The 144,179-nt window shown below is 41.8% G+C and overlaps 1 protein-coding gene across 1 annotated transcript; it reads right to left on the bottom strand.

Annotated features, from left to right (window-relative positions):
* Positions 1-38,026: 38,026 nt before the first annotated feature.
* On the bottom strand, positions 38,027-95,328 carry LOC145411232 (aldo-keto reductase family 1 member B1-like). Its single transcript, XM_080281297.1, has 9 exons — positions 95,254-95,328; positions 94,055-94,222; positions 55,690-55,806; positions 46,435-46,521; positions 44,157-44,273; positions 43,674-43,780; positions 39,186-39,384; positions 38,433-38,539; positions 38,027-38,057 (listed from the first exon to the last, which is right to left on the bottom strand). The coding sequence occupies exons 1-9, from the start codon at positions 95,326-95,328 to the stop codon at positions 38,027-38,029; spliced, it is 1,008 nt and encodes a 335-aa protein (XP_080137423.1).
* Between the last annotated feature and the right edge of the window lie 48,851 nt (positions 95,329-144,179).

Below are 144,179 nucleotides of genomic sequence, written 5' to 3'. Positions count from 1 at the left end.
GGAAGGATTCTACCTAGCTTCTGCAGTTTGGAAAGTTTGCCCAGAGCTGAAAAAAGTTGTTTACAAGACGTCCTTGAGTACTCACAGTGTCCAGCCTCTGATTAGCTTTTGGAGTTGTTACAACCATGAACTGGCATTAGGGGCTAAGGCAGGTTATGTACCCATAATGTCCTGAGCTGTTGTAGCCGGGACGTAACACTGCACATTTAACCCGTCATGTCCCGAGGTTTTATGCACCTCCAACATCCCCTAATCCCGAGGTATTTTCGAAAAAAAATTTTTTGGCTAAAACCTCCGCTTTTGGTGAGAAACATCGAAAATTCATAGAGAAATAGCTCACCTGAGGTTTAAAATACTCGATCCAGGTAGGAGTTCCTCCTTACCTGACTGGGTTTTCTAACATGCTGGCACCAAAGAAAACGAGTTCTATGGGAGGGTAACTATTTCACACAACTCATAAACGGTATTTATTTATTTACTTGGTACGAATTTATATGTAGTATGAGAGTATATTGGTTTTCAAGCAGTAATATAGGCATTATAAGCATTGTTTCACCCACTAACTAATCACCATACCTGACCTTTTTTGGCCACATTACCTGATCATTATTTCTGACTGTTTCTTCTTCTAATGCTATGTAAACTTTGTCCTCCACATTGTCATCGATTGGGGAATCCACTCTGGCCCTGAATATCTTTACTGGCCAGGTCACTGGTAACATGTGAATAGCCGAGACATTGGCGTGAGGGGGTGAGGGGGGAGGTTATGCGGTGTAAGGCATTGTCCCTGCTTGGCATCTTGTAGAGGAATAGAGGAAGGTGTCCCGTGTATACGTACGAAAAATCAAGCGCGAATATTGAAAATTGAGCAAATTAGGGACCTTGCAATTGCACGACGTACCAGTACGTCACCGGGACTGGCAAATGCAAAATGTTGCAACGTACCCATACAGCGACGGGACGGGGCGGGTTAAGCGGGTAATATGGAACAGGTTGTTACATTTCAGTTTATTTACTTATACATTACAAAGAATAATGAAGAAATAAAAGAACAGGATGACGCAGGAAGGAGAGAATTGAAACATCACATTGTATAAGTAACATTATAATCAAATATACTAGAGCAGTAGCCGTGTGTGTGTGTATCTGTGTGTGTGTGTGTTTTGGGCAGCCAAAGCTACACATTCAAACCGCAGCAAAATTGTCACAGATATCGCAAAAAATACGCTGATGTGCAAAAACTTGGTCCCATCACGATTGAAAAACTTTTACTACTGTATATTTAATGAGCGATCACATTTTGACCACAAAAATACAAAAAAAAAAAAACGCCTTTCCTGGCGCCTGGCATAGGATCTCCGTAGAATTTTTTGCCCACAGGTGTATTTTGGACTTGTGTTCGGACAACTTGGGTTCCATTCCCGAAGCTGCAAACAACACGATCAATTGGATAGCTGCAAAAAATCCAAGTGACAACGTTAACCTGGAACAGTACATAAACGCGAGAGCCCTCCGCAGGAGCAAGTGCTCATGGGCCCGAAGGGCCCACGAGCACTTGTGGAAATCTATAAATCTAAGAAATATAATACTCCTTCATGGATATCGAACACTACTGCCAGTCATTTCTTTTGATATTTATGAGCAAACGCGGAGCGAGAAAAGGTACTGTGTTTTGATCGGTGTATGTGTGTGTGTGTGTGTGTGTGTGTGTGTGTGTGTGTGTGTGTGTGTGTGTGTGTGTGTGTGTGTGGGGAGAGAGAGAGAGAGAGAGAGAGAGAGAGAGAGAGAGAGAGAGAGAGAGAGAAATGATACAATTTTTACTCCATTTTAATCAAACTTGAAAGATCTAAGGGTCAGCCAAGGAAAGTTCCTGTTGAATGATAGATCAGAGGTCAAAATCATAGGACTAAGTCAAAATCTGACATAGTAATATGAGCTTTAACAGTTTTTACCCGATTTAATCGAACTCGGTGGAAAGCTGCAAACTGAGGCAAGAATTTAAAAAACCCGATTTTGAGAATAATCAGCAGAAGTTAATGTCAGATGGTGAAGCTAAACTTCGTCCCGTGAGTCGGTGTGTAAAGAGAATAACTAATGCAGTTTTGGCCTCATTTCGTCCAAACTTTAGGTAAAAATGTTGAGCTTAAGGCAAGAGGTTAGCCAATCGTTTTTTATAAAAAGTATAAGGTCAAGATCACATAGTAAGGTGTGTTAAAATATTTTTTCTGACGTATGTCAGTATAGTTTAAACGCTAAAATTAAAGAAAGGACGATGAGACGAGAATATGAGACCAATCCGTCAAAGGTTTATTTCACAAAGAATGATCTTAAGTCAAGGACGAATGGTAAGGTCAACACAAACAGTATTGACTCGATTTAGACCAAACTTAGTGGAAGGGCTAAGTGTGAAGTTAGCATAAAGCAGTTCGATTTTGAGACCAGTTAGTGGAAGGTCCAGATGACAGGGTAAGGTCAAATGCTTGGTTCTTAGGCCCGTATTCTCGTCGGGGAAGAGACTCCCCAGCACCTCTTCCTTAACGATTTATTTTCTAGCCTACTTTAATATTCACTTTTTTGCCTCTTATGCATTTTTAATACCGACACAGAGTACATGAATAACACACACAAAATATACAAACGGAGCAGAATCAGAAACAAACCTGTAAGGAAGCGGTGTTAGTACCTGAGGTATTCTAACCGAGCGGAAATACCGCTCTTAGACTAGTTAGTGGGAGCAGATACTGCACTCTTTGAGTGCTGCTTCTTGTTTATGTGTAACTTTGCTTAAATGTAACCATGACTTCTTGTTCTATAACATAAATTCTGTAGCAGACTTTGGGTTTCCACCATTTCAAACACTCAGATATTTATGATTACATAGAGACATTCGATTTTGTACACGAGAATGATATACTGGAACCACTTCCATACCATGATACTTTTTATTCCCTTCATATCCCGCACTACCAACAGATGAATTTATTCGTCACTGGAGCGACCCTCGTAGCGAAGAAAATAGGATTGTTAGTCTGGCCAGAGGCTTCCTCGCACTTCTGATTTACCTACCTCAGTATCTAGTACGGTAATAATCTCCTGTATTTCATTTATGCATCGTGTATTGATATTGCAAAGACATCTATTTCAAAGAGGATACTGAGGTGTAATATTCAAGATAAGTTTGTAGGGAAGAGGAGTAAGAAAGTCTCGTAAGCTCACAAGGATACGGGTTTAAGAGACACAGGCCCATGTTCACGTCGGCTGAGGTGGCTTTTTATCACAGCATTACGTCTACATACTATGCCATCGAGACATACTGTATGCCCTCACTTCCTTTCTTCCTCTCTCTTCTTCCATATTTCCAAATACTTATCGTGTTGGTGCCAATCCTTTATTTTTTCACCAGTTCACTTCAGTATGGAATATGTGTTTGCTAAACCAATACCCTTTGACTCCCTTTTCATTTTTTAGTTACATCTTTCAGGGGGATATGTGGGTTCAAATGTCAGATCATGTAAAAAAAAAAAATGGTATCCAAAGTTCTTGCATGGCCAATAATCATCAAAGCAATTTGCACAGAAACATGTCACTACATCATCTTTCCATTCCCTTGGGAATGTGAGTCATTAAAATATTAGATGATTTCTCACATGCATTGTTAATATCCAATTGCTTCCTATTTGTAACAACTAAGTCGATATTTTGGATATAAAAGTCACAGACAAGATGAATCAGAATAAGAAATCCCTGAGGAAAAGATGCAGGAAAGCCTGGTAAGCCGACGGTAGGGAATATGGTGCACGGAAGTTCATCAGCATCTTTGGATTTCACCATGCTTCAGCCCAGCCCCTTGTCAGTGTGATATCCAGCCACTATACACGTACTGAACCAAAGCACTGGGTTTTTATGCCACCTCAGCTACTAAAAAAGGTGAAGGTAAGAATATACTGCAGCCATTTTCATACTGGTTACAGCTCCTTAGTTGTGTGTGTCTATAGCTAGATGTCTTAATCCAGGAATGGATGGCCGCATGTAATATAATCGCCCCAATCATTCAGCCTCGGATATACTATAGCGTTTATTACACTTTGTGAGTCTTGAAAAATCTCCATAATAACTGTCCTTATTGAAAGGTCTTCCTTAAACTAAACAATATCCTCTGGTGGGAGAAAATGTAAGTGAAAAAAGATGACATCAAAGAAACTAATCTGTTTGCTTGTCTACCTGTCCTGACATCTATCTATTTATCACTCTATCCATCTATCTACCTATATTTCTCTTAGCATTTCTGTATTTCTTTCTCCTCTCACAACTCCCACTTCCAGTGAAGTCAATCTCTCTCCTCTTATCAGTCTCCTTCCCTTATCTTATAGTGATTTATTTCCCTCTTCTCCTTTCGTTTCCCATTCGCAGTCCATTTCCATAAAAAGTATTCGTCGATTCGGCAGGCGGCATTTCTTATTACCTTTATCTTCATTTGCCTCATTCCCTAGAATTCTTTATTGCTTTTGACTGTCTCTCTGTTTCTCCCTTCCTTTCCTTTTCTGTCTGTCTGTCTGTCTGTCTGTGTCTGTCTGTCTGTCTGTCTGTCTGTCTGTCTCTCTCTCTCTCTCTCTCTCTCTCTCTCTCTCTCTCACAGCCAAAGTCCCTGCTTATCCCTGAGTATGATATATTCAAAAGAACCCAGTCGCTCTCGCTCCAATTAATTCACATTAGTTTCTGAAATTTATACGCCTGTTTTTAGTTTTTGGGTGGTGACGACCATCATCCACTCACATGATGTAGTGCTGCCTACTTTTTCCTTGGCCTTTATCATTTTTTTTTTTTTTTGTGCCTGCCCTCCTCTCTTCCTATTTCTCCCATCTTTCCTGTCAATTCTTATTGCTTTTCTTTCCTTTACAGGTGGCTATACATTGAGTGGCAAGCCAAATGGTTTCCTGTAAGCCAAGAAACCATTTACAACGCTGGGTGGTAACCATATAACCATATCCTACATGTCAACAAGTGGGTTGGTGGAGGGTTAGTGCCCCTCCCTGTAAAACAAATAACTCAAAGTCAAAGGCCACCCCTTACGGGATTATGGCGTCTGGCAATAGATAGACAGACTTTAGTGTTTAACGTCTTTTTCTTATTATGTATTGACCGCTTATGTTCAAGTATGTCATTTTGGTTTAGTCTTACGAAATCCTGACGATTTTACTTAGCTTACGACTGGCTTTTCGAACTGGAAGGTTAACATACAACCATCACGTGGGTTTTCACATTTATGCTGCTCTTGCAAGTGTAATACATAATGATCTGTAGGTAGTAGGAATAAAGCACTATAAGACGTCACTCGGTTAAAGGAGTTCATTTTTCTTTGCATCATATCTTTTACTAACATCATAACTTTCCAGTTTTCAGCCTAATATGATTCCTGCATTTTCTCCAAATAACTATTCTCCAGAGTAATTCCTCCTACGTTTGCTTTGCATTCCAATTATTCCTCTGTCTTCCAGTTTACCGTCATACTATTTGGGGATAACATTATTAATCTCGGCTAATCTGTGTATGCTATTCTCCATTAGTAAACTCTGTTGCACCTTCCTTTCCTCGATGTTACAGTTTGTTTTTTCTCCATTTACTTCACCCCCTTTCAAATTCATATTCGTATTTCTCCTGTGTCCTGTTCATTCACGTTCTTACTTCCCAATTGACTGTACATTTTTTTTTTTTTTTTTTTGTATTTATTCTTAATTTTTTTGCTTTTCCTGTCGACAACTGACTCGAACGCACAAGTCATTAAACAAATACTTTATATTTCCTTACTATTTACTTTATTTTTTTATTCGTTTTACTTTGTTTTTACTTTTTTATAAACTTAAGAAAACAGAAGAAAACCTATCCTACCATCGTAACATGGCTAATCCTAAAGAAAATTGCTTCCCGACAATAACGCCTAAAATTCAAATACCTAAACCTAACTAATTATTCATTATGCTTACACTAATGGTCCAATGCCTCTACCAGCAGAACACCATCTACTGCGAATACGTCAGTGTCTCTATACATTACACACCTGCAGTCATCAGCTGCTGACTGTCAGACGAGGCACACGTATAAATAAATGGGACTTTCGTATATGAAAGAGAACCAGATAAGTTAGGAACTATTCCATATACCATAACTGCTGGCCCTAAATAAGGAAACAAACAGCTGCAAAACATTTACATTTGTACAGAAAGATAAATACCTCGTCCAATAGAACATCAACGAATAAAAGTGCCCATTACCTCGCAGTACTGCACGCTTGTACTCATCAAGTGGTGAATATCAGGCGTGACATGTGGTTTATGATAGGGAACATTACAGTAACAATAAGAAACAGAACAGCCATTAGCAGGAACTATCTCAAATACGTCATGTGTCCATTCTATTTAAATAAGTAAAAACCACAACCAAATATTCAAAAAGCCATATCAGTCCAGTCTTCATCGAGAAAGCCATTAATTTTTCAATCATAACAAAAACTCTATCATCCAAGACGGCGGAAAGGGTGAAGGAGACGTCTCCTGCGCTGCAGTAATTCATAAGTACGTTCACAAATAAATCGCCGAGAGCGCAGAACGGAATGGCCCCGAGATAACACTGCACCACAAATGTCACAGTGCAGTGGAAATTGTCTCTCAATCTATGGCATCATATGAATGAGCTGCGTGCAGTCCGAACACAAGCGTGCCAATATCCTCTCTTCTATGCACCGTTTATGGTGGGCAGTGTCCCACAGTCGTGGCACACGACTCTGAAGTTGTCATTGTCGTACTCTGGCATTTTATCATTCAAAATGTTCGTCCGTTTTCGTATTATACCCGAATCATATTATTATGCATGAATATATCATACACGAACATATTATACACGAATCATATTCAAAGATTGTACTTACATTGTTACATACATCCACATGCCGTACGGATTGCAAAGTTTTTACTCGGTGGTCGACTCTTAGTTATAATTAGTAGAATTACTTTCTGAGTCCGGTCGATGGAAAGGTTTCTACATTTGCAGAATGTCTTTGTTCTTGTCCTGCCCTCAACTCTTTCACAAAGTATGATCTACATCGAATCAAAATCGCTTATGCTGACCTCGAAACATCACAAAGGCCTTTGACCTATTGCCCTTAAAATTAATAGGTCAACTCCTTGGCTAACCCTCAATCCTTCCAACAAGGTTGAACAAAATTACATCATAATAATTCTAATTACACTGTTCACACATAGACACAAACATACTGCAACCTTGACCTTAAACTCTATCAATTCATCTATGTATTGCCAGCGCCTAAATCCCAGAAGGGGTGGCCACAAAAAAAGCGCCTCCATGTTGCCCATGCCATTTCACTGTCCTGCTCCCAGCTCACAAACCCCGCTCTCATATACCTCTCCACTCCACCCCTCCATCTCATCCTTGGCCTTCCCCTCCCTCTCCCCCCCCCACCTCCACTTCACTCACATACACTCTCTTTACTCTCTCGCTCTCCATCCTCTCCACATGGCCAAACCACCTCAGTGTGTTTCTCCTGACGCTTCCTATCACATCCACATCCACATCACAACCCTCCCTCACTTCCTCATTTGTCAGTCTGTCTCTTCATGTGACTCCACATGCTCCCCTCAAATACCTCATTTCCACTGCTCTCACTCTTGACATCTGACCCTCCAACAAGGTCCAAGCTTCACTTCCATAGTTCAAGTTCGTATCAAAGTACTGTCATGCAATAACTTTTTCACTTCCATGCTCACTTCCCTGTTTCTTATCACTACTTGCAAGGAACCAGCAGTCTTTCTTCCTTGTTGTACCCATTCAAGCACATCACCCTCTAAACTTCCATCCTTACTCATCAAACTACCCAAGTACTTAAACGCAAATTTTCCATTTCCTCATCATCCAACTTCACTGTACATTCGCTGACTTCATTTCTCTCGAAGACCATAACTTTACTCTTCCCTACATTCATCTTTAGACTTCGTTTCTTACACACTCTTCCAAAATCATCCACCAGGCCTTGTAGCTCCCCTTCGTCTTCATTTAAGAACACAGTATCATCTGTAAACAACAGTACAGGGAATTTCCAAACACTGCCCTCTCTCACTAGGGCAGCTCCAACATTCACCGCCCTACTTTGTATCTCTTTTATAACCTCATTCATATACAGATTGAACAAGCATGGAGACATGACACATCCCTCTTTCAATCCAATCTTCAAATAGAAAAGGCCACTAAGTTCACTATCCACATGCACTGCAGCCTTAGGACCCTATACATGCTCTTCACAGCATTCAAGAACATTCCATGTACTCCATATATTTTTAATATTCTCCATAATCCTTGTCTATCCACCCTGTCCTATGCTTTCTTCAAATCCATGAAGGCCGCATATAACTTCTTTCCCTTCTCTAGAAACTTTTCCACTATAAACCTACGAACGAATATCTGATCTACACAACCTCTTCCCTTCCTACAACCTCCCTGTTCTTCTCCAACTAATTCCTCTGGTTATTTCTCTAACTCTGTCAGCAAGTATCCTACCATATACTTTTCCTATTACACTAGGAAGACAAATTCCCCTATGATTACCGGACACTTCTTTTTCCCTTTTTCCTTTGCACTGGGGAATAGTTATACCTGACTTCCAATCCTCCAGGACTCTACCCTTTTACCAGGCCAATCTGCACATCTTCCACATCCATTCTACTACTATCTCTTCCCCATATTTTAGCATTTCACCACACCCCAACAAATTCCTGGGGCTTTCCCCACTTTGGCTTTCTTCGTTGCTTCCACAACTTCCATCCTACTGATTTCTTCCTCTCTCCTCACATCCCTCCATCTCCCAGCCATTCCCTAGCCACTAATACTCGCACTGTTTTCAGTCTCTATATTTTACGATTCTTTGAAGTGTTTTCTCCATCTGCTCACTTTTTCTCCATTCTCCACTAGTAATCTGCCATTTTTGTCTTTAACTCCTTGACTAACTTCTTCGACACCCTGTCTAACTCTCTTTACCTCTATCCAGAACATTTTCTTACATTTTCTCAACTTTACACTCAAATTCCTTCCAAATTCCTCATCCACTCTCTCCTTACTCTCTCTTACTAATCTTTTCACCTCTCTCTTACTCTCTATATACAACTCTCTCTCTTCTGTCTCTCGACTTCTTCCACACCCATGTTTCTCATCCACTCACTATATACTTTCTTTTCTGCCACAGCTTGTCTCACCTCTTCATTCAACCACGCTATTCCTTGCACCCCCTTTCGTCTCCTCTTCACCCCGCACACCACCTCACATACTGCACAGATTTCTTCTGTGATTATCTTACACACACCTTCTACGTCCCCGATCTGCCCCACTTCATATTTACCCAATCGCTCTTCCACCTTTCTCTTATATTCTGCCTTTTTTCCATCCTCTTGTAACCTTTCCACCCTCCTTGTATGAATCACTTCCTCCTGTCCTTCCCTTCTTCTATTCTTCCATTTCATTTGAACCTAGATTGATATAAAATTCTACTCCTTTCGTTCTTGTCTTACTCCTAGCCGTTCCACCAAGTTTGGTCTAAATGGGGCCAAAACTTTTTAAGTTGACCTTGACATATGATCATGACCTTTGACCTGTGTTCTCATATGTAATAGGTCAACCCCTCAACTAACCCTCAACGCATTAGTCTTGTTCAGTCGGACTTATAGTCAACCGTTTATTTAAAGCTAGTCACCGATATCTCTGTTTCTTAGTTACATAATTACACCGTGATTCTTGTCAGAAAATAAAAAGGACTGGGAGAACAAAAATGATGCTGGCAATGACTTGTAAACTTATCTATTTATTGCCAAACGCCTTAATCCCGTAAGGGGTGGCCACAAACAAATCTCCTTCATGTCTCACTGTCCCTCTCCACTTTACTGCCCTTCTCCCAGCTCACACACCCCTCTCTCATATGCCTTTCCACTCCATCCCTCCATCTCATCCTTAGCTTTCACCTCCCTTTCCCTCCCTCCACTTCACTCACATACGCTCTCCGCTTTAGTCTCTCGCTCTCTCGCTCTCCAATAATAACTTTAACAAGTCATCTTCCATTCCCCCACTAAAATCTTCAGATGGCAACATTACAAATGACCCACGTGGGAAAGCAGATATCTTTGCCAGTACCTTTGCCAGAAACTCTACCATAGACGATACTAGCCAGGATGTCCCAGTACTGGAACTTGATTCTCCTGAAATTGCCCCACTTAGAATACAGACAAGATACGTAAAATCCATCCTAGACAAATGACCTACCAACAAAGCTCCAGGCCCAGATGGAATTCCGCCAATTGTTTTGAAAAAGTGTTTCCCTGAACTTGCCTCTGTCCTAGCTAAATTATTCAGACTATGCGTACGTACGTCTTTATTCCCAAATTCATGGAAAGAAGCCAATATCCACCCAGTTCCGAAGAAAGGAAGGTCGTCTGACCCCTCTGATTATAGACCAATAGCTGTCACATCTTCTCATTGTAAGGTATTTGAAACTTTAATTAATAAGCACATTGTTAAACATCTTGAATCCAACAACTTAATTAGTGATAGACAATACGGTTTTCGCCACGAAAGATCCACCATTGACATACTCAATCTCTTAACTCATACCATCCATCAATCAATTGATCTTTTTGGAGAAACTCATGCAGTAGCTCTTGATATCTCAAAAGCTTTCGACAGAGTATGACACCGTTCCCTGCTGTCCAAACTCCCTTGCTATGGACTAACGTCTTTTGTTCCTTTGATTTCTTCATATCTTAGTGACAGGAAAATAAGAGTAAAAGTAGATGATATATATTCCAATTTCCACTCAATTAATGCCGGCGTGCTGCAGGGATCACTTCTGGCGCCAACCCTATTTCTGTTTCATATTAATGATCTCTTATCTGTCACCCACAATTCCATTCACTCATATGCGATGACTCAACACTACATAGTTCATTCACACTCAGACATCCATTTACAAAGTCTAATATCTCTACCTCTCAACTCAGTACAGCTATCTCCATAAATCAAGATCTATCTACAATCAGTGACTGGGGGCAAAACAACCTTACCTTGTCTCTTTTAATGCTAGTTAATCTAAATATATACAGTTTACTAATAGACAGATATTGCCAGATTCGTACATTACCTTCAGTGCTACTAATATTCCCGTCTCCAAATGTATTGAAATTCTTGGTGTCTCACTTAACAGTGGCCTCAGCTGGACCTCTTATGTCAGATCACTTGCTAAAACTGCCTCAAAGAAACTTGGATTATTGTACAGAGTCCGTAACTTCTTTGCCGATGAGCAGTTAGCTATAATTTATAAGAGTCACGTGCGCTCTCAGCTTGAATATTGCTCACCCTTGTGGAATGTTTGTGGAGAGGTTGCATTAAGACAACTAGATAAAATTCAGAATAAAACTGTTAGAATCATTAACAACCCTGCCATTACATATAAACTACCTCCCCTGCAAGTAAGAAGGAATGTTGCCTCCCTTGCATTATTTTACAGATATTTTTTTGGCAAATCCTCAGACGAAGTTGCGTCCATGGTGCCACCTCTCCATGCCTTCCCTCGTGCTACACGGGCATCTGGTAGCGCTCATGACTGGAATGTCACTCAGCCATATTGCAGAACTTCTGCCTATCAGAATTCTTTCATTCCCCGAACTGCATCTCTCTGGAACTCGCTTCCCCAGAATTGTTTCCCTCCAAATTTCAACCCACAACTGTTCAAGTCTAACTGTTACATATATTTTATGAACAGAGGACACCAGTAATCTGGTGTATGGATTTTTTTTTTTTACTCATTTGTTTTTCCTTTCTCTGTTCTGTTATTTATAAAAAAAAAAAAAAAAATCCTCTCCACATGGCCAATCCATCTCATTGTATTTGTCCTATCACTTTCTACCACATCCGCATCCACACCAAAACGCTCCTTCACTTCCTCATTTGTCAATCTGTCTCTCAGTGTAACTCCACACGTTCCTCTCAGATAACTCATTTCCACTGCTCTCACTTGACTAGTGTTCTGTCAACAAGGTCCAAGCATCACTTCCACACGCTATAGTTGGTATCACAATATTATCATGCAGCGACTTTTTTACTCATTTTTTTTTAAACACTTTTCTGTTTCTTACCATTGCTTTCAAAGAACCAGCAACCTTTCTTCCTTGCTGTACCTTTTCAAGCACTTCATCCTCCAAACTTCCATCCTTACTCATCGCACTACCCAAGTAATGTACTCACGTTTCCCATTTCCTCATCATCCAACCTCACTGTGCATTCATTGACTTCATTTCTCTCGAAGACCATAACTTTACTCTTCCCTATATTCACTTTTAGATTCCGTTTCTTACACACTCTCCCAGACTCATGTACCATGCCTTGCAATTCCCCGTCACCTCCATCAAACAATACAGTATCATCTCAAGACAATGTTACAGGAAGTTTCCAAGCACAGCCCTTTCTCACTAGGGCCGCTCCAACATTCACTGCTCTACCTGATATCTCTTTAATAACCTCATCAATATACAGATTGAACAACCATGGAGACATGATGCATCCCTGTTTCAGTCCAATATTCAGACAGAAAAATTCACTCAGTTCACTATCCACACGCATTGCAGCCTTAGCACCCTCATGCATACTCTTTTTGGCATTCAAAAACATTCCATTTACTCCATATATTCTTAATATTTTCCACATTCTTTGTCTATCCACTCTGTCATATGCTTTCTCCAAATCCATGAAGGCTGCATACAGATTCTTTCCCCTCTCTAGAAACTTTTCTGCTAAAGACCTAAGGATGATCATATGATCTACACAACCTCTTCCCTTCCTAAAACCCCCCTGATCTTCTCCAAGTAATTCCTCTGTTATTTCCCTTACTGTTTCAATAAGTATCCTACCATATACTTTTCCTATTATACTAAGAAGACAAATGCCCCTGTGATTACCATACACTTCTTTTTCCTTTTCTCCTTTGTACAGGGGAATAATTATACTTGACTTCTAATCCTACGGAACTCTACCCTCCCTGGCCAATCTGCACATCTTTCACATCCATTCTACTACTATCAATGTCCCATGTTTCAGAATTTCACCACACACTCCATCAATTCCTGGGGCTTTCCCCATTCTGAAATGCTTCCACTATTTCCATCCTACTGATTGCTCCCTCCCTTCTCACCTCGCTCCTTCTCTCAGCCATTCCCCAGCTACTTACACTAGCAGTACTTATATTCTCTATGTTAAACAGTTCCTTAAAGTGTTCCCTCCATCTACTCACTTTTCTCCCTTCTCCACTAGCAATCTACCATGTTTATCTTTCACTCCCCTATTGCCTTTTTTTTATATTCCTGTCTAACTCCCTTTACCTCTTTCTAGAACATTATCTTACTTCCCCCCCACATTACACTCAAATTCCTTCCATAAACCATGAAGGAAAAAGCAAATGAAAATGGAGATAGGGTTACTGGGAAGGAACGATATAAAAGGGACTTAAAGAAAAAGCAGTGATGGAAATAAAGCAAAAAAAAAAAAAAAAAAAAAATGAACGACGAGATATCAAACAAAAGAGAAACTGTGTCATGGTCCCTTTACTACCATACTGATATATTTCTGTACATTAGCTCTCCGTGTCGAGTCTTATGTCACCATACTTCCGAGTCCCCTCTTGATATATCATGGCATCCAGGCCAGTATTCTTTGTGACTTCACAGCACTTCTTCCTTAGCATTTATTTTCCACATTATACCTTTACATTATTTTGTATATCATTTATATGTTTTCAATGTAGACATAGTTTGCATTGGTAACACAGAAAAGAATAATGACCTGTAATGTGCTGAATAAATCGCTAAGGAGGAGATGTGGCGAAATCTTCGAAGCCATTTAGCAATGCTTCAACAAAAAGAAAGAGGTCAGAGGAAATACACTTTTTTTTTTCATCTTTCAGATGTTCACTCCTTACCACACTGTACTTGCTCTTTTCAGATTTTCATCACACTTGTTCTGATGAAAACAGGAAAAGCTGCAGGTGTGGATGGGTGTGCTGTGGAATGCCTGAAGGGTGGTGGAGTGACTATTGTTGACGGGTTAGTAAGATTGTTGAATGTGTGCTTTGTGAAAGGTATGGTGCCATTTGACTGGGCAAGTGCTTGTGTGGTCCAGTTGTATAAAGGCAAGGGTGATAAGTATGAACGTACTAGCTTTAGGGGTATAAGTCTGTTGAGTGTTGTAGGTAAGGTGTATGGTAGAGTGTTAATTATGAGAGTTAGAGAGGGTACAGAGGGAGTGATTGGTGATGAGCAGTGTGGCTTTAGGAGAGGGAGGGGATGCGTGGATCAGGTGTTTGCTGTGAGACAAGTGTGTGAAAAGTATTTAGCGAAAGGCAAGGATGTGTTTTGGGCATTCATGGATTTAGAGAAAGCGTACGATAGAATTGATAGGGAGACTTTGTGGACTGTTTTAAGATTGTATGGACTTGATGGCAGGTTACTAAAAGGGGTGAAAAGTTTTTATGTAATTAGTAAAGCGTGTGTAAGAGTGGATAATGCTGTGAGTGATTGGTTTCCCGTGAGACTGGGGTTGCGACAGGGATGTGTGATGTCGCCTTGGTTGTTTAATATTTATATGTATGGTGTTGTAAGGGAGGTGAATGCAAGAGTTTTAGGTGGAGGTCTGAGTCTGGTGAATGTTGATGGTGGAGAGTGGAATCTGAAGCAGCTGCTGTTTGCAGATGATACCTCACTGGTGGCTGATTCAGAGAAGAGATTGAGACAGTTGGTAGAGGAGTTTGGAAGGGTGTGTGAAAGGAGGAAATTGAAAGTAAATGAGAATAAGAGTAAAATGATGAAGTGTACGAGGATGGTACATGGTAGGGGGATGAATATAGTTTTGAATGGTGAGTTGCTTGAGGAGGTAGAGTGTTTTAAATATTTAGGGTCACATGTTGCTGTGGATGGAAGAATAGATGCAGAAGTGAAGTTTAGAATAAATGAAGTAGGTAAGGTGCTGGGAGGAATGAAAAAAGTGTTTAGCTGTTGTTCACTTAGAATGGATGTAAAGAGAAGGCTGTATGAGGGTGTTGTGGTACCGACTGAGTTATATGGGGCTGAAACATGGAATATAGGTGTAGCAGAGAGGAAAAGTTTGAATGTAATGGAGATGAGGTGTCTGAGGAGTATGTGTGAAGTGACGCATATGGATCGAGTGCAAAATGATGAAGTGTGAAGGAGAACTGGAGTTGTTCGGGAGATGGCTGGTATAGTTGAGCAGAGGGTGTTGCGATGGTTTGGGCATATAGAGAGAATGGATAATGAACGATTGGTGAAAAAGGTACCTAGATCTGGTGTGAGACGTGTAAGGCTGAGAGGGAGACCACGAATAGGATGGATGGACAGTGTGAAGAGAGTGCTGGATGCGAGAGGGATGTCTGTTGAGCAAGGAAGAGTGGCTGTGCGTGACAAAAAAAAATAAAGAGAAATTGTGAATGAATAAGTGATGACGCAGCCCTGAGGGGATATTCTCCTGCATTTGGTCTGATCAGCTAGTCAGGTCAGGTGCGGTTAAGAGGATGGGTCTATTATGATGTGGCAGGGGTAAACCAGCTCTACTGTCGGGCCCTGCTGCGGATGTCAGTGATTGCACTGCGCAGTTGACCCTTGTGCGGTGTGATGCGGTGAGGATCTGTTCCTTCTCCCCTTTGGGGCTAAGATGCGAATGAATGTGTTTGAATGGATGAGTAATGGGGAGTGTGTCGTCATGTCTCGGCTACCTCCCTTTCCTTGGGGGAAGCAGCCTAGGTATATAGATAGATAGATAGATGTTCTGCGGCAGTTTTATCCAAGAGGGGAGGTAGACTTACATCTAAATAAATAAGTGCATCTGATTCTTGTTCCTGCTCTACTCACACCTTTACTCTAAGTCAATAGCAACACGCCATTCACCCACACTCCAAGTATCTCCAGACGTTCATTGCAGTTTTCCTGTTGATGTCTTTTCCACGGGTACGGGGACGAGGCCAAAAAAATAAAAAAATAAATAAAAAAAACGGTTCCAGCTTCCCGTTTCTGTTGCACTCATCTCTGCGCATTAAGTCCACAGAAACTCTCCTTTCACCACAGTCATCTTCAAACCTTTATCACACTTCCGTCCAAATTTCGACCAGGAGGAAACGGGTGTAGATATTACGGTAAATATAATACTATGTCATTATCCGTTTCTGTCTTACCTATAGATTCGTGCATGTCTACACCAACACTTCCATTCAGACATCATCCTATCACACTTCATCTGCCTCTAAAGGCTTCCACCAGACTTTCTGAACCGAAGTTTTATCCAGAAGAGACGAAAATTATGTAACTAAATATGAAACTGTGCAAGCTCTCCAGTACTACCTGAACTATAGTTTCACTGAAAGTGTACAGCAATACTCCTCTACCATAAAGCACCGGCCGTCTTCTAAATTTTAGCAACACCTTTCCAGCGGACGTGGGATCCAGGAGAGGAAATATCTCAAACTAAAAATAAAGTTGTGTGTTCTTCCGCGGTTGTCTTACACACAAGTTCATGTGAATCAATTTGGCTCTCTATTGTATTTTGTTTTTCTCTTGGGGGGGAACTATTATTGCGGGCTCATGGCCTTTGATTCCTTCTTCCTCGCATAAAAAAAAAAGTTTTCTCACTCCCCCTACTGAAGCTCTGTAGCACTTTCCCGCACGTCCTGTAATTCAGAAAGGGATAATGTCTCATTATATAATCAAATTGCCATTTTCTCTTTTGGCCAAATCCATTTCATGTTTTTAGTCAACAGCAATCCGTCCTCTCAGGCTTCCTCTAACTAGGCCGTATTTATAAAACATTTTAAATACTTTCTGTGATACAAGAATCTCCACAACTAACTACTAGTATCACAGATTTCATTTGTGACGTTAGTATTGCCTCTAGTTTGGTTATGAAGTGTATGTAGGCTGTGTACGTGAAGAAAGACGTACTGTATATAAACCAATATTATGCACAACTTCTGCTCGGGAGAATTCATAAATACCCGTCCTGCTCCTCTTCAGACTTTCAGTACAGTTTTCCAGCCAACCTCTCCGGACTTCTGTCTTTTCGAGCCTCGCTGTTCCCCGCAGATAATATCTTTTTTTTATAGTTCCATTCTGTCTCTTTCCTTACTGAATCAGGTGTTTCCATCTGTTCTCTTAGTACAACTTCTTGCTATAGTTGCCGTATTTATGTATCGTTTTACTCATTTATTTCCTTTCATTTAAACGGTAACGTTCTCTCTCTCTCTCTCTCTCTCTCTCTCTCTCTCTCTTTAGTTCAACTTTTATGTATTGCATATGTATGCTCCATCTTTATTCCTTATTTTACTAATATCTTTCTTACCTGTTTTCTTGCAGCCAGTAATCGCGGTAACGATTTTTTACAATGTAGGGATGGCTCAGATTCAAAATGGCGTCCTATACTCGTACATAAGGTCACCGCACCACAACGCCCACGATGCCCAGATTTAAGCAGGAAGACACGAAGAACTTCGCTATTAAAGTATAACACTACTCACAATTGCCCGCTGACCTTCATAGGAGTAGTGATGTCGGGCTATAAAAGTATCGATTTTGTCCCCTTTTCTCTTTCGTCATCAGTCATAGCTTCAAATCAGGAAGGTGTATACGTGCGTATTACTCACCAAAACACTTTTTAACGACGGGGAAAGATTATTTTTGTGTGCGTGTGTGAGAAGTATGTGTGGAGTGACGCGTATGGATCAAGTGAGAAATGAAGTGCGAAGGAGAACTGGAGTTGTTCGGGAGATGGCTGATCGAGTTGAGCAGAGGGTGTTGCGATGGTTTGGGCATATGGAGGGAATGGATAATGAGCGATTGGTGAAAAAGATAACTAGATGATGTGAGAGGTGTAAGGCTGAGAGAGATACCACGAATAGGATGGATGGACAGTGTGAAGAGAGCGTTGAATGCGGGAGTGATGTCTGTTGAGCAAGGAAGAGTGGCTGTGCATGACAGAAATAAATGGAGAGAAATTGCGAATGAATAAATGATGACGCAGCCCTGAGGGAATCTGCATTTGGTCTGATCAGCTGATCAGGTCAGGTGCGGGTAAGGGAATGGTTCTATTGTGATGTGGCAGGGGTAAACCAGCTCTGCTGTCGGGCCCTGCTGTGGATATCACTGATTGCACTGCGCAGTTGACCCTCTTGCGGTGTGGTGCGGTGAGGATCTGTCCCTTCTCCCCTTTGGGGCTAAGATGCGAATGAATGTGTTTAGAGTGGATGAGTAAATTGGGTGTGTGTGTCGTTCTGTCTCGGCTACCTCCCTTTCCTTGGGGGAAGCAGCCTAGGTATATTGTTAGATAGTTAGCGCGTTTTTTTTTTTTTTTCATACTCAAAGCACGATTCGAGCTACAGTACGCAAGTTACATCCTAAAACATTCATTCTCTAGCACTCACACATTCACAGGATGTATAAAACTCCACATAATCATGTTTACCCAGTTCCACACAAGCATTTTTATATCCAGTATACTGTATCAGTAATCCGGCAGCAATTATCGTACAGTCAAAAATCGCATTATACTGTGCCTAATACCCATTTGGCAGCTAACTTCCATAAAAAGTTCATAAAAAAAAAAAATATTAGACGATTTTGATTAACATGCATAGATGGAAACAGTTCAGAAATAACAGATGACAAAAGCACATAAAGAGAGCATTTTGGATGGAAGGAGATTCAGAGTTCTTTACCGATTACTGTAATCCAAACTGCACTCACAAAACGTTGGTAGCTGGTGGAATGTTGCAGTGGGTGTAGAATTCTTAATCTTCTCCCATTCCAAATGCCCTCCTGTGTCTGTGATATTTCATTACTTGTTTCCGCACTTTTTCATCGCGTTAACCTAAATATCATATTATAATTACGTCAAAGTTTTCCAGTTTCTTAAAAATAATGACTGTATTATTAGGTAGTTGGTATGTACCAAGCTAACCTACACACGTAAGTGTGTGTGTGTGTGTGTGTACAGTGCACATGTATGTTTACTTGTCTATACTCGCAAGAGTATTTTTTTGTTGTGGTTACAGTCCCTTACATTTCAACGGCATTTTTTTTTCTTCAAGATGACACAATATGTCATTCATCTTTACGGTTCTACTGACCTTTACATTATCCTATTTTCTTTACAGAATCTGTAACTTCTTTACTGACACGCAGTTGGCTATTATTTACAAAAGTTTTATGGGCTCAGCTCGCATATTGCTAACCTTTGTGGAGTGGATGTGGAGAGGTTGCACTAAAACAACTGGGCAATATTCAGAACAAGCTATATCAATAAGTAATAAGCTTGTAAATACAAATGAACTACTTCGCCAAGAAGTGAGACGGTTTTTTACCTCCCTAGCATTATTTTACAGATATTTACAGTATACAGCAAATGCTCAGACTAAGTTGAATCCATTGTGCCATCACTCCACGCCTTCCCCCGTGCTGCAGTACACAGGCATTTGGTAGCGCTCATGACCTAACTGTTAAACTGCCATAAAGCAGAACTTCTGCCTATCAGAATTCTTTAATTCCTCGAATTACTTCTCTTCCAAAATCACTTCTGCAGATTAGGTTTCCCCCTATATTTCAACCTACAGCATTTCAAGTTCAACTGCTACAAATTATTTTTTTAAATAAATGAATGACACTTGTAATCTTGTGCATTTCATTGTCATTCCTGTTCTGTTCATCTTATGTATTTTTATTCCTTCTCGCTTCCCCCCCCCCCCATTTTTTTACTTCTCTATTCCGCTCAAAGTCTCACTTTCCCCCCATTTATTCCGAAAAGATATATTGCCTGTTTCTTCTACACTCAAAGGGCTGACCACGAAAAAAGTACTTCTAGGCTTTTATGTTCCTACTCAGTAACGACCCCTCTTCCCACGATACATGTATATATTGCATCATAATATTCTCTTGCATCTCAGTTATGAAAATGTCTTTTCTGTCGTCACTGCCTCTGCAATTAAGGCGTCTAGCTATATAAAGATAGATTGCTTTATCTTTGAAATAACATAACGAATTTGATTAGCTTCGTTCCGTTCTACATTATCAAATTTATTTTTCCTCTGCCAATCCTTTTTATTTTCTTATCTGTACCTGTAAAAGGTTATCATATATACCTGTTTTTTTTTTTCCTCTTCTTGTCCTTTTAATTAGCTAACTTTGCATTTCTCTTTAGTATTGTTTCACTTCTGCCATTAAACCAGTATTTCCTTACATTCCTCTGCCAGACAACATTATTCTCCTCTCTTTACCCAACCCCTGTCATTATTTGTAGAAATATTGCATTATTTTATTTCTCTTCCTCTGAATGCTTTCATTATCTTTCCTCTACTCGTATCAGTATATTAATACACGTATTCTTTCTCATCCCCTCCCCTCCACACTCTCCGCCCATTGCCCCAGTCAGATCAATTTCCTTCCCAGTCTACCCTCACAGGCACCCTTTCATACACCTACAGTACTTACATTTTCCAGGGACAAACATACACTTCCCAAATTTCTTCGGCAAAAATAACTGCACCCCCAACCCTCTCTTTCTGTCTGTCTGTCTGTCTGTCTGTCTCTAACACGTAGGTTAATGTCTTGGTGACTGGTTAATAAATTGCAAACAGCGTGTAGTATGAAAGACGATTCATCTAACTGGCTAGCAGTAACAAGCGAGCCTACGCTTGGGTCACTTCAACGACCAGTTTTCACTCTATATATATATATATATATATATATATATATATATATATATATATATATATATATATAACGAAAACAATATGTATTTGGGGAGAAGTAAACAACACTTCGGCCCAACTAGGGCTAAAATGTTGTTTATTTCTCCCTAGATATACTGTTTTGTTTTTTAAGTGGATTTTCCTTCAAATTAATATTGTTGCTTTTAAGTTTAGAGTAGCATAACTCCCCAAATGGGTAGACTTTCCCAGAGTCCAGGAACGTAACCCCCAGTATTACCATTGTTTCCTATGGGAAAATTATGTTTAAATAACGCGTATTTAACTAACGCGACCTCTCCAGGAACCTAACCCTCGCGTTATTTGAGAGGTTACTTATATATATATATATATATATATATATATATATATATATATATATATATATATATATATATTGTTGCGGAACAGAGAAAGATAACGTACACTTTAAGTGAGAATACTAAAAATCACTACTGTCCCGTAAAGTTCCAGGTTCAAAACAAAAGAGTTAGGTAAAATTACAAGTTAAAGTTTAATGCTCAAACTAACAACAAAACATTCAGGACTCATAAGGATAATGTAATGGCAAAAAACAGGTTAAATATATGGTTAACTGCAATAGCCTCTATCAACATGAAATTAACAAGAGTAAATTTATCTAAGTCAGCCCTGACAAAATGAAAATACACTGGGTAATGCTCAGTTAATGCAAGATAAATTATTACAGATACAAAATATTATAAAAAATGACTGACAAAAAGAATCTTCACATAAATCACAAAAAAACCTGACTAGGCCTAAGAATTAACACTATGCTACACAGCACAAGAAAAAATGCAACAACAGTTATACCCAAATTACACAGCTGCTAGATGGTTGGAGACTTCCTGAGCACTCACAACAATAACTGTACAGGGGAGGACAGAGATGTGAACAAAATGAGGAGTAGATCTAACTGGCAATTAATGCAGAGACTGAGCTCATTATATAGGGGCCGGCAGAGCTTGATACAACTTGTAAGAAGGACGCGCAAATGAAGCCTAAAGAGCTGACAATCCTGCTCTGAACAACAAAAAGGACGACTTACTCTACTATAACTGTAGAAGGGGGGGACTGAGGCAGAACACGCTCGTGATCAAACATGCAGCATACTGTGCGTTAAAATTACACAAAGGATGATGAAATCATAGGCTATGTAACACCTCCCCACAAAGAAAAAGAAATTTACAAAGGAAATTTCTTATTACTCTAAAACAATCTGTCTAAAGTCTAGATAAGCAATCTGCAATAACATTTTCTTTCCCCTTGACATGTTGTATGTCTAATGAATACTCCTGAAGAAGTAGACTCCATTTTGTCAATCTCTGATTTTTATCTTTAAACTTACTAAGGAATTTCAGTGGGTTATGATCGGTATAAATGACTATGGGGTCAAAACCAGAACACAAATAAAATGAAAAATGCTGTAAACCCAAAATCAAGGCCAAAAGCTCTTTCTCAATAGTTGAGTAGTTCTTTTGAGGTGGAGTGAACTTCTTGCTGTAATAAGATACAGGGTGTTCAATACCCTGATCATCCTCTTGCAGCAAAACAGCCCCAGCTCCTGTATCACTTGCATCAACAGCCATCTTTAAAGGCTTAGCAAAATTTGGAGTAGCAAGCACTGGCTGACTTAATAGAATAGCTTTAAGTTTGTTGAAAGAGGATTCACAGTTATCGGTCCAGACAAATTTAACTCCCTTTTTCAGTAGGTCTGTAAGTGGTGATACAAGAATAGAAAAGTTAAGAACAAATCTCCTGTAATAACCTACCATTCCCAAAAATCTTTGTAGCTCTTTCCTACTTTTAGGTCTGGGAAGATCACTTATAACCTGAACCTTAGCTCCTGGTGGTGCAACATGTCCATCACCAATTACCTACCCGAGATACTGAACTTTAGCTTGACCAAACACACACTTTGATAAATTAGCTACAAGATTAGCATGAACCAAACGCTCAAGAAATTTACTGACATGGCATAGGTGATCTTTCCAGTTATCACTGAAGATTAATACATCATCAATATAAACAACACACCCTGCCAAACCCTCTGTTACAACATTCATGAGCTTCTGAAATGTGGCTGGTGCATTCTTCATACCATATGGCATTACGGAACATGCAAAACCCTTTCCTAGTGTTACAAAACATGAGATCTCCCTAGCACGTTCAGTCTTAGGTACTTGCCAGTATCCCTTTAACAAATCAAACTTACTTATGTACCTACCCTTTCCGATCTTGTCTATGCAATCTTCCACACGAGGGAGAGGGTAAGTGTCTGTTTTGGTTATCTGATTAACACGTCTGTAGTCGATGCAAAGCCGCTGTGACCCACCCGGCTTAGTGACCAGAGTGACAGGAGAACTCCACTCGCTCTGACAGGGCTCAATCATCTTGTGGTCCAACAGGTAGCCAAGCTCCTTCTGGATGAGAGGAACTTTCACTGGGTTCACACGGTAAGAAGGCAATTTAATTGGCTTTGCGTCTCCAACATCAACATCATGCATCAACACAGTGGTTCTTCCTGGAGTGGCACGGAACACTTGCAGGTACTCCTGCAGTAATGCCGACAACTCCTGCCTTTCCTCGGGAGGTAGATGAGAAAGCTTAGTCTGGAGATCATTCATGATATCAGGATTCTTCCCCAAACTATCACTCAGGCTCATGCTGCATGGGAGAGCTTCACTTGCAGACTCGGGTGGAAGAGCTACAGTGAAGACTGGATTATTTTCGTCCCGCCTGTGATATAACTTTAGCATGTTGATGTGACATAGTTGCTTGCTCTTTCTACGATCTGATGTGGCGATGACATAGTTGACATCACTGAGTTTCTTCTCCACGAAATAAGGACCACTAAACTTGACTTGAAGAGGTTACCCATGAACTGGTAGCAGAATCAAAACCTGATCTCCTGGCTGAAAGTGGCGTAACCTGGACGTCTTATCATACCAAGTCTTCATCTTCTCCTGAGGAGCTCCTAAATTCTCTCTCGCCAACTGTAAAGCAGTGGACAGCCATTCTTTGAACTTCATCACATACTCCAGCAGGTTGACATCATCTTCCTCCGACAGCCAGCATTCCTTGTGTAGCTTAAGGGGTCCTCTTACTTCATGGCCAAACAGTAGTTCAAAAGGTGAGAAGCCCAGTGATTCATTTGGAGATTCTCTTGCAGGAAAGACAACGAATGGAAGACCTTTATCCCAGTCTTTCTGATGTTCCAAACAGTATTTCTTGAGCATCGATTTGAGTGTTTGATGATATCTCTCCAACGCTCCTTGGGTCTGGGGATGGTAAGCTGAAGACGTGATCTGAGTGATGCCCAACTCTTTCAGAGACTGCTTGAAAACATTTGACATGAAATTACTTCCCCGGTCTGACTGTACCTCCTTGGGCAGACCAAACTTTGTGAAGAACCCTAGCATTTCCTTAACCACGTTCTTTGCTGAGATATTTCTAAGTGGAATGGCTTCAGGATAACGAGTAGCCATATCAATCAGGGTCAACAAATAAGAAAATCCTGAAGAAGTCTTAGGAAGAGGGCCCACAATATCCACCAACACACGGGTGAATGGCGCCTCAAAAGGAGGAATGGGAACTAGAGGTGCAACCTTTTCGGTCTGATTACACTTCCCCACAACTTGACAGGTGTGACAAGACTTACAATACCAGGAAACATCCCTGAAGATACCTGGCCAGTAGAAGTGTTTCAAAATGCGTGCCACAGTCTTCCTCACTCCAAGGTGTCCTGCCAAACTGGAATCATGATCCACTCTAATGATATCCTGCCTACAAACACGAGGGATAACAACTTGATGTACAACCTCCCATTCACAGTCGGCTGATGCTGTTGGGGGTCTCCACTTCCTCATAAGTACTCCTGACTTTATATAATAACAAGTAGAAGCACCAGCTGACTCTTCCTCACTGCAAGCAGAGTTAGCTAGACCTTTCAACTCAGGGTCAGCAACCTGCAACTCAACCAACTCTTGACGAGACAAATTATCAACACTACGGGGTACTGCCTCATCTGGTGAGTGGTCCAAATTAGCAAGAAAAGTGTCAGCTAGGATAACATCATCATCATCATTATCCTCTAAATCACCAGTAACTTTAGACTTAGCCCTAGTGACAGCACATGCAGGGAACACATCAGGGACATCACAATCCTGGGATGCAGCCACTGGCTCACTAGACAACTGAGGAGCTGGACACACTTGACTTCCACCAATACCATTTCCAAGTAAGAAAGTTACACCTGACATTGGGAGTGTCTCAACCAACCCAACCATAACGGAACCATTAACAAAACCAGACTCTAAATTCACTCTGCACAGAGGGACAGAGAAGTAATTATTCCCTACACCTTGTAAGATTACAGTTTCATCAGAGGAATTAACATTTGAGCCTAGAACACTGGTCAGCATAACGGATTGGCAAGCACCTGTATGACGATATATTTTAACTGATTTCCTGTCATTACTGTCCAGAGGACTGACAAAACCATCAGACAGGAAATTAGCACATGAACTCTTGAGAGTGTCACCCACGTTACTGCTCAAAAGAGGAGCTCCATCATGAGAATTTAAGTTACCCCTCAAAGCAGGTTCAGTTAACTCAGTTAAAGAATTATGGGAACTCTCAAGGGTGGACACTAGACCAATTGACTGAATATTTAAAGACTCCTTTTTGTTCACATCACGCTCTCTCCTGAAACATTTCTCCGTAGTATGACCAAGCTTACTACAATAAGTACATTTACTTTTCTGAAATCTAGAGGTGAAGCTGGTATTTACTTCCTGAGAAACATCATCTTTATTCTCTTTCCTGTTACCTGTACTCTGAGTAGAGGCAACGTACTTACTCTCAGCTTTCCCTTTTTCTCTAGAATATCTCTTGTGAGTGAGAACATATTCATCAGCTAAAACTGCAGCATCAGACAAATTATCTATTCTTTTCTCATCAAGATATAGGCTTACATCTTTATAAATACACCTCTTGAAGTCCTCCAGCAAAATCATCTGCTTAAATTTACCAAAATCAGAATCCACATTCTTAAAATTTAACCACTGCTCTAACAGATCTTCTTTGATTTTTGCATACTCAACATGGGATTGCTTATCTTGCTTGTAAGTTGTCCTAAATTTTACTCTATAGGCTTCAGGAAAAAGCTCATAGGCCTTAAGAATCAAGCTCTTAACTACATCATAATTATCAGATTGATCCTGAGGCAAAGATGCATAAGTTACTTGAGCTTTACCGGTGAGAACAGTTTGAAGGAGTACTGGCCAATACTCCTTGGGCCAATTAAAACCTGTAGCTACCCTCTCAAACAACTGAAAATACTTTGTTAAATCAGATTCATTAAAAGGAGGGACAAGTTTAACATTTTTAGCCACATCAAAATCATCAGAGCTAGATGATCCAGTTCCACCTTGTTTCATGCGATACTCATGGTCTGCCTGAATCCTGGCAAGTTCAATTTGTGCCTGAGCCTGTACCTGTGCCTCTTGAATTCGAGCATTTGCCTGAAATTCAGCCTCATTAACACAAGCCTCCTTAGCCTGAGACTCAGCCTCCTTAGCACGTGCTTGAAATTCAGCTTCCTTCACACGAGCCTCCTGCAGGGCTAGCTGTAACTTAGCTAATTCAATCTGCGTTTGCTCGTTTGGAGGAGTTACATTAAACAAGCTTTCATTAATCATGTCAACAATTTGATCTTTAGAATGATGAGAGCGAACAGCAATTCCCAATTGTTGAGCAACAAGCTTAAGTTCATTCTTTGTTCTGTTTTCTACATCCAACACTGTTTGCACATTTGACAAAAAATCATTGGCTTCATCAAGTGTAGAAATAGTAGACATCATGAATAAATCACAGTCACAAAATATCAAACAATATCCTTATGATAATATCCTGAATATCCCGATATGAGGTCGCCAAATTTATGATACGGAACAGAGAAAGATAATGTACACTTTAAGTGAGAATACTAAAAATCACTACTGTCCCGTAAAGTTCCAGGTTCAAAACAAAAGAGTTAGGTAAAATTACAAGTTAAAGTTTAATGCTCAAACTAACAACAAAACATTCAGGACTCATACGGATAATATAATGGCAAAAAACAGGTTAAATATATGGTTAACTGCAATAGCCTCTATCAACATGAAATTAGCAAGAGTAAATTTATCTAAGTCAGCCCTAATAAAATGAAAATACACTGGGTAATGCTCAGTTAATGCAAGATAAATTATTACAGATACAAAATATTATAAAAAATGACTGACAAAAAGAATCTTCACATAAATCACAAAAAAAAACTCACTAGGCCTAAGAATTAACACTATGCTACACAGCACAAGAAAAAATGCAACAACAGTTATACCCAAATTACACAGCTGCTAGATGGTTGGAGACTTCCTGAGCACTCACAACAATAACTGTACAGGGGAGGACAGAGATGTGAACAAAATGAGGAGTAGATCTAAGTGGCAATTAATGCAGAGACTGAGCTCATTATATAGGGGCCGGCAGAGCTTGATACAACTTGTAAGAAGGACGCGCAAATGAAGCCTAGGGGACAAAGAGCTGACAATCCTGCTCTGAACAGCAGAAAGGACGACTTACTCTACTACAACGGTAGAAGGGGGGGAATGAGGCAGAACACGCTCGTGATCAAACATGCAGCATACTGTGCATTAAAATTACACAAAGGATGATGAAATCATAGGCTATGTAACAATATATATATATATATATATATATATATATATATATATATATATATATATATACTATATATATATATATATATATATATATATATATATATATATATATATATATATATATATATGTGTGTGTGTGTGTGTGTGTGTGTGTGTGTGTGTGTGTGTGGTAGGTGGGGGTGTACCCCTTCTCTCAGGTGTCTGCCCTTTCCTCTCCTCCATCCTTCTTTCCTTCCATTCTCTTCTGTATTTCTTTCCTTCAGTCTTTCCTTGTCCTTCTGCCTACGGGTAACTTTACGCTCCCTCTTCTGTCCTTCTTTCCCTCATTCATTCCTCGTCCTTTTGCCTGTGGGTGACCCTACATTGATTGACAAACCAAATAATTTCCTGTACACCAGGAATCCATTTACTACACTGGTTGGTAACCATTTGACCAAATTTTGGCGCCTGGTGGTTTAGCGGGTAATTATTGCGCTCATATCGGATTGAGCCTGTGCAGGTTTATATCCAAGGGATAGTTGGGGTTAATTGCTCACTTAATTCCACGTCACTCATGGATGAGTGAGGCTGGTCACTCTCATTTTAAATGTCAGGACCAATTCCCTAGCCCCGGGCTCCTACGCTCATCATGGGGCAACGTAGGATTGGATGATGGATATATATATATATAGATAGATAGAATGATAGATATAGATAGATAGATAGATAGATATAGATAGATAGATAGATACTGTAGATAGACAGACTGACAGATAGATTCATAGATAGATAGAAAGATAGATAATGGGCATCTCGCTCCAATGGTAATGCTCATCAGAGAGGCGACGACTCCAAGCAGGAGTATATAATGTGCGTCGCAAGTAAGAACGAGCATTATCAGAAACGCTGTTGATGGGTGATGAACGAGTAGTGGAATGCATCGTAGTGTCTTTTTTTTTTTTATGTGGGGAAGAAGGAACCAAAGGCAACGAGCCCGCAAAACTGTTCCTTCCAAGAGAAAAACAAAATACAAGAGAGAGCCAAATTCAAGATCCGATCATTTCGAGATGCCTGGACACACTGCATTTGAAAGACTGGAGATCATAGAAAGCAGGAAATACAGACAGAGGGAGACAGTTCCAAAGTTGAACTGTTGCAAAAATGAAGGACTGGGAGTAACGGTTAACTCTTGCATTAGAGAGTTGGACAGAAAAGGGATAAGAGTTTGCACGGGTGATACGCACCCGTGGTAGAGGTGAAGGAATGCATGAAGACAGTTCAGAGGAGCAGTGACCATTGAAGTAGCAATAGAAAAGAGATAAAGATGCAACAGTGCGGCAAAGAGACAGAGGTTGAAGGGAGTCAGTAAGAGGAGGAGAGTTAATGAGACGAAAAGACTTAGACTCCACCCTATTGAGAAGAGCGGTATGTGGGGAGCCTCCCCACACATGAGAGTTGTACTTCACGCAGGGGCGAATAAAACCCCTGTATAGAGTCAACACATGTGCAGGGGTAAAGAGGGAACGGAGTCGGCTTAGCACACACAATCTCTTGGAAGCAGATTTTACAAGAGATGTAATATGATCTTGCCAAAATAAGTCCCTAGTAAATGAAACCCCAAGCATGTTCAAGAAAGATGCAGGATTAAGCTGAATATGATTAAACATTAGTGGATATACCTATGGAAAATTTTGCTGGGTTGATAGATGCAAAAACTGAGTCTTTGATGCATTAAAAACAACCAGATTATTTTTACCCCAGTCAGAGATACGAGCCAAGTCAGACATTAGATGTTCCATAGCCTCATCCCTTGTTTGTTGAAGTAACTGCTGAGATGATTGCAGGAATCAATTGGAAAGGTGAAGGGTGGAGTCTTCAGTGTATGAGTGGATAGGGTTAGATGTACAGCTTAGAAGGTCATTGATGAATAAAACAGAGTTGGTGATAGGACAGAGCCCTGTGGAACAGAAGTGTTAATAGATCTAGGAGAAGAACAATGGCCGTCTACAACAGCGGCTATAGAACGACCAGAAAGGAAGCTATTGATGAAGGCACAGATAGAAGGATAGAAACCGTAAGAGGGCAGTTTGGATTTTAAAGATTTATGCCAGACTCGATCGAAGGCCTTTGAGATGTCAAGTGCAATGGCAAAGCCTTCGCCAAAGTCCCGAAAGGAGGATGACCAGGAGTCTGAAAGGTGGGTGAGAAGATCGCATATGGAGCGTCCCTGACGGAACCCATACTGACGATCAGAAAGAAGTTTGTGATAGGAAAGATGCTTTAAAATTTGTCTATTAATAATAGACTCGAAAACTTTTGAAATACAGGATGTTAAAGCAATTGGGCGATAGTTAGAGGGTTGGGAATGGTCATCCTTCTTTGGGACTGGCTGAATGAGAGGAACTTTCAGCAAGAAGGAAAGATTCAAGTTGATAGACAAAGGCGAAAGAGTTTGCCTAGACAGGGTGTAAGCACTGAAGCACAGTTCTTGAGGACAACAGGAGGGACTCCATCAGGCCCATATGCCTGATTAGTATTGAGGCCTGTAATGGCAGAAAATACATCAGCTGAAGAAATTTTAATGTCAGCCATGAGAAAGTCAGAGGGGGGAATTCATGGAGGAACAGCACCAGAATCGTCTAAGGTGGAATTGGAGGAGAATGTCTGAGCAAAGAGGTCTGCTTTATCAGTAGAAGAAATAGCTACAGAGCCATCAGAGTAGAAAAGAGGAGGGAAGGATGATGAGGTAAAGTTGTTAGAAAGGTTTTTGGCAAGGTGCCAGAAGGAGCGGGAAGAATTCGAGTTAGAGAGTTGAGAGCATTATTTTAGTACTGATGAAATTATTTTTAGCAGAGCAAGGAACAGACCCAGCACGATTCCGGGCATGTGATTCAGGGGTGGGTTGGCTCCGGTACCTTTTATAGGCCCTCCCCTTGTTGTGGACAGCATTAGAACAAGCATGATTAAACCAAGGCTTTCGTACATTAGTCAAAGGATATGAGAAACAAATGTATGCTTCCATGCCCGAGAGAATAACCTCCGTAATGCGCAAGGCACACTCAGATGGCTCCCGGCCATGGAAGCAATAATCATTCCATGGAAAATCAAAGAAGTACTGCCTGAGGGCCTCCCAATCTGCAGCTCCAAAGTGCCACAGACGACATCTCTTTGGAGGGTCCGCAGGGCGTAATGGAGCGATAGGACAGGTTATGGTGATAAGGCTGTGATTGGAGGAGCCCAACGGAGAGAAAAGATTAACAGTGTAAGCAGAAGAATTAGTTGTAAGGAAGAGGTCAAGTATATTGGAACTCTCTCCAAGGCAGTCAGGGGTACGGGTAGGGTACTGTACAAGCTGGTCAGGTCATTAAGGACAGAAAAGGTGTAGACTTGTTCAACAGGTGGATCAGTGAGAGGAGAGGAGAGCCAAAGGTGGTGGTGAACATTGAAATCTCCTAGAATGGAGATTTCAGAGAAAGGAGAAATGGACAGAATGTGTTCCATCGTAGAAGTAAGATAGTCAAAGAATTTTTGATAGTCAGTAGAATTAGGAGATAAGTAAACAGCACAGATATATTTAGTTAGAGAATGACAGGAAAGCCGAAGCCAGAGTGTAGAGAATTCAGAAGAATCGAGTTCAGGAACACGAGAGCAAGATAAGTTGTTGCGTATAAATACACAACAGCCACTTTTGGCTTCGAAATGAGTATAGAGAAAGTAGGAAGATACAGAAAAGGGTCTGCTGTCAGTTGCCTCAGACAGCTGAGTCTCCGTTAGAAAAAGAAGGTGAGGTTTAGTAAGGAGAGGTGGTGCTCAACAGAGCGAATGTTGGAGGAAAGGCCACGAATGTTGCAGACATGAAGAAGAGAGTCGGACAATGGTTCCAGGCATCTTGACTCGTCACCGGGAGAGGGGCAGAAGGTGGGGGCATTTATGGTTCCCCCCCCCCCGGGGACTCCGAGGCTACGTTATTTGACACCATTTTTTCTAAAATTTTGAGAAGGAAGTGTGGTGTGTACTGTGCATGTACTTTGGTGTTGATAGTTAGAGAAACTTGTATTGGAGTGCATGCTGGCCTACTTTCTGTGTTACTGAGACACTGAAAAAGTTCATCAAAGGGGGATGGTCAGCAACTAGTGCCCTGCTCGACCGGTGCTACAGTCTACTCCATTTTCGCTCGCGTAAGTGGTTAAGATCGTGGGAATTTTGAAGGAGACAATTTAAATGGCACGATAGAAGATGAGAGAGGATGGGTAACTATGATAGAAGTGAAAATGAAAGGAGATCGTATAAAGACGCAGGGCAGCAATTGAGAGAGAGAGAGAGAGAGAGAGAGAGAGAGAGAGTTTTGCCAAAGGTAAATGAAGTAGATGAATAGGAAAATAAGTTGCCGGATAATGTCCTCTGTGGTGTAGAAGAGGATGAAATAATTATCTAGTCTATTAGCTGCATTAGAAGTAGTAGTAGAAGCTGGAATATTTTCAGTAATAGCGAAATAAGTTAAGGCATGATCACTACCACATCCTGTTTAATTTTGAGCACGTGTTAACGACCGATGAGTTTGGGTGAGTTTCACACATTTAAGTATGTTATCTAAAAGGCGAAACTGGAGGAAGGAAGTAAACAACTACAAGGATAAAAGTGAAGTATATACAATATATGAAGGAAAATGGACAAATGAATAAAGAATGAATAGAATATTAATGAAAGAATAAATGAATAAAAAATGAATGAATGAATAAATGAATAAAGAAATAACAGAGTATGAATAAATAAATTAATAAAGAATCAATGAATGTATAAAGAAAAAACTAATGAATGAATGTATCAAGACCAAATGAAATTAATGAATAAAGACCAAATGAATGAAAGAATAAAGAATGAACAGAGTATGAATGAATGAATAAATGAATTAAGAAAGAATGAATGAATAATTAAACGAATTTAAGAATATATAAACAAAGAATGAATGAAAATGAGTTATACGAAATGAACAGTGTATGAAAGGAAAATAGTAATTTATAAGGAATGAACAAAGAGGGATGAGAGGAAAAGGTTAACAACAAAGATGAAAAAGGTAACATTGTGAAAGAAAAGAAGCACTGAACGAAAATAAGATGAATAAAAACAATACTAATCACAGTTATTTAAAAAAAAATGGAAGAAATTTCTAGTGTATGTGAAAAGATGAAAGTGATGCAAGAGGTGTCCTCTCTGGTGAATATTGATTTAGAACGAGATGGGAAGGTAACAAAAAAATAATAATTACAATAATATACACTGGGAGTAAACTGTATAGTGCTTGATGACAGTCTTGACGGGGAAGTATGTGATATGTGAATCGACTTTCACCAGGCACCGCGGCTGTGGGAAAGGTGGTGACGTAACTTTGGTGTGATAGAGAATGGGAGGCGGTAATTTTCCACATGTATAAGGCGGCGATAGTTATTCACGTCTCCGTAAAGGCAGGACACACACACACACGCACACCTTAGTTCTACAAAGCGATGGCAGAGTGTAACGAGACTGGAGTATCAGGCAGGTATAGGCCAAAGAGATAAGGCTGTTTATACCTACAGCAAGAGCGTGAGTACTGTACATGGGTGTGGCAGGGGCAGGGCGGATGGCGGATGTATGATGAAAGCAGGAACTGTGAAAGCAGGGTGCTGCAGGAAAGGTAGGCCACACACAGTGTCAGGGCAGGATATGTACCGGAAATAATGGAGGCCACAAGCACGGCAGGGACGAGCAACCATGAGGCAGGTTTGCACGGTGCAGAGGGCAGGGCTGATGGAGAGATGTGGCATTGATGGGGTGTCTTAAGTTCGAGATACGTTATAAATTTGACCGGTTCTGTGGGAGTGCCAGTAGGTGACTATGACTTGAGTTTCGCACAGCAGCAGGACAGGATCTCACCAAAAAAGCGTGGAACACAGCGGCAGGACAGGACCTCACCAAGAATGCGCAGGATACAGTGGCAGGACGGATCTCAACAGAAATGCGAGGGGCAGAAGGCCGCGGGGCAGGTTGCTGGGCAGAGACTGTGAATGATCAGAAGGTAATTTTTCACCAGCGTGGCAGGCTTTGAAGAGTTTGTTTTTCCCCAGGGCAAGCCGGACAGGAGTGGAGTCTTGGATAGTTTACCGCACCGCAGGTCACTGGCATGTTAAACGTGGGTAACCCATGGACTAGATGGTAAAGAAGACTATGACAATGTGCATAAGACAAGGTGTGACAGGGCAGCTTCGCACAGTATCGAGCATATCTTGGTGGCAATTTTATATTAACTAATTGAAGGAGATGTTCGTTTTCGTGTTCACCCCTGACATCCATAATGAAACAGGCCTACTAGGGTAAGCTCAAAGTCTGTCGTCAGTTTTCTAATTTTTTCTGACTAGACTTAACACAGATGAGCCCAGCGTTGGTAGTCTGCTTCCAAATGACCTCTAAACCGATGCACTCGTTGCCCCAGCTTTCAAAAAATGCAGACACAGGAAATTCAAGGGAGTGGCTGGACCTAGCTCAGCGAATTACGTCACGTGCATTTCTACTATCCATGCATAGTTATACAAGGTTAGACTTTACCTACATTAACACTGATATTTAAATAATAGTATGCAATGTTGATAAATCAATGTCCAGTTAATAAAATACTAGCAACAATTAGGAAATCATTAATAACTAAGAGACAGAAAACTTACTGTTGATGCGAAAGTAGAAAGCAAAATGCAAACAGATGCGACAGGAAAATCTATCTATATCTATATACCTAGGCTGCTTCCCCCAAGGAAAGGGAGGAAAATACTCTCAGATAAATTCGAATATTTGTCTGCTTAATCAAGTGGAACATCTCACGAGTGGCCTAACTCAACTCCCCCCCCCCCCTCACGGTTATATCTGATAGGTTAGATTTTACAAACTATCAGAGTAATAACTATTTACCTTAAAAATTTCCCTTAACATATTTTGATTAGTCCCGTGAATTTAAAATTTTAAAAATGTCTACACCATCTGATAAACTTTGTAAGGCCCAGTTTTTAAACTAATCTATACAAATACAATAACAAAGTATATATAATATTTTATTTGGACATTCTTATCGTCAAACGGTTATTGTAACCCTCATAGTAAAATTAATTTATCATTCGTCATTGCTAATGAATGCACTGTGACAACCAATCAGTTGCTAGCTTACAAAAGCTTAAGGCTCATCTCTGCTCAGTGCAGATCGAATAGGCTACAGTATCTTTACATCGACGTAAACAACTCCACCATAAACTTACCAGGGAAGAAAACAGGTTTACTTTTACCTTAGCAACGAGAAGGAAGAATCCCTTATCTTAGCAGCAACGAAAACTACCTTGCTGTTCACCTTACAACGAAGAAAGTATCCCAACTATTACCTTAGTGACAACAAAAACCTCTCTTACCTCTGTGCCTGTTCTTGCGAATCACATGTACTGTACATCCCTTCCCCCACCTGCACCTCGTTCAGGTAGTGGTAGGCGGTGTCCAGGTGGCGATATCCAGCTTCTGTGGCGGCCTCCACTGCGGCAAACAGCTCTCCACTTTCATCTTTGACAGGAGATATGTGACGCTGTTAGTAACATTACCTATCAGGTGTATGTCTGGCTGTTTATTTCATGATGGTGATGATGTCTGAGCACCCACCTGCCAGCATCCCAGTCCCAAGAGAGGCATCCGCTGTCCCGTCTTGAAGGTAACATCCTGACTACGATGGCCTCTGAGAACGAAGGGGAAAAAAATGCACCTGAGAAAAGTTATACCTTTCTTTGAAATGTTCCGGCTTAAGCACGATCACAGTCAACTTTTTTGCTACTACTACTACTGCTACTACTACTACTACTACTACTGCCACTAATAATAATACTGCTGCAGTTATCACTACAATATTATGGGGAACTACTTAGTGCAGCAGTGTCCATGAAGGATTTTTTGTTGACAATCGAACTTACAGTCCCCGACGATGAGACAGTTCATTGAATTGCAGCGCCTGTTCCCCTCCACAGTGGGGGGCTATGCACGTATCCCACAACTAGCCATGATATATTCTTGGTTTCTCTTGTTAGAGGGAGGATGACCTATGTTTAGGTGAACACTGTCTCCCTCTGTATTTCCTACTTCCTATGATCTCCAGTCTTTCAAACGCAGTGTGTTCAGCCATCTCGAAATGAACGGGCCTTGAATTTGGCTATCTTTCGTTTTTTTTTTTTTTTTTTTTTTTTTTAAGCAACGGTTTGCGGGCACCTGGCCTTTAGTTCCTTCTTCCTTGCATTAAAAAAACACGCACAACTCGCCATGATATTTGCATGATTTTTCTTGTTAGAGAGAGAACGACCTATGTTTAGATGAACTGCAGTTACCTGTGGCCAGCTGTGTGTTCGGGGAGACCCATACAGCCGAGGGAAACACATCACCGGCACTGCACCTATATAGGCACTACAGCTGACAGGCACTGCAGGGTAACCAAATCCAAAACCACGAATACCGCTTAACTTGCTCTTAAAAACGTTAGATTGTCTTGAAAAACAAAATTATCCAGAAAACCTTTGGGAAAAAAAAAAATCTCTGGAATATATCAAACTGTGAAAAACTGTATAATCCCGCTAGATTTCTTATCGCCAAACATTACAAAATTATCACTAAACGGAAGTGACTATTTCTGGATCTAGCAGAAATACACTAAATAGGTAAGTGTAAGTAAAAATGACTGCTTGGAGCTGCCAAATCGAAAGGAGCTAAAATGACGCTAATCGTTCAGAGATCCATAAACAGACAGAAAAAAAAGTTCAGATCACCAGTATATATTTAGAATATTAATGAAATTCCTAAATTTCACACGTCGCTTGAAATAAATATGTTGCTAAAAGAAAGAAGGAATAATGAAGAACAAGCACCAAGCCATAAATTGGTTACATGGCATTAAAACTGGCGTTGAAGTGGTTTTGGCGATGAAGCGGCTTGCTGATGAAACGGTTTAGTGTTAAAGCACAGGAACGAAGAGTCAGTGTCAGTGGGAGGTCCTTAAACTATCCATGTCATGAAACCAAATGTCTAACCTGATAGGAGTTGAGAAGGATGAAAAGGCCGGAGGAAACACGGAAAAATCAAGAGGAGGAGAAGGGCAGAAGAGAAGAAGACAGTAAGGAGAGAAAGATTGGAGACAAAAAGGCCCCTTTTAGTCGCCTCTAACGACCAGCAGTGATGCTGGGCAAGTAGGCCATTCTTTCCTCCCCTCTCCCCAGGGGGGTTGCTAAAAGAAAATGAACATTCCTAAGTCCAGCAAAACCGCTAAGATGGCAACACCCTCACCACGTGTATATATACTGCTATGACACAGCCGTTCTTGCCGTGACGTAAGTGTGCGTCAGAGCAAGGCCGTGTGTTGGCTGGCTGGTGGATCTCTCACACCATGGGGCCAGGGATGAGATACGCACACATTATGATCCATTACTTACCTGTGGTCGACGGGTGTGCTCGGTAACATTGACCAGTTTTAAGCAACAACAACGGAGGACGATTTTGTTAGGATTAAGAGAGATTTTCAGAGCTGCAAGAGGGTTAAATATAGCCCTCATTAACCCCTTCACTGCAAGACTTTCCTCTAAGATGAAAATAATCGTCTGTAGGCAACAAGACTGAAAAGTAAACACGTCATCGCAGACAAGGGGTTGATAGAAAATCGTCTGGCGATGATAAGAATACTTTCTCTCTTTCACTCTCTCTCTCTCTCTCTCTCTCTCTTTGTCCTTAATAAAATTGTCTACCAATGTAGGAAAAATAAAACAATTTTGAAGTATTTTTTATTTACTTTTATTCTGGAGATCAGTTCCCTCTAATTCATGTTTCTAATTCTAATTCATGTGAGGCATCCTAACACCTCTTCCTTAGCGATTGTTTGGCATAATACACCTCAACATTTTATTGTGTGCTACTTACATCGTCATAATATCGACATAGTTTCCTTCGGCAACACACAAGAAGACAAAAGTGTAATGGTCATAATAAATCGCCAATGAACAGGTTTTACATACCTCACTCGGAAATGGACACTATTATATTCCACCTCGTGAAATCTGTGGGCTACTGGAGACGGACGCCGTCACGTGGTGGCACTGATATAGCCGGGAGGGGGAGCTGCCTGTTATAGATATACTGTACGTCCCCCACATCCCTCATTATCCCCTGATAGAAGGATGGCGGATTGCGGGAGAAACTCATACTCAGCCTGCAGTCCACCGCGTGCATGTCCAGGAATGGATTGGGTAACAACAACAACAACAACCTCAGTATCTTTTTCCAACCTCTTCTACTCTTCTAGTCTTTAGCATGTGTGTGTGTGTGTGTGTGTGTGTGTGTGTGTGTGTGTGTGTGTGTGTGTGTGTGTGTGTGTGTGTGTGTGTGTGTGTGTGTGTTTGTGTGTGTGTGTGTGTGTGCTCAAGTCACGCTAGAGGGGATACTCCGGGTGGTCACTTACCCTGCAAATAAAATGAAAAAAAACACATATCATCATCATCTTCAACAACCTTACTCTTATTTTCACTTTAAGATGCAAAACGTGGAAAGATAAGAGAGGAAGAGGAAAACAAGAGGGTAGGCAAATATAGTGTGAGGTGGGTAGGTAGGTAGTGTGGTGGGTACGTAGGCGGGCATGTGGAGAGGGAGCGATGTCGGTAAGGGGCGAAGAAAAAGAAAAATAGGCTGAATGGTAGGTAAGTGACAGGGAAGTTGGTTGGCAGGTAGGTAGGTAAGTAAGGAGGTAGGCAAGGAAGAAAGGAATGATGGAGGCAAAAATAAACGAAAAAATAGGGGAAATATACGGAAAGGGAAGCGGGAGAGCAGACATAACTAACCATTTGAACAGTGGAAAGTAGTTAGATCCGAATCTTCGTCCTGCCTCGCCTTTGTCCCTAGTCTTCAGCGCCTCCATCTCTGTCTCCGTCAGTTTGAACCCCCATATCTGAAGGGACCGGGTGGGAGCAATATTGTCTTCTTAGTACTGGTATTACTGTGCTCCTTTCACTCTAACTTGGCCTAAAACTGACATCTCTTGCCTCTCTATATCGACTCATCAGAGCATCCATGTCCTCTCTGTTAGCTGGACCACGGAGAACATTATATTTTTTATTAGTATTTTAGATTATTTTGGTATTATCACTTTAACTTGGACTAAAATTGACCTCTCTCCATCTTGAACGCTGAGTTGCAGCAATAGATTAACACTTTATTATGGCGCTAGTCACGAGGAAGTGCAATAGCTAGTTGAAAACCACAAATCTGTTATGCCCAGGTGGAAAAAATTTTACATGCGTTCTTTTGATTATTCATTGTATCCTGGAGGATATTTTCCTGTTGCAACTTAACTCCCGTATCTCAGTGGCAGAATAAGACAATACTATGGCTCAGCATATGTTCCATCTATCCTTCCTATCACGACAGCCCATCTTTTCTGTCTATCTACTGTATATCCAGACGTCTCAATTCCGTAGGAGGTGGCCACAAACAAATCGCATCCATGTCGCCCAGTCCCCTGCCATTTCGTTCCCATCTATCCATCTTATCACTACGGCCCAATATCTTTTCCATCTGTCCGTCTTATTACTCACATCAAAATTCTGTGCTATGCGTGTAGGGTTGGCAGACTTAGGGATGGTGGCGATGTTCTGCTGGACGAGGAAGCGAAGCAGGACCTGAGCCGGGGTTACAGAGTGATTCTCAGCCACCAGGCGTACCACAGGGTCCTCCAGCACCCACCCACACCCGCCGTCACCGTCACAGGGGGAGCTGCCTGATCTGCATCCAGTGCTGTTCGGGAGAAAGAGGAAGATTTCAGGTGGCCTTGTTTTGACGGCAAGGAGGCTATAATTATTGCAGATTATATTTATTTATTTATTATTATTATCTTTCTTTTTGTTTTAGGCCATGACATTTACTCTTTTAAATTATTTGTGTCCAGGTATCTTAAACACTGGCGCATTTTGTTGTCAGCTTCCTTATTCATTGTATTACTATCTGTCTATCTATTGCAAGACTTCTTAATCCCATACAGGGTGACCATAATCAAATCGCCTCCACGCTGCCGTGTCCCCCACCATTTCACTGCCCTGCTCCCAGCTCACACTCCTCTCTCTCATATACCTCTCCACTCCATCCCTCCATCTCAACCTTTTGTCTCCACCTTACTCACATACACTCTCCTCGTAAGCCTCACTCTCCATCCTCTCCACATGGCCAAACCACCTCAGTGTGTTTCTCCTAACGCTTCCTATCACATTCACATCGATACAACAACGCTCCTTCACATCCTCATTTGACAGTCTGTCTCTCCATGTGACTCCACATGCCCCTCTCAAATAACTCATTTCCATTCTCACTCTTGAGTTGTGTCACTCCAACAACGTCCAAGCTTCAATTCCATACGTTAGAGTTGGTATCACAATACTGTCATGTAGTAACTTTCTCACTTCCATGCTCACTTCCCTGTTTCTTATCACTGCTTTCAAGGAACCAGCAACTTTTCTTCCTTGTTGAACCCTTTCAAGCACTTCACCCTCCAAACATCCATCCTTATCATCACACTACCCAAGTACTTAAACTTACTCACGTTTCCCGTTTCCTCCTTATCAACCTCACTGTACATTCACTTACTTCACTTCACTCGAAGACCATAACTTTACTCTTCCCTACATTCACCTTTAGATTCCGTTTCTTACACAACTCTTCCAACCTCATCCACCAAGCCTTGCACCTCCCCTTCGTCTTCACCTAACAATACAGTATCATCTGGAGACAACAATATAGGGAGTTTCCAAACACTGCCCTCTCCCGTTAGGGCCACTCCAACATCCACTACCCTACCTTGTATCTCTAAATCCCATCCATGTACAGATTGAGCAACCTTCAAAAGAAAAACTCACACAGTTCACTATCCACAGGCACTTCAGCCTTAGCACACTCATACATACTCTTCCCAGCATTCAACAACTTCCCATCTACTCCATATATTCTTAATACTTTCCACAATCCTTGTCTATCCACCCTGTCATATGCTTTCTACAAATCCATGAAAACCGCATACAACTTCTTTCCCTTCTCTAGAAACTTTTTGATTAAAGATCTAAGAATGAATATCTGATCTACACAACCTCTTCCCTTCCTCAAGCCTCCCTGTTCTTCTCCAACTAATTCCTCTGTTATTTCCCAAAATCTGTCAATAAATATCCTACCATATACTTTTCCTATTACACTATAGTCCTTTCACCGCAAGAAGTCCGTTCAGGGTGGGGCCCACCTGGTGAATCACCTCTAGCGATTCTGCCAAATCAACCATAGTACATGTCTCTCTTTCTCTTATTCCCCATCTATGTGCTATTTGAAATTGTTTTTTATATTCTGTTTATAATAAAGATAGCTATATAGTACATTGAGTATCACTTTTTAGAATTATAACAACGATTTGAATGAATTCTATGACACGTGGCAGCGCTTTTTTCCCATGTTGCCACGCCGAGGTCGGCGAGGGACCCAGGGTCACTCCCTGTCTAGCCACAAGGATTAGGCCTACAGGGGAAACCTCTTAAAAATAAAACGCGCCTAGACTTTTACCTCATTGGTGGTGTGGAAAAAAAGTTGAAAATAAATAATAAATATATATATATATATATATATATATATATATATATATATATATATAGATAGAGAGAGAGAGAGAGAGAGAGAGAGAGAGAGAGAGAGAGAGAGAAACAGGTGGGATGGGGATAGGTAGGGAGACAGAGTGATAATCCGATAATTGGTGGTCAAATTGGCGACGTCTCACTCGGGGAAATTCCAACTTCTGCCACACCCTGAACGGACTTCTTGCTCCGAAAGGAGTATAAGAAGACAAATGCCCCTATGATTACCACACACTTCTTTTTCCCCTTTTCCTTTGCACAAGGAAATAATTGTACCTGACTTCTAATCCTCCTGGACTCTACAGTACCTTCCTCGCAGGCCAATCTGCACATCTTCCCCATCCATTCTACAACACTACTATCTCTCCCCAATGCTTCAGCATTTCACCACACACTCCACTAATTCCTGGGGCTTTCCCCATTTTGACTTTCTTCATTGCTTCCACAGCTTCCATCCTACTGATTTCTTCCTGTCTTCTCATCTCCCTCCTCTAAGCCATTTCCCAGCCACTTACTGGATACTCGCATTACTTTCATTCTCTGTGTTCAATAATTCCTTAAAGTTTTCTCTCCATCTGCTCACTTTTTCTCCCTTCTCATATATTAATCTACCATTTCTATCTTTCACTCCCCGACTAACCTCACTTCCACCCTGTCTAACTCTCTTCACCCCTTTCCAGGACATTTTCTTACAGTCCCTCCACTTTACACTCAAATTCCTTTCCAATTCCTCCACTTTCTTCTTACTCACTCTTACTACTCTTTTCACCTCTCTCTTCCTTTCTACATATAACTCTTTCTTCAGTCTGTCAACTTCTTCCACGCCCCTATTTCTCATCCGTTGATTATATGCCTTCTTCTTTTGTGCCACAGCCTGTCACACCTCTTCATTCTACCATGCTGTTCCTTGCACTCCCTTTCGTCTTCTCTTCAACCCACACACCACCTCACATGCTGCACATATTCCTCCTGTGAAGATCTTGCACACACCTTCCACGTCCCCCATCTGCTCCAATCCATATTTACCCAATCGTTCCTCCACTTCTTTCTTTTATTTCTCATCCTCTTGTAACCTTTCCACTCTTCCTACATCTACTCCTTCCCCCCGTCCATCACTTCTTCTATTTTTCCATTCCTTGATTCTGGTGGTCACTCACCCACAGTCTATATGCCTCTGCATCCATTACACACCTATGCATCCTTTCATTTACACACACATAATCAATCATTGTCTTCCTTTCATTCAGTTCACCACTCACCCTTCTCATCACTTGCCACGTATACCTGTGGATCATTTTGTACCTGAAGAGGGTATTGACTATCACCAACCGCCTCCCGGCACAGAAGTCCACTAAAGTACTGCCATTCTCATCTGTCTCTGCAGGTTCACCCCACTCACCAACTACTCCATCCACCTTCACATTCCCTACTTTACCATTCATATCACTAATCAAAAACACTTGCTCATTCCTTTGAAACTTTTCCATGCACACTTGCACATTTGTTCAGAATTCCTTTCTCACTCTGCTTGCACGGTCTTGCGTTGGCACATACACGCACACAATTGCCCACATCTGTAGTCCAATTTTCAATCTTACCCACACAATCTTTGAGCCAACTGATCCATACTCTCTTATATTCTCCTTCCATCTGTTACTCACAACAATACACACTCCTTCTTTTTCCCTCTCATTCTCACCTACTCCCGCACATATACCTCATCCATACTCCCATTCTCTCACACTCTTTGCTCTCCATTTAGTTTCAGTTAATCCACATACGTCCACTTTCGTACTCTCAAGCACCTGGACAATCTCTCTCTCTTTCACCTCATCATATGCACCCTTTACATTCCACATCGCCATCCACATCATGTCCTTTGTTCGGTCCTTAGTCGTCATCTTTTGATTAGTCCTGGTCCGAGGCTTCTTGCTTGTATTTGCTTGAGATTAAAATGAATATTTTTTTCTGGGTTTGTTTTAGAATTTTTCCATTGTACATAAAGAAAACAAAGGTCAAACTAAAATTACTGCTCAAGAAAAATCTAATGAAATTCGAATGTAACTGGGTGTATAAAAGCCCACATAGCCCATAGTCACATTGGGTACAGACATGAGCAGAAATTAGTTGACAATAAAAAAAAAAAAAAAAAATCCTGCTTCTCATTATCTTGTTGTCTGCTGTAAACTGATATCCCATAGAAATAGTTCCATTGCCTCAGCCAGCAGAGGAGTGTCGCCAAACTTTTGCTTGTACCTTTACCTATGTCACCATAGTGGACTCTTTTTCGCAGGACCCTGTATCGAATTCCAGCTAGGACACTGGTTAATTTGTTGTTTCCTTAAGCCTTCACAGTGATACATTCATTGAGAAAGGGAGAGAGAGAGAGAGAGAGAGAGAGAGAGGGGGGGGGTTACTCACTTAAACCTGTCAGGGGAGCCGAACGGGGCGTAGGCGGTGATGACAATGTTCTGCCGACGACAATATTCCTGTACCTGAGGCTGCTGGATGTACACGCTCAGCTCAACCTGTAGGTACATACAGGTAAGTATGCACACACATACACATGGACCTAATTCAGCGAAGGAAACCCGTTGCAGTTCCTATGGTGCACTCATTCTAAACTGGTAATTATCCCAAACTTCTCTCAGCTCAGCTGGTGGCCAAGTATTGTCACATTGAAGGGTAGACCATTAGTAACCAAGGAGATTCATGCCTGCCTCAAAACAAAGAGTCCTGGAACGTCATGCAAATACAACTCATCCCTACCTCATTCCTAACCTCATTCCTAACTTATTGATTTCCATGCAGGTGAGACAGTGACCCAGTTCTCTCAGATGAAAAGAATGGGAGTATAGTGAGCGTAATGGGCCTCTCCTCTGCGTCCTAGGATTGTAATATCACCTGCAGCACCGCCGGCAGGAAGGTGGCATTGGCTATGACCTTCCTCATTTGTTTGATGTTGAAGTTGGACACGCCGATGTTCTTGGCCAAACCCGCCTTTGCCACCTTCTCCATCTCCTGCAGGCGATTAGAGAACATCATCATCATCATCATCATTGTCATCATCATCGTCATCATCATCATCATCATCATCATCATCATCATCATCATAATCATTGTCATCATCATCATCATCCCCGTCGTCGTTATTATCTTATATCCTTTATCATTATCATGATTCTTCATCATCATCCTCACCGTCATCGTCAATCATTTTTCTCAAGAACTGTGCTTCTGTGCTTACACCCTGTCTAGGCAAACTCTTTCGCCTTTGTCTGTCAACTTGTACCTTTCCTTCTTGCTGGAAGTTTGTTCTCATTCAGCCAGTCCCAAAGAAAGGTGACCACTCCCAACCCTCGAACTATCGTCCAGTTGCTTTAACGTCCTGTATTTCAAAGTTTTCGAGTCAATTCTCAATAGAAAAATTTTAAGGCATCTTCCTATCACAACCTTGTTTCTGATCGTCAGTACGGGTTCCGTCAGGAACGCTCCACTGGCGATCTTCTCACCTACCTCTCAGACTCCTGGTCATCCTCCTTTCGGGACTTTGGCGAAAGCTTTGCCATTGCACTTGACATCTCTAAGGCTTTCGATCGAGTCTGGCATAAATCTTTAATTTCCAAACTGCCCTCCTACGGTTTCTATCCTTCTATCTGTGCCTTCATCGCTAGCTTCCTTTCTGGTCGTTCTATAGCCGCTGTTGTAGACGGCCATCGTTCTTCTCCTAGATCTATTAACAGTGGTGTTCCTCAGGGCTCTCTCCTATTGCCAACTCTCTTCCTTTTATTCATCAGTGACCTTCTAAGCTGTACATCTAACCCTATCCACTCATACGCTGATGACTCCACCCTTCACCTTTCCACTCGGTTCCCGCAATGCCCATCTCAACAGTTACTTCAACAAACAAGAGATGAGGCTATAGCACACCTAATGTCTGACTTGGCTCGTATCTCTGACTGGGGTAAAAATAATCTGGTTGTTTTTAACGCATCTAAGACTCAGTTCTTACACCTAACAACCCGACAAAATCTTCCACAGTTATACCCACTAATTTTTGATAATATTCAGCTTAATCCTGCATCTTCCTTGAACATGCTTGGGGTTTCATTTACTAGGGACTTATCTTGGAAAGATCATATTACATCTCTTGTAAAATCTGCTTCCAAGAGATTAGGTGTGTTATGCCGACTCCGTTCTTTCTTAACCCCTGCACAATTGTTGACTCTATACAGAGGTTTTATCCGCCCCTGTGTCTAGTACAACTCTTATGTGTGGGTAGGCTCCCCACATACAGCTCTTCTCAATAGGGCGGAGTCAAAGGCTTTTCGTCTCATTAACTCTCTTCCTCTTACTGACTCCCTTCAACCTCTGTCTCGTCGCCACACTGTTGCACCTTTATCTCTTTTCTATGGCTACTTCAATGGTCACTGCTCCTCTGAACTGTCTGCATGCATTCCTCCACCTCTACGACGGGCGCGTAGCACTCGTCTAGCAGCAAAAGTCTCATCCCTTTTCTGTCCAACTCTCTAATGCAAGAGTTAACTGTTACTCCCAGTCCTTCATTTATGCAACAGGTCAACTCTGGAACTGTCTCCCTCAGTCTGTATTTCCTGCTGCCTATGATCTCTAGTCTTTCAAACACAGTGTGTCCAGGCATCTCAAAATGATCGGATCTTGAGTTTGGCTCTCTATTGTATTTTGTTTTTCTCTTGGAGGGAACTGTTACTGCGGGCTCATGGCCTTTGATTCCTTCTTCCTCGCATAAAAAGAAATTATTATCCATCATTCAATCATCAGCCACTCATAATTTATACACCACCATCATCATCATCAACTTCATCATCAATGTCATTCATCATATATTTATTATCCATCATTCCGTCATCATTCGATCATAATTCAGCCATTATCATCATCATCATCAGCGGCAGCAGCATTATCATCATCATCACAACCCCCCTCCCCCCTCCCCCCAAAAGATAAAGTGAGGTAGGGTCCTGAATCCAAGGGAATATTGACGAGTGGTGTGAAAATGAATCGCCCAGGGACAGGTGTACGGAATCTTACACTTCAGTATCCTCCTGTATGTTCCTGATGCAAAGTATGCCGATATAATAAACAAACAAGATAATCAAGCAATAAATCACAAAGGAAGAATTGTTAAGGAAGTGTCACTAACCTTCCACACACTGATGATGTCCGTAGCATCGTCCAGGCATGGGTATCCTTTGTCGTCACGGGGGAATACGTCTGTGTCGCTTTTGGCCTGAGAGAGAGAGAGATTATACTTCTGTTTTTGGGGTAACTGAAAAACATCTTGATAATTATATAGCTGCCATAAGGAAATAGTTATTACAGTGCAACTGATAATACTTAAACACATGATGTTGTTCTACCCCCAAAGTATGCTGTTCACCCCATGAGAGTCCTCATGTGTTTAAAAAAAAATGAAAATCTCTTTTATTTGGCTGCCTCTATTTAGAACCTGCGCTTCGGTAATAAGAAAAATGAATGTTTTAGTTGCCTGAGTAGGGTATGCACTCCCTCACTTCTGTTTAAAACATTTTTCCATATGTATATTTTACATATTCATATATCCATTAGATGGCACTCAGTTATTACACCGTTCTTTCTCTCTCTCTCTCTCTCTCTTAGATTCATTAGCTACCGTTATGTACGAGCACTAAAGCTCGGTCAAATGTTGTCACTCTTAAAAGCACAATAGTTTCACCTTCATGCCGCTGATATAAGTAAATCCATGCTTTTGCTGGCATCAGAAAGATTTCTTGGTCTCCACTTTAGGGGATTTTAAAGAGAAACTCAGTTTTGCCAAAATTTTAAATATACTGTAAATGACTGATTAGGCCACAGTTGGCATCAAAAGTCCTTTCGCCTCTCCTGCTTTTCCCCATTTGACTTTGAAATCAGTCTGGTGAATCCACAGCAACCGTCACTGATGTCTTCATTTGGCCACAGAGCAATACCATCAGCGTTGTTTGCATCGGATTCGCCACACTGAGATGTCAAAGTCCATGGAGGAGAGGCGACAGGATTATTAATGATGACTAAACATTACATATCTAACTCTCCTATGCAAGCTGCATTGAAAGGAAAGGCAAAGTAACACATAAGAATAAACGTAGCATCAATTCCTTACCAGTACATCATTCACAAGCCAGAGCTAAGGTCACGTCCACACTAAATGCTTGCTGATGCGGGCTCGAATTTTGGATTTGAAAAAGTTTATTGACTAAAATATTTGTCAAAAGGATGAATATACATATTCTCTGTTCTCATCCTGTACCGTGTTGGTCCCTCAGGAGGGATTTTCTTGAATTAGCTTATAAAGATGAAGAAATATACGAACTCTTATTAACTAACATGTGCTTGACTCCCCCCTCCCCGTGATAATTCTTATTAACCAGATTACATTCCGAGTCAATGTTTTATTTTTTGTTTCATTTTTTAAAATATTGTTGATGTTTTGTCATCAGATCAAGTGTTTCTGAGTCTGAACTCTTCATCACCCTCGTCTTTTTGTAATTTACATCTATTGGGGGGGGGGGGTGCGGGCGGCGATAAGTTGCCAGCACCGTGAGAGGTAGACGGGCATGAATCCGCCATTGCTGGGTTACAAACGAAAATCGAATTGCTAAAAATGCAATATTTGGCAACTGGAGTGGGCAGGGATTGGCAACAGCTCTGATGAGGTAGAGGGAGACTCGACGTTCCCATGGAAACCACTGACACTTCCTCGTGCTTGAAATATGCTGCAAAGCCCCATCGCCTCATATGAGGCGATCAGCATAGCCAGGGGTGCCAGCATATCTGATTTACTAAATATGCGGTATTTGGCAACTGCGGCATGGCAGGGATTTACATCAGCTCTGATGGCATAGAAGGAGAGTCAACATTCACAGGGAAACCACTGCTTCCTCTTGCTTGAAATTATGGTGTGGAGATCCATCATCTCATGAGGTGATCAGTGCTGCCAGGGGTGCAATGCATATCGCCTGATATGATGTGATGCGCGGCGGTGGTTAATACAGTTATACATATAAATATTATAGTCAAGCGAGTGAAATAGTTGTGACTAGTTGAGAGGAAAATGCTATCTCAGCCTGGTACACACACAGTGCATCGCTCCTGGCTGGTAGGTTACTATCCGAGAGAGGGGAAGAGAACTCTGGCAAAGGCAAGGGGGGGGGGGAAGGATAGTGTGAGTCGTGACCGTTGAGAGGAGGGTGGGCAGAAGTGGCAAACTCAGAGACCTTAGGGGGAGGAGGAGGGCGAGGAGAGTGATAATAGTTGCCATATCAGCATTACCTACCGCAAGTTAATGATATTGGGCTAATGCCGAGTTGTTGTTTGTGCGAGCTCTGTAAATCCGTGAGCCATATCTATAAGTACAATTTGCAAAATGTTAACGACTCCTACCCGCTGAATAAGGTAGTGACTGAGGACTGGTAGGGAAAAGAGGACGGTCAGGAGGTGGGGTGATGTTGCCGACAATGGTTAATTTGTGATACAGTGCAGGATATTAGATTTTTTTCAGCCTCATGGAAAATCGAAAGAGATAAAACAGAAACACGATACCAGCCTGTGCACATTAGATATGAATTGCATCTTGATGGCCTGCTGAAGTTGAGAAGAAGGAAGTGCTAGACATGAAGGAAGGGGTGTTGGACGTGGGTAGGGTGGAAAATAGGAGTTGCCATTTGGAAAGACACAAGTTTTAAATTTCGGTTGCCATTAATTAAGACACCTTGATGTGCCCAGTCATTTATCATATTAAAGTATGATGCAATCCACCTACAAGAAATGTCATAAAGTAATAAGACTTTTTGGCATGCAGCTATCAGTTTACTTAAGGCGAGTTTGTGGCCAGCCATCCCAGAGGTCAGTCGTGTCTAATAGCTCTCTTGCTTTCAGCCCATTGTGGGAGACTTTTCCAGGCAACATGCCAACACTGCTGATTCGAGGAATCGTGGTTTGGTTCTACTGTAGGGCGGGGTATAGATTCATCAAGCACTGGGACATTGGCGCTGATGTCTTCTTGCACTGCAAGGCTATAGCTGCACCCAGTCCATGGCACCTCCAGCAATCTCTCGGGGATGGTGAAGCGGTGGAGTTTTCCATCTTTGGGACTCCTAAGGAATCTGAGGCATGGGATGTTACTTGGTCAGGGGGTGCAGTGGTGCAGGGTTCCCCCAATGAAAGACAGCATTGCCTTGCCCAGCAGCACCAAGCGAGGGTACCTGGTACTCCTGGAGAGGTTAGCTCCATCAGTGAAATATTGGTTGCAATGGAGAAGCCTTTTTGTGGGGTGACAATGGGGCATTGTGAGTTCTTCTGAGATCATTGAGGAGAATGGGTTGCCTTGCCTTGCCATCCTTGAGTGCTTTACTTAAGATGTACATTCTGCCTTCTGTCACTGAGAGTGTTGGACCCGAAAGCTGCAGCCTGCTACCCACCGCCAGACACCACGGAAGCACCTGTGGTTGGAAAGCCCACTGAATTAACAAAACTGCTACCAGGAAAACGACCTGGCTCCAGAAAATTCCATGACCTAGACTCTCATACCTGCCAACCACCACCAGTCATCCGTCTGTGAGGAGGGGCAGAACTCTTTTGACTCCATCTCTATGGCTAAGGAGGCGTCAACCAATTCCTCAGCAAAGGAGGACATGGCTGGGACCACTTGTCTTCTAGCTGTGGAGGGCAGCCAGTCTCATCCTGAACTCAAGGCTTGCAGGGATTGCCTTAATGTGCGGGGATTGCCTCCTGACTCTTGGCGTCCTCATCGTACAAGTTTGAGAATTCCACCTCTCTAACGCTGTACAATTTTCTTTGAGCAGATGACCTGGGTGAGGGGGTTCCATCAAGCCTGATTGTCAGGGGGGGAAATGGTACAGGTTACCGATCTTTGTGCCTTCTTATTCATATTTCCTAAATCCTAGGTCCACTAGATCGGCCGTCTTGTCTCCTGCCATTTTTTTTTTGGTTTCAGACAACTTTGAAACTAATCTCATTTGACCTAATGCCCCTCTAGTGGGTGATGATCATAATGACCCAACAAAGAAGTTTACTTCATGTGAGTGACTGTGTGTGAGTACTCCTCCTGGAGCTTGGTGAAAGGGGCAGCAGTCGTGCACAAACTAAACGGGACCAAAGTGAAAGGATGGCTCATGTTGAAAGAGGGGAAGAAGAACCCATTCCAGGTATCAGTATACTTTCTGTCATTGAACGGGCCCTATATGTGGTGGATATCTCCCATTCCATGGAGGCTTACCCAACCCTGTATGTTCCCATATGTTGACAATCTGGTGGCCACTCCTTGCCTCCTCGTGGATGTTTTGCCTTTCGTAGCTGTGGGAATACGTAGTTTGGATTACTTTATATATTGACATCATTAATATAAATGCATGCATAAGCTTCATATACTGTAATCAGTGATTTTGCTCATTAGAAGGACTGTATATTTGAAAGTGTATTTACTGAGTACATAATGTTGTGCCTTCTGCAATGGAGCCTGCCGTAGGAAGTAGATTTGAACGTTTTTTCATCCATTCAGATGACGTGGCCCCAAAACTCATCCTCCTTACCAGTATATTACTGAGCAAACTCCAACCTTCCCTCCAGGTCCCACTGGGTAAGCCTCTCCTTGGCTGGTGGTACTCACTGATGTAAGCTATCCCCACTGCGTGCAGCTGCTGCCTCACTGTCCACTCACTGACATCGGTTTAGGGCATCGCAGATGGGTACTGCATTTGTGAATGGGTTTTGCTGTGGTGTGGATACAACATTCTGGTCCAGAGCAGGAGTTGAGGAGCATGGTGGTTAATCGAGAGGCAGGCTATCCAGATTACCACTCTCCTCCCACATGTGGAACATTTTTGTAACAACTGTAGCTTTACCTCAGGTAAGCACCTAAAAACTGTTCATACAGTTATTAATACTTCATAATGTGTAGTATCTTCATTTCTATGCTTACTTATGGATCCACCTTAGAACTGTTCTCACAGATATTCCCATGTTGGTGGCTATGGCACAAACGGACATCCCACTGTCCTATATCCCAGTGATGCAACCTTGCCGTGCTACATGGTCAAGTCTTTTCTCCATCATTCTCACGTGAAAATGAGCAATTATTTACTTCACAATTACTGGCATTACCTTGTACAGTTGTAAAGGATTTACAGAATTGCATGAGGCTGAAAGAATATATCACCCAACACATTATCACAGTTTACCATGTTGGCAACCTTACAATCAAGTCGCCTACTGACCCCCCTCTTATCGCCACCAGTTTGACCAATACCTGATGGAACATGTATGAGTCAGTAATTTTTGCAGATTGTGCTTATAGATATGGCTCACGGATTTAGAGAACTTACGCAAACAACAACTCAACATCAGGCCAATATCATTCATTTTGCTGTAGGTAATGCTTATATGGTAACTACTGTATTATCACTTTTCTCCCCCACCCCCTCCTTCCCCACCTTCTCTGAACTCGCCACCTCTGCCCAACCTCCTCTCAATGGCCAGCACCCCCGCTATTAACCCATCTACCTTTCCCTGCTTTTTCTTCACCACTCAGGAATAGTAATCTGTTAGCTACAAGCGACCCACCATGTGTGTACCAGGCCTGAGATGGAGTTTCCCCTTCTTCTGCTCGGAACTGTACATACATCAAAGAACAGAAATAGGTGAAGTATGAGCGTGGCTAGCAGATGGAGCCCCTAGGGAGGGTGAGGAGGATTTAGCAGTGACCCCCTATCAAACCTTCCCCCCCAATTCCCTCTAGGGTCCCTAATCACCCTACCTTCCACCACACCCCCAATGTATATAGCCTCACTACTCATCTATATATACAATGCCCTATCGCTCACTAGAACATTATTTTAACTTCTAAGGAGATATATAATGAAATGCTTTTATACTTTAGGTAGGCTTTGTACAGTTGCGGATATATCAAACAGAAACACCCCGTCCACCAGTGTGGTGGTGCAATGCTCTCTGCATCTTGTTAACACTGATAAGTATGGAACTTCAGGTTTCGTTCGGTCGCTAGGACGAACCGAACACAGTGATCATGGTCGCTATGCGTAGTTATGGGTGGTAATCTACAGTATAAGAAATGTTCCACCACAAAAAATGCCGATAATTGCATGTCTTGATTATAAGATATTTAAAATTATGTCACACAATACATCCTCTACATAATGGCCGTTATTATGAATGACACGGATTTCATACATGAGTTAGTTTTGAGTCACAAACTATGCACAAGTTAACAATTCATCATATAAGTCGTAGTTATCAGGTTCCCTAAAACTATCAATGAACAGGAAATTATCGTAAAACCCATCCTCCCTACCGTGAACCTGATATTGGTAAACCTCTGAAATCGAGCAAGTTCTCCACATACAGGAGGTGGCGCCACAGGAGGTGGCAGGATGAGGGTGGGGGATCTGGAAGACAGGAGGAGGGTGGTGGATGAGGAAGGGCACAATTGTGGTCGAACTGAGGGCCAGCGGAGAGGGTTGATGAGGTAGTGGGCGGCAGACTTTTGTAGAAGACAGGAGCAACGGTGGGTGGGACAGACTACAAGGTGATGACTGGGCCAAATCATTGTTTCATGGAGAAAATGGAATTTTACAGTCAGACCATGAAATGTTATGCTGACATTGCCACATGTTGTAATTGACCGTCATGAATTGCACCAATTCACAACACACTTTCCACTGGGTGGCTCAGTACCACTCTGTTATGAGTATGGTGACTTTGTGAATATGCAAATATATTACATGTCCCTACAGTTTGTCAGATGTTACAACTGTTGTCATAGTGATTGGGAATTGCTCTTGTAGACTACTGCATAGTATCACCATGGATGATGACTGATATCACAAACAGAGTAGGGAATATCGCCAATTAGTATGATCATTCTGACAGTAATGATGGTCCCTATGATTCTCATTAACATTTGTATGGCATTATGTAAAATAAAGGTTTATGTTACCGTTTTTTGATGCCGTGTTTGGCTGTTGACTTTACACCTCGCCAGTGGCTCTTATATTTAGGTTCATACTGAGCAACAATCTTATGTCCCAAGCATTCCTTAGCAAATCCGCGAGCCAGTAATGGTGAAACAAAATATAATGTTTAGAGTTATCCAGTCTGAGCACGTGTATATTACATCAACTATGACATTAGTTACAGAAATCACTTGTATTAAATGCAAACACACACTTTATCTGCAGTGTGTTTTGTTATGCTAAACAGTCAAGTAGCGTTCACATTGTATGAGACTGACAGGAAAAAGATGAATACGAGGATCAATGCACTGTTCACAGAGAGCAAGTACTGAGCCACACATATCAGCTGTGTCCGAACATGGACCTGTTGTCTTGGCTGAGTAACTGTGTATGTTGCAATCCATTAATGAAAACAGGTGAACCCCTGCCGTTCATGTATAAACATGTGATCTGTTGTTCATGGTGTAGCAGTCATTACGGCCACCTTCTCCCGGTCAGTACCCATGTCTAAGTGCGCGCAGTTGTCAGGAAGAGGGAGAGTCTGACAGTGAACTGGATACTGAGATAACTGAGGGTGTGAAGCAGATTGCTTAACAGTTACACGTCCTTCATAACACGATTTACTCTATCAGTATAGGGTTAACTCTTGTCCGACATGAAGATCATGTAATACAGCTGATAAGGCATCTCTGTACCCACCTGTTAGCCCAACCCAGATTCGCTATCTATATTCTGGGACCCAGTACATCCTCCCTAGTACAAAAAACGTTTTCGTTTACATCGGTGTCATACAGATATTAACGAGAACCATAGTCACGAATCACTACTGTTAAATATTATTTAATGTGACAAGAGAAAATTCCTCCTCCCCCCCTCCTCTGCTTTTCATGTCACAGTCGTCATCCACGCTGCTACTATGTAAACACATCAAGAATAGCTCCCAATCGCTATGACAACAGGTGTGACATCAGACAGACATTCTAGGGGCATTACATACATCACCATGTGATGACATAGTCGTCACCATACACAAACCCTGCATCGTCCTATCGTCCTATAGACGATATAACATAACATGCTGGTAGACTGTGTAAGGTGACGAAGTCCTCATAACGTTTAACGACATGACTGTCAAATTTCGTAATCAACGTTAAACTATAGCTGATTTGGCACCATGTCACCAGCGTATCATTTATGTATCCCATTCTAGTTTCCTGTTACAGTCCACTCTCCCCTATCCCATCACTCGTCTCCTGCAGAGCACCCCCTCCCACCAGCCAGACCATTATTGCTCCCTCCTCACACACCTTCCTCCTCCTGTCTCCCATGCGCCCCACCCTATATACTGTGGCACCACCCATTGAGGTCTGTCAGATTCAGGTTCACGGTCAGGGAGGATGGGAGTCAGGGTAACTTTGTGATTATTATGATAGGTGCGGGAATGCAGATAATGTTATAATGGCTTATATGCTGCCAGTCGGTAAATGTTGTATGGTTCGTGATGCTTGTCGAAAGTCACACATACTAAAACTCATTTGATTAAAATACGAATATGTATGGTGAGGAATAACGTTACTATCATATTCACAAAACGTTCTCATTTTCAGTATATTGTCAGGCGGGACATTGTTTGTATATCACCATTAACTGCTCACAGAGGCAATGATCACGGCGTGCGGTTCGTCCCTGCAACCAAACGAAACCTGGTTAAGTTCCATACATATCAGTGTTACCAGATGCAGAGAGCATTTCACCACCTCGCTGGCAGACGGGTGTTTCTTTTTGATATGTCAGCAACTGTATATTCACAATGCAGGACAACAAACTTACAGATAATATATCATACCCTTTGAGCAAATATTTTTATACTTTTGTATGATTTCTTCAATCTTCTTCTTGTTAATCATCCAGATTACCTGTTCTGTTACATTTGGAATATTCCCATTCCAATATAGAGTAAGGAAAGGGCAGTGTAGGACATAGTGTTGTAGTGTACAGGTTCTAGTTCTGCAGCACTGTAACCTATAAGTTGTTACCCACACCTGCCAGCTTCCAGTAGAATTATTATATTCCTTTTACAATAACGTGGCCTAAAATTGCCATCTCTACATCTTGAATGTCGAGGTGTAACAATAAACCAACACTAGATTATGATGGCAGTCACGAGGAAGTGTCATGGAAAAGATGTGATACCGTAGCATTGTTTTTTTTTTGTTTTTTGTTTTTATCACTGAAGTACATGAAATAAGTTGTAAGAGGACAAAAATCTGGGCAGAGTTAAGGTGAAAACATTACAGAAACCTATAAAAATTCTTGACGGCACCCGCCTGATCCAGTGAGCCTTTGGTGTGGACACGGTCTAAGGTGGACCTGACCTGGAGTGTACCCACTTTCAATCCGAATGGAGTATGTACAAGGTAAAGGTCCACGTAGTCCAGTCGTAGCTGGTCCAGGGACTTCTTCAGGAACTTCTCTGGACCACCTGCGTGCATCCCAATGGTCGGCAACTATTAAGAGCATAGGGAAAGTGTAGGTAAGTAGGTAGGCTAGGAGTTCATCATCATCATCATCATCATTACCATCATCACCATCACCTACTGATGGGGTGATGCCATTCAAAGTCTGCTTGGATATACAGTAAATCTGAATGTTGCATTTCATATACTAAGAGATACTAGGACTTGGCAGAATAGTAACTACTGTATGTGCCTTACTGGCTCTGATGGACTTGATGGACTTCAGTTCCGGCTTTCTCGTTATGTTTCTACTTTTTCTTCCATCACTTAAAGGCAAAAGCAATGAAACTTAGACATTATTATTATTATTATTATTATTATTATTATTACTATTATTATCCCTCCCTTGTACAACGGGAAAGGGGAAGAAAAGTGTGTGTTAATCATATGGGCATTAATTTTGTCTTCTTAGTGTAATAGGAAAAGTATATGGTAGGACACTTATTGACAGAGTTAGGGAAATAACGGAGGAAATGGTTGGAGAACAGGGAGGCTTTAGGAAGGGAAGAGGTTGTGTAGCTCAGATATTCATTCTTAGATCTTTAGTCAAAAAGTTTCTAGAGAAGGGAAAGAAGAAGTATGCTGCATTCATGGATTTGGAGAAAGTATATGACAGAGTGGACAGACAAGGATTGTGGAAAGTATTAAGAATGTATGGAGTAGATGGGAAGTTGTTGAATACTGTGAAGAGTATGTATGAGGGTGCTAAGGCTGCAATGCCTGTGGATAGTGACCTGAGTGAATTTTGCTGTTTGAAGGTTGGGTTGAAACTGTGATGTGTCATTCCATGGTTGTTCAGCCTGTACATGGATGGGGTTATAAAAGAGATACAAGATAGGGCAGTGGATGTTGGAGTGGCTCTAATGAGAAAGAGCAGTGTTTAGAAACTCCCTGTACTGTTGTTTGCAGATGATACTGTGTTGTTAAGTGATGATGAAGGGGAGCTGCAGGGCTTGGTGGATAAGTTTGGAAAAGTGTGTAAGATACGGAATCTAAAGGTGAATGTAGGGAAGAAATAAGTTGTGGTCTTAGAGAGAAGTGAAAGTTGGATGATGAGGAAATGGAAAATGTGAGTACGTTTAAGTACTTGGGTGGTGTGATGAGTAAAGATGGATAGTTTGGAGGGTGAAGTGCTTGAAAGGGTACAACAAGGAAGAAAGGTTGCTGGTTGCTTGCAAGAAGTGATAGGAAACAGGGAAGTCAGCATGGAAGTGAAAAAGTTACTACAGGAGAGTATTGTGATACCAACTCTAATGTATGGAAGTGAAGCTTGGACGTTGTTGGAAGGACACAAGTCAAGAGTGAGAGCAGTGGAACTGAGTTATTTGAGAGGAGCCTGTGGAGTCACGTGGAGAGACAGACTGACAAATCACGAAGTGAAGGAGCGTTGTTGTGTGGATCTGGATGTGATAGGAAGCGTTAGAAGAAGCACATTGAGGTGATTTGGCCATGTGGGGAGGATGGAGAGTGAGAGACTGACGAGGAGAGTGTATGTGAGTGAGGTGGAGAGAGCGAGGGGGAGGCCAGGGATGAGATGGAGGGGAGAGGTATATGAGAGAGGGGAGTGTGAACTGGGAGCAGGGCAGTGAAATGGCGGGGGACAGGGTGGCGTGGAGGCAATTTGTTTGTGACCACCCCATATGGGATTAAGGCGTCTGGCAATAGATAGACAGACAGAGAGAGATCATCATCATTGCTCATGTTGTTCTTGTTGTTGTTGTTGATATTACTATTATTATTATTACTATTATTATTATTACTATTATTATTATTATTATTATTATTATTATTATTACTATTATTATCATCATTGGTCTTGTTGTTGTTGTTGTTTTATTGTTGTTGTTAGTATTAGATTTAGTATTAGTAGTATTAGTATGATTATTAGTATTAGTATTGTTTTCCTTCTTCTTCTTCTTCTTCTTTAGCTTCAGCATATAAGTGGCAAATCTTATTGTTTCCATGAGTATTCCTGTTTTCGTCAGTGATTTTATTATGGTTCACCACTGAAATGATGAAGCTTATTGTTTTCGACATTATTATTATTATTATTATTATTATTATTATTATTATTATTATTAACCCACCCAGTTCCGACCGATTTTCCACCACTGACATCCCCCAATCCCAACCAATTTTGGAAAAAAAAAATTGGGGGCTCAAACCTCCGCTTTTGGTGAGAAACATCGAAAATTCATAGAGAAATAGCTCACCTGAGCTTTAAAATACTCTATACAGGTAGAAGTACCCCTTACCTTACTGTCTATTCTATCAGGCTGGCTCCAAAAAAAACGATTTCTATGGGAGGGTAACTATTCCACACCACTCATAAACGGTATTTATTTATTTATTTGGTACGAATTTATATGTAGTAAGAGAGTATATTGGTTTTCACATAGTAATATAGGCAATATAAGCACTGATTCACTCAACAAACACATCAACATACCTGACCTTTTTTGGCGACATTACTTGATCATTATTTCTGACTGTCTCTTCCTCTAATGCTATGTAAACTTTGTCCTCCACATTGTCATCGACTGGGGAATCACTCTGGCCTTGAATTTCATACCATGGCATATGTCTTTACTGGCCAGGTCACTGGTAACAGGTGAATTGCCGAGACAATTGCGTGCGGGGGGGAGGAAGGTCTTGCAGGGTAAAGCATTGACCCTGCCTGGCATCTTGTGGAGGAAGGTGTCCCGTGTATATGTACCAAAAATCACGGCCGAATTTTTGAAAATTGTGCAAATTAGGGACCTTGCAATTGCTGCACGTTTGTATACGTCAACGAGACTTACAGTGAAAAAGGTGTGGACATATATTTATGTCAACGGGAGTCAGCGGGTTAATGTTGAGAAGCGGGATTCGCTAGTTAGATAATACTGGAGGGTTCCTGTTGGTTCTCACAGTTTCTGTGCGTGTCAGAGTTGCCAGTTAGGTTGCTATTGTGAGTGGAGTTATTTTATAAAGCTAAACATTAATTCTTGTTCTCTTTTTCTACATAATGCTTTTTAATAGTGTTTGTTAAATAATGTATTTTTGTTTGTATGCTAAATAATTCAGTGTGCTACACAATATACGAGAACTCTAGAATATTTTGGATGTTTCATATTTGGGAACTGTTGCCCCTAGGAGTATGTGGTAGATCATTTGAGAATCTAGGAAGTTTATATAAGGATGGAGGAGAGAATAGAGGAGCTTTAGTGTAGTTTAACTTTTGGCCTTGCGAAGTTAGTGTTCCTCCGGTGAGCATACCATTTGATTACTTCCTAAATGAAGACAACGAATGTGAGAAGCCCAAGTTTGTTTATGACACCTGAGCTAATCTTGTGTATTGTGCACTGAAAGATAGACCCTATGAAGAACGATTCACTGGGTGATGCTCTTCTTTTACTGAACTACTGCTGCTGGAGCCAGTGGCAATGTGGAATGTGGACATAACAAGTCGTGTCAGGAGTTGGGACAGAAAGTGCTGGAGTGAGTCAAATCATCGACATGGAGCTGGAAGGTGTACAGACGAAAAACCAGTCTAGGCAGGAAGAGGTGTCTCTAGCTCCGATCACGATGCTTCTGCAAGCACAAAGTGAACAACTAAGAGCTCAGCTTAAGGGGCAGAAAGAATTCAGTGAACAACTACAAGCACAAAATGAACAACTACGAGAACAAAGTGAAGGACAAAATGAGCTCGAGAATGAACTCAAAGAACAGCTACAGGCATAAAGTGAATGAAGAACAGAAAGGGCTCAAGAACGAACTCAAAGAACAACTACAGGCACAAAGTGAAGACCAGCAAGAATGATATGAATAGCATCAAGAGGCGTTATAGGAGCAACAGAAGGAGTTACAACTGAGAGTGCAACGACAGCTAAATACTTTCATGAGGAAAATGAAGGAAGAACAGCAACAGTTGAAAGAGAAAGTGTACATTGAGCTACAGCAGCACAAGTGTGAGATAAGCAATAACGTGATGGAGTGCAGAGAGCATGTAGATGACCATTTAATCAGTGAGAGAATGGAGGCTGTTGAGAAATCTTGCACTGCTGAGCCTCAGGTAAGTATACTGGGAGCATATAAACAAATGGACAGTGTATAATGAATCTGGATGAACCCAAATCATCTAAAGGTAGATTCACAGGGTTGAGCAATCAGAATCTAGTTTTTAGTCCTTGACTTAATTATGATGTCCCAGTTTTTAGGCCCTAAACCAGTGAAGTGCATGGTTACAATGGGGGTCCAATTAAAACGTATCCTCAGGAATTCGATGGTAAAGTATCTTTGGAAGCTTACTGTGTGCAATTTGAATTAATTGGTGATTAGAATACTTGGGATGATAGGTAGAGGGCAGTGCAGTTTGCTACTAGCCTCAAGGGTGCCGCAATGGAGATTCTGGGCGAAATGTCAATGGAAAGGAACAGTTATCAGTCCTTAGTAGAAGTATTGGAGTGCAGATACGGGTCCATGTACCAGTCTGAGGTTTACAGAGCAAGATTCTGTACCAGCGTATGGGCTCGAGGCGAATCCCTCCAGCAGCTTCCTCATGAGCTAGAGAGTACGGCAAACAAGGCATACCTTGGAGCAACACCTAACCTGTTGGCTATTCTTCTAAGGGACTAGTTCATTGATGCTCTTGAATGCAGAGTTGAAAGTGCAAGTGAAGCTGGCACAACCAAGAAGCATGCAGGAAGCACTCGCCAGGGCTCTGGAATTCGAGTTCTGTCAGGTCTAGGATGTCTAGTTTGAGGGCAGGTCGTAGTGCAGGATTCAAGGCATTAAAGGGGCAGGTACAGTCGCCAAACTTTCCACCTAGGCCACCTAGCAGGGAGAGGTGGTTAACGGGTGCTGGCAACAGTGTATCTGTTTGTTCGTGTGTACAGTCATAAGAAAAAGTATCGTTATCCCCATGACTGCTCGATGCTAAACGAACGTTAGCTGGGCTATGTGGGCGGGTCCTTGCTGTTCGCCCCTCCCCTATCTAGTGTTGCCATGTCACAATTCCATTACAAGAGTTGGAATAATGAGCAAGAATGAGCCATATGGCGGGGAAATATATAGGAAGTGTTTTTGTTACCCTGAGCGCCCCGCCAGGGATTAATAATGAAACTAGGCAGGTTTATTATTTTCCTACTGTTCAACACTTATTGTCTATAGAATACAACAAATGAATGATTTTGAATGGTATTAAATCTATAGGGATCGACTGTGTGTGTGTGTGTGTGTGTGTGTGTGTGTGTGTGTGTAAGTGTTTAGTGAGAGTCTAGCAGGGGTGCACGAGTTCATTTGTTTGCTTTAGATGGGTGGTTAAATGCTTCAGATGGATGCTTCAGACGTCTAGAGGCTGTTTTCGAAGCAGGGAGTGGGTAAACAAAATATTAAAGCAATGAGACTGAACATGTATTATTATTTTCCTTCTACTCAACATTTATTATATGTAGAAAGCAATACATATCATTATTATACTGTATCGGCTGAAGTACTATCATACATCTGGCATGGGTGCACATACTCATTGCCTGTCTACATGTGTGTTTCCTACTTCAGACCATTCGGTTATATTTTTATTTAATGACTTCGGTGCCGTATAATAAAACGTATTGTCTCTGTGCACAGAAGCCAAACAATCTAATTAGCTTTTATTACCTCTAGCACAAATTCTAATCTCTGTGTCTCACATATCCGACATTGATGGGTTTGCAGTACAAACTTTCCTGTCCCGTCATTCCACAACACTTCGTCGTTGTGTCACAGTGCATAGCTCTGAAGGGTAACGATAGTTTTTCTTATGACTGTACATGTTGGACGAAAGTTCGGATCATCAACTCTTCGTCCATAGTGAACCTCCATCAGAGTTCATCCCAATATTCAGTAGACAATTTTTAGCCGACAGAATTTCAAAGGAACTTCTTGAAAATATTGGACAACGTGAGTATTGAAAACAATAAGTAAAATAACCTAAAGGACCGCATCTTTACTTATATTACATATTTATAAACGTATTCATTTCCATTATTACATGATAAACCTATGGCTAAAAATTGTCTACTGAATACTGGGGGGAAGAACCGTCCTGTGACCGGCCCTTACGGTAGAAAAATAGTTACCTGCAATTGACTGTTCGTTTTTCATTTCGCCAGTCCTGGGCTGGTCTCGATTAAACATGTTGAAATACCATTCTTGATCCGGGATATGGTTAGGTAAGTTAGGTCATTAATCGTTACACGATTACTCATTGGGCGGATAGTAATTTAAACTAAGTAGGAGTGATAGGAACTGTAGATGTCGGAGGTTGAAACTCGTTCGTTGAGGGAGAATACTGCCTCGTGCCTAGGTTTGTGGGATAAAAAAAAGAAATCAGTGTTCTAGTCTATAATGATAATTTCATGTTCGTTATTAAAATGCATGACCTACAGCACAGTGCCCCCAGAAACTCCCCGACAGGTAACATGCGCGAGCTACAGCATAGTGCCCCTGGAAACTCACCAACACCCCCACCCGAACCCCATGGAGTAGACACTGCCGAACCACGGGATACCGTGCGACAACAGCATAAGTCAGCCTGGGCCGTGCACCCCTATAGCACCCAGCCGCCGCACCGTCGCACTAGCAGGATGATGACACTACCTTCAGGGAGTGGAACCGCCAGATCAGATCGGGGTGGAGCTGCCTATCCAACTCCAGACAGCCCCCCTCAGGAGTTGGCCTGTAGCCACTTCCGTCTTCAACAGGAGTGTGCCTGTAGCCTCTGCGAAGATGTCTTCCTCTTTGAGACGGTAGGTAGCCACCCGCCCCTTGTAAGGGAATCGGTGTCTCACTGACCTGAGGGTAATCAGGAGACGGCTGGTAGCCGCTCCCGCCTTCGTCAGGTGTTCTTCCAGGGACGGCCTGTAGCTGCCCTACACCTCCTCCTGCAGGAGTCAGTCTGTAGTCACTCCTCCCCCCTGGCAGAAGGAGATGGCCTGTGGCCGCTCCCGCCTTCATCAGATGGCCAGTAGCCACTCCGAAGGTGTTGCCTCCGAGTCGACCTGTAGCCGCTCCTCCCTCCAGCGGAAGGAGACGGCCTGTGGCCGCTCCCACCTTCGTCAGACGGCCGGTAGCCGCTCCGAAGGTGTTGCCCGCGAGTAGGCCTGTAGCCGCTCATCCCTCCGGCAGAAGGAGACAGCCTGTAGTCACTCACGCCTTCACCAGATGACAGATAGCCGCTCTGAATGTGCTGCCCAAGGGTCGGCCTGCAGCTGCTCCCCCTCCCTCCTGCAGGAGACAGCCTGTGGCCGCTCCCACCTTCGTCAGACGGCCGATAGCCACTCTGAAGGTGTCCAGAGGCGCACTGATTCCCCCACTCAGGCCACGGCCAGTAGCCGGGCCTTGGCGCTTCATGGTTGCCCTCTCGGGCAGCCACGGCCAGTAGCTGAGCCCTACGGCCAGAGAGAGGTGTCAGAAGTGTAATCGCCCCAGCATGAGACGAGAGTCTGGACCTCTAGCATTGAAGGGCCCCAGCGAGGCCCTACAGTTTCCACTGGCCTCTGCTCCCTGCACCTGGCCCTGGAGAAGACCCACCTGACAGACCCTAGTTCAGGTCGGTGCCGCAGCCCCTCCCTGATGGCACCCCTTGACCTTGGGGGCTGCAGCCCTCGTTCACTCCAGGCCCTCCCCAGGACGCCCGGGTGTGATCTCTCCACGCCCCCAAGACGGCATAAGACCACCACTTCCGGCCAAGACCTGGGACAGAGATTCCAGGACCTGTTTGGCCCCAGTCCTGGGGGCCACACTCCTGAACCCAGTTCGGAGACTACGGGCCCGTTTGCCACCTGCAGCCCTGGACGAGAGAGGACGCACCTGCGAGTCGTCCCGTGCCCTCTTGGCACGCCCTCCCTTGGCGGTGCCCCTATCCCGGCAGAGTTGTCGTCGGCGCATCTTCCCACCGCCCCCACTATATGAGTGAATCATGTTAAGTGTGATGTTGCCCCAGAATTAGTTGACTTATGCTAAGTGTGACATTGCCCCAGAATTAGTGTAACAGTGACACAGTGACTTAATGTATGTTGAATATCGGGGCGAGTGAAATCACGGGCGGATGAATAAGGATGAGTGCAGAAACTAAGTTCTCGTGAATCAAACTCACGAGTGACGCCCTGGCAGAAAACCAGTAAGACTACTACCCCGAGAAATTCTCTATAGTAGAATACATAAATGTCCTTTGTTACCAGGAAACAGTAGAGAAAAAGTGTTAATAATATTCCCCCTGCTTAGTCTTACCATAAACACAGTGAATTCCCAGTGTCCACCACCCTCTCTTTAAGAATCTCCTCCCAGCAGTTAGTGTGAACGTAAGAACCTGGACGAGGGATAGAATCAATTGTCAAAACCCCTTTGCTATCAGAAAATACTAAGTCTGAATTAATAATACTTACTCCCTCCCAATATCACTATAATTCTGTCCTGACCTGCCGCGTGTCACTCCCCCCCCCCCCCGTGTGAGACTCACTCCCCACGCTCCCACGCACACCGCAATCCTGTATTCCCTGTACACCTGTGCACTAGAATTACTGTGTTGGGCGTCTGTATCTATTAAGCCAGTATCCTGCGAGTTACTAATATCCTAGCTAAGGTTTTATTTTTCTGTCACATACTGTGTTGTAATATCTGCTGTTTTTGTCCTGTGTCTGACTGTGGTAATATACGTGTAAAGGTTATTGCCTGGAGTTTATGTGTCCTACCTCTCTTTATTGCACTAAGCCCCGGTCTCGAAAGAGGACCCCCCGCTAAACGTTAGGTGTTCTAGGACCGAGGAGTCGGGCCTTTTCCACCTAGCAATGCAGTTATGTTGTACTTACCAATCACATAAGTAATATCACAGGCATTGGTGATATAAATGTCCCAACAATTCATGAATCAATAGCAATTGTGCTTAAAATGACTGGAAGCTTTTGCATACTGCAATGGAGAGCTGGTGTCTTCGTCTTGCTATTATGTGAGATAATGTTGTTCGGTGAATAATCGATGAGCGTGTAAATGTGTGACCTCACACAGAAGCGGTACCGTTCGCAATCAATTTTCCTTGCAATGTGTAATTCAGTCATTCGTTAGATCAATGGACTATAAAGGTGTGCTGTTATGACCATAGCCATGTGAAATATGATACAATAAGTCATTATCATAACTAATAAAATAGCCACATTCGACCTCAGTATTCATAAACTCTTTGCTTGTTGAGGTGACAGTATTTTAACATACCTCCTCGTGGTGCACCACAGAACACAAAAACGTCTACCTGAAGTACTACCAACGAGGAAATAAGCAACCGTTAACGGTGTCTGAACGTCATCCTAATGTTTATCGGCCAGTGTCATTCATGACGTGAATATGGCAGGTAATCTTACTTGTAACTGGACGTAGATGTTATATAACTGCATTCCTCTTCAACCTATACTGATAGTGGTATCAAGTAATAACCCTATGAAATGGAATTTCTGATCTAAGGAGAGAGAGAGAGAGAGAGAGAGAGAGAGAGAGGCTTGGAGCGATTCCAGTATTTAGTCCATTAGCATGTTATGGTAACAATGTAAAAACAACACAGAAAATATAATGTTTAGTATTGTTAACAATGCAGATACTTAGAAGAACGCTAATGGATCTCAGAAACTAGTTCGACAATGATTATCACTGGCGGTATCAGGGGCGTCATTTCAATTTTCCTTGGGGGGGGGGGCATACGCTATTTAGGAGGCCCCCGTACTCCCACCTCCCCACATGGGGGGGTGGCCAGCAAGCATTTTGAAGCCACATGCAAAGCTATATTTCGAGAGTTAAATCAGTAAATAAATATATATACTGTATATGATTATTTATTAAACCAATTACCTCTTGACACACACACTAATCGATATGCTAGCATTGACAGTATTTCTATGTGAAGTTGAATATGTAATTTAAAGTGCAAGGTAAAGTACATAGAGTTGCAATATATGCTAATGAACTTGGATAAGAGACCAAACAGCAATTAATATATATTTTTTTTGTGAAAGCTTTAACTGACTTCATTCTTATAGCCTAATGAATAGATAGTGAATAAAAAATTGAAAAGTTGTAAATTTGTAATTGAATTAAAAATGTAAAGCTTTTTGGCTTACTAGCCCGAAAATACCATGAACCATATAAAGTAATGTGAAAAAGTAAGCTCTACACTAAGAGGTGGGAGAAATAAAATGATGGTTTTTAAATCTGGAAGATGCTCAGGTAAGAAGAGTATATTAATTTCAGAATTCATTAGAGGAAATTTAAACAATGAAATTGAGGAGAGGATTAGACAGGCTTGGCGAGCTGTTGGAATGTTGAAATCTGTTTGTAATAACAATATGCTTTCGGTACATACTAAAGTGAAACTTTACAAGTCCATGGTTAAACCAATTTTAATTTATGGGAATGAGTCATGGTACAGTACAAATGCAACGGACCAAGAAGTATTAGGATTTGAGAATAAAATACTGAGAAGGATTCTTGGGGTAAAGTGGCAAGTCAGAGTTACAAATGAAAGAGTAAGGGATATTACGAGAGTGGAACCAGTTAATGAATATGTGAGACTGTCTCGCTGGAAGTGGCTGGGGCACATATACAGAAAAGAAGGCAGTTTAATACAGGATGTTCCAGAGTGGACTGCTAGAGGAAGAAGAGGTAGAGGTAGGCCGAGGGAAACCTGGTTGTGGACAATGAAAAGAGAAGTTGGTGGGACCTGAAGGAGATGGCAAGAGACAAATATTGGTGGAGAGAGTTCATCGAGGCCCTAGGCATCCCGTGGGGTGCCACAGGAAATGATTGATTGATTGACGTATATTTATTGCATTGAAAAATGAATTAACTTCTGCAACAGTGGATATCTCCGTGATCTCTGCTTTGCAAAGTTATTTGTAGTGCCCTTTGTGGCCTACGTGCCATGGTGAATAATGCCGTATATTCTACCTACAGCAGCATTATATTGTACCAATTCCAAGAGATTATTTTAGTTACATGACAAGATATCATACATTAATTTGACATGTGAGGTGGTGTGTGGGGAGAAGAGAAGACGAAAGGGGATGCAAGGAACAGCATGGTGGAATGACGAGGTGAGAGAGGCTGTGGTACGAAAGAAGAAAGCATATAGTGAGAGGATGAGAAACAGGGGTGTGGAAGAAGTTGACAGACGGATGAGAGAGTTATATATAGAGAGGAAGAAAGAGATGAAAAAATTGGTAAGAGAGAGTAAGAAGAAAGTGGGTGAGGAATTTGGAAGGAATTTGAGTGTAAATTGGAGGGAACGTAAGATAATGTTCTAGAAAGAGGTAAAGTGAGTTAGACAGGAGTTAGTTAGAGAGTGAAAGATGAAAATGCTAGATTACTTGTGGAGAAGGGAGAAAAAGTGAGGAGATGGTGGGAAAACTTTAGGGTATTGTAGAAAATAGGGAATGAAAGTAATGCGAGTGTAAGTGGCTGGTGAATGGCTGGGAGAACGAGGGATGTGAGAGAAGAGAGGAAGAAATCATTAGGATGGAAGTTGTGGAAGCAATGAAGAAAGTTAAAATGGGGAAAGCCCCAGGAATTGATGGAGTGTGTGGTGAAATGCTGAAGTATGGGGAAAAGATAGTAGTAGAATGGATGTGGAAGATGTGCAGATTAGCCTGGGAGGAAGGTAGAGTTCCGGAGGATAGGAAGTCAGGTATAATTATTCCCCTGTACAAAGAAAATGGGGAAAAAGAAGTATGTTGTAATCATTGGGGTATTTGTCTTCTTAGTGTAATAGGAAATGTATATGGTAGGATACATACTGACAGAGTTAGGGAAATAACAGAGGAATTAGTTGGAGAAGAACAGGGAGGTTTTAGAAAGGAAGAGTTTGTTTAGATCAGATATTCATTTTTAGCTTTTCAGGAAAAAAAGTTTCTAGAGAAGGGAAAGAAGTTGTCTGCGGCCTTCATGGATTTGGAGAAAGCATATCATATGGTGGATAGACAAGGACTGTGGAAAGTATTACGAATCTTTGGAGAAGTTGGGAAGATGCTGAATGCCGCGAATAGTATATATGAAGGTGCAAAGGCTACAGTGCGTGTGGATAGTGAACCGAGTGAATTTTTCTATTTGAAGGTTGGATTGAAACAGGGATGTGTCATGTCTCCATGGTTGGTCAATCTTTATATGGAGAGAGTAATAAAAGAGATACAAGGTAGGGCAGTTGATGTTGGAGCGGCCCTAATGAGAGAGGGCAGTGTTTGGAAACTCCCTGTACTGTTGTTTGCAGATGATACTGTGTTGTTAAGTGAGGGCGAAAGGGAGCTGCAAGGCTTGGTGGATGAGTTTGGGAGAGTATGTATGAAACTGAATCTAAAGGTAAAAGTAGGGAAGAGTAAAGTTATGGTCTTCGAGAGAAGTAAAGTTAATGAATTTATAGTGGGGTTCTTTGAGGAGGAAATGGAAAATGTGAATGCATTTAAGTACTTGGGGAATGTGATGAGTAAGGATGGAAGTTTGGTGGGTGGAGTGCTTGAAAGGGTACAACAAGGATGAAAGGTTGCTGGGTCCTTGAAACCAGTGATAAGATACAGCATGGAAGTGAAATAGTTACTACATGACAGTATTGTGATACCTTGTTGGAGGGACAGAAGTCAAGTGTGAAAGCAGTGGAATTGAGTTATCTGAGAGGAGCATGTGGAGTCACATGGAGAGACACTGACAAATGAGGAAGTGAAGGAGCATTGTGGTGTAGATGTGGATGTGATAGAAAGTGTTAGGAGAAACACACTGAGGTGGTTTGGCCATGTGGAGAGGATGGAGAGTGAGAAACTGACGAGGAGAGTGTATGTGAGTGAGGTGGGGGTGGAGAGGGAGGGGGAGGCCAAGGATGAGATGGAGGGATGGAATGGAGAGGTATATGAGAAAGGGGGGTGTGAGCTGCGAGCAGGGCAATGAAATGGAGGAGGACAGGGCAACATGGAGGCGATTTGATTGTGGCCACTCCTTACGAGATTAAGGCGTCTGGAAATAGATGGGTAGATAGAAATGTGTTTATAAGTACTTTACCAGCCCCTACAGAATGAACTCCCCACAGTGTCTACTGTCTGACTGGCTGGCCGCTGGCTTGTGGTGCCTATCGTGTCCAGACCACGTTACCAAGATATAAAGAAAACATTCAAATTTTTAATTCCGACGTCGAACCACAAAAATAAAATAAAACTGCTTTCGTGTACAATTCTTCCTTGTGTGTGTGTGTGTGTGTGTGTGTGTGTGTGTGTGTGTAAAGCATACATGTCACTTAAGTGTTTGTGACTTAGATTTTGTCATATAGATTTTGTAAAAAAAAAAAATGCTTACTTGGTTTTAATGCCACCCTGACGCCCAACTACCGTCCCCTGTTTCCTCACGGTCCCATGATATCTCACCTCCCCTCTGGATCTTTCCACCTCCCACTTTGGGAACCACTGATCTAAATGAACTCTTAAGACTCCTACCTATAGGTACGTACTTCCTAAGATGAAGAAAAACTTTTAATGATGGCCAGAATACAATAAAAAAGGCAGTTAACATACAGTTAACCCCTAAAACGCGGCTGTGTACGCGCGATCCCCCCCCTGTGGCGGGGTTGTAGCGGGGTCTGAGTACCTGTGGAAAAATATTAGCCAAAAATCATAGATTAACCCTAGAGCATTAAAATTTTTAAGGCATATATTACTTACATTCAGCTATCTCCTGAGCCACATGTTGAGCCTTCGTTGACTACCCAAGGACTTGTGAAGACTTGCAAAGTTGGGTAACAAAGTCTTCACTCTCACACCTCCAGAAACCCGGTTTTCTTTCTACCACAGCCTCAGTCTGTCACAGTACACTTTATACAACAACGTACAGGTTGTTTGGAATCCGTATTTGTAAATAAGAACTGAAAATAAGGCTAAAATGGACAGAGCGCACGGCCGACATGCAGCGCGGTGGCGATCTTCCCGTCAATATTGTCACATTTGCCTTTTCTCGGCAAAAAACACGTATACTCCTTTTTTTCCATCATAGGACTTCGCAAACGTTTGCCTGTCACTATTACGGTAATAAAAATCAATGTCACTGCCAGTATTGTGGACTGGGAATGAGGAAGACCACCGCGGCGCGAGTTTATTCAGCCTTACGGCACGCACTTTATTCTCGCTCCTGTCGGCCACTCGCACTTCATTTCTATCGCTCACTTTCACTGTATCTTTTTTTTTTGCCTTATTCATCAGTGTCACTGTCCAGTGTTATAAAAATAATATTTTATACACAAAAAACTTTTACTTTCAGAACATAGAATAGGAAAATATGCTTTTATCTTTTTACACTGGAGTGACTGTCACTCGCAATACTTATATGATTACTATGTACAATTATTTACAACAAAAAACACTGTAACTGTCAGTGCTTTTACAAGTACATACACTAATTTACACTCATCAGGCTGTCACTGTCAGCACGTAAAAGAAAACTAAACAATATTATCACTGTCACTCTCAGTATTTTTCCCAATATTTTTACCCTTATTTTCAAAATCTACTTAGGCTGTGGTAGTCGAAAAAACACGGGTAAGCACAGAGGGGAACTTTGCACTCTTTGCACTGCAAGGAGGTGCGCCTAAAAGTTCTTTCCTGCCTGGTAGTGTGGCTGCACACATGACACCTCCTCAGTGCTTTCCCCCTCTTTGCAGTGGCTGGCAGTGGCTCCAGGCGGTGTCGCTGAAGGTAGGCCATACACTGTAGGCGGTCTGGAGGTGTGTGAGGGTGGCGTTTGGGACCTGTTGAAAGCACCTGGCCATAACGCTGAAGCAGCTGGTAGACACAAGTCTTGGAGAATCTTCTGAGAGAGTAGTTGGCTGGCTTCCTGTTCTTGATTTTATACAGGATGAAGGCGTTCAACATGCACATGTCAATCAAGTGCAAGAACACCTTCCTGTACCAACGACGATTTTTCCTCAGACAGTCAATCTCTCCAATCATCATATCCGACTTGTCCACCAGCCGCATATTGACGTTATAGTCAATTACAGCATCAGGCTTCATCACAGGCTCGCCAGTCCTTCTGTCGACCTTCCCTGTTGCCAGCATTTCACCCTTGTGTACTGTGGTGAGCATGTTCACGACTCTCTTATCATGCCACCTGATCGCAAGCATCTTGTCAGATTTCTTCAGGTGCACGTCTCCCCGCTTTGACTTTTCAGCCTCTGGGAAGGCAGGGTAATGTGCCCTGTTACTTCTGACAGTGCCACAGGAGCCGACGCCGTGTTCAGAAAGGTACTTGGCGAGTTTTGGAGCTGTATAATAATTGTCCGTATACAGGACATGATTCTCGCCAAAGTACTTTTCCAAAAGCACTTTCACCACAGAACCAGAGAATCCAAGGGGGTCAGTCTTATCCAAGTCGACATTGCTGGCGGTGTAGATGACGAAGTCAAGGATGAACCCCGTCTTGCAGTCGCACAGCACGAAAAACTTGATTCCAAAGCGGTGGCGTTTGCTTGGAATGTACTGGACGAACCGAAGACGGCCCCTGAACAATACCAAAGACTCGTCAATCACGACTTTCTTGAAAGGGCGCAAGAACCTCGTAAACTTATCTTTGATCATGTTCAGGATTCCCCTCACTTTCCATAATGGGTCAGTTTGGGAAGGCTCATCATTATTCGCGAAGTGAAGATAAGTCATCAGCTGCCTAAAACGATCGCGGCTCATGTATTTATTGAATATTGGTGTTGGGCACAGCTCGTCGGAACCCCAGTACTCTTCCAACTTATGCTTCCAGTTGTGCGGCATAAGCAACATCAAGGCAATAAATACAAAAAGCTCGCGGATCGTCAAAGGCACCCATGATGCCATCCGCGACGTGGATGGCGTCGCAGCCTCACCACCTTCTTCGCGAATTGGCGCACATTGCCCCTCGTACCTGTTGGTCTCGGTACAGATGTGCTCCATAACCTCGTCGTCAAGGAAGGCCAACAGGTAGTCAACACATTCACCATCGTCGTCCACAGGGAAGTCAGCCTGAAGTCCACACTCACTTTCGTCAAAGGGCAGATCTTCAGGCACAAAATCTGATCCCTCTGACCACACAAAAGCATCTAAAGTTCCCTGCCTAGGCTGGGAGGTGCTTGGGGCGGCGGGGGGTGAGGCAGGTCGTGTGGGAGTGGGTGAGGCAGGCTGGGCAATAGTAGGTAAGGGAGAGGTTATCCCAGGCCGTGTTGGTGTTGTGGTGGTGGTGGTGGTGGTTGGAGGGAGATTATCGCTTGGGTCAAGGTCACCCGCGGTGGCGTGACTCCTGAGTTGCCTAGTGGGAGTTAGCCTAGGGGACTTAACTTTACTCACACGAACACTAGGCCTACGATAACCTCTCATACCTAACATTGCTCGTCTACTTCCCTTTCTCGGTGGTGATGGAGACTCCGATGACTCAGGAGACAGGACAGCAGACGAGGAGGACGAGAGAAGAGGGCTGGGAGAACGTGGCGGGCTTGCGGTGGTGTGGCGTGGCGTAGTGGACAATGCCGGTGCACTGCTGTCTCCGCTCCTCTTCCTTTTCTCTCCCTTTCCATATTCGAGCCCCATTTTCACCGGGGCCTTCCCTGTAGAGGTGCTGGGCACAGTCACAGTTTCCTCGGGCACAGAAATCATCACTTCCGGGGCTGAATCAGCACTCGATTGTGTCTCTGATTCAGCCAGGCTAGACAAAACACCCACGTCACTGCCGTAGTCCATAGAGGCTTTCAACAGTTCAAATGCTATGGCCGAGTCACTTAGCCCCTTGGTAGTCACTTGTAAAGTTTTGAAGGGCGTAGAGGTAACAAAACCCTTTTTTGGAGGGCTAGAAGGCACGGAACTAGAAGAGCTAGAGCCTGACATGGTGTCACCGTGGCAGATTTGCGTGGACTGACGCTAATCTGGGGCAAACCGCGCGAAAAAATGACAGTGTGACAACTGGGGAAACAAGCGTTTCCCAATAGCAAAAAGTGCTTGCGAGATGACGGCGCAGATTGACACGTATCAGCCATCCGCGCGTTGCCATATCGCACGACGAGGGAGGGCCGCGCATCGGTGCGTCCGTGGGTAAAAAAAATGAGACTTGGCAACAACCGAGGTCAGTAGTACAAAGGTCAAGTGTGCTAAAAGTAGCTCACGGGTGGCGGGACTGAGAGACAATACCGGCTTGAGCCTGCTTGCCCGCGGTTATTCAAAATTAACTCAAATCGCAAACGCGACGACCCGCCGTCTTGTCCTTTGAGCCGACCGTCGCAAAAGCGACGATCCGCGTTTTAGGGGTTAACTGAACAGGGGGCTAGGAACATATATTTTTTTTTTTTTTTTTTATGCGAGGAAGAAGGAACCAAAGGCCATGAGCCCGCAGTGACAGTTCCCTCCAAGAGAAAAACAAAATACAACAGAGAGCCAAATTCAAGATCCGATCATTTTGAGATGCCTGGACACACTGCGTTTGAAAGACTGGAGATCATAGGCAGGAGGAAATACAGACAGAGGGAGACAGTTCCAGAGCTGACCTGTTGCATAAATGAAAGACTGGGAGTAACGGTTAACTCTTGCATTAGAGACTTGGACAGAAAAGGGATGAGAGTTTGCTGCCAGACGGGTGCTACGCGCCCGTCGTAGAGGTGGAGGAATGCAAGCAGACAGTTCAGAGGAGCAGTGACCATTAGAGTAGCGATAGAAAAGAGATAAAGATGCAACAGTGCGGCGAAGAGACAGAGGTTGAAGGGAGTCAGTAAGAGGAGGAGAGTTAATGAGACGAAAAGCCTTTGACTCCACCCTATTGAGAAGAGCTGTATGTGGGGAGCCTCCCCACACATGAGAGTTGTACTCCACACAGGGGCGGATAAAACCCCTGTATAGAGTCAACAATTGTGCAGGGGTAAAGAAAGAGCGGAGTCGGCTTAGCACACCCAATCTCTTGGAAGCAGATTTTACAAGAGATGTAATATGATCTTTCCAAGATAAGTCCCGAGTAAATGAAACCCCAAGCATGTTCAAAGATGATGCAGGATGAAGCTGAATATTATTAAACATTAGTGGGTATACCACTTTAATATACCTAGTAAATTATTGTGATTATTACATACACACACACACAAACACACACACACACACACACACACACACACACACACAACGCACAAGATATATTTCACTCAAAACTTCTATCTATCTATCTATCTATAGCCCGACGCCCTAATCCCGCAAAGGGTGGCCGCAGACAAAACGCCTCCAAGTCACTCTGTCACCCACCATTTGACTACCCTCCCCCCAACTCACCCCCCCCTCCCTCACATACCTCTCAACTCCATCCCTCCACCTCATCCTCGGTCTACCCCTCCCTCTCCCTCCCTCCACCTCACCTACATACACCCTCTTAGTCAGTCTTTCATTCTCCATTCTCTCCACATGTCCAAACCACCTCAGTGTATTTCTCCTAATCTTTTCAACCACATCCACGTCTACCCCACAACGTTCCTTCACTTCTTCATTCGTCAACCTGTCCCTCCACGTCACTCCAAATGCTCCTCTCAAGTAACTCATTTCCACTGCTCTCACTCTTGACTTGTTCCCCTCTTGCAAGGTCCACGCCTCGCTTCCATACGTCAGGGTAGGGATCACAATACCATCATGCAGTGACTTCTTAACTTCCATACTCACCTCCCTATTTCTCATCACTGCTTTCAGTGTACCAACAACCTTTCTTCCCTGCTGTACCCTTTTACGTACTTCATCCCCCAAAGTTCCATCCTTACTCATCACACTACCCAAGTACTTGAATGCACTCACATTCTCCATATCCTCACCATCCAACCTCACTGCACACTCTGTGACTTCATTCCTCTCAAACACCATAACTTTACTTTTGTTTACATTAACTTTCAGCTTCCTCCTCCTACACACTGTCCCAAATTCATTCACCAAACCTTGCAACTCCCATTCATCTTCACTCAACAATACTGTATCATCAGCAAACAGCAACACCGGAAGCTTCCAAATCTCACCCTCATTCATTAGGACCACCCCCACATCCACTGCCCTACCTTGCACCTCCTTTACAACCCCATCCATATATATATTAAACAGCCATGGAGACAACACACACCCCTGTTTCAGTCCCACATTGAGATCAAAGAACTCACTCAGCTCACCATCCACTCGCACCGTAGCCCTAGCTCCCTCGTACATACTCTTCACAGCACTCAACAATTTCCCCTCCACTCCATATATTCTTAATACCTTCCACATACCTTGCCTATCTATTCTGTCATAAGCTTTCTCCAAGTCCATGAAGGCAGCATACACTTTCCTTCCCTTCTCTAGATACTTCTCCACTAAACATCTTAGAACAAATATCTGATCTACACACCCTTTTCCCTTCCTAAATCCCCCTTGTTCTTCTCCAACTAGCTCCTCTGTCATATGCCTAACCCTATCAATGAGTATTCTACCATATATTTTACCAGTCACACTAAGAAGGCAAATACCCCTATGGTTACCACATACTTCTCTCTCCCCTTTTCCTTTGTACAGAGGAGCAATTATACCTGATTTCCAGTCATCTGGAACCCTTCCCTCTTCCCAAGCCAATCTACACAACTTCCATATCCACTCCACAACAATCTCACCCCCATACCTAAGCATTTCACCACACACTCCATGAATTCCTGGGGCCTTTCCCAGCTTAATCTTCTTCATCGCTTCCACTACTTCCGACCTACTGATCTCTTCCTCCCTCCTCGCATCTCTTCTTCTCCCAGCCATTCCCCAACCACTTATACTCACACTGCTCTCACTCTCTACATTCAACAAATCCTCAAAGTGCTCCTTCCATCTCCTCAATTTATCTCTCTTCTCCACCAACAATCTATTATTCCTATCTTTCACTCCCCTACTATTTCCCCTTTCACACTGCCTTACTTTCTTTACCTCCTTCCAAAACAATTTCTTACTCTCCCTCCATTTCACACTCAGATTCCTCCCAAACTCTTCATCCACTTTCTTCTTACTCTCCTTCACCAGTCTCTTAACCTCCCTTCTCCTGCTCACATATACCTCTCTTCTCTCTCTCATCTTCTCCCCTACCTCTACTCGCCAACCATTCACCATATGCCTTCTTCTTTTGTTCCACAGCTCGTTTCACCTCATCATTCCACCATGCTGTCCCTTGCACACCCTTGCATCTCCTCCTCACTCCACAAACCGCCTCACACGCTGAGCTAATCTCTTCCGTGAATATCTTACATACGTCTTCCACCCCTTCCATCTGCTCTAGCTCATACCTTCCCAATGTTTCTTCCACTATGCTCTTATACTCTGTCCTTTTCTCACTATCTTGCAATTTCTCAAAACTTACTGAGGCTAAATACAAATTATTTTTAATTTCATGATGTTAACCTTATATTATATTCATTAATTGTAGTTGATTTGGAGGCCCCCTCAGAAAGCTTGGGGGGGGGGAAGCACCCCTTGCTGTCCCCCCCAAATGACGCCCCTGGGCGGAATGAATAACGTAACCCCCGCCTCCCCGTCCGGCGCCTGCCCTGGCCTTCATTGTGCCAAACTTCCCCCCTTAAACAGCTCTCCCATCGGCTGGACCAGTTGCAGGAAACAGGTCGCATGGAATTGTTGCGTGCCTCAGGTTGCACGGACCAAGGCCAAGTAAGTGTAGTATAATATGTATTGTTCTATTGTATAAAATAATATATACTTACATCATAATATTATATATAATACGTTATTATAAAATTAGTATGGTCATATTTATTTGGCCTTGGTCAGCGCGACCTGTGGTACAGAACAAATATCCGTGCCACCAGTTTCATGCAACTGGCAGAGCCGATGGGAGAGCCGCCTTACTCCTGAGACATTTTTCTCTCCACCCAACTCCGTACCCAGCCATCTATGGGATGAACTCTGACTCTGACGGAGGTTCACTACGGACGAAGAGAGTTGAAGATCCGAACGTTCGTCGAGCATGTACAGTTGGAGAAATTTCCGCGCGGGACACTGTGTAGATGGCAGCAGCAGCGACAGACAGAAATGATCTGGTAACAGTGCTGGGGGTGAAGCAGGGGGTGGGAGTTGCGGGGAAGGTGAGTGATGGGGGAGAGAAGGGATGGTGGTGGGGGCAGGTGAATGTTGGGGAGAGGTTAAGTAGCCATTAATTGTGTCAACAAACTCTGCGTAGATAATCATTCCAATACGATTTTTCTATTAATAATACAAGGTAGTGGCAACAAGCTGCTAATGGTGGTTCAGTATTAATTTTCATGGAATAAATTCAGTACCTAAGCAAACAGGTATCGCCAATACGTAACGTTATCCTTCTCCTCAGTCATTCCGTCCCTTCATCGGAAAGCTTTCTATTGTTGACATAGAATTTACAAATATTTAGAAATGATTTCAGCTGCTTCTCATGCAAGTTGCTTAACAAAGATACTGTAACTTTCATTGCAATTTATTGAATACCGAATCTAACACCCTGTAATAGTCCATTTTATATTTGTATAAATCAACTACTGTTAAGACCGAACGCTGGCAGAATAAGGAAAATACATCCTTTAGTACTGACGGCGTAATTTGTTATCCTTTCTTAGTCCTATAGGCACTTACCCTACTTACGGATGGATGAGCCTGGCCTTCATACCAGACTATAAATTTAAGTATACTCCAGTCAACACTTTGTTAAGGCCAGTCTCTCATATCTTAATAGACCTATATAATTTTATGCTTTTGTGCATATGTGCGTGATTATACGAGTATTAAACGTGCATAATCTCTCTCTCTCTCTCTCTCTCTCTCTCTCTCTCTCTCTGACAGACGCAGTAGATTTCCCTACATACAGTCACATTGGTAACCATTCGGTTGGCAGGAATAAGGTACAGGTGGTGGGGACCATCATCCACTCACTTGATGTAGTGCTGTCTGCTTCTTCCTTAGCCTTTATCATTCTTTTTCTGCGCCTTCACTCCTCTCTTCCTATTTCTCCTATCTTTCCTGTCATTTTTTACTGTTTTTCTTTCCTTTACAGGTGGCTTTACATTGAGTGACAAACCAAATGGTTTCCTGTAAGCCAAGAAATCATTTACAACGCTAGGTGGTAACCATATAACCAAACCATACGTGCTCCCTACGTGTCAACAAGTGGGTTGGTGGAGGGTTAGTGCCCCTCCCCGTAAAACAAATAACTTAAAGTCAAATGGCCACCCCTTACGGGATTATGGCGTCTGGCAATAGATAGATAGACAGTCTATTTTTCAGTTGTCATCTGAAGTGAATATGGACCCTAATGTCGCTATTAAAGATGGTGATATATTTGACAAAATACACACGACACTCACACAAAATTACCAGCAGTATGTAAGACTTGCATTGCTACAAATTGTGGATGCACCTAACGTTTTACGAAATTTTCTGAATGAAATATCTACAAATGTGCTAGCAGTAGCGGTCGCTCCGTCCAAGCAGTTGTTGTAACCAGCCTCCACACACACACACACACACACACACACACACACACACACACACACACACACACACACACACACACCAACTGGCTTAGTGGTAATGCCTTCGCCTGCCATCTAGTAGGACGGGGGTTCGCGCGGGACTGGGTGCGTAAAGTTTCACTAACGAAGTGGGAGGTTACTGTTCCTCTTGAGGGAGGGAATGGTTGTGTGCGTGTGTGAAGGTCACAGCCTTGCCCTAGGTCCGACTATATGACCTCTCAGCTCTTTTCCTGGAGGGTAATGAGCTGGCGATCACGCCAATCACGTTATCCTGACCGAACCGGTGAATTACACACACTCACCCAAACGCATTAAAAATTGGCAGGCAGTTCTCCTCTCCACTCACTCCTTCCACACACACTGTGAGATAATAATTGTCTCATATAACTCACAGTTGAGGAGAATATAGCTGAATAATAATTCTTTATGAAAAATAGGTCGAAGGAAGGACTTATTTGTCCCATTACATTTAAACAAGAAGCTTTTTTCAACCAAACTATTCTATTCTACTGAGTTTCTGATAAACTTCATGCATTAATCTAGTACTACGCATTCTAACATTTGTCTGGATAAACAAGTATTATCAACTGAATCAAGAGCAAAAAACGTCACAAATAGAATGTGTCAGTACCAATGACTATGTTGGGTTAGCATTCGGTTGGCAATGATCTTGTAAACCAGTGCTTTCCCAACTAGGGAGAGCGCCGCCGTTTGGGGTGTGTGAGGTAGATGGAGGAATGACCTGAAGCCGTCTTCCAAAAGTTGCTATTAAATTGCTGTATGGCGCAGAAGCCTGGGCGTTGGGGAAACTGAAGAGAAACAGCTGGAGAGGACAGAGATGAGGATGCTGCAATGGCTGATGGGTATGTCACAGAGAAAGGAGGAGGAATAATGACATTAGAGCAGAGGCGGGAGTTGTGTCAGTTGAGTTGGTATGGGCATGTGACCAGGATGGAGGAAGTTGATCCTGTGAACGTGGCATGGAGGAGTCAGTGGAAAGGAGATGAACGAGGGGAAGACAAAGGAGTAGGTAGAGAGATGGAATTGAGAAAGAAATGAGGCAGTTGGGCCTGGAAGAATTAAGAGGACGCAGCGGACAGAAGTTACAGACGACAACATATAAGAGTGGCCGACCCCACCAGGGACTAAGGCAACGCTTATATATATATATATATATATATATAGATAGATATATATATAGAGAGAGAGAGAGAGAGAGAGAGAGAGAGAGAGAGAGAGAGAGAGAGAGAGAGAGAGAGAGAGAGAGATAGATAGATAGATGATAGATAAATATATATATATATATATATATATATATATATATATATATATATATATAATAGTCACAGGCCATGCATGCATCTCAGACTCTGGTGAGTCAAGTGGTTGATACACGAATCCATCTCACTCAGCTGCTGTCGACTGACCATCATGTCAAGACCATTCCAACCACAGCCAGTTAAGCAGTATATAATTCACTATGATCGGACGGATATTATGACTTTAAATATTATTACAGGTTGAAGACGTTATAGTACCCAGGAAATTTCAAAGAATATGCCGCATAAGTAAACAAAAAAGTAGGAATATGCACTTTCGCTCATAAATGGCTAGAATATGCATTTGCATATGCACATATGCAAATGCATGATTATCCTAAGCCTACTTATGAGTCTCTGTGAGATAAACTGAGAGAGTTAGACAGCGAGAGACCCAGTATTATACACTGAACAACACACACACGCAGACGCTATTGATTGACCTCAAAAGATATAGGTCTGGTATATGCTTAAATTAGTTTGTGACAAGGAGCCGGCATGTGCTTACGATTTAGAAAATATATCAAATTCACATTGACAGCTAACAAATATGCATTTGTCTTAAAATCTAACATTCTGTAATGCCTAATGGGGTAAGAAATACTAATGGTTGACCGAGACAACGTAGAAATGGAATAATATATTTACTTTTTTTTCCATACACTATATATCTACGTTACAAGTAAGAATGTATGAGCAACTTTTCTGAGACGTCTCCGAAGTAAACGTCTCATATTAGTCTGTGTTACAATGGGGATGTTATAGATACTGAAGGGGGGCGAGTCATCAGGTTACTTGTTGGTGTTGTCTGTGTGTTTATATCAGCCTTGCATGATCATTGAACTGACGATTTTTCATCATGTAATGAACCATCACGTTACAGCTTGTTGCTACTTCGTGTGTTCCTCTATCATAAAAACACATTCATTTAAAATCAAAGCAAATTATGTTACGACATTAAATGGCTACTAAGCCTCTCCCCAACACTCCGCTACCTCCACTCCCATCCCTCCCAGCACACAGCTACCCCCACTACCCCTCCCATCCCTCACGTCCCACCCCTCCCACCACACAGCTACCCACCACTACCCCCCAGTCCCTCACCTACCCCGCACGTCCCACCCCTCCTTTACACCCAGCAATGTTACCAGATCAAATTATTTGCCGCTCCTGCTGCCTTCTACGCAGTGTCCCGCGCGGAAATTTCTCCAACTGTACACACGAACAAACATATACACTGTTGCCAGCACTCCGTTACCCACCTCTCGCTGCTAGGATGCCCAGGTGGAAAGTTTGGCGACTGTACATGAAGCAGAGAAATTTGATAGAAGTTGCTGGTGATGTGAAAAGCCAGGACATAGGAAAGAGGACTGCTTCAAGTGGAAGAGGGAACATGAAAAGATCGGAGGAGGTTGCTGGTCTACTGGAAAGCCAGTACACAAGGAGGATTGGTACAAATGGGAGAAAGAGCAAGAACGGAACAGTGCAAGGTAATCTACGATTGCAACAAAAGGTTCTCAGACATGTGATGAGGTTGGACATTTCATTTATAATTGCCCAGAGGAGAAGGACAACTGCAAGGCTGCAAAATACGAGGAAAAAAAGGGTTAATTAGTAAAGGCAGGGGACAAGGGTCAACAACCAGCCAGTTTTTCCCAAGCAACCCCACCACATAGAAAATGTAAAGAGAACTGCGATTGACAGTGTGCAAGTAGAAGGAAGAATTGACGGAAAGAAGGGTTCCCTGGCGATTGATTTAGCCTCAGAGCAGACTCTTGTGAGCCTGATGAGTTACATTATCGATATCTGCCTGAGTCATCAGAACAATTGTGTGGTGTAACTGATCACTGCACAGAACTTAGGGGATCCTTCGACATCCAGATTATAGTGCGGGGGGGAGGGGGATAGGAGGCTAGGCTTCCATTCTACGTGGCTGACATGGAGGATCCTTGCCCTCTAGGTCTGGACTATCTGATGTCCATGGGATGTGATCTGGACTTTTGCTCCATGAGGCTCTAGGTTCGAGGAAAGTCGATCTTAGCATGGCAGTGAGATGTACCAGCTCTGATGGTGACATGAGGGCACTGCACACTACAGTGATACCCCACTAGATCAGAACTACTACTCCAGTGTAAGGTGAGTGGCTCCTTTGACAGCTGTCTAGGGATGGTGGAGCCTGATGGACAGTGCAAGACAAAGGCTGGAGTGATGGTGGGAAGGATTTTGGTGGAAACAGGTGCAGGCGAAGTGCGAGTTGTGGTGGACAATTTCTCCCATGAGACACAGAAGATCAATGAGGGAGAAATTGTGGAACTGTGCCTGGCAGTAAACCCTGAGTGGCATCAGTGTAAGGCCTGTAAAATGAATGTAGTCAAAGAAGATGGGAGTCTGCCAGACCACTTGCAAGACTTGTTTTCAAAGGGTCGTCAGTGCCTGGATGACTCACAAGTGTCGCAGCTAAGGCAACTGCTAGTGAAGTTTGCTGATGTCTCTTCCATCAGAGACCTAGACCTAGGATGGAGAGATCTCGTAGAACATTGCTTCAACACCGTGGACCACCTCTCAATTCAACAGCCAGATCGAAGGATGGTGCCAGCTCAACAGCAAGACGTGGAGAGGGAGAGAGAGAATTTCCAAAGTCAGGGAATGATAGAAAAGTCCAGCAGTCTTTGGGCATCAGGCGTTGTTCTGGTAAGAAAGAAGAATGGCTTGGTGAGGTGCTGTGTGAATTACTGAGCCTTGAATGAAGTGACAGTGAAGGATGCGTAACTCTTGCCAAGAACTGCCGTCATGCTGGTTTCTCTGCCAGGTGCCAAGTGGTTCTCCACCCTAGACATGAAAGCAGGATACCATCAGGTCAAGGTCACCGAAAATGAAAAGGAGAAAATAGCCTTTTCTTATGGGTAGGGTTATGGTAGTTTATAGTGATACCATTTGGCCAATGCAATGCCCCAGCTACTTCTGAGTGTCTCATGGATTGAGTACTGGAAGGCCTGCATTGGCAGACACTCTCATCTATATTGACGATGTAAGTGTACTTGGACGGACTTTCGACCAGGAACTGGAGAGGCTCTTGGAGGTGTTCAGCAGGATCCGAACAGTGCTCCTCAAGCTGAACCCCAAGAAGTGCCACTTGTTTCAGGAGGAAGTAAAGTACTTGGGGCACATTGTAGACGACGGAGGCGTTTGAACTGATCCAGAGAAGGTGGCAGCTGTGAAAAACTTGCAGGTTCCAAGTTGAATGAAGGTGTTACAGAGTTTTCTGGGTTTGTGTACCTCCTGCCGATGTTTTGTCAAGGGCTTTACAACTATAGCTGCACCTCGAGACAAGTTGATGGGGAAGAGGAAGAAGTTTGTGTGGACTTTATTGACTCAGAAGGCCTTTGATGAACTCAGGCATGCATTGGCAAGCTCTCCAGTGTTACAGTACCTAGATCACAGTCAGCCATTCATCCTGGACTGTGACACTAGTGACCATGGCATTGGTGGAGTCCTGCTGCAGAAGGATGACAAAGGGTATGTGGTGGTGCATTACAGTAAGAAGCTCAGCCCACTGGAGCGGAACTACTGTGTGACCCATAAGATGCTCTTGGCAGTGATAAGGAGCCTTGACTTTTTCCACCCCTACTTGTATGGGTCCTACTTCATCATCAGGAAGGGATATGCATCACTCAAGCGGCTGAAAACATTGAATCTCATCAGGTAACCTGGGGTCTGAAAAACCTCAGCTCCATTTTTTTTTCTTTTATTTTCATATATTACCAAAGTCCATATATATATATATATATATATATATATATATATATATATATATATATATATATATATATATATATATATATATCATCTCTCATCTCAACAGCCGTTTGAGTGTCCACTGCAGAACCGGAATATCCCTACCGAAGTGGGGACGATACAGCCAATGTATCTCTACCAAGTGACTTAGGGTGTCTAGTAGAGATTGTATGTAGCGTGAGAAGTGCTTGTAAGTGTAACTGGTGTGTTGGAATGGTTTTGGATGCGTGTGTAGTCTGTGAACCAAGTGTAATTGACTCTCGCAAGCTGACTGGGTGCAAGCATACTTTACAGTATGAGACACTGGTTCAACCACAGCCCCCTTGTGTCCGCCAATGCAGTATGTGGCCAGAAGAACGCTCCCAAAGTTTTATACCCTGGCGGGGCGCAAACCCTCATTCTTCAGTGTATGAGAACGTGCACTTTACCACTGTACCACAGAGGGTCATATATATATATATATATATATATATATATATATATATATATATATATATATGATGGAAACATGTGACAATGCTAATTTTTTTTTCCTCTCTCTGCAAGATGAAAATACTTCAGATGATTAATTTATTGGACAAAATAGGTGCTCTAAACAATAACAAGCTGCTGTATTGGGAGGCCTGAATATATATAGATTTTATGTAAGAAGTACTCGATGGAAGAACTTGATGTAAGTCCTTTCGAGAATACCGAAAAAGGCTCCAAAATATTTTGTCGTTTTCATCGTCCCTGCCTACAATTGTAATTCATTTGCTGTGATTCCACTTTTTCTTACAAATAGCTGGGGCATTGGTCTAGTGCAGATGATGATTCAAAACAAGTTGATAATCATCAGTTTTAGTCAGGTAACCGCTAAAATCAGTATATCATTTTTTATTTTTCAAAAATTAACAAAAAATATTTTCAATCATGGTCACATACATTTTGCATTAGAAGTAAGAAGACATGCTCTGTAAGTTGTGTTTCAGTGCACATTTCAATAAATGTAATGCAATTGTTTTTCCTTTATTTTTTTAAATTGGGGTCTGTCAGACCCCGGGTTACCTGACATGTGATAAAAACAGAGGGTTACCTGAGCAGGGTTATTAACAAGCCAGAAGGACAACCAGCATGCTGGCTCGGGAAGCTGGGCCAGCACAACCATGAGGTGCAGCACCGTCCAGGGAGGGTACATGACAATGTTGACCGGCTGAGTCATCGGCCTTGTGACCCACCTTGTGAGCAGTGTAATGCGAAAGAAGATCATAGCAAGAAATGGAGCCATACTGTTGTGACAGGGTCACAGTTAGCTGCAGAAGACCTTAAGAGGATGCTGATATAGGATGCAGAATTACAACCAGTGCTTTTGACTGGCTTCAGTGGAGTACAGTGTGACCATCTTGGGAAAAGGTTTCCTGGTTCAGCCCTGAGACCAAGAGGTACTGGAGTCAGTGGGACCTTTTTCGTTTGAACGATGGACTACTGAAGAGTCAGTTGGAGACACCCAATGGGCTCAGCTATAATTGGCAATTGGTGGTACCAAAGAAAATGAGGTCTGACGTATTAGAAATTTCTCACAACAAGGTCATTTCTGAACACCTGGGAGTGAAAAAAACTCTAAGTCGGCTGTGATGGAGGTTCTACTGAACTGGCATGCATCAGGACATTGAAGAGTGGTGTCGAGCCTATGATGTACGATATGCCAAAAATGGACCTAAGAAAAGTGGTTGCACCCCCCTTCAGCTGTAACAAGTGAGTGCACCAGTGGAAAGAGTTGCAGTGGACACTGCTGGACCTATGCCATGGACTATTTCACAAAGTTGCCAGAAGCCCATGCCATCCCTGATCAAGAGGCCGCGATTGTTGCTCAGGTTTTGATTGACCAGTTCTTCTGTTGTTTTGGGATGCCACAAGAGCTACATTCAGACCAGGGTAGAAACTTCGAGTCTGTTGTGTTCTGTGATTGCTGCAAGTTACTGGAGATCAAGATGCCCACGACGAGTCACTAAGGCCACAGTCACATGGGATGGTGGAGAAATTCAACTGGACCCTGGGACAATAACTTATCAAGTACTGAGTAAAGGGAGATTTGGACCAGAAATTACCTGCACTGCTGAAAGCATACTGGTCTGCATCCCACGAGTCTACCGGCTACTCACATGCAAAAGTGACGCTGGGCCACAAATAACGATTGCCAGTTGATCAGTTAATACGAAGACCACCTGGTGAAGAGCTGCTTACCAAAACCTCCAGCTATACGAAGTATCTTCAAGAAAAATGGCGGAGGTACATCATCAGGTTCACAGAGCTTTGAAATTTTCAGGTGAAGTGATGAAGCACAGGTATGATGCCAAGGCATGTGAAGTGAGCTTCAAGAATGGTGACAAAGTTTGGTTATACAATCCTCAGCAGAAAAAGGGACAGTCACTGAAGCTGCAGAACCCATTGGATAGGCTCTACATTGTGATGGACCACCTGTCAGATGTAACGTATCGGATTTGGGGAGGCTCGAAATCTCGTCCAAAGGTTGTACACGTAAATCGTTTGTGGCAGTACTATGGGCCAGGAGAGTACAGCTAGGATGTCCCTGAAGAATCAGGCACACCTGTAGTCGGTGCCGTGGAGAAGGACCAAGGAACCGAACTACAAGAGGATGGTGACAGTTTCCTATGGGAACAAGTGAATCAGGAAGAGGACCAAGTCATTTCAGGGGAAATGGACTGTGCTGTGGAGCAAGGACGTCATTGGAAGCTGTGTAGGAGAAGACCTGATAAATTGGAAGATTATTTTTGTGTATAATTAAATGTTTACTTTGGATTAAAAATTAGGTTTGTGTACATTGTTTAATTTTGTTGGGATGCCAAAAGGACTAGGGAGGGGCTAGTGTTGAGAAGTGGGTTTCTCTAGTTAGGTAGTCCTGGAGGGTTCCTGGTGATTCTCACAGTTTTTGTACGTGTCAGAGCTGCCAGTTAGCCTGCTGTTGTGAATGGAGTTATTTTGTAAAGTTATTCATTAACTTTTAATCTCTTTTTCTCTCTTATGCTTTATTTTGGTGTGTGCAGGATATTTACAGAAGAAATATGTGCAGCATGTGATGTGGTGTGTGGGAGGAAGAGAAGACGGAGGGGGGTGCAAGGAACAGCGTGTTGGACTGAAGAGGTGAGACAAGTTTTGGCACAAAAAAAGAAAGCATACAATGAATGGATGAGAAATAGGGGCGTGGAAGAAGTTGAGAGGCGGAAGAGAGAGTTATATGTAGAAACAGAGAGGTGAAAAGATTAGTAAGAGAGAGTAACAAGAGAGTGGATGATGAATTTGGAAGGAATTTGAGTGTAAAGTGGAGGGACTGTAAGAAAATGTTCTGGAAAGAGATGAAGAGAGTAAGACATGGTGGAAGAGAGGTTAGCAGGGGAGTGAAAGATAAAAATGGTAGATTACTAGCGGAGAAGGGAGAAAAAGTGAGCAGATGGAGAGAACACTCTAAGGAATTGTTGAACATACAGGATGGAAGTAATGCGAGTATAAGTGGCTGGGGAATGGCTGGGAGAAGGAGGGAGGTGAGGAGACGAAGAAATCAGTAGGATAAAAGTTGTGGAAGCAATGAAGAAAGTTAAATTGGGGAAAGCCCCAGGAATTGATGGAGTGTGTGGTGAAATGCTGAAGCATAGGGGAGAGATTGTAGTAGAATGGATGTGGAAGATGTGTAGAGTGGCCTGGGAGGAAGGTAGAGTCCCGGAAGATTGGAAGTCAGGTATAATTATGCCCTTGTACAAAGGGAAAGGGGAAAAAGAAGTGTGTGGTAAGCACAGGGGCATTTGTCTCCTTAGTATAATAGGAAAAGTGTATGGTAGGATACTTATTGACAGAGTTAGAGAAAGAACAGAGGAATTAGTTGGAGAAGAACAGGGAGGCTTTAGGAAGGGAAGAGGTTCTGTAGATCAGATATTCATTCTTAGATCTTTTGTGGAAAACTTTCTAGAGAAGGGAAAGAAGTTGTATGCGGTTTTCATGGAATTGGAGAAAGCATATGACAGGGTGGATAGACAAGGATTGTGGAAAGTATTAAGAATATATGGAGTAGATGGGAAGTTGTTGAATGCTGTGAAGAGTACAGTATGTATGATGGTGGTAAGGCTGTAGTGCGTGTGGATGGTGAACTAAGTGAATTTTTCTCTTTGAAGGTTGGGTTGAAACAGGGATGTGTCATGTCTCCATGGTTGTTCAATCTGTACATGGATGGGGTAATAAAAGAGGTACAAGGTAGGGTAGTGGATGTTGGAGTGGCCCTGGTGAGAGAGGGTAGTGTTTGGAAGCTCCCTGTACTGTTGTTTGCAGATGATACTGTGTTGTTGAGTGAAGACGAAGGGGAGCTGCAAGGCTTGGTGGATGAGTTTGGGAGAGTGTGTAAGAAACGGAATCTAAAGGTGAATGTAGGGAAGAGTAAAGTGATGGTCTTTGAGAGAAGTGAAGTCAGTGAATGTACAGCGAGGTTGGATGGTGAGGAATTGGAAAATGTGAGTACGTTTAAGTACTTGGGTAGTGTGATGAGTAAGGATGGAGGTTTGGAAGGTGAAGTGCTTGAAAGGGTACAGCAGAAAAGAAAGGTTGCTGGTTCTTTGAAAGCAGTGATAAGAAACAGGGAAGTGAGCATGGAAGTGAAAAAGTTACATGACAGTATTGTGATACCAACTCTAATGTATGGAAGTGAAGCTTGGACGTTGTTGGAAAGACACAAGTCATGAGTGAGAGCAGTGGAAATGAGTTATTTAAGAGGAGCCTGTAGAGTCACATGGAGAGACAGGCTGGCGAAAGATGATATAAAGGAGCGTTGTGGTATGGATGTGGATGTGATAGGAAGCGTTATGAGGAACACACTGAGGTGGTTTGGCCATGTGGAGAGGATGGAGGGTGAAAGACTGACGAAGAGAGTGTATGTGAGTGAGGTGGAGGGGGGAAGAGGGAGGGGGAGGCAGAGGATGAGATGGAGGGATGGGATGGGTGGCCACCCCAAACGGGATTGAGGCGTCTGGCAATAGATAGATAGATAGTATTTTTTGTTTAGTTTGTTTTCTAAATAATTTAGAGTGCTACATAATGTAAAAAAGTAAAAAAAAAAATCTGCGATATTTTGGATGTCTCTGCTTTGGGAACTGTTGCTGGTATGAGTTTGTGGTAGACCATTCGAGTATCTAGGAAGTTTACCTAAAGATCGAGAAGAGAACAGAAGAACTTAAGTTTAGTTTGACTTTTGACCTTGTGATGTTAGTGAACCTCCGGTGAGCATACCATGTAATTACTTGATGAATAAAGATAACAAACGTGAGAAGCCCATATATGTTTACAGTGCCTGAGCTGATCTTGTGTATTGTGCATTGAAAGGCAGACCCTACGAAGAACGATTCACTGAGTGTCGTCCTTCCTGTACTCAACTATTGTTGTTGGGGTCTGTGGTAGTGAGGAATGTGGACGTAACATTATTATTTTTGTTGTTATTATTATTATTATTATTATTATTATTATTATTATTATCTGTCTTGCACTGTTTTCTTCCTCAATCTTGACGATATTACACATGAAGGAACCCTAGGGTAGCCCTAGTTCTTATGCTAAATACAGATTAGCTTTAACTATTTTTGTCGGTGATATTGTTATTCTGAAAATTGCGTTTTGGAATTGAAATATCTCAGAAACGAATTGACGTACAGTTATTTTGTTACATTGCCGTAATAAAAATGATTTTTGGCTAATTTTGGCTAAATATTTTACCATTTAACCTCGTGGAAGGCACTGAATTCAATTTGATTTTTTTTTACTTCCAACACATATTAGAGAAAACTACAATAGCTTTAAGCTATTGCTGTAACTTTCCAGATATATAGCTGGGGTCCCTCTTATGATCTGAATGGAATATGGGTACAGTTACATGAATGGTTCGCCAGTTATTGAGACAAACGTAAAATCTACACATACATTCTATGACACCTATTTCTTCAGATGTTAATGTGTCACAAAAAGTTACCTTAAGGTCTTCAGATTTTGTCTTTAATAAACACACTTTAGATAGCATAATTATGGCAAAGCTTCGTTATTGTGGCTACATACTAAGAATAGGTAACTAGGTATTATCATTTTTCTTTGCAGTTCTTTTTCTTCAGTCTTGATGATATTATACATGAGGGTAGCTTAGGGTAACCCAAGTCCTTCTGCCAAAAACATATGACGTCGACCTATTATTGAAGGTAATATACTCATTTTTATTCCAAAAATGCATTTTTGGCACTGAAATTTCTCAGAAACTAATTGAGATGCCGCTACTTGGTTGAACATTCTTGATAAAAATGTTCGCTGAATAATTTTGGCTTAATATTTTGCCATTAGGTCCAGTGGAAAGTACCGAATTCATGTCTGCTCAGTTTTTCTTTGTAACACATTTTAGAGAAAACAAAAGAAGCTTTAAAGCTGTAGCTTTCCATATAAACAGCTGTAGTCCCTCATATGATCAGAAAGGAATATGATTACAGTTAATCATATAGTTAGCCAGTTATTGAGACAAAATTTGCACATGTGTTCTTCATCATCTTTGTCTTCAGATCTCGATGTTATACAAGAAGTCACCTGAGGGTCTTCAGATCTTATTTACATTAAACATACCTTATATACCATAATCGGAATTGCCAGACGTGCGAAAATGATCGAATAATGGGACTTTTTGGCACACTGCAATATGCAATAGCAGGTATTCGATAATGTGATAACTTTCATATGGGTGTTTTTTCGGTCAATAATGTGATAATGTTTACGAAATACATAGTATACTGACTTTCAAACACTATCTCCATATGGTATGTCACGAACTGGTACATTATGTCGTCGAGGACTCACGCGTCCAGTTCCTGTTATAATCTTTTGAGTGGGACTGGGGAACTGGGTAATGCTAGGCAGTGTTGGCACAGCAGCGGCAGCAGTAACTATTCCGTCTTTGGATATAAGCCTATATGAACTTGGGATTTATAAGCGCTTTTGCATCTTTACCATGGATGACAAGGAATTAAATGACTAGAGAGGAAGAAGTTAAAAGGCGTGAAGTATCAGCAGATACAGTGAAGAAGAAAGCTAAATATGAGCTTACGATAACTAGTATTATAATCTGGTAGGTACTTAACAGTTAAACAAATTCAATAACGTTAATCACTCTATATATCTTTCTATCTATTGCCAGACGCCTCAATCCCGTTCGGGGTGGCCACAAACAAATAGCCTCCACGTCGCCCTGTCCCCCGCCATTTCACTGCCCCGCTCCCAACTCACATCCCCCTCTCTCATATACCTCTCCACCCCATCTCTCCATCTCATCTTCGGCCTCCCCCTCACTCTTTCCCCCTCCACCTCACTCACATACACTCTCTTTGTCAGTCTTTCACCCTCCATCCTCTCCACATGGCCAAACCACCTCAGTGTATTCCTCCTAACGCTTCCTATCACATCCACATCCACACCACAACGCTCCTTTATATCCTCATTTGTCAGCCTGTCTCTCCATGTGACTCCACAGGCTTCTCTTAAATAACTCATTTCCACTGCTCTCACTCTTGACTTGTGTCCTTCCAGCAACGTCCAAGCTTCACTTCCATACATTAGAGTTGGTATCACAATACGGTCATGTAACTTTTTCACTTCCATGCTCACTTCCCTTTTTCTTATCACTGCTTTCAAGGAACCAGCAACCTTTCTTCCCTGCTGTACCCTTTCAAGCACTTCACCTTCCAAACCTTCATCCTTACTCATCACACTACCCAAGTACTTAAACGTACTTACATTTTCCAATTCCTTACCATCCAACCTCGCTGTACATCCACTGACTTCACCTCTCTCAAAAACCATCACTTTACTCTTCCCTACATTCACCTTTAGATTCCGTTTCTTACACACTTTCCCAAATTTATCCACCAAGCCTTGCAGCTTTCCCTCATCTTCACTCAACAACACAGTATCATCTGCAAACAACAGTACAGGGAGTTTCCAAACACTACCCTCTCTCACCAGGGCCACTCCAACATCCACTACCCTACCTAGTACCTCTTTTATTACCCCATCCATGTACAGATTGAACAACCATGGAGACATGACACATCCCTGTTTCAACCCAACCTTCAAAGAGAAAAATTCACTCAGTTCACGATCCACATGCATTGCAGCCTTAGCACTATCATACATATTGTACTCTTCACAGCATTCAACAGCTTCCCATCTACTCCATATATTCTTAATACTTTCCACACTTCTTGTCTATCCACCCTGTCATATGCTTTCTCCAAATCCATGAAAACGGCATACAACTTCTTTCCCTTCTCTAGAACTTTTCCACTAAAGATCTAAGAATGAATATCTGATCTACACAACCTCTTCCGTTCCAAAAAGCCTCCCTGTTCTTCTTCAACTAATTCCTCTATTCTTTCTCTGACTCTGTCAATAAGTATCCTACCATACATTTTTCCTATTATACTAAGAAGACAGATGCCCCTATGATTACCACACTTCTTTTTCCCCTTTTCCTTTGTACAAGGGAATAATTATACCTGACTTCCAATCCTCAGGGACTCTACCTTCCTCCCAGACCAGTATGCACATCTTCCACATCCATTCTACTACTGTCTCTCCCCCATACTTCAGCATTTCATCACACACTCCATCAATTCCTGGGGCTTTCCCCAATTTAACTTTCTTCATTGCTTCCACAACTTCTATCCTACTGATTTCTTCTTGTCTTCTCACCTCCCTCCTTCTCCCAGCCATTCCCCAGCCACTTATACTCGCATTACTTCCATCTTCTATGTTCAACAATTCCTTAAAATGTTCTATCCATCAGCTCACTTTTTCTCCCTTCTCCACTCCCCTGCTAACTTCACCTCCACCCTGTCTTACTCTTTTCACCTCTTTCCAGAACATTTTCCTACGGTCCCTCCACTTTACACTTAAGTTCCTTCCAAATTCCTCATCCGCTTTCTTCTTTCTCTTACTAATCTTTTCACCTTTCTCTTTCTTTCTACATATAACTCTCTCTTCCGTCTCTCAACTTCTTCCATGTCCCTATTTCTCATCCATTCATTGTATGCTTTCTTCTTTTGTGCCACAGCCTGTCCCACCTCTTCATTCCGCCACGCTGTTTCTAGCACACCCCTCCGTCTTCTCTTTATCCCACACACCACATCACATGCTGCACATATTTCTTCTGTAAATATCCTTCACTCACCTTCCATGTCCCTCATCTGCTCCAATTCATATTTGCCCAATCGTACCTCCACTTCTCTCTTATACTCTGCCTTTTTCTCATCCTCTTGTAACCTTTCCACTCTCCTTACAAATACTCCTTCCCGTCCTTCCCTTCTTCTATTTCTCTATCCTAATTGGACCTTGATTCTGGCTACCACCAAGTAGTGGTCAGAAAGTCCACTCCCCCAACCTCTTTAAACTCTTGCATCCATTACACATTTTCGCATCCTTTCATCCACACACACATAATCAATTATTGCCTTCCTTTCATTCAGTTCACCACCCAATCTTCTCATCACTCGCCATGTATACCTGTGGATCATTTTGTGCCTGAAGAGGGTATTGGCTATCACCAACCCACTCCCAGCACAAATGTCCACTAACAAACTGCCATTCTCATCTATCTCAGCAGGCACACCCCACTCACCAACTATTCCACCCACCTTCACATTCCCTACTTTACCATTCATATCACCGATCAAAAACACTCTCTCATTCCTTCCAAACTTTTCCATGCAGACTTCCACATTTGTCCAGAACTCTTCTCTCACTCTGCTTGCACGATCTTGCGTTGGCGCATACACACACACCATCACCCACATTTGTATTCCAACTTTCAATCTTACCCACACAATCCTTGACCCAACTGATCCATACTGTCTTATGCTCTTCTTCCATCTTTTACTCACAACTATACACACTCCTTTTGTCCTCTCATTCTCACCTAACTCCTGCGCATATACCCCATCCATACTCCCATTCTCTCACTTTCTTCTCTCCATTTTGTTTCAGTTATTCCTCATACATCAACTTTCGCACCCTCAAGCACCTGGACAATCTCTCTCTCTTTCACCTCATCATTCGCTCCCCTTACATTCCACGTTCCGATAACCATGTCCTTTGTCCGGTCCTTGGTCGTCATCTTATGGCCAGTCCTTGTCCGAGGCTTATTGTTTGTCTTTTTAGTTACTTGTTTTCCGGGGAGGGGCACTAACCCTTCGCCAACCCTTTTAGTCGCCTTTTACGACAAGCAGGGATACTGGGGGAGTATTCTTGAAAAAAAAAAAAAAAAAAAACCCTACCTCCGAATTGTGAAGAAATGCCTTAGTTTATGAGTGCGATAATTTTGGACAAAAAGCGATAATTATAACGTCCTAGGTACGATAATTTGGGTTTGGGGATCTGGCAATGCTGACCATAATTAGTTGAAGTAAAGCTTTGTTACTGTGGCTACACAATAAGAATAGGTAACTAATTATTATTATTACACCTGAAGACAAAGGCAAGAAAATTAAATCATTCTTTTCCTGCCATCAAAAGCCATAAATAACCACTCCTTTGCCTTAGTCACGACAAAGACGACCTCCCTCGGTGTGCCTGTCCTTCCAAGCCACCTGTGCAGCGCCTCGCCCACCACACCTTCGTTCTCATAGGCGTAGGCGGTGTCTATGAGGCGATATCCGGCATCTAGGGCGGCTGTCACTGCTGCAGATAGTTTTTCCCCGCCCATCTGCAGGAAAATAAATATGCAAATAAATAGGTAAATAGGTAGATAAATACTCTTCACCTTCATGCTATTTTCTGTTTTGGAGGGATGGTTCAGTCTCCTGGTGTGGGCATAGGTGCAGTAGTGAGCATAAAAAATGAATAAATGATACAGGATGGACACTGATAGAGCTGACTGACTGAACCGTCCTAACATACACAAGAAATCGCCCAAAAGGAAGAGGAGCGATACATATGACCATATCTTAGATAGATAGATAAATGGATGGATAGATAGGCAGATAAACAGGTGAGTAGATAGATATAATAGCTGCAGTGGCTGTACATCCTTCCCATAGCACTTTTTCGTGACCAGCAATATATTCTTGTATCAATCTGTTGTCGCAGAACATCTTTCTAGATGGTGAGATGAGAATTTCAGGGCAAGTTAGAGTGAAAAAGGTACGGAAGCAACCACCATTTACTTTTATATTATTATTATTATTATTATTATTATTATTATTATAACTACTGCTACCACTACTACTCCTACTGCTACTACTATTGCTACCACTACTGTTATTGCCTCTACTACTACTATTACTACTACTACTACTACAATAACAACTACTACTACTACTACTACGATTACAATTATTATTTATTATTATTATTATTATTATTATTATTATGTGGAGAGGATGGAGGGTGAAAGACTGACGAAGAGAGTGTATGTGAGTGAGGTGGAGGGGGGAAGAGGGAGGGGGAGGCCGAGGATGAGATGGAAGGATGGGGTGGAGAGGTATATGAGAGAGGGGGGTGTGAGTTGGGAGCAGGGCAGTGAAATGATGGGGGACAGGACGACGTGGAGGCGATTTGTTTGTGGCCAGGTGTCTGGCAATAGATAGATAGATTATTATTATTATTATTATTATCGTATTATTATTATTATTATTATTAATATTTACATCCCACCTCCAGACTAGTTTCATTCATGTTACAAAACACACTTCCTAGTAAATAATAAGGAAGCTAGGATCACCATTAGCCACTTACCTGCGAGCATCCTAGGCCCAGCAGAGGCATGTTCTGTCCCATCCTCAGCACAACATGGCGGCCACGGCCAGACATCTCTCCTAAAGGTGCAGAGGCGAATCTGACAAGGATAACTAGGAAAAAAAGAAAGGAAAACAAATATTCTAATATCGGGTATATAACGTTTCTTCTGCTCTGACGCATATCCCAGTCCCCTTCCAGCTCAGTTGTTGGCCAGATGAAGTTTGACTCATGGGGTAATTTGACTAGTGACCAAGGAGACTTGTCCCTGCTTCATAACTAAGAATCGTTGGATATCACACCGTATTCACTCTCATGTTAAATGTCGGGACCAACTTGCCTAGCCCCGGGCTCCTACGCTTCTCATGGGACGACATAGGATTGGATGATGGATGGATAGATGAGGTTCTGTTAGGTAAAAACAAACTGTTGAGAGAGAGAGAGAGAGAGAGAGAGAGAGAGAGAGAGAGAGAGAGAAGAAGGAAGTCACAGAATGGTAGTGGGTTGCTTCTTTAAAGTATATATATTGTGGTGGTCGTGCATTAGAGAGAGAGAGAGAGAGAGAGGAAGTAATCGAGTGGTAAGGGGTTGCTGCTGTATACATAATGCCGTGGCCGTGCATTGAGCGAGCAGCAATGATTAAAAGTTCGCTGACAATCCTCTGCCAACACTGTGTCTTGCCTTCCATATTTACCCTTCCTCCCCAAACGACAGTATGTCGTGTGCTTCATATTGCTGTTCATGAATCGCCTTCTATATTCCTCACTCCTCCCCTAACGACAGATTATCCCTTCTCATGCTCTTTGGAAGTGTTCTTCATACTGATATTCATGTATCGCCTTCAAAATTTCTTATTTCTCACTACGCGACAGATAGTATCCTTCCTTTGCATACTCTTTTGTCGTGTGCTTCATACTGCTGTCACATAAAAATAGTTCATATAACACCATCCATATTTCCTATTCCTCCTCAAACGAAAGACTATCCTTCCTTCTCATACTCATTTGCGTTGTGCTTCATGTTGCTTTCAGATGAAAATAATTCATGTAACACGCAGAGAGATGTTTACAGTTTTTTTTTCTCTTGCCTAGTTTGCTAAAAGTCTTCTTCACCTACTGCCATTATATCAACAATTTTCGTCTCTTTAGCGTCTCTCTGAACCAGTCATGCTATGGTCAGTTTCACATTTTGTACTGTATCATTGTGTGTAGGTTCAAAGTCCTCGAAAATTGGTGAGGGGATAATTATCGCTATCTTCTAGAAGACGGAGCAATAATGCTTTTGCCTGTGTGTGTGTGTGTGTGTGTGTGTGTGTGTGTGTGTGTGTATCAAGATATGGCCATAATCTTGGCCGAGTTCGAAAATGGACACTCGGGATCACCAAAATGGCTGCCAAATGTCAACTAGTTTTTATCGCCCGCCTTCAGCACCACTGTACAGTATCTTAAGAACGGCTTGAGCTATCAAGATGGAACATTCACGGTACCAAGATATGGCCAAAATCTTGGACATGGCTAACAGCATATTCTGGCGGGCGATTAGCACCGGGCTCCCGAATTTTTTTCTTTGATTCTCAATATAAATTTATTTTTGGCCGATAATGTCGATGGGTGACATGTAAAACGTAGCTTGAGCTCAGTCATTACCAAAACTGAGGGTAATACGCTTCTAATTACCAAGAATAATTAATGACCATAATTACTTTAAAATATTTACAACAAACTCTAACTTTTTGCTGCAGAAACGGACTCAGTCAACTAAAAAAACAAAAAGAAGAAAAGAAAACAAAAGAAAAGATGCACAACAATGTGCAGAGGTTGGCCGACACTTCTCTAAGCCTCGTCGAATTCTATGCAACCCCTTCTTAGTATTCAGGTTGTGAAAGTGGCCCAGTTCCTGGAGATGAAAACAAACCAGCGATAAAAATAAACCAGCTGGTAACAGTGAAACGCGACAACGTTTTCAATTTGCTTCATAAAAAAAAACATTCTATGTGGACAGCAATGTTGCTGATTGTTTGTGTTTTATATTAGTAGCCCATTTTACCTGACTATTTGGTACCGCTTGCCGCAAAAGTTGGAGTTCACTTCCCGAAATACTTACTAGAGTTGAGATGGCACTGGAGACGGTGTGTGTTGACGGAAGGCTGTGTGTCGTGAGAATGGCGCCTCTGTTTCACCCAGTCTTTCCCCCCCTCCTCTCTGTAATGCCCCTTTCCTCGCCTCCTGACGGGTTGCCACATTATCTAGGTATTGTTGAATGATATCACAATCATATGACTCACATAAAATAACAAAACCTGTCACTCTACCTACCTTGCTTGTTGCCTACCAGTCTATTTTCCCACCTTCCTATCTGACGTACTCCCTATCCATGAGAAAGATAGGCGCCTCAGCATTTTTTTATTTTATTTATTCTTAGTTTCATTTATTTATTGACTCCATTGGTAGGTAAATGTGAAGCCATGTGTTCAGTAAATGGCCATATCAATTACCCTCAGGATTACGGGGGCTTGAATGGCGAATGAATGAGTGTGTGGCCCATTTCACTGGATATGCTGTTGATTAGGCCATCCACTGTCCTATTGCCTTGTCCGGATTTCTGCACCCTCACTCCCCCCTCCTACAGAGTGAGAGAGAGAGAGAGAGAGAGAGAGAGAGAGAGAGAGAGAGAAGTAATGATGATGATGAAATTCTTGCTAACTTCGGACGTCATATATGTAACTTACCTTAATGATCAAATGCTGTGAGCTGTCATGTCGCTACGGGGAGGGATGGAGGGAGAGTGAGGATGGGTATGGAGAAGGAGAGGAAACCCGAGAAGGAGGTATGGAACAATAGCATCGATCAGATTTAAAAAAAATAAAAATAAAAGTCATTAACTCTCTTGTGACTCTTGATTTTGATCAGCTTGAAGATCGATAGACGTAGAAAGATTGGCATGAAGAACAGTAGACGTGGAAAGATTAGCATGAAGAACAATAGATGTGGAAAGATTAGCATGAAGAACAATAGATGTGGAAAGATTAGCATGAAGAACAGTAGACGTGGAAAGATTAGCATGAAGAACAGTAGACGTGGAAAGATTAGCATGAAGAACAATAGATGTGGAAAGATTAGCATGAAGAACAATAGATGTGGCAAGATTAGCATATTCCTTCACACTTTCTTCAGGTGAGTGGGTTATAGGAGCCTGAGAGTGAGGTGTGAAGTGTATGGCAGGTAGGAGGATTGGTAAATCTTAGGGAACGGGTTATCTAGTCTATGTCCAGAGCTACACACCCACACACACCGAGAGAGAGCAGACGCATCGTCGACACCGGTGTATACCTGGCCAACTTGGCCAGCAGCGTTACCTAAATAAGTATCTTTATATGAGTCAAGCTCTGTACAAGGTTAGACTAAATGGTGTTCTAAAAAAAAAAAAAAAGTTTTAAGTAAGACTTGGTCAAACATAAAAGTAAACAAGCAGCGTAAGAATGCGCACAATCAGCTGATCGTTGTTTAGTCTACAATCTGCCCCAGGGAATGTAAGTACTATATGTGCTTTTAGTACTGCAAAATGACCACATACTTTAGTAAAGCAAATTTCAAAAGGAAAAGGGATAAAGGTAGAATGCAGGATGATGATTTCTACCAAGAACTGGTTGAAATGGAGACTCACAACAAACTAGTTTAAAGAGTACATTGGTTAGAGATGGCTTTTCAGAATGAGATTGATGAAATTAAGAAACAGATGCACTTGCAAAAGGAAGAAATAGAAAAATTAGGAAAGGAAGTCAGCAAGAAAGACACAACCTTAAATGAGCTAACAGGTGAAGTGGGTAGTAGTGGTACACTTAGGAGGAAAATTAGTGAAATGGCAAGTACAGTAGTCAACCACGAGAGTATTATGGAAGAGTTAAAAAATGATACAGTGAAAATTAGGCATTTAATCAGTCTGATAGATCAGAGCAGTGATATTGAGGAGAAGATATCACAGGTGAATGAAGCTGTGCAAAGCTACAAGAATGATGTGGAAACCACTTATGCTGAAATGGTGAAAGTAAAGAAAGACTTGGAAACAAGGGTGGAAGAAAAAAAAGCATTAAAAAGGAAGTGAAAAGAATAATCCAAAACAATCCTAAAATAGTCAGAGATTCAGTAGATATTAACAAATCTATAGTAATCACTGGTATAGAAGAGGAAGAAGTAAAAACCAAGATCTTAAGAGGCAAAAAGGAGATGGCAAATGTAATGGACATATTGAAAGAAGTATCAGAGGAAATCTGTTGTAAAGACATAGAGAAACACAAAAGGTTAGGGAAATACGAGAAAAGCAAGTCAAGACCCCTAAAGGAAACCTTCCAGAGTGTAAACACCGTGGAGATGATACTAAAAAATGCAAAGAACCTTATGGAAAAAGAGGAGTTCAAAAATGTATGGATAAAAAGATGCCTAACACAAGAGGAACTGGAATTACTGAAAGAGAAGAGGGAAGAAGCAAAAACAAAAAATGAGGGAAGATCAGAGGAGGAGAAGAATATATTTTTTTTACAAAGTAATTGGATTGCTGGTACGAAAGTGGTACATAAACAGGAGGGAATAAAAAGGAGGAAGGTAGTAGAACCAAATCATGATAAGTATATAAACAAGATGATTAAGTTCATGTACTCAAATGTGGATGGAATGGTATCTAAATTATTAGAGATGAATGATTATGTCAGAGAAAATGAACCACATATAACATGGCTAACTGAAACAAAATTAACACCAAAGGATATCGAATGACATACTAAATTTAGAGGAATATAATATATGGAGAAGAGATAGGAACTTAAAAAAAGGAGGAGGAATAATAATATTAACTAACAAAAATCTAAAAGTCAAAGAAATAGAATTAGATATGCCCCCACAAGTAGAACTGATTGCAGTAGAGATAAATACATCTGAAGGGAAAGTAATTGTAGCCAATTTGTACATGCCACCCAGATCAAACACATGGGAAAGAAACGAATATGAGGACCTGGCGGAAAGTACAATTCAGAGTTTAAGAGCATTACAACATAAAATGGAAGAGAAATCGAAAAGAATTATACTAACTGGAGATTTTAATACAAATATAAATTGGAATACTCTAGATATAATAGGCCAAGAAAGCTGTTGGGACCAAAAGCTCCTGGATCTTGTGCAAGAGATTTTCCTAACGCAACATGTAAGGGAAAGCAAAGAGGACTCGATGTGCCCTCAATGCTAGATCTCATATTTACTAGGCAAGAAAACGATGTAGACAATTTAATATATCACCCTCCATTCGGCAAAAGTGACCATGCAGTACTAAATTGCAATATCAGGATTGCATATGACATAGATAACAGCAATGAAAGTTACAAAAAAAGCCTAAACTATAAAAAGGGAAAGTATCATGACCTAAAGAAGTACTTCTTAGAAATTGCTTGGGAAAAGGAGCATAGAGGACAAGTTTTAAATGCTATATATGAAAAATTATGTGAACTTTATTAAATGGGAGTCCAGAAGTACATCCCACAGCACAAAGAAGCAGAAAAGAAAAGAAAGAAATGGTTCAATACAGAATGTAAAAAATCAAAAGAAAAAAGAGATTTGTTGCGGAATAGATACAGAAGACACAATAGTGAAAGAGCATATGATAATTACAAACAGGCAACAAACGATTATACAAGAATAAGGAGGGAAGCCCAAAAACATTTTGAGGAAGATATCATAAATAAAAGTAGTGATCAACCAAAGCTATTTTACAGTACATCAGAAGCAAAACCAAAGTAAAAGATAAAATACAATCCATTACGGAAGATGGAATCACCTATACACAAGAGAAGGATATTTGTGAAGCACTAAACAAGAATTTCCAATCAGTTTTTACAGAGGAAAAAAATTTTGAGAGGGATTATGTGGAACATGCATGCCCACACATACTAACAGATATACAAACATCAGAAAAAGAAATACAGGAGGAGCTAAGTAAATTAGACAAAGGAAAAGCAAATGGTCCTGATGAAATTTCTTGTTGGGTGCTACGTGAATGTGCAAAGGAGTTAAGTAAACCATTATTTTTAATTTTCAAGAAATCCTTGAGTCAAGGTAAACTACCTGATACGTGGAAGAAAGCAAACATTGTTCCCTTATTCAAGAAAGGGAATAGACAAAATCCACTTAACTACCGACCAGTATCACTAACCAGTGTTGTAAGCAAGGTATTAGAAAAGCTTATAAGAAAAGCTTGGGTAAATCACCTAGAAGAACACAGTATATCAGAAAGACAGTTTGGTTTCAGAAAAGGAAAATCATGTGTTACTAATCTGTTTGAGTTACTATGACAGAGTAACAGACACATTACAGGAAAGAGAAGCATGGGTGGACAGTATCTATTTAGATTTCAAGAAAGCATTTGACACAGTACCACACCAAAGACTTTTATGGAAACTGTACCATGAAGGAGGAATTCGAGACAAACTGTATTATTGGATGCAAGATTTTCTCTAGAAAAGAAAAATGAGAACAGTACTAAGGGGAAATTACTCATCATGGAAAGAAGTGACTAGTGGAGTACCACAGGGCTCAGTGCTGGCACCAATCATGTTTTTAGTGTATATAAATGATATAGACAGTAACACTGGAAATGAAAGCTATCAAAATATGTTTGTAGATGATGCAAAAATACAAAAGAGAATTACTAACACAGACTCTTGTAAAGAGCTACAAGAAGAATTAAATAAACTTCATGAATGGAGTAATACATGGCAAGTGGAATTCAGTGTGGACAAGTGTCATGTAATCAAGTTTGGTAAAAGTGGAAAAAGACCTGACTGGGATTATACTTTAGGAAATAAAACCCTACACACATCAGAAAGACAGAAGGACCTAGGTGTGATTGTCAGTAACAGACTATCTCCTGCTGACCACATCAGTGAGAAGGTACGGAACATGTATACACTGCTTGCCAATATGAGAATAGCCTTTACATACATAAATGAAGACATGAAAGATAATAACATCATTCATCAGACCAACCCTGGAGTATGCATCAGTAGTCTGGAGTCCTCATCTCAAAAAACACATAAGCAAGATTGAAAAAGTTCAAAGGGCCGCTACAAGATGGGTACCAAGCTTAAGGGATCTAAGCTACGTAGAAAGACTAAATAAACTGAATCTACCAACACTAGAGGAGAGAAGGAAAAGAGTTGACAAGATTGTGCTATATAAATGCATATCAGGGAAGGAGAAATTATACATAAATGATTACTTAACCTATGGGGAAGCATCAGCAAGAGGACACTGCAAAAAACTGCATCAGAAGAGAGGTGATAAAGACGTAAGGAAATTTAGTTTCCCAAATAGAGCAATTGATCAGTGGAATGCACTACCAAATGAAATAGTGTGTGCCAAAACAATTCACAAATTTAAGGATATGTACGATAAATATGGTTTAAGACACGGGACAGTACGAGCTTGACTCGTACCTGTAAAGATACAATTAGGTAAGAACACACACACACACACACACACACACACACACACACACACACACACACCGCTCGCTGGTGCAGTGGTAACGTTCCCGCTTGCGAACTGGTGGACGGGAGTTCGCGCCTCGCTCAGGTTGCGAAAAGTTTCACTGACGAAGTGGGTGGTTACTGTCCCCCTTGAGCAAGGGGACGGGTGTGTGCGTGTGTGAAGGTCACAGCCTTGCCCTTAGATCGGACTATATGAGCTCTCAGCTCCCTTCCGGGAGGGTAAAAGCTGACGATCACGACCATCAAGTGATCCTGACCCACCCGGTGAATTAATTAATTACACACACACACACACACACACACACACACACACACACACACACACACACAAAATAGTAATAATAATAATAATAATAAATAACTAATGATAATAACAATGACAATAGTAGTAGAAGTAGTAGTAGTAGTAGTAATAGTAGTAGTAGCAGTAGTAGTAGTAGTAGTAGTAACAGCAGCAATAAAACACTAATACAGTACGGCAAATTATGGGACAGCTTATAACAGGGTTTCAGATGCTTCCCTGATATCTTACACTGTTATATTTTAAGAGGCAGCAGTTTAAGACTCTGTGAACTCTCATGCTCCTATGACTCATAACTGGGATGGAATAGTAATAAATAAAGCCATTGCAGTCATGACAGGGTTAACTTCATGCATGAAAATCTGTAAACTCTTCAAATACTGTACTCGTGACAGTGATTGCGGAAAATATTTAGAATTATGGAGTAAATGGGAAGTTGTTGAATGCTGTGAGGAGTATGAATGATGGTGCCATGGCTGCAGTGCACGGAGATAGTGAACTGAGTGAATTTTTCTATTTGAAGGTTGGATTGAAACTGTGATGTGTTATGTCACCATGGTTGTTCAATCTTTATATGGATGGGGATATAAAAGAGATACAAGATAGGGCAGTGGATGTTGGCGCTGCCCTAATGAGAGAGGGCAGTGATTGGAATCTTCCTGTAGTGTTGTTTGCAGATAACATTGTGTTGTTAAATGAAGACAAATAGGTACTGCAAGATTTGGTGGATGAGTCTGGAGAGTGTGTAAGAAACGGAATCTATAGGTGAATGTAGGGAAGAGTAAAGTTACTGTCTTTGAGCGAAGTGAAGTCAGTGAATAATGTACAGTGAGGTTGGATGAAGAGGAAATGGAAAATGTGAGTGCATTTAAGAACTTGGGCAGTGTGATGAGTAATAATGGAAGTTTAGTGGGTGAAGTGCTTGAAAGGGAACAACAAGGAAGAAAGGTTTCTGGTTCCTTGAAAGCAGTGATAAGAAACACGGTAGTGAGCATGGTAGTGAAAAAGTTACTACATGACATTATTGTGATGCCAACTCTAACGTATGGAAGTGAAACTTGAACCTTGTTGGAGGGACAGAAGTCGAGAGTGAGAGTAGTGGAACTGAGTTATTTGAGAGGAGCATGTGGAATCACATAGAGAGACAGAATGACAAATAAGGAAGTGAAGGAGCGTTGTGGTGTGGATGTGGATGTGATAGGAAGCGTTAGGAGAAACACACTGAGGTGGTTTGGCCATGTGGAGAGGATGGAGAGTGAGAGACTAACGAATAGAGTGTATGTGAGTGAGTTGGAGGGCGGGAGAGGGAGGGGAAGGGAGCCCAAGGATGAGATGGAGGGATGGTATGGATAGCCATATGAGAGACGAGGGTGTAAGCTGGGAGGAGGGCAGTGAAATGGCGGGGGACAAGAGACATGGAGGCGATTTGTTTGTGACCACCCCTCACGGGATCAAGGCGCTTGGCAATAGACCGATAGATAGTTAATCTTTTGAAATTTCGTCGATGTTACAAAAGAAGAATAAGTGAAGGTTTAGTTTTACAAGAGTCAGTTTGAAAATATTTATATGGATAGAAAAATGCCAGAGTGTATTGTACTGAGCAGGTATTACTACTACTACTAGGGACTAGGGACCCCCTCCTCTGTTTTTTTAGTTCCTAAAAAGAGACAGGCCAGAGAAAGGGACGGGGGATGGAGTTATCCCCGTACCCTGAAGATTGGGTCTATGAATGTGCGTGGATGTAGTAAAATTGAGGCTAAAAGGGAGGAGATTGGGAGAATGTTTGTGAGAAGAAAGTTGGATGTGTTAGCTTTGAGTGAAACGAAGATGAAAGGGAAGGGGGAATATATGTTTGGAAGTGTGAATGGAAGATTGTCAGGTGTTGATAGAGGAAGGGCAAGAGAAGGTGTGGCCTTGTTAGTGAGTCCGGAAGTGCAGCAGTGTGTGATTGAATGGAAGGAGGTGTCATCGAGACTGATGTGGGTGAAAGCGAAATTTGAACGTGAGTTGTGGGTGTTTGTGAGTGCATATGGGCCTGGTAGTGAAAGGGATGAACAAGAGAGGGAGTCTTTCTGGAATGATGTTGATGAGTGTCTGCAGAGTTTTGGAGCGAATGTGAATGTGGTAATGATGGGAGATCTGAATGCTAGAGTGGGAAATGTAGCAGTTGAAGGCGTAGTTGGTATGCATGGTGTGCCTGGAAGAAATGAAAATGGGGAACGAATGATAGCGATGTGTGTTGAGCGAGAGATGGTGATTGGGAATACGCTGTTTTGAGAAGAAAGATATTTATAAGTATACATGGGTGAGACAGGAGGGTGGAAGGGTTGTTGATAGAGCCTTGATGGACTATGTGGTTGTGTCTAGGAATGTAATAGGAAGATTGTTGGATGTGAGAGTTCTGAGAGGGGAGGGTGGAGGTATGTCTGACCACTACCTGGTGGAGGGAAAGTTAAGAGTAGGTAAGAGATGGGTGAGAGCTAGGAGGGTTAGGTGTGGCAGGGAGGTTTTGAAAGTGAGTGAGTTGGATAAAAGAGAGAAAAAGATAGAGTATCAGGAGAAATTGAAAGATGAGTGGAACGCAGTGAAAGATCGGGAAAATGGCAGTGTGGAGGAGGAATGGCAGTTGTTTAAGAGTGCTGTGGTGGAGCATGCAGAAGAGGTGTGTGGTGTGAGACGTGTGGGTGGTGGTGTAAGAAAAGGAAGTGAATGGTGGTGCGAGGAAGTGAGTATGGCTGTGGCTGAGAAGAGACGTGCATATGAAGTGTGGCTGCAGAGGAAGGATGAGATGTCATATGAAAGGTATAAGGAAAAGAGGAATAGAGCGAGAAGGGCTGTGCGTGATGCTAAAGTGGCAGCAGATGAGAGGTGGGGTAGGCGGCTGACAGAGAATTTTCAACAGAATAAGAAAATGTTTTGGAAGGAGGTGAAAAGGGTGCGAAAGGGAGAGTCTGGGAAGGAAGAACGAGTAAAAGCAGAGGATGGAAGGATGTTAATTGAGATGGATGCAGTAAGGAAGAGATGGGCAGAGTATTTTGAAAGATTGTTAAATGTAGAGGAGGAAAACGTGGCTGAGATTGTGGCAGATAGAAGGGTGCAAGGAATAAATGTGTTGGGAGAGTTGAATGATTCTTTGATCACGAAGGAGGAAGTGGAGAAGGCAGTAAAGGAGATGAAAACAGGGAAAGCTGCAGGTATGGATGGGTGTGCTGTGGAATGCCTGAAGGGTGGTGGAGTGACTATTGTTGACTGGTTAGTAAGATTATTGAATGTGTGCTTTGAGAAAGGTATGGTGCCAATTGACTGGGCAAGTGCTTGTGTGGTCCCGTTGTATAAAGGCAAGGGTGATAAGTATGAATGTACTAGCTTTAGGGGTATAAGTCTGTTGAGTGTTGTAGGTAAAGTGTATGGTAGAGTGTTAATTATGAGAGTTAGAGAGGGTACAGAGGGAGTGATTAGTGATGAGCAGTGTGGCTTTAGGAGAGGGAGGGGATGCGTTGATCAGGTGTTTGCTGTGAGACAAGTGTGTGAAAAGTATTTAGCGAAAGGCAAGGATGTGTTTTGGGCATTTATGGATTTAGAGAAAGCGTATGATAGAATTGATAGGGAGGCTTTGTGGACTGTTTTAAGATTGTATGGACTTGATGGTAGGTTACTAAAAGGGGTGAAAAGTTTTTATGTAAATAGTAGAGCGTGTGTAAGAGTGGGAAATGCTGTGAGTGATTGGTTTCCCGTGAGAGTGGGGCTGCGACAGGGATGTGTGATGTCGCCTTGGTTGTTTAATATTTACATGGATGGTGTTGTAAGGGAGGTGAATGCAAGAGTTTTAGGTGGTCTGAGTCTGGTAAATGTTGATGGAGGAGAGTGGAATCTGAAGCAACTGCTGTTTGCAGATGATACTGCATTGGTGACTGATTCAGAGGAGAAATTGAGACAGTTGGTAGAGGAGTTTGGAAGGGTGTGTGAAAGGAGGAAATTGAAAGTAAATGAGAATAAGAGTAAAGTGATGAAGTGTACGAGGTTGATAGATGGTAGGGGGATGAATATAGTTTTGAATGGTGAGTTGCTTGAGGAGGTAGATTGTTTTAAATATCTAGGGTCACATGTTGCTGTGGATGGAAGAATAGATGCAGAAGTGAAGTTTAGAATTAATGAAGTAGGAAAGGTGCTGGGAGGAATGAAAAAAGTGTTTAAATGTCGTTCGCTTAGGATGGATGTAAAGAGAAGGCTGTATGAGGGTGTTGTGGTACCGACTGCGTTATATGGGGCTGAAACATGGAATATGGGTGTAGCAGAGAGGAAAAGTTTGAATGTAATGGAGATGAGATGTCTGAGGAGTATGTGTGGAGTGACGCGTATGGATCGAGTGCGAAATGATGAAGTGCGAAGGAGAACTGGGGTTGTTCGGGAGATGGCTGGTAGAGTTGAGCAGAGGGTGTTGCAATGGTTTGGGCATATGGAGAGAATGGATAATGAGCGATTGGTGAAAAAGATAACTAGATCTGATGTGAGAGGTGTAAGACTGAGAGGAAGACCACGAATAGGATGGATGGACAGTGTGAAGAGAGCGCTGGATGCGAGAGGGATGTCTGTTGAGCAAGGAAGAGTGGCTGTGCGTGACAGAAATAAATGGAGAGAAATTGTGAATGAATAAGTGATGACGCAGCCCTGAGGGGATATTCTCCCGCATTTGGTCTGATCAGCTAGTCAGGTCAGGTGCGGGTAAGGGGATGGGTCTGTTATGATGTGGCAGGGGTAAACCAGTTCTGCTGTCGGGCCCTGCTGTGGATGTCACTGCTTGCATTGCGCAGTTGACCCTTGTGCGGTGTGATGCGGTGAGGATCTGTCCGTTCTCCCCTTTGGGGCTAAGATGCGAATGAATGTGTTTGAATGGATGAGTAAATGGAGAGTGAGTCGTCCTGTCTCGGCTACCTCCCTTTCCTTGGGGGAAGCAGCCTAGGTATATAGATAGATAGATAGACTGCTACTCGAATTTTCAATATCATACGCTACAGGACGCTCCGCAACTTCCTGTCTTTAAGTCTCTTCTGTCTATTCCGTTCTCTCTTCCTTCATTCCACTTGCCTGTGCTCCTTTACCCTCACTTCACCCAATCTTGAGTCTCTCTTCTCTATGCTCTCCCCACTTCTTTCCTCCGTCTCCTTCTCCTCCTTTCATCCGTTCTCCTTAACCCTTACCTGTCTCTGATCTGTCGCTTCTTCTCTCACTCTTCCTGCCTCCCCTCGCTGATCACTTTATCTTCCCTTCCCCTTCTCCCCGACTCTCTCCCTTACCTCTCCTTCCCCTTCTTCTTTCACGTCTCCTTGCTCCCTTTATTAATCTTCCATTCTTCCCTCTCCCTTTCTCCTTCACCTCCCTCTCCCCTCTATCTCCTTCCCCTTCTTCTCTCTCTTATCCTGCCTTCCTTCCCTCACCTCCCATTCTTCTCTACCTCTCCTTCTTCCTCCATTATTAGTCTCCTGTTTTATAGTACAGTACTAACAAATAAATCAATCTCCTTCGCCTAAAACAAACGTACACACAACAAAAACTATCGTTACACCTTCTGCGCGATATAAAATGACACAGGAATGAAGATTTTTGATAACAGCCTCCTCCATTGGTATCCCTGCGTGTGTTTGTTGCATATTTATTATAAGCTATATCCATTGCTTCTCCCATGCATATTTCTACCTTGTCCTATTTGGCAACTCACCCACTGTCAGGCTTACCAACCCTAGCGAGACAGCAAGGTTGTTCAGTATGAAACTCATCGGACCCCCCTGTAACGATAGTTTTTTTGCTGTGTGTACATATAGAAAGGGCCTGAATATATGTAACAGTTCCTATTCATTCTACTATTGGATCACAGATAATGGAATTCTGTAAGGCGGCACACAGTTAAAAAAAAAAAAAAAAAAAAACTTTGTATTGTACGTTACAGAAACTGTTTAATTCTCTCCACCCTCTGCCTCCACCACTCATTATGCTCGAGCATGAAAGAGTGATGAGTAAGGATGGAGGTTTGGAGGGTGAAGTGCTTGAAAGGGTACAGCAGAGAAAAAAGGTTGCTGGTTCCTTGAAAGCAGTGATAAGAAGCAGGAAGTGAGCATGGAAGTGAAAAAGTTACTACATGACAGTATTGTGATACCAGCTCTAACGTATGGAAGTGAAACTTGGACGTTGCTGGAAGGACACAAGTCAAGAGAGCAGTGGAAATTAGTTATTTAAGAGGAGCCTGTGGAGTCACATGGAGAGACAGGCTGACAAATGAGGATATAAAGGAGCGTTGTGGTGTGGATGTGGATGTGATAGGAAGCATTAGGAGGAGTACATTGAGGTGGTTTGGCCATGTGGAGAGGGTGAAGGGTGAAAGACTGACGAAGAGAGTGTATGTGAGTGAGGTGAAGGGGGCAAGAGGGAGGAGGAAGCCGAGGATGAGATGGAGGGATGAGATGAAGAGGTATATGAGAGAGGGTGGTGTGAGTTGGGAGCGGGGCAGTGAAATGGCGGGGGACATGGCGACGTGGAGGCGATTTGTTTGTGGCCACCTCGAACGGGATTGAGGCGTCTGGCAATAGATAAATAGATGAAAGAGTGTAAAGTGTAAATAAGGGTCAGTTTTGGCCCCTTGTATTAGTAGGAGTAGTAGTAGTAGTAGCTACGTGGATAGATAAGAACTGTATAGTACTGAAAATTGGCCGAAACAACTGTGCAAGGGTAAATGTATAGGTCAGAATAATACTGTATCGAAAAATGACCCAGACAACCAAGCAAGCTATGACCCGTCTGCTTGGTTTTGGAGGTTTTCTGAACACCTAATCCTTAGCGAGTTATTTCAGCAATTTCACTTCAGTATCCTCTTGTATGCTTTTCATATAATTTTACTCTCATATATATATATATATATATATATATATATATATATATATATATATATATATATATATATATATATATATATATATATATATATATATATATATATATATATATATATATATATATATGTGTGTGTGTGTGTGTGTGTGTGTGTGTGTGTGTGTGTGTGTGTGTGTGTGTTGATGCACACTGATACCTTGTATTAGAAAACCGACAGCATGCACACAAACAGGAGGTATGTACTAAAACTGTATATTGTAAATTAAAAAACGATTAGTTAAAATGCATTTCTTTAGATTCCGAGATCATCATTTATAAAAATAGTGGTGCAGGAAGAAATGGGCTTCCTATAAATGATTGATAGCCTCTGATATTTGGTATGAGAATTGTACACTGTTGTGAGTTTCATTTCGAGTTGTGTGAAGCTTAAACTGCCCCACTTTCGTAATTCGAAAAAAGGTTCGTATTTTGAAGCTGTAATTGGGTTGGTGTTTCATAGATTTCTATTCAATAATGTTTTTTTTTTTTTTTTTGAAAATATTTTCTCATTGACTTTCTAAATGTACGATCATCCTGTTTTATACTATAGAGGGGCATAATATCGAACTTTGGAGAACAGTTTTTTTGCACATTTACTGTAGCTATGTGGGTATTAACATATAAACCTTTACTGTGATTAATATGATTCCTATGTAGGTTACTACAGAGCAGGGGATTTGAGGTCTCGCCTATGTAAATGTCTTTCCATTCACTGCAGCGAATTACATATATTTTTCTATGTTAGGAAAAAGGAACCAAAGGCCAAATAGCCCGCAAAAACTGTTCCCTCCAAGAGAAAAACAAACTAATAGACAGAGCCAAAATCAAGATCCGATCATTTCGAGATGCCTGGACACACTGCGTTTGAAGGACTGGAGATCATAGCTAGCAGGAAATACAGACAGAGGGAGACAGTTCCAGACTTGACCTGTCGCATAAATGAAGGACTGGGAGTAATGGTTAACTCTTACATTAGGGAGGTGGACAGAAAAGGGATGAGAGTTTGCTGCTAGACGGGTGCTACGCGCCCATCGTAGAGGTGGAGGAATGCAAGCAGACAGTTCAGTGGAGCAGCGACCATTGAAGTAGCGGCAGAAAAGAGATGAAGATGCAACAGTGCGGCGAAGAGACAGAGGTTGAAGGGAGCCAGTAAGACGAGGAGAGTTAATGAGACGAAAAGCCTTTGACTCCACCCTGTTGAGAAGAGCTGTATGTGGGGAACCTCCCCACACATGAGAGTTGTACTCTACACAGGGGCGGATAAAGCCCCTGTATAGAGTCAACAGTTGTGCAGGGGTGAAGACGGAACGGAGTTGGCTTAGCACACCTAATATCTTGGAAGCAGATTTTACAAGAGATGTAATATGATCTTTCCAAAATAAGTCCCGAGTGAAAGAAACCCCAAGCATGTTCAAAGATGATGCAGGATTAAACTGAATATTATTAAACATTAGTGGGTACACCTGTGGACGACTTTGGTTGATAGGTGTAAGAATTGTGTCTTTCATACATTAAAAATAAACAGGATTATTTTTACCCCAGTCAGAGATACGAGCCAAGTCAGACATTAGGCATGCCATAGCCTCATGCCTTGTTTGTTGAAGTAACTGATGAGATGGACGTTGCGGGAACCTAATGGAAAGGTGAATGGTGTAGTCATCAGTGTATGAGTGGATAGGGTTAAATGTACAGCTTAGAAGGTCATTGATGAATAAAATGAAGAGTTGGTGACCGGACAGAGCCCTGAGGAACACCACTATTGATAGATCTGGGAGAAGAATGATGGCCATCTACAACAGCGGCTATAGAACAACCAGAAAGGAAGCTATAGATGAAGGTGCAGATAGAAGGATAGAAACCATAAGAGGGCAGTTTGGAAATTATAGATTTATGCCAGACTCAAACCAAACCCTTTGAGATGTCAAGTGCAATGGCAAAGCTTTCGCCAAAGTCCCGAAAGGATGATGACCACGAGTCTAAAAGGTAGGTGAGAAGAACGTTAGTGGAGCATCCCTGACGGAACCCATACTGACGATCAGAAAGGAGGTTGTGATAGGAAAGATGCTTAAAAAATTTTCTGTTACGAATTGACTCAAAAACTTTTGAGACACAAGATGCTCAAGCAATTAGACGATAGGTGGAGGGTTTGGAATGGTTACCCTTCGTTGGGACTGATTGAATGAGAGCGTACTTCCAGCAAGAAGGAAAAGTACGAGTTTATAGACAAAGGCGAAAGAGTTTGCTTAGGCAGGGTGTAAGCACTGAAGCACAGTTCTTGAGGACAACAGAAGGGACTCCATCAGGCCCATATGCCTTGTTAGTATTGAGGCCTGTGATGGCAGAAAATACATCAACTGAAGAAATTTTAATGTCAGCCATGAGAAAGTCAGAGGGGGGGAAGTGATGCAAGAACATCAGTGGAATCATCTAATGTGGAATTGGAGGAGAAAGTCTGAGTGAAGAGCTCTGCTTTATCAGTAGAAGAAATAGCTACAGAACCATCAGAGTAGAAAAGAAGAGGGAAGAATGATGAGGTAAAGATGTTGGAAAGGTTTTTGGCAAGGTGCCAGAAGGAGAGGGAAGAATTCAAGTTGGAGAGTTGAGAGCATTTAGTACGGATGAAGTTATTTTTAGCAGAGTGAAGAACAGACTTTGCACGATTCCGGCCAGAAACGTAAAAAAGAAGTCATTCAGGGGTGGGTTGGCTCTGGTATCTTTTATGGGCCCTCTCCTTGTTGCAGACAGTATTAGAACAAGCGTGATTAAACCAAGGCTTTCTTGCATTTGTCAAAGGACTTGAGAAGTGAATGTATGCATCCATGCCCAAAAGAATAACCTCCGTAATGAGCAAGGCACATTCAGATGGCTCCTGGCCATGGAAGCAATAATCATTCCATGGAAAATCAAAGAAGTACTGGCTGAGGGCCTCCCAATCTGCAGCTCCAAAGTGCCATAGATGACATTTCTTTGGAGGGTCCACAGGCCGTACTGGAGCGATAGGACAGGTTAACCCGCCCCATCCTGACCACCTTTCCACCACTGACTCCCTCCAATCCCGACCATTTTTGGATTTTTATTTTTTTGGCTCAAACCTCCGCTTTTGGTGAGAAACATCGAAAATTAATAGAGAAATCGCTCACCTGAGGTTTAAAATACTTGATACAAGTAGGAGTACCTCCTTACCTTACTGGGTTTTTTAACAGGCTGGCACCAAAGAAAACGAGTTCTATGGGAGGATAACTATTTCACACCACTCAAACGGTATTTATTTATTTACTTATTATGAATTTACATGTAGTACAAGAGTATATTGGTTTTCAAGCAGTAATATAGGCATTATAAGCATTGTTTCACTCATTAACTCGCCACCATACTTGACCTTTTTTTGCCACATTACCTGATCATCATTTCTGACTGTTTCTTCCTCTAATGCTAAGTAAAGTTTGTCCTCCACATTGTTGATTGGGGAATCACTCTGGCCCTGAATTTCGAACCGTGGCATGACATGGCTTTACTGGCCAGGTCACTGATAATAGGTGAATTGCTGAGACAATGGCATGCAGGGGGGGGGAGGTCATGCTGGGTAAGGCATTGTCCCTGCCTGGCATCTTGTAGAGGAAGGTGTCACGTGTATACATACCAAAAATCACTCGCGAAAATTGAAAATTGTGCAAATTAGGGACCTTGCAATTGACTTGCGTTTATGTACGTCGACGGGATTGGCAGTGACAAAACGTGTGGACATTAAAGAACGTCGACGGGATGCCGCGGGTTAAGGTAATAAGGTTGTGATCGGAGGAGCCCAACAGAGAGAAAAGATTAACCGTATAAGCAGAAGGATTAATTGTAAAGAAGAGGTCAAGTATGTTGGAACTCTCTCCAAGGCGGTCAGGGATACGGGTAGGGTGCTGTACAAGCTGTTCTAGGTCATTAAGGATAGAAAAGATGTAGCCTTATTCACCAGGTGGATCAGTGAAAGGAGAGGAGAGCCAAAGGTGGTGGTGAACTTTGAAATCTCCTAGAATGTGTTCCATAACAGAAGTAAGAGAGTCGAAGAATTTTTAATAGTCATTAAAATTGGGGGATAAGTAAACAGTGTAGATATATTTAGTTAGAGGATGACAGGAAAGCCAAAGCCAGAGTGTAGAGAATTCAGAAAAATCGACTTCATAAACACGAGGGCAAGATAAGTCGTTGCGTATATATACACAACAGCCACCTTTGGCTATGAAACGAGTACAGAGGAAGTAGGAGGATACAGAAAAGTGTTTGCTGTCAGTTGCCTCAGACAGATGAGTCTCAGTTAGGAAAAGAAGTGAGGTTTAGAGGAGGACAGGTGGTGCTCAACAGGGTGAAAGTTAGAGGAATGGCCACGAATGTTGCAGAGATTAAGAAGTGAGTCAGACAGTGGTTCCAGGCAGGTCGAATTGTCACTAGGAGAGGGGCAGAAGGTGGGGGCGTTTATTTTCCCCCCCACCCCCTGGGGACTCCGAGGCTATGTGTTGTGAAGAAGTCATGATTTTTTAAATTTTGGAAAAGGAAGTGTAGTGTGTGCTGTGCATGTAGTCTGGTGTTGATAGTTAGAGAAACTTGTATTGGAGAGCATGCTGCCCTACTCTCTGTGTTACTGAGACACTGAAAAAGTTCAGCAAAGGGGGATGGTCAGGAACTAGTCCCGAGGGCTGATGAAACGGGAGCTCCAGCTCTGTCTCTCATCAGCTTTCCATCCACCTTGTGAGTACTTCCTCGCTGGACTGGTGCTACAGTCTACTCCTCCAAACGCAGTTTTGTGTCGAGCAGCCCATGTTTTCGTTAATTTTGAATGTATAGTTGGCATCGGGAAAAGTAAATTGGTTGGCTTCAATTATTTCCATGCAGAGTTTACATTTTTTGTCTTCACATTTCTTCAATTTGCAAGTAGATATAATATTAAACCTAGCCCTTGTTAAAATTCTTTTTAGATTTTTGCTTAAATAAGGAAACATCTTTGTAAATTTCTTCTGTTTTGGGTGCCTTTTTAGGAACATTAATTGTACATGAGACTTCTTTAACCCGCCATGTGCCGGCTATTTTTAGCCCTCTGGGTTTCCCCAGTGCCAGCCATTTTTTGACCTTTTTTTTTTTTTGGCTAAAATGATAGATTTTGATGCGGACACAACGAATTTCACCATTAACCCCTTAACCGTGGGGCATCAATTTCGTGATGCTTGGGAGCAAGGGATCATACTGCAGGGCGTCACTTTTGTGATTCTGTGTTATTTTGAATTCGCCCGGGCTCTCAAGTGGTGGCTTGTATCATCTATCAGTACTGCCAGTGTCCAACACTAGTCAGCACTCCTAATCTCATCTGTACTCCCATCCATTGTTGGCAATTTAGCCATTTCTCCCCGTTCTTGACTCCCCTCCCTACCTCCCATGGACATCAGATAGTCCAGACACAGATGGCAAGGATCCACCATGTCGGCCACATAGACTAGAAGCATAGCCTCTTACCCCGCCACTTTACTCTGCATGTCTGAGGGTCCCCTTAGTTCTGTGCAGTGGCCAGTTATGCCACACAGTTGTTCAGATGACTCAGGCAGATACTCAGTAACTCATCAGGCTCACAAAAATCTACTCTGAGGCTGACTCAATCACCAGGGAACACTTCTAGCTGACAATTCTTCCATCTACTCGCACACTATCTATCACAGTTCCTTTTTATTTTCTCTGTTGTGGGGCTACTTGGGAAAAAAACCAGCTGGTTGTTGACCTTTGTCATCAGCCTTTACTAATTTACTCACTTCCTTCTTGTCTTCTGCAGCCTTCTTCTTATTGTCCTTATCCTTTGGGCAATCATAACTGATGTGTCCAACCTCACCAGATGTCCAACACCCTGTCGTTGCAATCATAGATTTCCTTGTGCTGTTCTGTTCTTGCTCCTTCCATTCACAACAATCCTTCTGGTGTCCTGGCTTTCCCCTGAACCAGCAACCTCCTCCGATCTTCTTCTGTTCCCTCTTCCACTTGTAGCAATCCTCTTTCTTATGTCCTGGCTTTTTACAATACTAGCAACTTCCATTAAATTTCTCTGCTTCACATACCTGCCCCTTTTGTGCCTTGAATCCTACACTATGACCTGCCTGTAGGACCTGATGTAGGACTCGAATTCCAAAGCCCTGGCTAGTTCTTCTGGCATGCGTCTTGGTTGTGTCTGCTTCACTTGCACTTTCAACTCTGCACTATCAAGAGCATCAATGAACTGGTCCCTTAGAAGAATAGCCAACAGGTTAAGTGTTGCTCCAGAGCACGCATTGTTTGCCATACTCTCCAGGTCATGAGGAAGCTGCTGGAGGGATTCGCCTCGAGCCCATACACTGGTACAGAAGCTTGGGGTGTAGACCTCATTCTGGTACATGTTCCTGTATCTGTGCTCCAGTACTTCCTCCAAGGACTGCTAACTGTTCCTCTCCACTGACATCTGGCCTAGAATCTCCAATGTGACTCCTTTGAGGCTAGTAGCAAGCTGCACTGCCCTCTGCCTATAATTCCAACCTTTCTGTTCAGCAAGTAAATCAAACTGCACACGGTAAGCTTCCCAAAATACTTTACTAACGAATTCCTGGGGTTCCGTTTTAATTCGATGCCCATTATAGCCACGCACTTCACTGGTTTGGGGCCTAAAACCAGAGGCCTCCTAGTTAAGTCCAGGACTCAAAACTCGTACATTCTGATAATTGAACCCTGCAAATGAACCTATAGATGACTGGGGTTCATCAAGATTAATTCTACACTGTCCATTTTTATATGCTCCCTGCACCCTTACCTGAGGCTCAGCAGTGCAAGATTTCTCAACAGCCTCCATTATTTCATTGATTATCTTTAACTGGTCATCTACATGATGTCTTCACTCGATCACAGTTCCTTCACTAATCTTCATCTGCATGTCTACTTGCTGTCTGCACTCCATCATATTGTTTACCTCACACTTCTGCTGCTGTAGCTCAGCATATACTTCCTCCTTCAACTGTTGCTGTTCTTCCTTTATATCCCCCATGAAAACATCTAGCTGTCCTTGCATCCTCAGTTGTAAATTCTTCTGTTGCTCCTGTAACGCCTCTTGAAGTCGTCTATATCGTTCTTTTTGTCCTACTTTATTCCTGTGGTTGTTCTTTGAGTTCATTCTAGAGTTCTTTCTGTCCTTTGTTCCTGTAGTTGTTCACTTTGTGCTTATAGTTGTTCATTGAGTTCTTTCTGCCCTTCAGTTTGTGCTCACAGTTGTTCACTTTGTGCTTGCTGAAACTTCGTGACTGCAGCCAGAGATACCTACTCCTGCCTACCCTGGCATTTCGCCTGTATACCCTCCTGCTCCATGTCGAAGATTTGACTTACTGCAGCACTTTCTGTCGCAGCTCCTGACAGCACCTGTTAAGTCTGCGTCCCACACTACCACAGGCTCCAACAGCTGTAGTTCAGTAAGAGTGTTACTCAGTGAATCGTTCTTTGTAGGATGTGCCTTTTAATGTATAGTACACAAGGTCAACTCAGGCATCAAAAACAAACACAGGCTTCTCACATTCATTACGCCTACCTATCAAGTAAGTACAAGGTATGCTTGCTGGAGGTAGACTAACTTCGCAAGGCCACAAGCTAAACTTAAATAAAGCTCCTCTATTCTCTCCTCCATCCTATATAAACTCCCTAGATTCTCGAATGATCTACCACATACTCGTAACAGCAACAGTTTCCAAATCACAAACATACAAAATACTCTAGAACTTTCTTATATTACATAACACTCTAAATTATTTAACACACAAAATTATATATATATATACTATATATATATATATATATATATATATATATATATATATATATATATATATATATATATATATATATATAACGTTGGGTCTGGTTAGTACTTGGATGGGTGACCGCCTGGGAACACCGGATGCTGTTGGCCTCCCTACGTGTCAAGTGGGGTTGGTGGAGGATTAGTGCCCCTCCCTGTAAAACAATTAACTCTAAGCCATTGGCCACCCCGTCTGGGATACATGGCGTCTGGCAATTTATTTATATATATATATATATATATATATATATATATATATATATATATATATATATATACACACACACACACAAACAAACACCAAAATAAAGCATTATAGAAAAAAAGAATAAAAATTAAATGTATAACTTTACAAAATAACTCCATTCACAACAGCAGGCTAACTGGCAACTCTGACACTATCTATCTATCTATATACCTAGGCTGCTTCCCCCAAGGAAAGGGAGGTAGCCGAGACAGGATGACTCACTCTCCATTTACTCATCCATTCAAACACATTCATTCGCATCTTAGCCCCAAAGGGGAGAACGGACAGATCCTCACCGCACCACACCGCACAAGGGTCAACTGGGCAATGCAATCAGTGACATCCGCAGCAGGGCCCGACAGCAGAACTGGTTTATCCCTGCCACATCATAACAGACCCATCCCCTTACCCGCACCTGACCTGACTAGCTGATCAGACCAAATGCGGGAGAATATCCCCTCAGGGCTGCGTCATCACTTATTCATTCACAATTTCTCTCCATTTATTTCTGTCACGCACAGCCACTCTTCCTTGCTCAACAGACATCCCTCTCGCATCCAGCGCTCTCTTCACACTGTCCATCCATCCTATTCGTGGTCTTCTGACACAGAAACTGAAAACCACCAGGAACCCTCCAGTGCTACCATACTAGCAAATCCCGTTTCTTAACACTAATAGTAATAATAATAATAATAATAATAATAATAATAATAATGAGAGACTTCGCAATTTCAGTGGCAAACTATGATAATATTACTGACGAAACCAGGAAGCTTCGCCGTTTATATGGCGAAACCTAATAATATTAACGAAAGCAATAAGCTTTACCATTTACGTGGCAAATCTTAATAATAATAATAATGATAATAATAATAATAATAATAGGCCTAATAATAATAATAATAATATATAATAATAATAATAACAGTAATAATAATAATAATAATGATGATAATAATAATAGTCTGTTTCATTGCTTTTGCCTCTAAGTGATAGAAGAAAAGTAGGAAAAGGAGAAAGCCGAAATTGAAGTCCGTCAAGTTTATCAGATCCAGTAAGGCACATACAGTAGTTACAAATTTGTTGTCCAAATCTAAGTCTACTAATACCAAGTCGGATCGCTTCCATCTAAAACGGGTCCAAGATGGCGCAGGGGGCGGAGCATCGGAGTGACGTCAGCTGGCACGAAACGCAAGTTCAGTTGACGCCTGACCATGGTGGTGAGTGGATGTATGCTACACTCTCCAGATCATGACACATTTTCAGTCCGAAGTGAGGGAAGGGACTGAAATGTGTGAGGGAAGGTATGGGGGTGTGAGGGGTGGCGTAAGGGTGTGAGGGAACCTACTGCTATGTTATACGGTTAAACAAGTCTGCACTTCTTCCCCTTCTTCGTTTTCCCTTATTATAAATGTTTAATTTGAGTCTGCCCTTTTATACATTTTCTGTTACTCAAGTCAACTGACGTCACAAACAAGCCACGCCTCCCTGTGTCCTGAGGGAAAGTGAACCGACTTGGTATTAGTAGACTTAGGTCCAAATTATCTCTTGAATACGAAACGCATCTTTCAAATTCATATCAGGCAGACTTTGAACGGCATCACCCCATCAGTATGTGATGATGATGATCATGGTACTCCTAACCTACCTACTTACCCATACCTTCCCGATGCCCTTAATAGTTGCTGAGCATTGAGATGCACACAGGCGGTCCAGAGATGTTCCTGAAGAAGTCCCTGGATCAGTTACAATTGGACTACGTGAACCTCTACCTCGTACATTTCCCAGTCGGACTTGAAGTGAGTATAGTCCATGTCAGGTCCACCTTGGACCGTGTCCACACCAAAGGCTCACCGGAGTGCACGGGTTTGGGCAACAATTTCTACGGGTTTAATTAGTTCTTTCGCCTTAATTTGTCCCAGATTTTTGTCCTTTTGCAACTTATTTCACATATTTCAGTGACAGAAAACAGCAATACTGCTTTTTTTTTTTTTTTTTCATATCTTCCATGGCACTTCCTCATGAGTGCCATCATAGTCTAGTGTTGGTCTCTTGTTACACCTCAGCATTCAAGATGTAGAGATGTCAATTTTAAGCCATGTTAGAGTAAGAGGAACATAGTGACTCTACTGGATGCTGGCGGGTTTAGGTAACAACTTATAGGTTACAGTGCTGCAAAACTCGAGCCCTCACACTACAACACTATGTCATACACTGTCATCTCGTCATTCTATATAGGAATGGGAATAGTACGGCTGTAACAGAACAGGTAATCTGCATGATAACTATGAGAAAATTAGAGAAATCTTACAAAAATTTAAAAGATTTGCCCGAATGATGATATATTATCTACAAGTTTGTAATCCTGATGCATGGGGGAGAGATAGTAGTAGAATGGATGTGGAAGATGTGCAGATTGGCCTGGGAGGAAGGTAGAAGTCAGGTATAATTATTCCTTTGTACAAAGGAAAAGGGGAAAAAGAAGTGTGTGGTAATTATAGGGGCATTTGTCTTCTTAGTATAGTACGAAAAGTGTATGGTAGGATACTAATTGACGGAGTTAGAGAAAGAACACAAGAAGTAGTTGGAGAAGAACAGGGAGGATTTAGAAAGGGAAGAGGTTGTGTAGATCAGATATTTATTCTTAAATCTTTAGTGGAAAAGTTTCTAGAGAAGGGAAAGAAGCTCTATGGGGCTTTCATGGATTTGGAGAAAGCATATGACAGGGTGGATAGACAAGGATTGTGGAAAGTATTAAGAATATATGGAGTAGATGGGAAGCTGTTGAATGCTGTGAAGAGTATGTATGATGGTGCTATGGCTGCAGTGCATGTGGATGGTGAACTGAGTGAATTTTTCTCTTTGAAGGTTAGGTTGAAACAGGGATGTGGCATGTCTCCATGGTTGTTCAATCTGTACATGGATGGGGTAATAAAAGGGGTACAATGTAGGGTAGTGGATGTTGGAGTGGCCCTGATGAGAGAGGGTAGTGTTTGGAAGCTCCCTGTACTGTTGTTTGCAGATGATACTCTGTTGTTGAGTGAAGACGAAGGGGAGCTGCAAGGCTTGGTGGATGAATTTGGGAGAGTGTGTAAGAAACGGAATCTAAAGGTGAATGTAAGGAAGAGTAAAGTGATGGTCTTTGAGAGAGGTGAAGTCATTGAATGTACAGCGAGGTCGCATGGTGAGGAATTGGAAAATGTGAGTACGTTTAAGTACTTGTGTAGTGTGATGAGTAAGGATGGAGGTTTGGAGGGTGAAGTGCTTGAAAGGGTACAGCAGGGAAGAAAGGTTGCTGGTTCCTTGAAAGTAGTGATAAGAAACAGGGAAGTGAGCATGGAAGTGAAAAAGTTACTACATGACTGGTATTGTGATACCAACTCTAACACATGGAAGTGAAGCTTGGACGTTGTTGGAATGACACAAGGCAAGAGTGAGAGCAATGGAAATTGGTTATTTAAGAGGAGCATGTGGAGTCACATGGAGAGACAGGTTGACAAATGAGGATATAAAGGAGCGTTATGGTGTGGATGTGGATGTGATAGGAAGCGTCAGGAGGAATACACTGAGGTGGTTTGGCCATGTGGAGAGGATGGAGGGTGAAAGACTGACGAAGAGCGTGTATTTGAGTGAGGTGGAGGGGGGGAGAGGGAAGGGAGGCCGGGGATGAGATGGAGGGATGGGGTGAAGAGGTATGTGAGAGAGGGGTGTGTGAGTTGGGAGCAGGGCAGTGAAATGGCGGGGGACGGGGCGACATGAAGGCGATTTGTTTGTGGCCATCCCAAATGGAACTGAGGCGTCTGGCAATAGATAGATAGATTGAAATCCTGCAGGTCTATGTACAGTTGTGGACATATCAAGAATAAACACCCCATCCACCAGCGAGGTTGTGAAATGCTCTCTGCATCTGGTGACACCGATAATTATGGAACTTAACCAGGTTTCGTTCGAATGGTAGGACGAATCGAACGCGGTGATCATTACCACCGTGTGCAGTTATTGGTGGTATATAAACAATGTCCCTCATGACAATATACTGCTATTCCCAAGACTTCTACAGTTCATGAGAAACATAGAGCACATTGGTGGACGCCGGATTGCCGACAAGCATTAAGGAAATGCAATAGGAGATACAGGATTTTTGATAGTCAGCCCACTGAGGAAAATTTTATTGCATACAAACAGGCACGGGCTGAGGCAAGGAGAATAATAAGAAGGGCCAAACGTGACTCCTGGCGGTCCTTTGTGTTCATGGTGACCCGTACAACACCATTAAGTAAAGTCTGGTCCACCATAAGAATATTAAATAATAAAGGGCCATACTTCCCCATCACCACACCATCTATGACGAGCCCGTGGACGTTGCTAACATCCTGGCCAGGAGTTTCTTCCATGTAAGTAGCTCAGCTAATTATGACCAGCGTTTCCAACATCGTAAATGCACGGCTGAGCTACAATTAACAGACTTTGCCACAGAAGACGTAGACTTCCTGTACAACCTAGATTTTATGCTAGATGAACTGCTCCCTGCCCTTAAATCCTGTGAAGACACCAGCCCTGGACCAGACACCATAACGTATGGTATGATCCAGCATCTTAATCAGGACAACCTGATTAAGGTGTTAGCATTGTACAATGAGATTTGGGGATCTCGAAAGTTCCCAAACTCATGGCACTTTGCGCACGTCATACCGATACCCAAAGAGGCTGATCGTCTTGTGAATCCCACTTCATTTCATCCTATTGTGTTGACTTCTTGTCTATGTAAGGTCATGGAATGAATGGTTAATAATAGGCTTCTTTTTGTTTTGGAGTCGAAGAATTTCTTAAATGATCAACAATGTGACTTCCGTAAATACAGAAGTTCACTAGATCATTTAATGAATTTGGAGTGTTGTATTTCAGAGGCATTTGCCAATAAAGAATTTATGATAGGGGTGTTCTTGGACATCCATAAGGCCTATGACATGACATGGCAACACGGGATACTAATGAAGCTCTATGCTTATGGTTTAAGAGGAATTTGCCTATTTCTACTTCAAATTTCTTAAGGGACAGGACTTTCTCTGTCAAATTGCCCCGTAACGTATCATCAGATATATTTATCCAGGAAAACGGGGTGACGCAGGGAAGTGTGCTTAGTCCAACTTTATTTGGTATTATGATCAATGATATTCTGTCTTCAGCACCCATCCCGAGGAATCTTAAATACTCACTCTATGCTGACAATTGTGCAATATGGCACTCTTCCCATAATGCATAATTTTCGGCTGGGCGGATTCAAGTGGCCCTTGACTCCATCCACCAATGGGCCTTGCAGTGGGGATTTAAATTTTCCATTCCAAAGTGTGCCACTGTAGTTTTTACGACTCGTAACGTACCTACCTTGTGCTTAACTTTGGATAATCAGGCGGTACCTTTTCAAAATTCTGTAAAGTTTTTGGGAATACATTAGCATCGTTGGATGAACTTCAAAATTCATGTTAATAATTTGCTTGCTCATTGTGATAAATCAGTAAATGTCCTCGAGTACCCAAAGGGTACTACATGGGGTGCCGACAGAAAATCTTTATTGATGGTGTACAAGTCCCTTATTCGATCAAAGCTAGACTATGGCACACAGGTGTATGGCTCGGCATCCGATGCCACGCTGAAAGGATTAGATGTAATGCAGAATAAATGTTTGCGAATGTGTCTTGGAGCCCTCTGGTGTACCCGTGTTGCTCGTATGGAAGTGGAGGCGAATGTGCCTCCCCTCCGTATTCGTCATGGCTTGGTCCTATGACTTCAGAACATCAAGGAAAAGTAATATCGGCAATGTGGCCTGTACCTCCCTGTGTCAATACCACCACCTTCTGCGGGGGGTGCGTTGGCCACTTGCCATTCGCCTCCACTTACTGACTCAGGAGCTTTGTGTGGACCTCAATGACTGTGACAAGTTGGTGCTAAAAAATATAACGCCCTGGGAGCCACCCGGCTTTACGGTGGATGTATCATGGCTCCCAGCACCAAACGCCAAGGCGCCGGAGGCGGAGGTCCACCACTTGTTTCGTAACATCATCGTGCGTCGCTTGGGGTCCCACCTATTGTACACCGACGGTTCCAAGTCGAGTGAATGTGTGGGTGTAAGTGTATGGTTGACTGAATGTGCCCTCAGGTATCGGTTGCCGACTCATACATCTGTGTTTACCCCCGAAGTTTTTGCTATTGACAAAGCCATAGACTATGCTCTCAATTCTAGGCATGACTCATTTGTCATATATTCAGATTTAAAATCAGCCCTTTAGGGAATTGCATCTTGTACTACGGACTCTAACGAGATCCAGGGCCGCATCATTAATAAGTTGCAGTCATGCAACAGGTCATTCACGCTGATCTGGGTGCCTGGTCATTGTCGCATCTACGGCAATGAGCAGACTGACATACTTGCAAAGTTGGCTGTAGAACTCGAGGAGACTTGGGACGTTCCTCGTGATCTACGGTCGAGTCTCTCTCGGAAAGAAATTAATAAATCTTCTGTGGCAAGGTCAGTGGACCAGACTAAATCTTCGAACGTGTAAGCCGTACCTGGGAGACTGGGACTCTGCCAATCATCCCAGTCGACTGGAAGAAAAAGTGTTGGCTTGTTTGCGGCTCAATGCCACCTTCCTAACACACATGAAACCTTATATGGAAAAACGATTCCCACCACACTGTGACATCTGTGATGCAGTGTTATCTATCAGTCATATCATCCTGCGCTGTCGGCGATTTATTCGTGAACGCGCTTCACTTATAAATTACTGAGGTGCACTGGACATCCCGTTCACCCTTTCCACCATCTTGGGTGATGGGGACATTGTTATGACTGATAAATTGATGGCTTTCTTGAGAGAGACCGGACTAATCAGAGTGATGTGGCTTTTTTACTATATGGTTATGGTTTTTGTGGACTGTAAATATGTATATATTGTACTGTTAATTAGGGTTGACAGTTGACATATTTGAAATAGTTCCTCCTCCTACTGATCTATTTCTAATATAGATGTCCCTTACATTAAGCCCTGTTCCTCGACTGACAGTCACCAGCTGATGAGTGCAAGTGTGCAATATAGGAAGGTATTGGCCACTTGCAGTCGATGGTGGTCTGTTGGCCGAGGTACTACACTTTTTTGCACATGTTATGTAAATACCTTATACCACCATGTTTAAGTTGTTCTCATTAGGGCCGACAGCTGACGTATATGGAAATGTTCTTGACTCGTCTGGTTCCCTTTCATATATTGATGTCCCCTGTACTAGGTTGTGCCTCGACTGACAGTCACCAGGTGATGAGTGCAGGTATGTAATGAAGAAAGGCATTACATATCTGCAGTCGATGGTGTTCTGTTGTCAGGACTCCATATTATAATTACAAATCATAATAGATAAATAGATAAATAGATAGATAGAGAGACAGATAGAAGCAGCAAGTCAGATGATGAGAAGGTGTTGTGTCTGCGAGAATCGAGCATTGCTAAACATGCTTACACACTCTTAACTCAAGGAATGCTTTATAGGCACACGACAGCGCCTCATGACCATACACACACATACACACATACTCACACACAGGCTTCTAGAACTTTCCAACCACAGTGTAACACACGTGACACGACCCCTGCTACACCAGAATTTAGGAAGCAGAGGCAGAAGGAGGCTAGCCATAGAACAGGCAGGTAGTAGGGAGAAGGGCTTAGCAACATGGAAGAGAGAGAGAGAGAGAGAGACAGGAGGTAGCAGGCGGGACTCTACTTATACTTCACTCGTGTGTGTGAGGGTTTGTTAATATTTCCAAGACAAATAAAAATAGTCCCTTACTATTCTTTACCTCTCCTGTCATTGCATGACAAAAGGGAACCAAGATTATCTACTTACAAATCTACTCACTTATAACAACCGCTAGTTCACAAGTTCAATATATATATAACTAATCTACAAAACATCACTACAAGTGACTACAAAGTCTTTTATGACGTTATTTGGTGGCAAGCGAAAATACGAACCTCGTCTACGAATCAACAGTGAATTCCTACAAAATATCAAGATTGAAAACAAAAAATACCTCTCACAACCAACAACTCACAACCAGCTCCTGACAATTCTCTCCAACCCCCCCTCCGTCTCCACGATCATCACGTTGATTTAGAAGTGATCACACGACGTCTTGCCAGTAGTTTAACAAAGTACTGATACAAACAATTTTGCAATTTCTATGACGAACCAACGATCTACAACCATCTATAATCAACTATAGGTAACAACTCCACGAGTCGTCTGTATAATCTTCTACACGCTCCTACAAGTAGTGGCAGTCTTCATCCTACAATGAGTAAATCACAAGAAAAAAGGACAGAGAATACATCAAGAAAGAAAAAACAAAACAAACAAACGAAGAGTGAGATACGACTCACAACTCACAACCACCAGACCTCACCCTCCTCTCTCTGCTACATCCACCCAACCTCCACCGTTGACGCAAGAGTGAAGAGGTCAAGACAACGAAGCAAATACCAAGCCCATAGTCACAACTCATCTTACTCATCCTCACTCAAGTTACTCATTGCTACTCTATTACACACCACAGCTACCAGTGTGAGAAGTCGACGTCACCATACAGTACGTGTTTGCTGAGACGACAACACGTCAATTAACCCGTGAAGAACAACGCTATCACCACGTGCAACACCACTCACACTATTTCCACCACAGTAAAAATTAGTGAGTTACATAGTTACTTCATTCATACGATACACAGTGATAGACAACACATTTTGCACAAACATATAAAACCTGCTGTATAATTACAACTTAAATTCATATACCTACTTCAATTATCATCATAATTCATTCATTAAATACTTGCACCAACAATAAATATTCTACACTGTATATATTCATTCATTTATTATAACAGTTATTTACTACCAACGAGTGTTACCATTTATACCTACATAAAATACGTGTTGCATACGTACAGCTATACATTATTACATCTACAAAGTGATAAAGAAAATATACCATCACAGTTACTCAGTGAGCGATTAAAAGAACTGTATTAAACATTTATTAATTAAAGCTACCTTGTGGAAACAGATAAATTAAGTTACAAGGAAAACCAGAAAAAAAAATGGCCAACACAAATGACGTTAGCAAGAATGAACATCTTCAACACAATCGTGATGACAAAGAGTTTCACACAATGCTGACAGATATATTGCCCACGATAGGTACAAGTGAAGAACAAGTCATTGTATATAGTTAATACTGTATATAGTGTATATATATTTATTTATATAAAATTACAAAATATGGGACTATATGATATCATTTTCAATAATATCTGTGCAATATAAACTAAACCTTAAAAAAGGGTCCCTAGGAAATTAGCCAGCAATTATGCAACCATGAACAACACAGAAAAAGCGTAGACAAACGAAGAAAAACAAACTCTAGAAAATCAATACATACAAAAAAAATAAAGAAAAAGAAAAAAAGAAAGAAAGAAAAATAAACAGAGTAAAATCACATAACAAACAAATGAAAATAAGTATAAGTGTTACTACAAATGCCAAAATACCACATCAACTCCTTCTATAAGTGAAATAAAAAGGAAATTGTTGTCTCCACAAACTAGTGGCATGGCACATCATATCATCGACCGCAGCATGACCGGATTCAATGTCAGGACTGTAATTATTACAATTGTGTAACTACAAACGATGTTTTTTTTTTTTTTTTTATAAATAACAGAACGGAGGAAGGAAAAACAAATGGGTAAAAAAAAAATAATCCATACACCAGATTACTGGTGTCCTCTGTTCATAAAATATCTGTAACAGTTAGACTTGAACAGTTGTGGGTTGAAATTTGGAGGAAAACAACTCTGGGGAAGCGAGTTCCAGAGAGATGCAGTTCGGGGAATGAAAGAATTCTGATTGGCAGAAGTTCTGCAATATGGTTGAGTGACATTCCAGTCATGAGCGCTACCAGATGCCCGTGTAGCACGAGGGAAGGCTTAGAGAGGTGGCACCATGGACGCAACTTCGTCTGAGCATTTGCCAAAAAAATATCTGTAAAATAATGCAAGGGAGGCAACATTCCTTCTTACTTGCAGGGGAGGTAGTTTATATGTAATGGCAGGGTTGTTAATGATTCTAACAGCTTTATTCTGAATTTTGTCTAGTTGTCTTAATGCAACCTCTCCACAACCATTCCACAAGGGTGAGCAATATTCAAGCTGAGAGCGCACATGACTCTTATAAATTATAGGTAACTGCTTATCGGCGAAGAAGTTACGGACTCTGTACAATAATCCAAGTTTCTTTGAGGTGGTTTTAGCAAGTGATCTGACATGAGAGGTCCAGCTGAGGGCACTGTTAAGTGAGACACCAAGAATTTCAATACTTTTGGAGATGGGAATATTAGTAGCACTGAAGGTAATGTACGAATCTGGCAATATCTGTCTATTAGTAAACTGTATATATTTAGTTTTACTAGCATTAAAAGAGACAAGGTTGTTTTGTCCCCATTCACTGATTGTAGATAGATCTTGATTTATGGAGATGGCTGTACTGAGTTGAGAGGTAGAGATATTAGACTTTGTAAATGGATGTCTGAGTGTGAATGAACTATGTAGTGTTGAGTCATTTGCATATGAGTGAATGGGATTGTGAGTGACAGATAAGAGATCATTATTATGAACCAGAAATAGGGTTGGCGCCAGAACCGATCCCTGCGGCACGCCGGCGTTAATTGAGTGGAAATTCGAATATACATCATCTACTTTTACTCTTATTTTCCTGTCACTAAGATAAGAAAAAATCAAAGGAACAAAAGACGTTAGTCCATAGTAAGGGAGTTTGGACAGCAGGGAACGGTGCCATACTCTGTCGAAAGCTTTAGAGATATCAAGAGCTACTGCATGAGTTTCTCCAAAAAGATCAATTGATTGATGGATGGTATGAGTTAAGAGATTGAGTATGTCAATGGTGGATCTTTCGTGGCGAAAACCGTATTGTCTATCACTAATTAAGTTGTTGGATTCAAGATGTTTAACAATTATGTAACGACAAACGATTGCATTATGTTACACTTGCTATAATTATGTAACTACAAACAATATGTAACAATTATGTAACAGTTGCATTAACAAGATGTAACTTTTATGTAACTTTAACCACAATTATGTAACTACAAACAATATGTAACAATTATGTAACAGTTGCATTAACAAGATGTAACTTTTATGTAACTTTAACCACAATTATGTAACTACAAACAATATGTAATAATTATGTAACAGTTGCATTAACAAGATGTAACTTTTATGTAACTTTAACTACAATTATGTAACCACAAACAATATGTAACAATTATGTAACAGTTGCATTAACAAGATGTAACTTTTATGTAACCTTAACTGCAATTATAAGGCCAACACAATTATGTAACAGTTGCATTAACAAAATGTAACTACAATTATCAGGCCAACACAATTATGCATTACCACAATATTATATAACAATTCATAAAATGTTACAATTATGTATTAGCACACTGTTACTACAATGTTATAAGTCATACAATTATACCACAATTCTGTATTACCAGAATCATCATACAAGTGAGGTGAAATATTAGACATTACTAAAGGGATAACTCAATATATAATGTAATAACCCAGCAGTATTACCATTGCACAATTATATGCGTATGTCTGTTATACATACTCGTCTTACAAAATGTCATACAACAACCATTGCATTTTTTCAAATATGTATACAACTTGTTTAAAATGTAATATTACTAGATCATTGCAATTTACTATGAATATTATATGTATACAATATTATAATCAATATTATGTACTAATAGATTAGCATATGTCAATGATAATTGCTGTCGGAGGACCTTCAGCGGCGTGGCCGAGCATATGTCAGGAATCCATATTATAATTACAAATCATAATAGATAAATAGATAAATAGATAGAGAGACAGATAGAAGCAACAAGTCAGATGATGAGAAGTTATTGTGTCTGCGAGAATCGAGCATTGCTAAACATGCTTACACACTCTTAACTCAAGGAATGCTTCATAGGCACACGACAGCGCCTCGTGACCATACACACACATACACACATACTCACACACAGGCTTCTAGGTCTTTCCAACCACAGTGTAACACACGTGACACGACCCCTGCTACACCAGAATTTAGGAAGCAGAGGCAGAAGGAGGCTAGCCATAGAACAGGCAGGTAGTAGGGAGAAGGGCTTAGCAACATGGAAGAGAGAGAGAGAGAGCGAGACAGGAGGTAGCAGGCGGGACTCTACTTATACTTCACTCGTGTGTGTGAGGGTTTGTTAATATTTCCAAGACAAATAAAAATAGTCCCATACTATTCTTTACCTCTCCTGTCATTGCATGACAAAAGGGAACCAAGATTATCTACTTACAAATCTACTCACTTATAACAACCGCTCCTCCACAAGTTCAATATATATATAACTTCACTACAAGTTACTACAAAGTCTTTTAAGACACTGTTAGTCGAGGTATTTTTACCATTAGTGTAGGTCTACCTATTTGTGTCTATAGGATTAAGTATAGGTTAGCGATTTGTCTGTTAGGCGATTAGTTTTAGGGTCTTTATATTAGTTTTTCTTTATAATTAAGGTATTAAAAATATAATACCAAGAAAAAATTTAAAAAATAAAAAATAAATAAATAAATAAAATAAAAATTATTATATATATATATATATATATATATATATATATATATATATATGTATGTATGTGTTGTTACGGAACAGAGAAAGATAATGTACACCTTAAGTGAGAATACAAAAAATCACTACTGTCCCGTAAAGTTCCAGGTTCAAACAAAAGAGTTAGGTAAAATTACAAGTTAAAGTTTAATGCTCAAACTAACAAAAAAACATTCAGGACTCATAAGGATAATGTAATGGCAAATAAACAGGTTAAATATATGGTTAACTGCAATAGCCTCTATTAACACAAAATTAGCAAGAGTAAATTTATCTAAGTCAGCCCTGATAAAATGAAAATACACCGGGTAATGCTCAGTTAATGCAAGATAAATTATTACAGATACAAACTATTATCAAAAATGACTGACATAAAACCCAACATTAATCAAAAAACCTCACTAGGCCTAAGAATCAACCCTATGCTACACAGTACAAGAAAAAATACAACAGTTATACTCAAATTACACACAGCTGCTAGATGTTTGGAGATTTCTTGAGCACTCACAATAATAATATCTGTACAGGGGAGGACAGAGATGTGAACAAAATGAGGAGCAGATCTAAGTGGCAATGATGCAGAGACTGAGCTCATTATATAGGGGCCAGCAGAGCTTGATACAACTTGTAAGAAGGACGCGCAAATGAAGCCATGGGGACAAAGAGTTGACAATCCCGCTCTGAATAACAGAGAGAACGACTTACTCTACTATAACGGTAGAAGGGGGGGACTGAGGCAGAACACACTCGTGATCAAACATGCAGCAACTGTGCGTTTAAATTACACAAAGGATGATGAAATCATAGGCTATATAACACCTCCCCACAAGGAAAAAAGAAATTTACAAAGGAAATTTCTTATTACTCTAAAACAATCTGTATATGGCATCACAGAACATGCAAAAGTCTTTCCTAGTGTTACAAAACATGAGATCTCCCTAGCACGTTCAGTCATAGGTACTTGCCAGTATCCCTTTAACAAATCAAACTTACTTATGTACCTAGCCTTTCCGATCTTGTCTATGCAATCTTCCACACGAGGGAGAGGGTAAGTGTCTGTTTTGGTTATCTGATTAACACGTCTGTAGTCAATGCAAAGCCGCTGTGACCCACCTGGCTTAGGGACCAGAGTGACAGGAGAACTCCACTCGCTCTGACAGGGCTCAATCATCTTGTGGTCCAACAGGTAGCCAAGCTCCTTCTGGATGAGAGGAACTTTCACTGGGTTCACACGGTAAGGAGGCAATTTAATTGGCTTTGCATCTCCAACATCGACATCATGCATCAACACAGTGGTTCTTCCTGGAGTGGCACGGAACACTTGTGGGTACTCGTGCAGTAATGCCGAAAACTCCTGCCTTTCCTTGGGAGGTAGAGGAGAAAGCTTAGTCTGGAGATCATTCATGATATCAGGATTCTTCCCCAAACTATCACTCAGGCTCATACTGCATGGGAGAGCTTCACTTGCAGACTCGGGTGGAACAGCTACAGTGCAGACTGGATTATTTTCATCCCGCCTGTGATATAACTTTAGCATGTTGATGTGACATAGTTGCTTGCTCTTTCTATGATCTGGTGTGGCGATGACATAGTTGACATCACTGAGTTTCTTCTCCACGAAATAAGGACCACTAAACTTGGCTTGAAGAGGTTGCCCATGCACTGGTAGCAGAATCAAAACCTGATCTCCTGGCTGAAAGTGGCGTAACCTGGACTTCCCATCATACCAAGTCTTCATCTTCTGAGCGGCCCCTAAATTCTCTCTCGCCAGCTGTAAAGCAGTGGACAGCCGTTCTTTGAACTTCATCACATACTCCAGCAGGTTGACGTCATCTTCCTCCGACAGCCAGCATTCCTTGAGTAACTTAAGGGGTCCTCTTACTTCATGGCCAAACAGTAGTTCAAAAGGTGAGAAGCCCAGTGATTCATTTGGAGATTCTCTTGCGGCAAACACAACGAATGGAAGACCTTTATCCCAGTCTTTCTTATGTTCCAAACAGTATTTCTTGAGCATCGATTTGAGTGTTTGATGATATCTCTCCAACGCTCCTTGGGTCTGGGGATGGTAAGCTGAAGAGGTGATCTGGGTGATGCCCAACTCTTTCAGAGACTGCTTGAAAACATTTGACATGAAATTACTTCCTCGGTCTGACTGTACCTCCTTGGGCAGACCAAACTTTGTGAAGAACCCTAGCATTTCCTTAACCACGTTCTTTGCTGAGATATTTCTAAGTGGAATGGCTTCAGGATAACGAGTAGCCATATCAATCAGGGTCAACACATAAGAAAATCCTGAAGAAGTCTTAGGAAGAGGGCCCACAATATCCACCAACACATGGGTGAAAGGCGCCTCAAAAGGAGGAATGGGAACTAGAGGTGCAACCTTTTCGGTCTGATTACACTTCCCCACAACTTGACAGGTGTGACAAGACTTACAATACCATGAAACATCCCTGAAGATACCTGGCCAGTAGAAGTGTTTCAAAATGTGTGCCACAGTCTTCCTCACTCCAAGGTGTCCTGCCAAACTGGAATCATGAGCCACTCTAATGATATCCTGCCTACAAACACGAGGGATGACAACTTGATGTACAACCTCCCATTCACAGTCGGCTGATGCTGTTGGGGGTCTCCACTTCCTCATAAGTACTCCTGACTTTACATAATAACAAGTAGAAGCACTGGCTGACTCTTCTTCACTGTAAGCAGAGTTAGCTAGACATTTCAACTGAGGGTCAGCAACCTGCAACTCAACCAACTCTTGACGAGACAAATTATCAACACTACGGGGTACTGCCTCATCTGGTGAGTGGTCCAAATTAGCAAGAAAAGTGTCAGCTAGGATAACATCATCATCATTATCCTCTAAATCACCAGAACTTTAGACTTAGCCCTAGTGACAGCACATGCAGGGAACACATCAGGGACATCACAATCCTGGGACGCAGCCACTGGCTCACTAGACAACTGAGGAGCTGGACACATTTGACTTCCACCAATATCATTTCCAAGTAAGAAAGTTACACCTGACATTGGGAGTGTCTCAACCAACCCAACCATAACGGAACCATTAACAAAACCAGACTCTAAATTCACTCTGCACAGAGGGACAGAGAAGTAATTATTCCCTACACCTTGTAAGATTACAGTTTCATCAGAGGAATTAACATTAGAGCCTAGAACACTGGTCAGCATAAGGGATTGGCAAGCACGTGTATCACGATATATTTTAACTGATTTCCTGTCATTACTGTCCAGAGGACTGACAAAACCATCAGACAGGAAATTAGCACATGAACTCTTGAGAGTGTCACCCACGTTACTGCTCAAAAGAGGAGCTCCATCATGAGAATTTAAGTTACCCCTCAAAGCAGGTTCAGTTAACTCAGTTAAAGAATTCTGGAAACTCTCAAGAGTGGACACTAGACCAATTGACTGAATATTTAAAGATTCCTTTTTGTTCACATCACGCTGTCTCCTGAAACATCTCTCCGTAGTATGACCAAGCTTACTACAATAAGTACATTTACTTTTCTGAAATCTAGAGGTGAAGCTGGTATTTACTTCCTGAGAGACATCATCCTTATTCTCTTTCCTGTTACCTGTACTCTGAGTAGAGGCAACGTACTTACTCTCAGCTTTCCCTTTTTCTTTGGAATATCTCTTGTGAGTGAGAACATACTCATCAGCTAAAACTGCAGCATCAGACAAATTATCTATTCTTTTCTCATCAAGATATAGGCTTACATCTTTATAAATACACCTCTTGAAGTCCTGCAGCAAAATCATCTGCTTAAATTTACCAAAATCAGAATCCACATTCTTAGAATTTAACCATTGCTCTAACAGATCTTTGATTTTTGCATACTTAACATGGGATTGCTTATCTTGCTTGTAAGTTGTCCTAAATTTTACTCTATAGACTTCAGGAACAAGCTCATAGGCCTTAAGAATCAAGCTCTTAACTACATCATAATTATCAGATTGATCCTGAGGCAAAGATGCATAAGTTACTTGAGCTTTACCGGTGAGAACAGTTTGAAGGAGTACTGGCCAATACTTTTTAGGCCAATTAAAACCTGTAGCTACCCTCTCAAACAACTGAAAATACTTTGTTAAATCAGATTCATTAAAAGGAGGGACAAGTTTAACATTTTTAGCCACATCAAAATCATCAAAGCTAGATGATCCAGTTCCACCTTGTTTCATGCGATACTCATGGTCTGCCTGAATCCTAGCAATTTCAACTTGTGCCTCAGCCTCCTTAGAACGGGCCTGAAATTCCGCCTCCTTAGCCTGAGACTCAGCCTCCTTAGCACGTGCTTGAAATTCAGCCTCCTTAACACGAGACTCCGCCTCCTTAGCCAGAGCCTCCTGCGGGGCTAGCTGTAACTTAGCTAATTCAATCTGCGTTTGCTCATTTGGAGGAGTTACATTAAACAAGCTTTCATTAATCATGTCAACAATTTGATCTTTAGAATGATGAGAGCGAACAGCAATTCCCAATTGTTGAGCAACAAGCTTAAGTTCATTCTTTGTTCTGTTTTCTACATCACACACTGTTTGCACATTTGACAAAAAATCTTTGGCTTCATCAAGTGTAGTAATAGTAGACATCATGAATAAATCACAGTCACAAAATATCAAGCAATATCCTTATGATAATATCCTGAATATCCTGATATGAGGTAGCCAAATTTATGTTACGGAACAGAGAAAGATAATGTACACCTTAAGTGAGAATACAAAAAATCACTACTGTCCCGTAAAGTTCCAGGTTCAAACAAAAGAGTTAGGTAAAATTACAAGTTAAAGTTTAATGCTCAAACTAACAAAAAAACATTCAGGACTCATAAGGATAATGTAATGGCAAATAAACAGGTTAAATATATGGTTAACTGCAATAGCCTCTATTAACACAAAATTAGCAAGAGTAAATTTATCTAAGTCAGCCCTGATAAAATGAAAATACACCGGGTAATGCTCAGTTAATGCAAGATAAATTATTACAGATACAAACTATTATCAAAAATGACTGACATAAAACCCAACATTAATCAAAAAACCTCACTAGGCCTAAGAATTAACCCTATGCTACACAGTACAAGAAAGAATACAACAGTTATACTCAAATTACACACAGCTGCTAGATGTTTGGAGATTTCTTGAGCACTCACAATAATAATATCTGTACAGGGGAGGACAGAGATGTGAACAAAATGAGGAGCAGATCTAAGTGGCAATGATGCAGAGACTGAGCTCATTATATAGGGGCCAGCAGAGCTTGATACAACTTGTAAGAAGGACGCGCAAATGAAGCCATGGGGACAAAGAGTTGACAATCCCGCTCTGAATAACAGAGAGAACGACTTACTCTACTATAACGGTAGAAGGGGGGGACTGAGGCAGAACACGCTCGTGATCAAACATGCAGCAAGTGTGCGTTAAAATTACACAAAGGATGATGAAATCATAGGCTATGTAACAGTGTGCATGAAAGTTCTTACCTGATTGTTCTTACCTAACTGTATCTTTACAGGAATGAGTCAAGCTCGTACTGTCCCATGTCTTAAACCATATTTATCGTACATATCCTTAAATTTGTGAATTGTTTTGGCACACACTATTTCATTCGGCAGTGCATTCCACTGATCAATTCCTCTGTTTGGGAAACTGAATTTCCTTACGTCTTTATCATCTCTCTTCTGATGCAGTTTTTTGCAGTGTCCTCTTGCTGATGCTTCCCCATTTGTTAAGTAATCATTTATGTCTATTTTCTCCTTCCCTGATATGCATTTATATAGCATTATCATGTCACCTCTCTTCCTTCTCTCCTGTAGTGTTGGTAGATTCAGTTTATTTAGTCTTTCTTCGTAGCTTAGATCCCTTAAGCTTGGTATCCATCTTGTAGCGGCCCTTTGAACTTTTTCAATCTTGTCTATGTGTTTTTTGAGATGAGGACTCCAGACTACTGATGCATACTCCAGGGTTGGTCTGATGAATGATGTTATTATCATTCTTAGCATGTCTTCATTTATGTATGTGAATGCTGTTCTCATATTTGCAAGCAGAGTATACATGTTCCGTACTTTCTCACTGATGTGATCAGCCGGAAATAGTCTGTTATTGATAATCACACCTAGGTCTTTCTCTCTTTCAGATGTGTGTAGGGTTTTATTTCCTAACGTATAATCCCAATCAGGTCTTTTTCCACTTTTAGCAAACTTGATTACATGACACTTGTCCACACTGAATTCCATTTGCCATGTATTACTCCATTCATGAAGTTTATTTAATTCTTCTTGTAGCTCTTTACAAGAGTCTGTGTTAGTAATTCTCCTTTGTATTTTTGCATCATCTGCAAACATATTTAGATAGCTTTCATTTCCAGTGTTACTGTCTGTATCATTTATATACACTAAAAACATGATTGGTGCCAGCACTGAGCCCTGTTGTACTCCACTAGTCGCTTCTTTCCATGATGAGTAATTTCCCCTTAGTACTGTTCTCATTTCTCTTTTTATGAGAAAATCTTGCATCCAACAAAACAATTTGCCTCGAATTCCTCCTTGATGGTACAGTTTCCATAAAAGTCTTTGGTGTGGCACTGTGTCAAATGATATCTTGAAATCTAAATAGATACTGTCCACCCATCCTTCTCTTTCCTGTAATGTGTCTGTTACTCTGTCATAGTAGCTCAACAGATTAGTAACACATGATTTTCCTTTTCTGAAACCAAACTGTCTTTCTGTTATCATATTGTGTTCTTCTAGATGATTTACCCAAGCTTTTCTTGTAAGCTTTTCTAATACCTTGCTTACAACGCTGGCCAGTGATACTGGTCGGTAGATGAGTGGATTTTGTCTATTCCCTTTCTTGAATAAGGGGACAATATTTGCTTTCTTCCAAATATCAGGTAGTTTACCTTGACTCAAGGATTTCTTGAAAATTAAAAATAATGGTTTACTTAACTCCTTTGCACATTCACGTAGCACCCAACATGAAATTTCATCAGGACCATTTGCTTTTCCTCTGTCTAATTTACGTAACTCCTCTGTATTACTTTTTTTTTGAAATTTTTTATATCTGGTAGTATGTGTGGGCATGCATGTTCCACATAGTCCCTCTCAAAAAATTTTCCTTCTGTAAAAACTGATTGGAAATTCTTATTTAGTGCTTCACAAATATCTTTCTCTTGTGTATAGGTGATTCCCTCGTCCGTAATGGAATGTATTATATCTTTTACTTTGGTTTTGCTTCTGATGTAGCTGTAAAATAGCTTTGGTTGATCACTACTTTTATTTATGATATCCTCCTCAAACTGTTTTTGGGCTTCCTTCAATATTCTTGTATAATCGTTTCTTGCCTGTTTGTAATTATTATATGCCCTTTCACTATTGTGTCTTCTGTATCTATTCCACAACAAATCTCTTCTTTCTTTTGATTTTTTACATTCTGTATTGAACCATTTCTTTATTTTCTTTTCTGCTTGTTTGTGTTGTGGGATATACTTCTGGACTCCTATTTCATAAAATTGATAAATTTTGTTATAAACAGCAATTAAATCTTGTCCTCTAAGCTCATTTTCACAATCAGTTTCTAAGAAATACTTCTTTAGGTCATGATAATTTCCCTTTTTATAGTTTAGGCTCTTTTTGTAACTTTCATTGCTGTTAACAATGTCATATGCTATCCTGTAGTTGCAATTTAGTACTGCATGGTCGCTTTTGCCGAGTGGAAGGTGATATATTAAACTGTCAATATCATATTCTTGCCTAGTAAATATGAGATCTAGTATTGAAGGTACATCGAGTCCTCTTTTTCTGGTGGTTTCCCTCACATGTTGCGTTAGGAAAAACTCTTGCACGAGATCCAGGAGCTTTTGGTCCCAACAGCTTTCTTGGCTTCTTATATCTAGAGTATTCCAATTTATATTTGTATTAAAATCTCCAGTTAGAATAATTTTTTCCGATTTATCTTCCATTTTATGTAGTAATGCTCTTAAACTCTGAATTGTACTCTCTGCCAGTCCTCATATTCGTCTCTTTCCCATGTGTTTGATCTGGGTGGCATGTACAAATTGGCTACAATTACTTTCCCTTCAGATGTGTTGATCTCTTCTGCAATCAGTTCTACTTGTGAGGGTATATCTAGTTCTATTTCTTTGACTTAGATTTTTGTTAGTTACTATTATAATTCCTCCTCCCTTTTTTAAGTTCCTATCTCTTCTCCATATATTATATTCCTCTAAGTTTAGTATGTCATTTGATATCCTTGATGTTAATTTTGTTTCAGTTAGGCATATTATATGTGGTTCCTTTTCTCTGACATGATCATTCATCTCTAATAATTTAGATACCATTCCATCCACATTTGAGTACATCAACTTAAGCATCTTGTTTATATACTTGTCATGACATGGTTCTACTACCTTCCTCCTTTTTATTCCCTCCTGTTTATGTACTACTTTCGTACCTGCAATCCTATTACTTTGTAAAAAAAAATGTATTCTTCTCCGCTTCTGATCTTCCCTCATTTTTTTTTTTTTTTTGCTTCCTCCCTCTGTATGTATGCATGGAAGTGTGTGTGTATGTGTATCTATCTATCTATCTATCTATCTATATATATATATATATATATATATATATATATATATATATATATATATATATATATATATATATATATATATATATATATATATTTATTTATATATATATATCCACGACCTTAATGACCAGGGGCTTCGGCCCCAATGGTTGATAGGCCAGAAAAAAAGAAGCAAAAAAAAAAAACAAAACAATATACTGAAAATAAGAACGTTTTGTGTGTGTGTGTGTATATATATATATATATATATATATATATATATATATATATATATATATATATATATATATATATATATATATATATTGTCAGATGCCTCAATCCCGTAAGCGGTGGCCACAAACAAATCTTCTCCATATCGCCCTGTCCCCTGCCACTTCACTGCCCTGCTCCCAGCTCACACACCCCTCTCTCATGTACCCCTCTACTCCATCCCTCAGTCTCATCCTTGGGCTCCCTCTCCCTCTCCCCTCTCCACCTCACCTACATACACTCTCCTTGTCAGTCTCTCACTCTCCATCCTCTCCACATGGCCAAACCACCTCATTGTATTTCTCCTCGCGCTTCCTATCACATCCACATCCACATCACAATGCTCCTTCACTTCTTCATTTATCAGTCTGTCTCTCCATGTGATTCCATATGCTTCTCTCAAATACTGTAACTCATTTCCACTGCTTTCACTATTGACTTGTGTCCCTCCAACAATATCCAAGTTTCACTTCCATACATTAGAGTTGGTATCACAATACTGTCATGTAGTAACTTTTTCACTTCCGTGCTCGCTTCCCTGTTTTCTTATCACTGCTTTCAAAGAACCAGCAATCTTTCTTCCTTGTTGTACCTTTTCAAGCACTTCACCCTCTAAGCTTCCAACCTTACTCATCACACAACCCAAGTACTTAAATAGACTCACATTTTCCATTTCCTCCTCATCCAACCTAACCGTACATTCACTGACTTCATTTCTCTCGAAGAGCATGTCTTTTTGCTTGCCTACATTCACTTTTATATTCCGTTTCTTACACACACTCCTAGACTAATCCACCAAGCCTTGCAGCTCCCCTTCGTCTTCACTTAACAAAGTATTATCTGCAAGCAATAGTACAGGGAGTTTCCAAACACTGCCCTCTCTCATTAGGACCACTCTAACATCCACTGCCCTACCTTGTATCTCTTTTATAAACCCGTCCATATACAGATTGAACAACCATAGAGACACGACGCATCCCTGTTTCAATCCAGCCTTCAAATAGAAAAGTTTAATCAGTTCACTATCCACATGGACGGCAGCCTTAGCAACCTCATACATACGCTTCACGACATTCAACAACTTCCCATCTACTCCATATACTCTAAATACTTTCCGCAATCCTTGCCTACCCACCCCGTCATATGCTTTCTCCAAATCTATGAAGGTCGCATACAACTTTTTTTCTTTCTCTAGACATTTTTCCACTATAGATCTAAGAGTGAACATCTGAACTACACAGCCTCTTCCCTTCCTACAACATCTCTGTTTCTCCCCAACTAATTCCTCTATTATTTCTCTAACTCTGTAAATAAGTATCCTACCATATACTTTTCCTGTTAAACTAAGAAGACAAATGCCTCTATGATTATCACACACTTCTTTTGTCCATTTTCTTTTGTACAGGGGAATAATCATGCTTCCAATCTCCCGGGACTCTACCTTCCTCCCAAGCCAATCTGCACATCTTCCCCGTCCCTTCTATTACTATCTCCCCTCCATGCTTCAGCATTTCATCACACACTCCATAAAGTACTTGGGCTATCCTCGTTTTGACATTCTTCATTGCTTCCACAACTTTCATCCTACTGATTTCTTCCTCTCTTCTCACATCCCTCCGTCTCCCAGCCGTTCCCCAGCCACTTATACTCGGATTACTTTCATTATCTGTATTCAATAATTCTTTAAAGTGTTCTCTCCATCTTCACACATTTTCTCCCCTCCCCACTAATAATCTACCATTCTTACTTTTCACCCCCTAACTAACTTCTTTGACACCCTGTCTAACTCTCTTTACCTCTCTGCAGAACATTTTCTTACATTCCCTCCACTTTACACTCAAATTCCTTCCAAATTCCTCGTCCACTCTCTTCTTACTCTCTCTTATTAATCTTTTCACCTCTCTCCTCCTGTCTACATATAAGTCACCCCTCCATCTCTCAACTTCTTCCATGCCCCTGTTTCTCATCCAATCACTATATGCTTTCTTCTCTTGCGTCATAGTTTGTATCATCTCATTATTTCACCATGCACCCCATTTTGTCTTCTCTTCACCCCGCACACCACCTCACACGCTGTACAGATTTCTTCTGTAAATATCTTGCACACACCTTCACGTCGCCCATCTCCTCCAATCCATATTTGCCCAATTGCTCCTCCATTTCTCACTTATATTCTACCTTTTCTTCATCCTCTTGTAACCTTTCCACCCTTCTTGTATGAACTACTTCCTCCTGTCCTCTCTTTCTATTTGTCCATTTCATTTGGACCTTGATTCTCGCCACTATGAAGTGGTGGTCAGAAAATCCACTCTCCAAACCTCTTTATGCTCTTGCATCCGTTACACACCTTCTCATCCTATCATTCACACACACATAATCAATTCCTTCCGTTCATTCAGTTAATCATACTCCTTTCTCATCATTCGCCCCGTATACCTATGGATCATTTTCTGTCTGAAGAGGGTATTGGCTATCACCAACCCCCTCCGGGCACAAATGTTCACTAAAGCACTGCCATTCTCATCCATATCTGCAGGCACACCCCTCTCACCAACTACTCCATCCACCTTCACATTCCCTACGTTTCCATTCATATCTCCAATCAAAAACACCCAGTCATTCCTTTCAAACTTTTCCATGCACATTCCCAAATATGTCCAGAACTCTTCTCTCACTTTGTTTGTACGATCTTGCATTGGCACATACACCACACAATCGCCCTTGTAGCGCAACTTTCAGTCTTACCCACACAATCCTTGAGCCAACTGATAAAGACTGTCGTTCTCACCTACTTCCTAACGTATACCCTATCCATACTCCTATTCTTTCACACTCTCACTTAGCCATTTAGTTTCAGTTAATCCACATAACTCCACTTTTGCACCATCAAGCACCTGGGCAATCTCTCTTTCACCTCATCATTTGCACCCCATACATTCCATGTCGCAATCCGAACCATGTCCTTTGTTCGGTCCTTAGTCGTCACCTGTTGGTCAGTCCTGGTTCGAGGTTTCTTTTTCGTATTTTTAGTTGTTTTCCGGGGAGGGGCACTAACCCTCCGTCAACTCACTGTTTGTCACGTAGGGAACACGTTTTGGCTGGTTATAAGGTTACCACCCAGCGTTATAAATGCTTTCTTGGTTTACAGGTTCTTTGAATATCGTAATAAAACAATTTCACACCATACATATTCGTATTTTATGCTTATGAAACATAGGTTTAGCAAGAGTGACTTTCGACAAGCATCATGAACCATACAACATTTACTGACGGCCAGCATATGAGCCATTATAACATTATCTGCATTCCTGTACCTATCATAATATTCACAAAATTACCGTGATCCCCAGCTTCCCTGACCGTGAACCTGAAACTGACAGATCTCAATAGGTGGCACCACAGGAGGAGGCAGGGTGGGGTGTCTGGGAGCAAGGAGGAGGGAGGTGGGTGAGGAGGGAGCAATAGTGGTCTGGCTTGAGAAAGGGGGTGCCCTACAGCAGACGAGTGATGAGGTAGGGAAAAGTGGACCATAGCAGAAAACTGGGATAGGATGGATAAGTGGTACGCTGGTAACATGGTGGCAAATCATCTGTAGTTTATCGTTGACTAAGGAATTTAACAGTCAGGCAGTTAAAGGTTATGCGACTTTGGCATGTTACGTAGTCTACCAGCCTGTTTTGATATATTGTCTATAGGTCGTCCTACTCCCCATGGAGTGGCACATCACACAAAACCTGCATTATTAGTGTACGGTAACGACTATGTCGTTACATGGTGGTTTATGTAATATCACTAAAATGTTTGATGTCACACATGTTGTCATAGCGATTAGGAGCTATTCTTGTTGCGTTTACATAGTAACATCATGGATGACGACTGTGATATCGAAAGCAGAGGAGGGGGAGGAAGGAATTAGCAGTAGTTATTCGTGACTATGGTTCTCGTTAATATCTGTATGGCGCCACGAAAAAGTGATTTACATTACTAGGGGGAAATCGACTGGGTCCCAGAACATAGGTGGCGAAACTGGTGTGGGCTAATAGGTGGGTAGAGAGATGCCTTAACAGTTGAGTTATGTTATGATCTTTATGTCGGATTACTGTTAACCCTATAAGGTGGAGTATATCGTGTTATGAAGGACGTGTAACTGTCCAGTAATCTGCTTCACAACCTCAGCATCCAGTTCATTGTCTGCCCCTCTCTCTTCCCGACAACTGCGTGCACTAAGACGTGGGTACTGACGGGGAGGGGAGATGGGCGAAATGAATGCTACTCCATGAACAGTGGATGACATGTTTATACATCAACGACAGAGGTTCACCTGTTTTTTATTTTATTTTTTTATTTTTTTAATGGATTGCAACATACACCGTTAATGAGCCAAGACAACAGCTCCATGTTCGGACACTGCTGAGATGTGTAGCTCAGTAGTTGCT

The sequence above is a fragment of the Coenobita brevimanus genome, chromosome 88 (genome assembly GCF_032717465.1).
Source record: "Coenobita brevimanus isolate Jiangsu-jjx chromosome 88, ASM3271746v2, whole genome shotgun sequence".
Lineage (NCBI taxonomy): Eukaryota > Metazoa > Arthropoda > Malacostraca > Decapoda > Coenobitidae > Coenobita > Coenobita brevimanus.
Note: the sequence above shows the minus strand (reverse complement) of the source record. Positions and strands in the feature narration are given on the sequence as shown.

What these genes read in the sequence shown, in the direction of transcription:
- LOC145411232 (XM_080281297.1), bottom strand. Translation starts at nt 95,328, where the DNA reads ATGTCTGGCCGTGGCCGCCATGTTGTGCTGAGGATGGGACAGAACATG. An exon ending in TCGTCTTTGTCGTGACTAAG is followed by an intron (nt 55,807 to 94,054) that starts GCAAAGGAGTGG and finishes TGCTCTTAATAG; the next exon opens with TTGCCGACCATTGGGATGCA. An exon ending in ACATCATCAGTGTGTGGAAG is followed by an intron (nt 44,274 to 46,434) that starts GTTAGTGACACT and finishes AATCGCCTGCAG; the next exon opens with GAGATGGAGAAGGTGGCAAA.